The 134,449-nt window shown below is 42.4% G+C and overlaps 11 protein-coding genes and 1 long non-coding RNA gene across 21 annotated transcripts in view; 4 read left to right on the forward strand and 8 right to left on the reverse strand.

The window, feature by feature from the left end:
* Window positions 1-16,026: 16,026 nt before the first annotated feature.
* LOC103722449 (COBRA-like protein 10) lies at window positions 16,027-22,930 on the reverse strand. Its single transcript, XM_008813009.6, has 5 exons — window positions 22,263-22,930; window positions 19,960-21,282; window positions 16,541-16,731; window positions 16,392-16,454; window positions 16,027-16,102 (listed from the first exon to the last, which is right to left on the reverse strand). The coding sequence occupies exons 1-3, from the start codon at window positions 22,810-22,812 to the stop codon at window positions 16,592-16,594; spliced, it is 2,013 nt and encodes a 670-aa protein (XP_008811231.4). The 5' UTR covers window positions 22,813-22,930; the 3' UTR covers window positions 16,027-16,102; window positions 16,392-16,454; window positions 16,541-16,591.
* Window positions 22,931-25,680: 2,750 nt separating this feature from the next.
* LOC103698319 (CRIB domain-containing protein RIC11-like) lies at window positions 25,681-29,231 on the reverse strand. Of its 2 annotated transcripts, XM_039131794.3 has the most exons (5): window positions 28,846-29,231; window positions 28,368-28,436; window positions 28,142-28,239; window positions 27,928-28,015; window positions 25,681-26,606 (listed from the first exon to the last, which is right to left on the reverse strand). In XM_039131794.3, exons 2-5 carry the CDS (start codon window positions 28,423-28,425, stop codon window positions 26,383-26,385), a joined length of 468 nt encoding a protein of 155 aa, XP_038987722.3. In that variant the 5' UTR covers window positions 28,426-28,436; window positions 28,846-29,231; the 3' UTR covers window positions 25,681-26,382. The 2 variants fall into 2 exon arrangements, with proteins under 2 accessions (XP_038987722.3, XP_088559935.2); XM_088703809.2 differs by lacking the exon at window positions 28,846-29,231 and having other exon boundaries at window positions 28,368-28,837.
* Window positions 29,232-36,134: 6,903 nt separating this feature from the next.
* Window positions 36,135-44,175, forward strand: LOC103721435 (putative disease resistance protein RGA4). 2 transcript variants are annotated; one of them, XM_089925409.1, is made up of 5 exons: window positions 36,135-36,822; window positions 37,319-37,679; window positions 38,403-38,451; window positions 39,635-43,711; window positions 43,854-44,175. In XM_089925409.1, exons 4-5 carry the CDS (start codon window positions 39,974-39,976, stop codon window positions 43,911-43,913), a joined length of 3,798 nt encoding a protein of 1,265 aa, XP_089781535.1. In that variant the 5' UTR covers window positions 36,135-36,822; window positions 37,319-37,679; window positions 38,403-38,451; window positions 39,635-39,973; the 3' UTR covers window positions 43,914-44,175. The 2 variants fall into 2 exon arrangements, with proteins under 2 accessions (XP_089781535.1, XP_089781534.1); XM_089925408.1 differs by having other exon boundaries at window positions 38,403-43,711.
* Window positions 37,244-38,111, reverse strand: LOC149752874 (uncharacterized). Its single transcript, XR_016396461.1, has 2 exons — window positions 37,809-38,111; window positions 37,244-37,741 (listed from the first exon to the last, which is right to left on the reverse strand). It is a non-coding gene; the product is annotated as an uncharacterized LOC149752874 (long non-coding RNA).
* A 27,666-nt stretch (window positions 44,176-71,841) lies between the features above and the next one.
* LOC103721433 (protein NEOXANTHIN-DEFICIENT 1) lies at window positions 71,842-78,280 on the forward strand. 7 transcript variants are annotated; one of them, XM_008811633.6, is made up of 11 exons: window positions 71,842-71,986; window positions 73,355-73,546; window positions 73,665-73,748; window positions 73,871-73,934; window positions 74,154-74,200; window positions 74,337-74,391; window positions 74,476-74,514; window positions 74,956-75,124; window positions 76,381-76,447; window positions 76,528-76,584; window positions 77,818-78,280. In XM_008811633.6, exons 2-11 carry the CDS (start codon window positions 73,482-73,484, stop codon window positions 78,071-78,073), a joined length of 903 nt encoding a protein of 300 aa, XP_008809855.3. In that variant the 5' UTR covers window positions 71,842-71,986; window positions 73,355-73,481; the 3' UTR covers window positions 78,074-78,280. The 7 variants fall into 7 exon arrangements, with proteins under 7 accessions (XP_008809855.3, XP_008809857.3, XP_089781536.1 ...); XM_008811635.6 differs by having other exon boundaries at window positions 71,849-71,986; window positions 73,478-73,546; XM_089925410.1 differs by having other exon boundaries at window positions 71,874-71,986; window positions 73,352-73,546.
* Window positions 78,281-79,017: 737 nt separating this feature from the next.
* Window positions 79,018-81,497, reverse strand: LOC103721432 (pectinesterase-like). The gene is made up of 2 exons (XM_008811632.6): window positions 80,419-81,497; window positions 79,018-79,889 (listed from the first exon to the last, which is right to left on the reverse strand). Exons 1-2 carry the CDS (start codon window positions 81,377-81,379, stop codon window positions 79,198-79,200), a joined length of 1,653 nt encoding a protein of 550 aa, XP_008809854.4. The 5' UTR covers window positions 81,380-81,497; the 3' UTR covers window positions 79,018-79,197.
* Window positions 81,498-90,248: 8,751 nt separating this feature from the next.
* Window positions 90,249-107,714, forward strand: LOC103721440 (putative dolichyl-diphosphooligosaccharide--protein glycosyltransferase subunit 3). The gene is made up of 2 exons (XM_026810167.3): window positions 90,249-91,445; window positions 107,457-107,714. The coding sequence occupies exon 1, from the start codon at window positions 90,349-90,351 to the stop codon at window positions 91,390-91,392; it is 1,044 nt and encodes a 347-aa protein (XP_026665968.3). The 5' UTR covers window positions 90,249-90,348; the 3' UTR covers window positions 91,393-91,445; window positions 107,457-107,714.
* Window positions 94,371-102,688, forward strand: LOC149752875 (uncharacterized). The gene has a single exon (XM_089925412.1). It carries the CDS (start codon window positions 94,462-94,464, stop codon window positions 99,961-99,963), a length of 5,502 nt encoding a protein of 1,833 aa, XP_089781538.1. The 5' UTR covers window positions 94,371-94,461; the 3' UTR covers window positions 99,964-102,688.
* Window positions 107,715-109,300: 1,586 nt separating the features above from the next.
* Window positions 109,301-111,752, reverse strand: LOC103721431 (Tetratricopeptide repeat (TPR)-like superfamily protein). The gene has a single exon (XM_008811631.6). The coding sequence runs from the start codon at window positions 111,661-111,663 to the stop codon at window positions 109,426-109,428; it is 2,238 nt and encodes a 745-aa protein (XP_008809853.5). The 5' UTR covers window positions 111,664-111,752; the 3' UTR covers window positions 109,301-109,425.
* Window positions 111,753-112,530: 778 nt separating this feature from the next.
* LOC103721430 (Tetratricopeptide repeat (TPR)-like superfamily protein) lies at window positions 112,531-115,162 on the reverse strand. Its single transcript, XM_008811630.5, has one exon. The coding sequence runs from the start codon at window positions 115,124-115,126 to the stop codon at window positions 113,408-113,410; it is 1,719 nt and encodes a 572-aa protein (XP_008809852.2). The 5' UTR covers window positions 115,127-115,162; the 3' UTR covers window positions 112,531-113,407.
* Window positions 115,163-117,739: 2,577 nt separating this feature from the next.
* Window positions 117,740-119,159, reverse strand: LOC120107672 (thiamine thiazole synthase, chloroplastic-like). The gene is made up of 2 exons (XM_039121040.3): window positions 118,154-119,159; window positions 117,740-118,057 (listed from the first exon to the last, which is right to left on the reverse strand). Exons 1-2 carry the CDS (start codon window positions 119,066-119,068, stop codon window positions 117,893-117,895), a joined length of 1,080 nt encoding a protein of 359 aa, XP_038976968.3. The 5' UTR covers window positions 119,069-119,159; the 3' UTR covers window positions 117,740-117,892.
* Window positions 119,160-132,454: 13,295 nt separating this feature from the next.
* LOC103721428 (protein translation factor SUI1 homolog) overlaps window positions 132,455-134,449 on the reverse strand; it is a 3,646-nt gene continuing 1,651 nt past the window's right edge. Inside the window, exons 2-5 of one of the 2 annotated variants that reach the window (XM_008811628.5) lie at window positions 133,966-134,077; window positions 133,617-133,822; window positions 133,452-133,505; window positions 132,455-132,703 (exon numbers count right to left, since the gene is read on the reverse strand). In XM_008811628.5, the coding sequence (XP_008809850.1) occupies window positions 132,659-132,703; window positions 133,452-133,505; window positions 133,617-133,822; window positions 133,966-134,002 (342 nt within the window). In that variant the 5' untranslated portion in view covers window positions 134,003-134,077 and the 3' untranslated portion in view covers window positions 132,455-132,658. Of the gene's footprint in view, window positions 132,704-133,451; window positions 133,506-133,616; window positions 133,823-133,965 lie in introns of both variants that reach the window. The other variant, XM_088704406.2, reaches the window with a different exon arrangement.

Genomic DNA, 134,449 nt, shown 5'->3' on the forward strand with positions numbered 1-134,449 from the left:
CTCTCTCTCTTTTTTGATTCTCCCTTCTACTTATATTCTAACTTCTAAGGATCTTATTAAGATCGCCGTGGCACTTGATCTGAAGAATGTCTTGGGCTTTAGAGAGAAGGTGAGTGGAAGAATTCAAGAAAGAGGTAGGACAAGAGGACCTTTAGACTATTAGGGCCTACTTTATAGAGCTTTAGCTTGGATACTTTTCGAGATTCAGATTGTTTTTGCAGTTGTATTATTATATCTGCCTTTTAGGTAAAAGAATGCCATATCAGAAAAAAGTTTTGTGATCTGTATATTTTAATGAATTGAATTATTTCTTTATTCAGTCATGATTTGCAAATTGCCTTGATGAAAATATTGTTCCCATAAATATTGTCTTGAAAATAAAAGTATTCTCTTTTTTTTTCTTGAGAGAGCATGAAAAAGTATTCTTTAACTAAGGGATAGTTCGGTAAAATAAACTATAAATATCTCTATTAATATTTTTTGCTTTTTTCCCCCAATTATACAAGATAGCTATACCTCATTTACACCATGCAAACCACAGTTGGATTTTTGTTTTCTTTTTAATAAACAAAGGAGCAAATATGTCTCGTGATAAGACTAATGGTTTTTTTTGGTGCGAGGATCTGTGTGGGCATGTGTTTAGTCTCACATCGGTTATTTGTAGAGAAGATCTTGGATACTTATACAGGACTAAGGAGCCCAAATAATTCGACTAGTCTTTTTGCGTGAAATCCTAAGTTGTTACACTTGGTCTATCTAAGCGTAGATCCTAACCATGCTAAACCACCCAAAGTAATCCATTCCATCACATTACCCACAAAATCCTATAAGAAACCAATTGGGCCAGGTTCCATGAAGTATATATATCATGTGAGAAGTGATGCTACCATGGGGCTGCTACCCCATTGGCCAAATCATTCACGTCCGGCTCAAATTAGTTGCACCATTTCACCCACATGATGGCGCAATGAGCTATGTTTGGCCCCTCAAATTTTTTCAGCAATTGCCCAGACTCATGGTTACAATCTAAATGAGCACCATCGTCCACCCTATCCACACCCCAGGAGTGATGCAGGTTGCACCATGTCTCGACTCTTGCCTGGCCAAGGGATGAGAAACCTGAATCTATAAGTACAAGTTTTCTTTCTTTCTAACAATTTCCTCTTTTGTCGTCTTTTTGTTTTTCTTTCTTTTGATAGAGAGAAGCAACAGCCTAGGGCATGATATTGATCAACATTTCACACATAAGTACAAGTTTACTACAATCTAGATTTATAATTTGATGCGGTTGGAAGTGTGGGTTTGAGATTCACAAGCGCTGGATCTGAAGAATAGGACTTCCAATCGAGGAAGAAGCTTTGAATCCCAATCAATCGCTGTTTGCTGACTCAAAACAGAGCATAAAACAGGAACGCTGATATTCAGAAAACAGAACAAAGTTCTCTGGTTTTCATTCAATGGCGGCTGAAAAAAAAAACAGAACGGAAAAAACCCCCTCAAGGTCTTCAACAATGCCTTATATAGGCTACACAACCCCAACCCTTTAACCCAAACAAAACAAAGGACTCCTACTCCAACCGGGATTCAACCAGGATTCAGAAAATAAAACAAACCAAACTGTTGCTGGTGGTCCAAACCGAGAACGATTGACACAGCGGTGTGAACGGGGTTCCGTCTGAGTTGTCTTGGTTGGTGTTGGTTACGCTCCACCTTCCACCGGGAAACCTGCGAGCAAGCCTCGCACCACCACTGGGGTAGTGGGGGCCCTCCGACGATCAAGTCAGAGGAGATTGGAGGAGAAGGAGAGATAATAATCGCAAGCAAGAGAGTGCTCTGGAAGATATTGCTTACTCGCCCCCCCTTCTCCCCCCAGCCGCATATATACCTGGCTGGGGGGTCTCTGAGGGGGGTTTGTCATCGTGGGCGCGGCGGAGTGGCCACTGACATGGCCGTTACAGGGCGTCGTGGAGCAGCGCTGGGTACGGCCATGACAGGGCGTAGTGGAGTTCCGCTTTGTACGGCTGATACAGGAGATCGTGGAACAGCATCGGATACAGCCGTTGCAGGGAGTAGTGGAGCAGGAGGCCTCGGCGTGCCTCTGGGAAGCAGCCTGTCGTTATCAAGAGATCTCCGACTCGGGGTCGGAGTGCTGGATCAGGGGGCAGCCGACCCGGGGTCGGGCTGCGGTGCTGAGGATATCCGACTTGGGGTCGGATTGCTAGATTAAGGGGCAGCCGACTTGGGGTCGGGCCGCGAGGCCGAAGATGTCCGACTCGGGGCCGGACTGCTGGATCGAAGGGCAGCCGACTCGAGGTCGGGCTGTGGAGCCGAAGATGTCCGACTCGGGGTCGGATTGCTGGATCAAAGGACAGCCGTAGTCTTCATGGGCGCGCGTGCCGGTCACGTGGAGCATGGCGGCTTAGTTCCCCCGTAACAGTAGCCCCCCACTTCCGAGCCTGGAACCAGAAGGGGAACGGGTGAAGGGAGTGATGCTTCGAGATTGCCGCCATCCCTCGGAGAGGCGCGCGCGCTTCGAGCTCCCCGCCTTCTTTATGGCGTATGGCGGTTGTTGCTGACCTGGCAGTCTGAGGATTTCGGCGGACATCCTTCCTTAATGGTGTCGATTTGCCTTTGGGGCGCGAGCGACCCTTCGGCGGCCAGGCGTCCTCTGGCGTCATCGAGGCATCACCCGCCTTTCCGCCTATTTAACCGGGGGCCCTCCCCCGTCCGTCTTCCTCTTTACAGACATTTTCGAGTTTCCCCTTTGCGCTGCCGTTGTTGCCGTCGGACTGTTCGCTTGCTTCTCCTTTGACGCTCTCGGAGCCGTTCTTCCTTCTCTTCCGGTGAGTTACCCCATTCTTCTACTTAGGGCTCTTCGTACTTTCTCCTTTTGTACTAGTGTACCCCAGTCGTTCCGGTCTTTCCCCCCTTCTTGTCCCCGTCCTGACCGTAGGTTTATTGGCCATTAGGAATGGGCGAAGTGAGAGCAGACCGCATTAAGTCGGAGCTGGTCGCCGAGGACTTAGACAAACTCGTGGCTCGGTACCACCTTCCCGAGGCCTGCAACGTTACGCTCCCGGGGCCTGAGGAGAGGATGTCCCATCCTCCTCCAGGGAAGATCGCCATCAATGAGGGCATTCTCCAGGCCGGGTTCCGCTTTCCCCCTTCGGACTTAGTCGTGCAGGTACTCCGGGGTTTAAGAGTTGCGCCGACGCAACTGGTGCCGAACTCGTGGCGTGCCCTGACGGTCTTCCAGGTTCTCTGCCGCATGCACGAGATTCCCGCCACTCTGAATGTTTTTTGAGAGTTCTACAGCCTGAGTGGCCACCCCCAGGACAAAGGGTGGTGGTGCTTTGCGGCGCGGCGAGGGTGCGGCCTCGTCAAAGAGGCTCCTTCCTCCATTCACGGCTGGAAGGAGCGTTTCTTCTTCATCGATGTAGATCCCTCTTGGGAAATCAGGGCGACCTGGGAGACGCCGATGAAGTCCCCGATCGGCCTATCGAGACTGTCGAGGGAGGAATCCGATGGCTTGGCTGCCTTGAAGGGGTTGGTTGCCGAGGGCCAGCTCCCCCCGGTGGCCCGCCTTATTTCCGAGGATACCTTGGTGAATGTCGGTCTGAGCTCGGTCCCCACCGACCGTGAGCCCGCCACCATTTCTTTTTTGACTCTTTTCTCCTCTTTCGTCTCGTTCTTTCCTTCGGTTTCTCAGCCCTCGACCATCTCGTTCTTGTTGCAGAGATTGACGACGTCATGCGGTCGGACAAGGGACCGGCTGTTGGTAGGTCGTCCCTACTGGAAGCGGTCCGGAGGAGAAAACGAGCTCCTCCGAGCGGGGCCCCGCCGGCGAAGAAGTCCCGCAAGGAGGTGCCTCCGACGCCGACCGACGAGTCCGGGCCCACCGATCAGGGAGACGCCGTGGGCACGGACCGGCAGCTGACGCTGTATCAGCCCTCCGGTGGTGAGACTGCCGCTATTCCGGAGGTATCATCCGAGCCCGCTCGAGACGGACGGGTCGGGCGTGATCGGTCCCCGGTCCGGCCTTCGACTCAGCCGGCTCCTGATGATCCGAGGAGGGACGCGCCGAGGCCCCGGCCGAGCGGGGCCCTATCAATTCCTGGAGTGACCCCCGCCCCGAGCACAATCAGCAGGACTCTTTCTCAGGCGATGGATAAGGGTAAGGCTGCAGAACCACCATCCAGCTCCGGGGAGAAATCGGGGTCGGCCTTCACTACCGATGGCGCCCGAAACCTCATCGAAACAGTGCTGCTGGAGAAGGACCGTCGGCGGGTCCGGGAGTTGGGGGTCTCTGACGTCGGGGTTGCCAGCTGTGTCTGTCTCATGTCGGTGAGTGTTCTTCTGGCCGCAGTGAGCAGCGCGAAGGCGATCTTTTCCGCCTTCGCATACCGCGTCTCGGCATCCCGTAGGACCCGGCTGATGTAGTACACAGGCTTCTGGAGCTTTGCCTCTTCCCGAACCAGTACTGCGCTGACTGCGGTTGGGGAGACCGCCAGATAGAGGTAGAGCATCTCCCCCTCTTGCGGCTTGGACAGCAGGGGAGGAGACGCCAAGTACTCCTTGAGTTGGTCGAATGCCACTTGACATTCGGCCGTCCAAAGGAAGTCTTTCGGACGCTTCAACACCTTGAAGAACGGTTGGCAGCGTTCGGCCGATTTTGCCACAAATCGTCCAAGCGCGGCGACCCTTCCAGCGAGCTCCTGAACCTTCTTCACTTTGGTCGGAGGGGACATATCTTGGATGGCCTTGATTTTGTCCGGGTTGGCCTCGATCCCCCGCTGGTTGACAATGAAACCGAGGAACCTCCCGGCCGAAGCACCAAAGGCGCACTTCGCTGGGTTCAGCTTCACGCGAAACTTCCGCAAGGTGGCGAAAGTCTCCTCCAGATCCGCAATGTGCTGGTCTGCATGGCGACTCTTCACCAGCATATCGTCCACGTACACCTCCATGTTCCGGCCAATCTGCTCCTTGAAGATCTTATTGACGAGGCGCTGGTAAGTGGCGCCAGCATTCTTCAGACCAAAGGGCATTACCTTGTAACAGTACAGCCCCCAGTCTGTTATAAAGGCAGTTTTCTCCTCGTCCTGTGGAGCCATCATTATTTGGTTGTAGCCGGAGAAGGCGTCCATGAAAGACAGCAGCTGATAGCCGGAAGTCGCGTCGACCAGTTGGTCTATCCGTGGAAGCGGAAAGCTATCCTTGGGGCACGCCTTGTTCAGGTCGGTGTAGTCGACGCACATCCTCCACTTCCCGCTCGCCTTCCGGACAAGTACGACGTTTGCCAGCCACTCGGGGTAGCTCACCTCCCTTATGAAGCCTGCATCCAAGAGTTTGTCTACCTCCTGGTCGACCACCCGGATCCGATCCGGGGCACAGTGTCTCTTCTTCTGCTTTACTGGTCGGTGGGTCGGGTCGACGTTGAGGGCGTGAGAAATGACCTCCGGGTCGATCCCGGGTACATCGGCCGCCGACCAGGCAAATACATCAGCATTGGCTCGGAGGAATTCCACTAACCTGAGCCGAGCTTCCGAGTCGAGGTTGGCACCGACCCGGACCGTACGGTCCGGGCGACCCTCCTCAAGGGGAACTTCGATCACACCCTCGGCCGGCTCTCCGTGCCGCAAAGCCACCTCGTCTCTGGCGTCAAGGGACTCGACGCTTAGGGCCTCCACGGGCTTCTTCCCTTTGAGAGTTCCTAGGAAACATTGCCGTGCGGTCGGTTGGTCACCTCGGACCTCTCCAATCCCGGCCGCTGTGGGGAACCGCATTAGCAAATGGTATGTAGAGACTACCGCGCGAAGGGCGTTCAGTCCGGGTCGTCCGAGGATAGCGTTGTGAACACGGACGACCAAGAACCCGAGCCGCACCGTGGCTTCTGCGGGTGCAACGCCCGCAGTCACAGGCAGCTCAACGACACCTTCGGCCGAGATAGCGTCTCCAGTGAATCCTATGAGGGGGGTGGATGTTTTGTGCAACACTTGTCGGGACAAGCTCATCTTTTGGAAGGCCTCGTAAAACAAAATATCAGCTGAGCTTCCACTATCCACAAGAACACGCCTTACATCATAGTTCGCCATAGTGAGGGAGATCACCATGGCATCATCATGGGGGGTCTGAACCCCCTTTACATCCTCATCACAAAAAGTGATTACATTTCCGACCCGCTGCCTCTTCGCGACGGCCACCCCTGATGCTTCCACCGAGCCCCCTGCGTTCCTCACAGGCCGAGAGCAGCCCCCAGTGATGGTGTGGATCATGCCCGCGACGGGTCGATTCTGCTCCCGAGGCTCCTGAGGGGCCGGGTCGGCCGGGCGCGGGTCTGCGGGGGGACGTCGGTCGTTTACATATCGACCGAGACGCCCTCGGCGGATGAGAGCCTCGATCTCGTCCCGAAGCTGGAAGCAGTCTTCGGTGTCGTGGCCGTGGTCTCGGTGGTACTCACAGTACGCTCGAGAGGGCCTCCTCCCAGAGATTTTCTTCATCTGCCTCGGGACCGGGAGGTTCTCCCGCCCCTTGACCTCCATAAGGATCTGGGCCCGGGGGGCCAGGAGTGGGGTGTACCGGTTGAAGCGTCGGTGCGGAGAACGAGGGCGTGGGGCGCCGTGGTTCCTCGCCGGTGATGGGCTTCTGCGCCGATGTTGAGGCGTCGGGCTCCTCCTCTGGGGTGCCTCTTTTCGCCTTTTCTTCCCGAGCTTTAGAGGGGCCTCGGCGGCCTCCTTGTTCCGGTGGGCGGCTGCCTCCTCGGCGTCTGCATACTGGTTCGCCCGAGACAACAGCTCCGGGAAGCTCCGCGGCATGCGTTTGTCCAGGGAGAAGGTGAGTCTGCCCTTCCGGAAGCCACGCTTCAGGGCTGAGAGAGCCACCTCCTGGCTCAGGTTCCGGACCTCCAATGTAGCCTTGTTGAAGCGGGTAAGGTAATCCCGCAGGCTTTCTCCCTCGTTTTGCCGGACATCAAAGAGGGAGTCGGAAACCAATCGCCGCCGGCTACTGACGGCGAAATGGCTGATGAAGAGGCGAGTGAACTGGTCAAAGGACTGGATAGAGTCAGCCTCCAGGCCGGCGAACCACGCCCTGGCTGGGCCACGGAGGGTCGCCGGGAAGGCCTTGCAGAGGAGGGGATCTGATGCTCCATGGAGGAGCATAAGAGTCCTGAAACTCTCCACGTGATCCCGCGGGTCCGCCGCCCCGTCATAGGGCTCGATCGCCGGCATTTTGAATCCCGGCGGATTTAGGGTCCGCAGGATCCTCGAGGCAAGCGCCGGTTGGGAGGAGATCTCCAAGTCGGCGAAGAGATCTTTGGAGTGGCCCTTCAGGACCTGGAGTTGTCTGTGGAGATCGTCCACCCGCCGGTCCAGGGAGCGCGACCGGTGGGTGGGAGACAAGGAGCGGCGCGAGGGGGACCGACTGGAGTGCGGGCCCCTCGAGGACTGGGGGGTCGGAGAACGCGCCCGGGTCCGCCTCTCGTACCCCGCGCAGCTTCGATGAGAAGGTCCTGGCAGAATGGACCGTGCTCGAGAACCTTCCTCGCGCCGGCGCTCCTCCCCATGGGAGAGGAAGGAGCGCGGGTTGAGGAAGACAGGTGAGCGCTCGGGGGGCAGCGGCTCCTGGGCCCGCTGTGGCGCTCGAGACATCACACCCTGCAGGTTCTGCACTACCTCTGCGAGGGTGCGAACCTGCTGGGCTAACTGGTCGAACTGAGCGGCTTCGACCATCTGAATGGGGGGTGGAATGGTGGAGTGTTGCTGAGAATGTGTTGGAGACGCAGCGGCCTCCCGGCCGGAGGCGCGAGAGGCCCCGCGACCGGAGGTATTGGAAGCTCCACGACCACCTCGCCGTGCCATTACGATCGCTCTGAGATCAGTCCCTTCCTCTAGCGCCAACTGTTGCTGGTGGTCCAAACCGAGAACGATTGACACAGCGGTGTGAACGGGGTTCCGTCTGAGTTGTCTTGGTTGGTGTTGGTTACGCTCCACCTTCCACCGGGAAACCTGCGAGCAAGCCTCGCACCACCACTGGGGTAGTGGGGGCCCTCCGACGATCAAGTCAGAGGAGATTGGAGGAGAAGGAGAGATAATAATCGCAAGCAAGAGAGTGCTCTGGAAGATATTGCTTACCCGCCCCCCCTTCTCCCCCCAGCCGCATATATACCTGGCTGGGGGGTCTCTGAGGGGGGTTTGTCATCGTGGGCGCGGCGGAGTGGCCACTGACATGGCCGTTACAGGGCGTCGTGGAGCAGCGCTGGGTACGGCCATGACAGGGCGTAGTGGAGTTCCGCTTTGTACGGCTGATACAGGAGATCGTGGAACAGCATCGGATACAGCCGTTGCAGGGAGTAGTGGAGCAGGAGGCCTCGGCGTGCCTCTGGGAAGCAGCCTGTCGTTATCAAGAGATCTCCGACTCGGGGTCGGAGTGCTGGATCAGGGGGCAGCCGACCCGGGGTCGGGCTGCGGTGCTGAGGATATCCGACTTGGGGTCGGATTGCTAGATTAAGGGGCAGCCGACTCGGGGTCGGGCCGCGAGGCCGAAGATGTCCGACTCGGGGCCGGACTGCTGGATCGAAGGGCAGCCGACTCGAGGTCGGGCTATGGAGCCGAAGATGTCCGACTCGGGGTCGGATTGCTGGATCAAAGGACAGCCGTAGTCTTCATGGGCGCGCGTGCCGGTCACGTGGAGCATGGCGGCTTAGTTCCCCCGTAACACAAACCTAAACCAACTTAAAACAGTAACAAAGACTCATGACTCATTCGAAATAGAGTTCGAATTTAGAAGGACTTTTGACTAGACGAAACGGAAATCAGATGGTTGATCCCAAATCTTCCTTAACAACGACTTCATCCACGGTTGAAACATCTCCACAACTGCGACATCCTCTGTGATCAACAACTGGTTCTACATCAGTCCCCTCCACTTGAGAACAACTCGTCCCCGAGTTTATGTTGGAATACAGCCGCTCCTCAGAATCATGATACTCATGAATATCAACAACATTAAATGTCTTCGAAATCCCCATATCATCTGGTAGATCAATTACATATGTGTTGCTATGATCTTCTTCAAAATTGTGTAGGGACCATATTTCCTTGGTTTCCATTTGCTGTAAGTTTCCACCAGAAATCTCTCCTTTCGAAGAAAAACCATCACCATGTCCCCCTCTTAGAATTCCTTGTGCCTCCGATGTTTATCTACCTTTGCCTTGTACTTAGCATTCGATTCCTTTAAGCGCTTCTTCACTTCCAATTATATGGCTTGAACTTCTTCTGCAAGATTTTCCGCTGCTACATTTCTTCCAGGAACTTTCGGTAGACACACTAGATCCAAGGCTTGCTTTGGTGCCTTTGAATAGACAATGGAGAAAGGCGACTTTTCGGTTCCACTATGAACAGCATTGTTGTAAGCGAACTCTGTTTGGGCTAAGGCATGATCCCAATGTTTCGGATTGCCTCTACAAATATATCGAATCAAATTACCAAGTGTTCTGTTAATCACTTTCATCTACCCATTAGTCTGGGGATGTGCGGTGCTACTGAATTTTAATGAAGTGTCGAATATCCGCTATAAGGTAAGCCAAAAATGACTCAAAAATTTTGAATCCCGATCCGATGTTATGGATTGTGGTACTCCATGCAAACGAATAATCTCTCGGAAGAACAACCTCACAATATGAGATGCATATGATGTCTTCTTGCAAGGGATGACATGTGCCCCCTTTGTGTTCTGGGAAGACCCAACATAAAATCCATTGATCCTCCCAAATAGCATTCAGCACAGGTAGAGGCATGTAAAGACCAGTGTTTTACGACTGCCCCTTCACTCTTTGACAAGTATAGCACCTCTGAACAAACTTTCCAACATCTCTTCTCAGCTGCGGCCAATGATACCTTTCCATAGGACTAGCAATGGTCTTGTCCCGACCCATATGCCCACTAAAACTGCCACCATGAAGATCTCTAATCAGCTTCTCTCGCAATGATGATATGGGAATACATAAGGAATTTCCTCGAAACAAGTAGCCATCCTGAATGTGGAAATCTCCCATTACTTGATGACTTGTATACTTCACCCACGCATCCTTGAAGTCTTCATCCTCCGCATACAGTTCCTTCAAACATTCAAACCCCACAACCTCTGTCCGCATAGTAGTCAGCAAGGCACTACGATGGCTCAGTGCATCAGCCACTCGGTTCTGTTGCCCGGATCGATGTTTCAACACAAAAAAAAATTTCTGCAAGAAGCTCACCCACCGGACATGCATTCGGTTCAGATTGCTTTGACTATTAATGTACTTCAAAGCTTGGTGGTCGCTGTAGAGGACGAACTCTTTCTAAATAAGGTAATGCTCCCAATGCTTCAACGCACGGATGATGGCATAGAACTCCAACTCATAGGTTGTCCACTTCTGCCGTGTTTCACTAAGTTTCTCACTGAAGTATTCCACGGGTTGTCCTTCTTAGGTTAAAACTGCCCCTATGCCGATCACAGAAGCGTCACATTCCACTTCAAACAGCTTTTCAAAACTCGATAATACTAGTATTGGTGTAGAGGTCAGCTTCTCTTTTATCAACTCAAAATTTGCTTTCTGCTGCTCCCCCCATTGAAATCAGCCCTTCTTCATGTATTCGGTGATTGGAGCGATGATGGTGCTGAAGTTTCGGATGAAATGTCGATAGAACGTCGCTAACCCATGAAAGCTGTGGACTTGGCTGACATTTGTAGGGTTCGGCCATTTCCGTATTGCCTTCACTTTATCCTCATCAATATGTATACCATCAGCCTTAACGACAAATCCCAGGAACACCAAGCGTGTTGTAACAAAATGGCACTTCTTAAGATTAACAAACAACTGATTCTCCCGTAAAGTAAGCAAAACCGCTCGGAAGTGTTCCTTATGGTTAATCTCATTGCGACTATAGATCAAAATATCATCAAAGTAGACGACGACGAACTTTCCAATAAATAATTTCAGTACCTAGTTTATTATCCTCATGAAGGTGCTCGGTGCATTGGATAAGCCAAAAGGCATGACCATCCACTCGTACAGCCCGTCCTTCATCTTGAACGCCGTCTTCCACTCATTACCAGGACGAATCCGGATCTAATGGTAGCTGCTCCGTAGGTCAATTTTGGAGAAGACCTTTGCTCCCTCCAGCATGTTGAGCATATCGTTCAAACGGGGTATGGAAAAATGGTATTTTACCGTTATCCTGTTAACCGTGCGGCTGTCAACACACATGCGCCAACCCCCATCCTTCTTCGGCGTCAACGGTGCATGCACTGCACATGGACTCATGCTCTCCCGAATCAGCCCCTTCTTGATCAAATCTTCAACTTGCTATTGCAGAATTTCGCTCTCCTTAGGACTCATGCGGTAATGAGGCAGATTGGGGAGACTTGCACCAGGCACCAAATCAATATGGTGCTGCATATCTCGCATGGGAGGCAGTCCATGTGGTAACTCTGCAGGTGTGATGTCTTTGAACTCCATCAGCAACTCCTTGAACTCCTTGGGCACCTGCTGCATGATAGGCATATCTGCTCCCTTAACAACTAGCATCATGACCTCTTCAGCCTTCTCAAGGTCTACCATGTACTGCTCTCCTGAAACCGCAAGGAAGGACCTCCCCTCCACTTGAGAAGTTTTGGGGTATGCTTCTCTTTCATAGGCACCAACAGAATTTTTCTACCATGCCATCGGAACATGTATATGTTGTCTCAGCCATTGAATGTAACATCTGTGTCATGCTACCATGGACGTCTAAGTAGAACATGGCATGCATCCATATCTATCACATCACACACCACCTCATCCTTGTAGTACCGCCCAATGGACAATAGCACCCTACATACATTTTCCACTCTTATTTCAGCACCTTTCTTAATCCATCCAATCTTGTAAGGGGACGGATGCCTTTCTGTCTTCAATTCCATCACACGAACCAATGCGGAAGAAACAATATTTTTGTTGCTGTCGCTGTCAATAATCACATTACACATAGTCTTGTTGACGGTGCAGCAGGTTTTGAAAATGTTGTGGCGTTGCGATTCCTCTTCATTTCTCGGGGCAAATAGAATTCGCTGAACCACAAAAGAGGCTGGAACTCCCTGATCCGGCGCTGTCACCTCAATGTCTTCGTTGTCGGTCGGCTCCTCTTCATGCTCTTCCTCCTCATACGACATCTCTTCTTCATCCTCAGATTCGACTAGATTGATTAATCGCTGTTTCGGATATTCGTTAGACCGATACGCAACTTTCTGACACCTGTAACATTTTATAGGCATTGGTTTCTCATAGGGGTTGCCACTATTTTTTTGGGCCACCTGCTGCTCGCTGAAATTTTCAGCTCCTCTTGACGTGGATGTCGGTGGTGGTTGGCTCGAGGTAGCCGTCCCATCAATAGGCTTCTCTTTGCTATGGTGGAGTGCGAGGAAGATGCTCGATTCGTGGGCTGAAATTGATGCGCCTTCCATGCCGCCTGCGCCTCGAGTTTTAAGGCCAAACTTGTGGCTTCAGATAGGCTCCATACCGGATGTAGATCCACCTGATCTCGGATCGCCGGTTTCAATCCTCCAATGTACCTGGCCACTTGCTGATTTTTCATTTCTGACATGTTGTTACGGGCGTTGAGACGGTTGAACTCATCCATGTACTCGGTCACCATCCTGAGGCCCTGTCTGTAATTTTGGTATTGATGATACAGTGTCTGCTCGTAATTAGACGGAAGGAATCAGCCACGCAGATGTTGCTTCATCTTGCGCCAGGTGGTGATTTGCATCTTCCCTTGCCGCATACGATTGTGTTGCAATTGCTCCCATCATGCAGATGCTCCATCCCTCAACTTTTATGCAACAAGCTTCACCTTCTTCTGGTCCGGGATCTCCATGTAATCGAAGAATTTTTCTACTTCAGCCATCCAATCCATAAAACCTTCGATGTGTAGATTGCCGCTGAAGACAGGAAGATTTGAAGGTCGGTTCCGATCAATCCTCTTGGGCCTATAACCTGCTGGATTTGCATTGTGCCTTTGTTGCAGCCTATTGAACTCGTCGAAGGCCAATCCTTCGTCTTCTTCGTCGGACGACTTCGAGTAGACATGCTGCCTATGCTAATGGGGAGGGTCACGCGCCGGCACCGGTTGGCCACGAGAGAAGTTCTCGCCCGCTTGAACCTGATTCCAGTTGGGTTCCCTTATGTTTTCGATCCGCAACTCGTTGAGTGTCTGCTGGATGTTCCGCACAGCATCTTCAAGGTTGCGAACCACCGCCCAAAGGGCCGGCATCCCATGATCTCCGTTGATGGGATGGACGCTCCCAACACTGTCGTTTGCCATCGCCATAAGAAAAACCTGCTCTGATACCAATTGATGCGGCTGGAAGCGTGGGTCAATCAAGGAAGAACAAGACTTCCAATCGAGGAAGAAGCTTTGAATCCCAAGCAATCACTGTTTGCTGACTCAAAACAGAGCATAAAACAGGAATGCTGATATTCAGAAAACAGAACAGAGTTCTCTAGTTTTCAATCAATGGCGGTTGAAGAAAAAAAACAGAACGGAAAAAACCCCCTCAAGGTCTTCAACGATGCCTTATATAGGCTACACAACCCCAACCCTTTAACTCAAACGAAACAAAGGACTCCTACTCCAACCGGGATTCAACCAGGATTCAGAAAATAAAACAAACCAAACCTAAACCAACTTAAAACAGAAACAAAGACTCATGCCTCATTCAAAACAGAGTTCGAATTCAGAAGGACTCTTGACTAGACGAAACGGAAATCAGATGGTTGATCCCAACTCTTCGTTAATAGCGACTTCATCCATGGTCGAAACATCTCCACAGCTGCGACGTCCTCTGCGATCGGCAACCGGTTCTACGTCATAATTGGACAACTTATGTTGCTTGTGTAGTCTCAACTGATGGTGCGATTTTTTTCTCCTCTAAGCAAGATTCTCCATCTTCCCTCATTTGTATGTTGCTATCATCATGTTCTTTACTCTTTCCCCAGAGAACACTGTAAAGGCCTCCGACCATCAGGCTTCCACCTAAAACACTGCAGTATCAACATGAGACTAGTAGCCAAACTTCTACTTTAAGCATGTTAATATAAAATTGAGAAAGGAGATTTTGTTGAGCATGGAACTACACCTTCCCAAACCAATTTGTTCTGCTAGGAGAAATGAAGAGAGTATCATGGTGATGACTAGAGTTAACGGCATGAACATGGCTAAGAAAACTGGCCCTCTTTTCTCAATGGTCCATGACTGCAAGTAATATGAAACTCCAATGCCAATGATGCTCTGCGACATGCATCACTTAGACTATGAGTAAAAAATTGCTAGAAGAAATACAATAAGGGAAGTTGAAAAAATTAAGCAATCGTTAACCCTATATATTCCTCATTATTCTCTAGTGATATATATATTTGACATATAACTAAAGTAATTAAAACCATATACTAGTAACCATATACAAATCAGTCCGTCTCCTTTGGCTAATTTGATCATGTATCAGACTCGCTTTTATTTCTGTCAGTGATTAAGGTTGGTTTCATAAGATGCCTATAGTAAATGATTAGCACCATCATAAAAGACATCAAAGTATATCTTTGAAATATTGACAAACTAGGCCTTATATAATTATCTAATATCAACTAGCTAAGTCCGCGACTTGCGTTTATCAGCCTAGCAGTCTTCCACTTTGAAGCTTAAAACCTTTTTTTTTCTTGAGAAGAAAGCTTAAAGCCTTGAATCTTTTGGACTGCAGCATAATTTCCACACATCTGTAACCGAGCAATGCTAGCTATGGCAGCAGAAATAAATTCCCTTGCTAGGATTCCTCTTTAAGTTTAGTTTTGGAAATCGATCATTTTTCTTACACAATGTTTCACTGGAGCAAAACGGTGCACGCAAAAATATACTTACACCATAACCCACTGCGATTAGATTGATGTCGGAGCCCAACTTCCACCGAGAGAAGTCCCTCTCAGAAGCCAGTGCTATGAAGAATGATTGAGCGGTGCCAAAGTGGCACTGTAGGGTAGTGAATAGAAGCTTGGAAGGATACTCTTGCAACACAGGTCCCTATTTTGAAGTAAGATGAAAACGTTAGGGTGTCCATGTCCACTTTGAAGGATGGAAAGTATGATTAATGCCTAGAGTCATACCTGTAGCACCATCCACAAAGACAATGTTGAAGCGGCAATGGTCATGAGGAAGGTTCCCAAGATCCATGTATTGTGAGAATGGCTGTGACTTCGATCGCTGTGGCTATGTCCTTGGCCAAGGAGGGAATGGTGGATAAAGGATTTCAAGTGAGGTCCTTTGTAGAAGGCCATTGTCAAAATACCGGCTAGGCAGAGCACTACTCCAGAAACTTTTGCAATCCCTTTACGACTCCTTAACTTGATAGCTTCCATTCTGTTATGTAGAGGCACTGCCCGATTGAGACTTTATAGTAGCATTCATTCAAATAATTATCGTAATTTGGTATTTCATTATGATAGCATGATCTCCATATTCTCTTTTTGTTCGGTGACTGTAACTCCATGAGTGCAAGGTTTGTGGCAGCCATTCATCTTTCTATTTTGTATACTATTGGCTCTCTCAAAAACAAAAATTGCATATTACCATGATGAATGGCATATAATCCTATGAACTCTCGCAAGGCCTCCTTGTCATGGATGATAGTCCTAGATTCCCTGTTTTTTTATTTTTTTGTTGAGAACAATAGTTGGTGTTCAATCAGAATTGTTTGGATTAAATTCTTCAGAAATGCTTCTTAAGTTTAGTCCTAAATCCTCTTCCAGATTGAAGGAAATGTGCAAACTGCTGAACTAGAGCATAGTGTGTGGATCCAAAGCTTCTCTATCCTTATCAATATAAAATAGAACAGTAATCTTTCTGCAAAAAATCCATTGGAGTAGCTACTTATTGTTAAAAAAATACTAGGACTTACGAGCAACGTGATCGAGCCATACCCAAATAGAACAGCCAAAATGAAGGTAAGCACAGGAATGAAATTTATCATTGCAGCTGCCAATGTTGCTGAAGTATAATCAAGAGCCAGGGAGAGTATGTTGAAGTAAACCGCAAGCCTAACCACACATGCACACACAAAAAAAAAGTTAGAAAAGCATGAATAACTTTAGTGCAATAAACTAAAAAAGAACTGCTAAATCCGCAGTATGAAGGATGGTGTCACATAAAAAGAACCAGTGTTTCAAACTAAAGTAGATGTGCAGAATGAAATTTTTGTGTGGATAAATGAGTAGAAAATTAGGAACGCAAGAAGTGATGAGTTCTTCAAAGACTAAATACGCAGCAAAGAGTAGTCGTAATGGTCTGAAGTTAATTACTTGATAGCTATCAAAAGCCAAAACTTACCCCAAGAAAGCTAGCATGAAAATCTTGAAGCAAACCATAAATGGTAGTGGTGGAGCTCTTTTCCTGAAGAACAAAATTCTTCAACCATCCATGAATAAAGTAACTACTAAAGAATGGAATTATACAAAAGGGGGGGGGGGAGGGAGTACCTTTCAAGTACAAATGCGATAGGTGTCAAGAACAGAGCTGCAGATGCTTGTCTATAGAACACAAAAACAGTAGTGCTCATGCCTGTATTGAAGGCAGCCTTGGTGAGAATCTGCATGCCGACACGTATCAAACTTATCAGGACAGCAACCAGATAAACCTTTGCGTTGTTCATGACTAGAGCTTGGCTTAGAGCTTCTCAAGGTGGGGGGATGGGTAGAAGGGAAGAGAGAACTAGAAGTTGTTAAATGGATGCGCATGCAAAACATAGCAAAATAATATCTCTTCCTTTTTCCTCAATAAAAAATCTCGCTGATTTTGAGGACCAATCAGGAGCAAAAGGATGAGCAAGTGCTGTCTAAATGGACAAGATTCTTCGCCACTAGTAGCTAGCACTGACATATTCTATTTTTCAATCATCCAATCACAATATAGAGAACAAATGAGACAGGTTCCGTGTGTTGTCTGTGAGATATCATATGCCGTGCTTACGGGTAAACATAATTCTTCAGAAAATCCCCCATCCGAACTTAAACACATACACAAAGTAACCGTTGGATTCTCCGCAAACTCAAGCGCAGGAAAAAGAGGAGGTTGGAGGGGGGTTGGGGGAGGCGGGGGTGTGGAAGAGAAATCTGCTAACCAATTCCACAAAGCCATGCCGCGTGAGCATAGAACAATGATGTGCAATATGATCTAATTTCCAGCGTGGGAAAACCATGCATAAAACTATGATTACAAAGAGTGAACATTAAGCATCAGAATAGAAACTTTGCCCCAAATCCGGAACATAACATAGTCGTGCTACCATGAGATGTCGCCCCCGATAACATGCATGAAGCCCTATATATATATATATATATATATATATATATATATATATATATATATATATAATTTGTATAATAATAAAAGTGGTCCAATTTTTTACTAAACAAAGAGGTCCAGGTGCATGGCATCTAAATATCCAAGCTACATAACCCATATTTTCATAGTCATAAACTAAATTTATTATTGGCTTGCTACTATGCTTTGATGCATATTATCTCGACCTCCACTTGAATTATCCCTTGTTGCACCTAACAACTTGTTTTGTCTAAAAAGAACAAAGAGAAAGATGTAATTCTAGCTCAGTAAGTAACCATGTACTATCTTATATAACAATTTATGCATCAGTTTTATATGATTTAATGTGTCATTGAAAATAACTTTTATTGCAAATCAAGCATTTTATAGATATAATTACATAACAATTCATGACATGAAAATCTGATCATGCGTGAATAAATCATGGAGATAGTTAAACCATTTCACCAAGTAATTAGAGCATTTCGTAACAACCACATAATAAAACAAGTTATAAAACCAAATATGTTATTGCATATGCAAATTCCATAAATAGTCATATCATGACATAAAAACAATACTCTCGGACTAAATGCTCAGGTCACCTTGTAACTATGATAGGGTCGTAATCGACTATATATCACAGTCTGCCAACTATTAAAACCACTAGCAGGGCTGTATGCCAACTATTATATCTATTGGTGAAGGCTGTATGCCGACTATTATACCTATTGGTGAGAGTTGTAGAGGGTCGACGACTGCAGCCGGAGGAGCAGCCGAAAGTCCAGCGGCAAGACAATGGGCGGAACGACCATCAGATTGGTTTTTTTTTTGGTCTAATTCCAACCCTTTGCCAGATTCTGGCCATTGCTGGGTTGATCAGGATGAGGAAGATCGAGGGAGGAAATGGTTGACCTTGGCTCTGACGAGCTTGAGGTTGTGGATCTGGTAGCTCAAAGTAGGGCACAGTGAGCCCAATAGGGGAAAGGAAGAGGAAGGAGGAAAGAGAGGGAAGAGGAAGAAGATCATGGTGGAGAGATCCAAGGGGGAGGAGGCGAAGTGAGGCTATGGAACAAGGAAAGAATTAGAGTGGACGAGGCGGTCTGCCAAAAAAGGAAAGGTCGAGCGCAGAATCAACAATTCCAGCCGGCCCTTCCCTCTTTGGCTTGAGGTTCTAGCTAGGCTGCTGAGCTTCTTTTTTTTTTTATTTTTATTTTTGCTAAAGCGGGCATGTCAAACTATGCGAGTTCGGACACACCCAATAAAGTCAGAAAATAAAATATCACGGAATGTACTAAGCAAATCCGCATCTCGAGTCCACAATGTACCACCTGCGTGATTGGCCGTATATAAGCAAATATGTATATATGCTTTTTTGGTAAGGTGATGATGATGGCTTATGTGCACATTATTTGTATGAGTTTTTCAAGTATTGATATGATATTTATTTTATCTGATATTATTCCTATGATTATTACTTATGGTATAGCAATTCGGTATTCTCAATAGGCTTGAAAAGCTCATATCCTTTCTTGCATTTTTTTCAAAGTCACAGAAGGCGTATTTTGGAATGGGAGGGACAATGAGCTTGTGCAGCTAGTAGTTAATTAGCTTGTTATCTCTTTTATTTTGCTGATACCAATGCACATTCGAAACCTCGTATTTGAACTAGTTGATAATTTAATATTAGTGGTTTTATTGGATTGATTTAGTTGTCATTGGTTTTATGTGGATATTATTCATCTTAGGCCTTACATGATCTTTAGGGCTTCATTTTAAGGATTATGTGGCCGTGTCACGTGTTCGGTATTCGACCTGGGTGACGGGTTCAGAGCATGACAGAAGATGTCCAAAAAACATAAAGATAATAGATTAAAGATGTTCTATTTTCTCCCCTTTTTTCTTTCTTTTTTCTTGAGAAAATTGGATGTCATATCTTCTCATTTCATCACTAATGATATTTTAGATGTGAGACCAAAGCCAATATGATCAAAAGAGGAGGTCAAAGCCAGCGCTCCTATTATCAGCATTTCCAGATATACAACCCTTAATGAGACAACAAGAGCATGATGCTGTTCAAATTGAAAAACAAAAGAAGTCGTTTCCACCTTAAAATTTTTTTATAGATACACAGAGCTACAAAAGAAATGCATAAATATACATCTAAGCAAGCACTAATACAGTAGTACCATTTGTGGCCTCTGCATCACCATAGAAATCTGTCCTAATTTACCTGTGGCTGGCAGCATGGAATCTTGTTAGTATCAATCTGCTAACTCAATTATCCCATGTTTTTGCACCTCTTGCATCGTTTCATGAATGTTTCGACCTATCTTTCAAGCGAGTTATTCGGTGGATCACCTGCAGATTTTAGTAACAAACACTGCACTACCAGAATCTATCCAAAAGTGAATTTCCCTAGGAAACTCAGTGTAAGACTAACAATGCTCAAAGACTTGATCTCACCACCCTGTGGCTCATCAACACCAGTCATCCTTTATCGATACCAACACCACTACTGCAACCAAAACTATGTGTAGAAGGCTAACACCATGTCCATATCCGCATCCTAGTGGTATATCATCAGGAAGTGCGCACTCCTCGCCATTGAAATACAACCTTGTTGGAAATCCATCCCCGCGTGGAACATCGATACCAGGTGTCTTCTGCTTTGTAAATGAAACAACTGACTGCTGCTTACCAGGAACTCTTGGATCCACAGCTGGGTCCTTCCCATCCTGCGCCGGCATCAAGTAGTTGGCACCCTCCAATCCTTGGAGGAAGACAGTGTTCTTGAACTCATCTAGCTTTGTACCATTGAATGAATACACTTTCTCATAACCATGATAAGCTTTGTCCATTTGAATCGCCGCAAACCAGTTCTTGAAAGTGTAGCCCCCCCAATTGAACAGTGTGATCCTTGCAGTCCATCCATTCCGGTAGTTGGATAGTATGTGCCAATTGATGCTAACTCCGCAGTAGTCCCCGCATGGTAGCGGGTTGGGGACATGGCGGTGCTTGATCTCAGCCCAGGCTTTGGCCTTGGCCGTTCTGTTCTGAAAGGGGATGAGGAGTGCTTCTGAAGGGAGAAGCAATGGAGGAGCATCTGGATCGCAACCCGCTGCCTTGGAGCAGCCACAAGCACATGTATTGCAGGGGACAACCGAGTCATTATAGTAGGCAGAGAAGGAGACGCAGCATCGTGAATTCCTTCGCTTGGGCCTCGTTATCTTGCACACAACTTGCCAAGTAGCCAGTGCAATGCTCTCTGACATGAGACCGCTTGGGTCTGGAAACTCCGACGGCCTAACTCTGATCGGTGGACCGCAGACGTAGTTTGGGTTGAGGAAGCCATTGATCTTGAAGTTCTGAGGAGGATACAAGGCGGTCCGATTAAGGTCCGGTGGAATCTTATATACCTGGACCTGGAAGACTGCCTTGGACTGGCTGGGATCCATGATGGATGGAAGGAGGGTGCCATTCTTGCAGCAATCAGGAATGTTTCCAATGGTGTTGTCTTTGGCTCTCTCAGGGGGGAGGTCTGTAATGATGGGCTTCTTCTCACAGTTCATGACCTGCGAGAAATCTAAGCTCTGGTAATAGTTGCCAGCTTCTCCAAATACGCAGTCGGAGACGTCTTTTTTGAGGGTGTATGCTCCCCTCAGGCTGTAGATGAACTCTCCGCGCTTCCACTCCCATGTGAGGTTCCAATTGTCGAGGCGGCCGATGGTGTTGTTGTTCTCGATGGTCACCTGGGCGAGGTAGTTGTTTCCATTGGCCTGGATGACATCGTAGGAGATGAGGAGGTCGCCTTTCTGGCGGGGAAGGAACCTGGTGGTATCGGTCTTGTTGGTCTTGAGCTTGGGGTCTTTGACACAGCATACATACATCTGGCTCCCTGCAGCACAGATGACAAACTCCTGTAAGTTCTTATGGCATCTCGTGTAGCATGGTCCAATTGAAGGAATGATCTGTGCTGCAACTTTGGATTCGAGAAACATGATGCTTTCGAGCATGCCAAAAATGTCTCATTACAAGGGAAGTTCCAGTAAATGGCATGCCTGATAAAAGGATAACATATTCTTGCTTAATAGAAGAATCAAGATCAGTAATTTCAGTTAAATTCTTCTCCATTATTTCTTCCTCAGACAAATTTCTGTTTAAGTTGCAACCCTATGTTAGTTTACATATGGGCATATTTGGCTATAAAAAAGCTACCTTTATTTCTAACATTTGTAAAAATTTTCAGGTTGTTCGCATTCAAATGCATGCTAAGTAAGGTTTACAGACTGCGAAGAGCGAAGTTGATTCGAATTAGATTGCTTGCCCTCAAAAGAACTAAATTGGCAAACACATGCTTTTCATCTTTGTGAAAAAGAAAACTTATTAGACTTTTGTTTGCGGTTTCATTAAATAGTAATATGTATTTATCTTGTAATTGGAAGACATAATAACATTTTTTTTGAAATCATGACCCCATATGCATGGATCGAGATATTTGCTCATAGGATGGCTACTTCTAAATGCACACCCTATAAAATACTTTGTAGTTATCATTATTCATATGTTCATATAAGCATGAGAAAGCTACCCTTGCAATTCAAAGGAGTTTCACATCTGTTAACTTGGAAAGAAGGGATATAATTGACTTTCCTTCTCGTTCTCTAATCAAATGAAATAGATTTCATTTTTTTGAGTACCTCCAAAAGAATGAATGCTACCACCATACATTAAATATCCGTCCACCATGAAAAAAATTCTTCTATTCCATCATGAACAATCCTAATGCTAAAATATATACGCATCATTGTGTTCGTAAAAAAGGGGAAAAAGGGACTATCATAAAACAATGTAAATTATCAAGTATGATATTTATACCTTGGTGAGAGGGTGAAGGACATTTAAACCCATCATTTTCCAATTTAATTGTCTTCGGCATGGGGATTCCCGGCGGCTTCACCCCGAATTGTGTCCCGGTCAAGTCGACCTTCACCTGAATCTGTGTCAAGTCCCCGGCGGTGTCGATTGCGTTCAGAAGATCGGATTGTGGGAAGCCCGACAAAGATGCGCCATTTCCGACACGGGCTGGATAGTCTGTTCCATCTGTGATCACCGCCCCCAACGCCGACACCAAGATCTCATCATGCTGAAACCCAATGAACATCTTCCATGCCCTGAGGTCTTCCGTCATTGTATTCAGTAAGGTGGCGGTGGACTTGAAGGCGTAGGACTGAGCTGATGCGTTCTTGACATGAGGATACTCCTTGGTGCGCGTGATGAAGGTGTAGGTCAGGAAGACTCCATTGCAATTGTCTGCGTCTAATGGTTCAGCTGTCTGCGCATCATTGCTCTCATCCTGTGCTCGTATGCCGGTAGAGATCGAGAAGTAGATGAAGAAGACCGCGAAGAGGAGGGCTCTCGGCGGCATTGATGCAGAGATTTGGCGTCTTTCCAACCGATAGTGGTGGGTCGGACTTGATGAAGAATTGGATTTTGAAGCATAAGTTTTGTGGGGATTTGGAGTTCAAAGGAGGAGGAGGTGGTGGTGGGCAAGATTGGTTCTTTGTTTTGTTAGAATTTTGCACAGAAATATTTGAGTCATTTTCGCTATGTATGCCCAAAGAGACCCAAGCTTGAATCGTGAGCAGGGGGAGAATGGGAGACCCAGTCAGTTGAATGTCCTCCTCTGGGTTTGACGGAATTGGAGGGAGGAGGCAACGGTCACTAATTCCCCTGACGTCGTGTGACGCACGTGAGTCTGCTTTAGTTAAAAAAAAAAAATAAACAAAAGCTAGGAGGGCCAAATCCATCACCAAGTGAAAAAAGATCTGACTGGTACCATGTGACCTAGAGCTTCGAGCTTGTATTGGTCTCGAATCGGAGTTTTGCAAGCATAGAAAGGATTTTGGATCGGCACTATGCAACCATATAGAGCTCCTGGGTTTTTGGATTAAGTTTTTTTTTCTATCTTAGTATTTTCTCTTTCTAGTTGATTCTGAAAAGTTTGAGTGGAAGGAATTGGTGAGTAGTCTTGGTTGCTACATAATGGTGGAACTTTTAGTAGACCAGTAGAGGGTTCCAGATTGTTGGATTCCTCGAATGATTTTTGATATTGATTTAGTTCTGCAGGGGAACAATCTTTAAGATAAAACGACATTGTGCAGGTTCTGTGCACCCCAACTCGTAGATCGCAGTGTGGGCAGATGATTAGTCTGTCTAGGTTGTTAGTATAGAGATAAGAATCCTTGTGCACTCGCCTGCATGATTATGATATTCTGTACATATACATATGATATGTTAATGATAAAGATAAGTAAGATGCAAGAATTTTTATATGTTGGTTTCTGTATTAAACTATATTTTGATCATGTATGCTTGTGATTAATGGTATGGTGGATGCATATATGAGTATAACTTACACTTGCATAATTGGACTAATGAATGTGATGTTCTAACTAACCATGTTATATTGATTGTCTTGTCACGAGCGAAAAATGAAACACTTATCGATTGCTTCATTACAGGTTGGAAATGTGACATTTATCGATTGCTCCAATACGTGCGGAAAACATGACCATGGTTAGTCTTAAGCCAGAAATAAAAAGAATTGATGTGTGATGCGAACTTGATTGACTGAACAAGAACTCTAGGCTGATCTCGCTATCATTGATTGCCCCTTCACAAACCGAAAATATAATACTACTGATTGCCCTATTATGGGTGAGAAAGTGACACCTATCGATTGCTCCATCATAAGTTGGAAAGCTCACACCACTTTTTTTCTTTTTCTTTTAGAGCTTGTTTGGTTCGCGGAAAGCATTTTTCCTCCTAATCTTACAATGCACTACGTTGTGTGGCACCATACTAATCATCATCTCCATGAAAGACGAGCGATTGCTGTGTGCACGATCACGTAGCGTAGGATACAACTTCTGGCGGGGGAGGAGGATGTAAAGGTGGGCTTGAATGCTTGATGGGGCTGTCTTTGGGCTTCAGAGGGCTTCCAGGGGGAGGGGAGGGGAGGGGACCGGAGTCTCATCGGGAAGGACGGAAAAGAGGGGGTGGTCTTCGATTTGGATTAGGAGAGCTAATTTCGGACCACTTTAGTATGGCTAACGTGGCGAGCCAGGATTAGGCCTAGGTACAAACTTGTCTAATAAATACCTCATTAATTGTTAAAAGAATATAGAGAGAATATTTCGATCAATTTAGTTTATCAAAGCTAAAGAATCTATAAGCAATAGGTTATCTAATTACAGAAAATTTATATAAATATAAAAATCAGAAAATAATGTGCAGATATAAAATATTATAGAGATGAATATCTAAAAATTTTAAACAATAATGGGATGAACAACTAGCCCGTAAAGGCTAGCAAGCAACAAGTTAATTTTTTATCCATCTATTAAAACACTTATATATAACACGAAAGGGTTGAGACTGACTTCACTGGCTCTCAAAAAAAACATAAAACCATGGTGTTTTTTTTTTTGCTCTGAGACATGCAACAACCCCATCCCATGTAAACTCTACCAAAAGTATTTGTTCCCTTTAAAAAAGATTAGACTAAGCTATCTGGATGAAACTGGGATGCCATTATAGCCATCCATCTCATAGCACAAGTTCTTTTGTATCAAGCACATTACACGCCAAATTGTACCCACTATCAAAAAGAAGTGTTGAAGGTGAAATTATAAGGCTGAGCTCACAAATTGCCCTGTTCTCCATGCGCATGCATGATGACACTTGGCAAAGGTTTAGGTCACTATATTACGGCGATTTAGTGCAATGATTATGATTTTGACTTGAATTAATTCAAGATGTGTTTGGTTTTGTGATTGATCTACACGCAACCAAGAAGTTTAATAGATGATCCCACAGAAGGTTTGTCACAAGTGTGACGGACAAATTACGACATGTCCTATAAACATGTGCCCTGTCCAGGAGGTTAGCCTGATTTGTGTCTTGGAAGCTTTAATCTTGCCTCTTGGTAAATGGAACCCGCACTATGGTCGACACTACTTGCCCCAACAGCATTTATTTTGCGATCTCTAAATTGATATTTGAGGAGTCTAGTTATTGTTTCAAGATTATAGATATTATTTACCTAGTAAGCAGGCAAAAAAAAGGCAACTTAGTAATAATCATATTTCATATATTATAAATTTGGAATACACTATATATATATATATATATATATATATATATATATATATAAAATCAAGCTGATCAATTAGATTCTCCTGTTTTATATTCACTTTTGGAATATTCACATTTCATATATTGTATATGGGCATTTGGAATTTCGGGTTACCACTGCCTGGGGTTTGATTTTGACCCAACTTATACATTGGCATTGCACTTCAAGAAGGCATGGAACATATTTTACTATGATTTGGAAAGAAGTCTGCACCAATCTTTTGGTTTTATAAAACCACCAGTAGGACATGGTTCAAGTATTCCTTTATCATTTCCTGTTTGTTGTATCCACTGTCTAACTCAATTCAAACATCGACATCAACAATTTTCTTTGTAGATTATATGCTTTATCCAATTCTGCCTGTAAATAAATTAAATCGTCCAAATAAGCAGCATAGATGAAAGAATTATGAGATTATCAGCTGGATCTAATAAACAGCTAGAAAAGAAATTATATAAAAATTTGCATAGTGAGAAGGTTAAATAGTCAAATTTACAGAAGAGATTACCGACTTACAAATTAACTTACCTTCTACCTTCCTCTTCTCTCTTCCCTCATAAAATAACAAGCAATAGAAGGTTCAGAATTCAGGCCATGGACGAGTGAAAATAGCTTCAGAAGTATTTGTTATCGGCATTCGCTAGACCAAAGAAGAATTCTGCCTGTGCAAACCTGCCAATCAAGCTCATGCTCCTTCATTCCTTATAGGCATAACATAGCCACCAAAGAAGTCTCGCATCAAGGATTCATCAAACCATGTGAAGTCTTATGATCACTCTCGTGGTTTTGTCCTTAAAGTTATTCTAATGTACAAATTTGGCTCATTTCACCAGCTTCCTCAACCGTGGTGCATTGCGCAGCTCTTGACCTCGATGACCTTCTCGAAGATCTTGATGAAGATGATGGAGATGAAACCTTACACTTCTTTCGTTTTGTCTTTCTGGGAGCTTTAGGTTTATCAGGGTGAGTGCAATCTACGTTTGCCACAAGAGTTGGCTGGAGTCCTCTAGGTTGATCAGATTCTGTAAAAATGAAAAAAAATTATGGTATAAATATATATCATGTAAACCATATGGGTGGAAGAAGAAAAAAATAAAGACATGCAATGTTTAAGGAAGACTTAAGTTAGTCAAATTCAATAATTATGAAGGCTAAGAAATTCCTATAGCAGACATGTTCTTAAGTATAAACCCAAGTGGTGAGATATACTACTATTATCTCTTATCTCATTGTGCCTTGCAAACTCTGAAAGGTTTATGCTCTTTAATATAATTGTACCACCAAAGTTTCAGAGGATGTTATAGGCTGATTGTTGCAACATATAGGTAATCCAAAGCAAATTAAGGGTTGAGGGCTTGATGTTTTCTCCTCTCTCTCTCTCTCGCTCTCCTGAAAGAAGTTTCCATTTTGAATTGCAACCAGCCAAACTACTTTAAATGGGTGGAGGAGAAATTAGAAAATAATATACAGTTAGCCATGCCGAAATTAACAAATGATTAAGCCTAAAATGCTCAAGCTGTTCTAATGTAGACCTTCAGTTTCACCTTGTTTCATCTAGTTTTCTAGCATCCAAATGACACCTAACAGAATTTCATATTTAAAATTAATACTCCCTCCACCAACAAGGGATTTAGCTTTCAATAAATGAACTATATATGTTTGGAGCAGACTCAACTCTAGCATGTTTATTTAGATTTTTTTAAAAAAAAAATAAAAGGGAAGAAAAATACATTTCTAAAGAAAGAGAGTAAGAAGAGGAAAGAGAAAATAAAATACAAGGCTAGTCATACACAAACCCAGCCTAGACCTATCAGCCAAACGGATTCAAATTTCTAAAAACTTGCCCCATTGCTAAAATTTCTGCAAACTCTGTTACCATCTTTACATAGAGTGAACTTGTAAGTTGAAATGCTTGGACAATAATATAAACATTCGTATATACACACATATATACATACATACATATATACATACATATATATGTGTATTCAACTTTTACTTTGTTCATATTCATCATTATAATTATAGGCATTTGTAATGTATAGTGCTGCTATTCTATGTATTGTCCTGCTATGATTTCTAGATTCGGATTTCATTTTATGAACTAGTCGTTTGTATGCCTTCTCGAGGCAACTATCATGTCTTGTAGAGTCTGGCACATCAGGATGCCAGCCTCAAACTCTCAGTGACAACAATCCTATGAAGTCTTGGTAGCATGCTAGAAACCCATCAGTCCATCAGGTTCCCATGTACACATTATGTAAAACACTCAAGCATAAATTAGTGTCCTAATTAAGCTTTTTACTAGAAGAAATTACAAGGAGAAGAAGAAAAGAAACATACTTTGAGAAATCCTAGAGGTCTCTCTGGTCTGTCCATGGCTACTAAGAGGTGTTGTTGAGAGATCATTTGATGTCTTGAACTCGTTCATCTTAAAACAATCAAAGAAAGACATCATTTTATCGTTATCTTGAAAAGATAAGAGCAAATATTAATGATAAGGAAAGAAAATTTGAAGTCTTTTGCCTGAGCTTTTTTACTATAATATTTTGCATACCCAGCTAGGAGCATTCACAGATGCACTATCCCAACCAATGTGCGCCACATGTTTCACATCCGTTGGGTATCCAATCTCCATCTCATGCTCCTTGACAACTACAGACGAAAAAGAAAATCCATGCAATGGTTTAAATCTCATTGGCAAAAGAATCAGTGTAACATATGAATCTTTGAGTTGTGAAACATGAGACAAATATAGGGAAATAAAGATCCAAGAGCATTACCAAAGATTTGGGTGATATTTTTGAACCCCTTGAAGAACCCTTTCACCTTGGTTGCCATGGGAGGACCACCTACAACCCACCAAACCATTTGCGCAAGAAACCATTTGCACAAGATATGATGGAAAAACAAAAAGACGGGGGGTGTTGGGGGGGGGGTGAACAATTAACCAATGGCATGTGCTTTTCTTTATGGAAGAAATGCTTGGATTCTATGTAATAAATGAGATGCATTTGATGTGCTCTAAATGCCCCTTCCGAGCAAAGGACATTTCGTTCATTCATGACATCTTCTTTGACTTGTCAAAATTCGAACCAGTCCTTCCACTTGGATGACAAGCCATGCCAATTCCATCATTCCCCAATTAAATCTTTTTAGCCACATTTGATATGTATGATGAAAGAAAGCTCCAAGTTCGAATCCACTATTTTATTAAACAAGAAAAAAAATGGAGCATACAGAGGAGCACTAGAAGTTTACCTTTATGGAGATAATGATGTATCCTTTGAATGCAAGGGTTCTTGGGGTCCAGGATATTCAAATGAAAACTTCTTCTTCTCCATCTCCCTTCACATTCATTTTTCTTGAATGCTGCAAAGAAGACACCATGAAAACTAAGGTCTTTTATCTAGCAATCAAAAAATCAAAATGGAGAACTCCTTGGTGGAAACAGAGAGAGAGAGAGACAGAGAGAGGTTGGATAGGATGGGAAGAACAACAGCCAGATGACTCTTAAGATTTTAGAAGGTCAAGAGGGGTCTCAAATTCAATGGTTTACGTTGGTGGTTAAGCAGATGTGGTGGCTATTAATCTTCTCTCTCTTCTCTAATATTGGGATGAGTCACGAGGAACCATGACCCATCTTAGCTCTTAGGATGCGGCGCCATTGTTGCATCATTACAATACTATATTTATGAGGGTGAAGCTGCGCCACCTGATGACAGTGCAATTATCTCCAACTCAGCAGCTGATACCTGTGCTTGCTGCAGGGAAAAATTAAAATAAAGAACTGTATTTGACCAGAATTCTGAAAACATAATGGCCCTCTCGTAAAGTTCCATGCACATGAAATAAGCATTCAACACTGTCATGTGCGTAACATGTCTTGCTTCCCTGATTCTTCTGTCTGTAAGCCAAAATATTCCATACATGCATGCAGGATGGAAGGTCATTTGATCTTATGTTGTGGAAAAGTATATGTAGCCCCATTTGGCCTTTGAAACTGGGACAAGAAAACTAATATAAAGTATTCAGGAGTGTCCAATAGTTGCGGTCACGTAGTCTTGTTGTTGCTTGAGATGTGATGCAGTCCAAGATTCCTGTGGGTGCTCATGGCATTACCGCATTAGAAAAAATAGATTGGCAATAAAAATATGATCTCCAGTATTACTTCTCACAGTACTCTTTCCTTTCATGATTATGTGGTTAACAAATACATTGGCATTATCTCATTTGCTTGGTACCTCTCCCTTAAGGGCTTGATCTTAAAGAAGGTCCAGGGTTCAGAAAACAAATGGATACTAGGACATGTTAATGTATTATTCAATTGGTAAGTGCTCGAGGAACCATGCAAAGCAGATCTATATACATTGATGGGTTTTCTCAAGATGAGATTTATATAATCTAACCAATTACCAGGCTACCAAGGTGTGGACCTGAAATTGAAACCATTTCAGACCTCAAGGAATGGACCTAAGCTCAACTCAACAAAATCTAATTGCATCCACATTGGACCAAGTCAGTCCACTTTGTCGATGGGTTAGCTCAACTTGACTTGCAAAGCCTAATCGACTGAAATGATTAAGCATAATTGCATGTTTGAACTATTGTTTTTTTTGTAGACCGAGCTCGGGTGGCCACCGGAGAACCACTCGAGGGTGGTGTATATTCAGTCATTCCTCGGCAACCGCATCCACCCTTCACAGATCATTCTACTACTGGGAGTATCAAAATGGGAGATGAGGGTCAAGATTGTGGCTAGGTGAGGTAGCCCATATATTATGTGATCATCACTTCAGGAGAAGCAAAGAAGTTCGCAGTGGTGCACAGCTGATACAAGGAGAAACTTGGTTGAAAGACTACTAAGGCGCCTTTCAATGAAGGGCTCTGAGATGGATTAGGATGCAAACCATAGTAGATATAATATGGTCTTTATATTCTTGAAGAGATATATATATAAACTTTCTAGAAAGTGGATGATGAATTTTTATAGGAGTCGATGAACAACCTTCCTTCGATGAATAGCACACAATGATTTAGTAGTGTGCTGCATGGGGTAAATGCAAGTATGTAGGCTCTTAGTTTATGGTATCCATTTATCTATATATATATATATACACACATACATACTTTTGGGAGAATAAGATAGCAGTTGCTTTTAGGGCTGCCATCAGGAATTATAACAGAAAATAATGAATAATGATAGAAGAATTTAATAAAATTATTTGCTCGCCCCTGCTCTTTCAATGACAATGGTGGGCCTGCAAAGAAAAGCTGTTAGCCCATGCGCGACTCTGCGAACCAGGCACAGCGATAGGCTGACCCAAGTGGGCCAGGCCCCTAATCTAAAATATGGACCCGGGCTCAACTTTTAAATCACAGGGCCCAAATTCTCTGACATAAATTATTTGGGCCACTTATTTTTTTCACTAATTTGGCAAGATTTCTTAATCACGGATGACAATGAAAGATCATGTTTGATCATATTTGGCTATGCCAATCTTGTTTCCTCCGGAATATGTTACACCAACTATTTAAAAAAAAATTCCAACATTTTTACATGTTTCAGAAACTTGCTTATTTCCTTTTCCTTCTTTTTTTTTCAAAGATGGAAAATCAAAGATTACACCCTTGCGCCTCTTTTCATTCTACTCCATTTTGCATGTTTTTTTTCTCCAAGTTATATACATGTTTCAAAAACTCATTGCTTTTCTCTCTTGTCCTTCTACATGTGCCAACAGTTGCTTTAATTCATTATTCTAGCGGTGGATGTCGGTGGCAGCAGCAAAGATAGTGTTAGGCCCCATTTGAGAAAGCTGTTAGCAGTAGAGCTTTTGGAAGTAGAACTTTCATAAAAAGTTGTTTGCTATTTGGTAACTATATTTCTAAAATACTGTGGAACTTTAAAATATATATTTTTTTAATACAATGGCAGCTCAAACAGCTCTAGTGTGAGTACAACTAGTAGAATCAAGAAAGAGAAAAAAGCACAAACATGAAGGGGTAGCTACATTAGTAGTCCATAGGACTGCACCAGAATGCCGAGCAACAAAAGAAGCGACTAAGTCAATCGCCCTATTGGCCTCCCTAAAGACATGCAACAATAGGTGCCCACACCCATACCGGCCCTCTCTCTGAATCCAATCAATCATGATAGAAGAGTCCCCCTCAAAATACACCCTATCCACACCAAGCACCCACCTTATGAAGGTGATACCCTCCCAAGCTGCTTGAAGCTCAGTCCCAATAACAATCATGCCCGGAGAATGTCGTCCCCCTGCTGCAATCAACCTGGATGCATGGTCCCTGATCACAAAACCAACTCCACCATTAGCTCCATCGGTAGAGGCACTGCCATCAAAATTCACCTTGAGATGGATGGGGGGTGGGGCACCCAAAAGAAGAAAGCAAATCTGGACGTTGCTGCAATAGAATGGGTGTCCCAGATTCCTAGCCATCCCAGATGAATCCGCAGTAGTGGCTATAGTGAGCCCTGCAACATGTCGAAGAGCTTTATCCACAATCGACCTCATGTGCATTCGTCTACTCTCGAATAGGTGGGTGACCCTGTCCAACCAGATATGGTAGGCCAAATAAGCACCCTGGATGCCTCGCCCTACAGTACTCGGTCTCCGTAGGGAATCCTCTATGAAACGTAGGAAAGCCTCAACCGACACCCCAACATGCTGCACGGGAAAGGAAGCATACCTCCAAATCTAAATAGCCCGAGGACACTCAAAGATGACATGATTGATAGACTCCTCAGCATCTGGGCAGATCTTTCACATCGGTGAAAATCGGGCCCCTCTCCTAGCCAGCATACTTCGAGTCGGTAGGAAGCCCCAAACTACCTTTCAAAAGAATAAGGCGACTCGTGGGTGGACCCACAACCTCCAGATCCAACCTCCCTCCAACTGCCGAATAGGCTCTCGATCAGTCTAGGCTTGCAGGTCCCTAGCCTGCACCCTCGATCTCCCTGTCGGTGCCCAGACCTATCTATCCGGCCCTACCCCCATAGGAATGGGTAGCCCTAGGATCCTCTCAGCCAACTACACCCCAAAGGTCTCCTGGATCACCACCTCACTCCACCTGCCCTCCCTAGGAACGAACATGTCACACACTCTGCATCCATCTAGCCTCGCCGAATCGACAAACATCGGCCAACGACACAACGGAAGCTCGGTCGCCCAATTGTCTCTCAGCACATCAATGGACCGCCCATCGTCAATAACCCATCTAATCGCAGGGAGCACCAACGGGGGCTGGGCACATATCTCTCTCCAAATGAATGAACACCCACAGCCCGCCTGAACATCTGCCACCGATGAGAGAGCCCCATATTTAGCTTTTATGAGGGAACACTACAAACTGTCGAGCTCCAGAATGAATCTAGTTGCATGTCTCTTCGCCAATACCTCCCGCCTCGCCACTAGGAAATGCACCCGCAGGCCGCCCCATCTGACTAGTTGAAATAAATTGAGAAAGTACTTTTGGTATGACAAAATGACCATAAAGGACATTACATAGCATTATACAACAGAGCATAATAAAATATAATATGTATTAATACATAAATATATAATATAGTATAATATTAATATAATATAATATAATATTATTATAATATAGTAATATAATATTGTATACTGTAGCATAATAATTTAATATAATATTAAATTATTTAACATAACATATTAACGTATTTTGATATAACGTAATATAATATTATATTTATAGTATAATACAATAATAAAGGTATAAAATATTATAATTATTAGCATAAATTAATTTTTCATCCTCTTTCCCTCGCTCGGTTTAATGAATGTAGGTAGAAAGAGCTTCGGGCTGGACCTGGCCCCCCAAAAAAACTGGGGAAGATCGACCAATCCTCGCATTATCATCGGCCTTTGCTCTTGCTGCTCTTCCTGACCTGACCTTTCCTGTACAAAAGAGGAAATCTCCTAAAGTCAAGCCAGAGAAATTTCGAATCCAGGCCACAGGGAGAGCAGTACAGTAAGTTCTTCTGAAGGGAATAGGCCTATCAACGGAAGAATATAAATTGATATGTGTCCCAGTGCGTCTCGGAAGGTATGTCCCTCAATTCTTCAACATCCCAATGGATGTTGGCTTTCGTTGGATTCCTCAATGGTCTTCATCTCCAGTGAAGGAAACTTCCCTGGGAGTAAAAGGCAAGCTCTTCTCTCCATTCCATCGGATGAAATGGGAGAGCAATAAGCCAGTCACAGGCAAGCAACCTCTTGAGTCTCTAACTTCCGAATCCGAATGCCCAAAAGACCTACTAGTCGGCCACTGCTGCCTACGATCCAGTGTGCAGGGTGCTCGCGGATCGGAAACCTTTCCCAAGAAAGATCACTGAAGGGCTCTTCAAGGTAAACAAAGCGTTACTAACCAAATACCGAATAGAAGCCAATTCCCCCCAGTGAAGACACTCTGGTTCGAAAGGGGCCGCTCTCTATGACTATGGAATAATATAACATAATATTAAATTATTTAATATAACATATTAATGTATTATGATATAATATTATATTATATTATATTTATAGCATGATACAATAATAAAGGTATAAAATATTATAATTATATCATATAATATATTGTGTAATTATTCTATTTATTATGGATATTTTGGTTCAAAAAGAAAAAATATTATAACTCAAAACAGTTTTCCGACAATTCCTAAAAGTGCTTTTTCGGAGAAGCTAAAATAGCTTTCAAAAATTTTATCAAACATCCCTATTTTATCTAAAAGTACTTTTGGAGGGCCACAAGTACTTTTTGGCCCTCCAAAAGCTTCCCCAAATAGGGCTTTAGTACTCAATACAAATCTTTATAACAGAATCAATGCAGCATCCTTTGAGTATTCCCAAACAAGTTCAAAATCAACTAGTTTTTCAATCACGATATCTTGTGAACTTAATGCAACATCACCCTGATCAAGCTCCTTCTGCTTTAGATTTTCTTCAGGACTTGCTTGATCCTTGAGTTGATCAACCTCGTCGTACTCTAAAATTTCTTGTAAATTGGTTCCAGCCTCTAACCTATTAAGCTTCTCTTGTTTCAAATCTTCATCTTTAAATAATTTTTGTATTTCAATTGGATTTTCAAGAAAGTCGGAAACTAAAACCCATTTTTCAGAAAATTAATCCACACCACTTTCTTAGGTTTTATATTGCCCCTCCTTCTCGCAATCTTATTATTAAGAGTATTTATTGACATTGTTTTTGACTCTTCCAAAATATCCAACAAATCTTTTTCCATCAAATACAATTTTAGCATAGACTTTTAAATTAGATAACTAGTAACATTTTAAGTAACGAAAGAGGTAAGAGGTAAGCAAAATGACCTTGTTGATATTGGTGAAATCGTCTTTCATGATTCGGGCATTGAATCACAAGGAGTCCATAAATTTGAACACATGCACCATGAATTATTGCAAGCTCTAGAATCATACGGAACAATTATCCCCTAAACCACCAACAATCAAATTACCGCTTTGAAAACGACTCTAAAAGCTATACTCTAAATAAATCTATTTGAATCCGCATGCTACTTGGCCACACTCTAACCTCGCTCTGAAATAATATATTTAAAAGTCTAAACTCTTGTTCTAAACTAGCCAAAAAAAATAATATATAACCTCTCCAATTCTAAGCTAGCTTCTCCTAGCCAAAAAATAATTTGCCCTATTCTAAACTCTATAAATAGCCGGCAATCCTAATTGGATTCTGTTCCTTCTAAATTTAGATCCACCTCAGGCCTTTTCCATAACAAAATTCCTGTCTTCTTCCGAGCAAAACAATACCACCTAACTTCAATGATCACTCAGACTATTCTAACTAGAATTGGAATAGAAAACTAGGATAACAATTCTAACAATGCTATTGCTCATCTGCACTTATTTAGACTTTGCAGTGCCAAGAAACCAATTCTTTTTTTTCTCGGGTACAGATTTTGTCGTTGTTGCTATCATGGGAGGAGGATGGAAAATCTCATCTGACTTCTAGTTCAAAAAATGTATGAAAATAGAGCAAGAAGATTTTAACCAAGGCACTAGACAGAATCCACAAGAGCAGCAATGAAATGAAGGTCTTTTCAATGGAACATAGCAATTGATAGATAATAAATACAGCTCAACATAAAACCTAAAGCAAATAAGCACAAAGCAAAGAAAAACAGCACCTATTCGATTGTGAAGGGATAACTCAAGTGTCAGAATCTTGTTCCCTTTGAAACCATCTCGAGGGACCACAAATGTTGTTTGATCTCTTAAAAAAAAAACTTAATATATAATGACAATGTCTTAGCTGCAAAGCTGAAGTACTACGAAAAAAAAAAAAAACTGATCACAAAAAAGAAAAAAAAATTACAAGGAAAGGAATATTAATCTATCATAAGGGTAACAATCATGGGGGCACCCATGGGCAATACGTCACATACTATGGACCTAAAGGTGCAATTCGCCTCAAACATCTTCTCCCCCTATAGCTGGATCTACTCTGTGCACTGTGATTTCCAACTCTTGGGCTAACATCAAGGAAATAAACAGAACCTTGTGGATGTTTAATTTGGGGGAATTCAATCTTGATCATTGCCTTTCCAAGGCCAGCTCATTATTTCAAGCCTGCTTTTCTGACTTATAACCAAGTTTTAAGCATTCTCTCGAACACTCAGGAGAAGAAACTAATGGATCGTTAGAAGACTAATGTACTGTTTTAAAGAGCTCTGTTGTTGGGGTCTTGGGTAACTTTATAACTCTGTGCACTCTCAGACCTGCAATGTTTTCATCAATTTGTTTACTTTCTGCATTGCAGGTGTCTTGTATCTGAGCAGTTCTCATGAAGAGCTGCTCACTTGCACCGTCCTCTCCGTCCCTTTTTTTTTGGCGTCTATTTCTATTCATTTAATAGAAGCTAGGTGGTTTTGTGCCTCCCTTATCAGTAAAAACTTGTCTGAGTAATCCGGCAAGATTGGGTTTAAATTTCTGCTGGATTTGCGCATTGGGCATTCCATTTAAATATAGCCATACCAACATAGCACCTCTACAACCCGAATTTTATAGGAAAAAAAAGAGCCATGCGAGAATGCGTTTAGTCCCATATCAGCTATGCAATGTGACCCAATCCACCCCCTTCCAGCCCTCCAATCAGTGCGTCCAATCTCCCAAAACACCTCCTACCATGACATCATCACCAATAGCCTCCTTCTTTAAGGAGGGTTGTGGCCGTAGGTGGTAGTCATTTATTTGACACCTCGATTCCAAGGGCGGAGCTGAGAGCTGCCTGGGCTGGCCTTCGACATGCCCGGTGCGTGTTACAGGCTAGGTCTATCATCCTAGAGGGTGATTCAGCCACCGTTATCAGTTGGATCCGAGAGGGTCCTAGGGGTGACGTCTGTGACCACCCATTGCTTCGTGACATATGGACTATGGCGAGGGATGGATGGGCCTTTCAGGCTAAGCATATCTACCGTGAAGCAAATGGTGCTGCGGATTGGGTGGCTGCGCATGTAGCTCGCCATTCCGGAGATACCTTGTGGTCTGGAGATGGGGAGGTGCCTTTGGCACTCCGAGGTATCCTATTTTTTGACTTTATTGGGTGTATCCGTACCCGTCAGGTATGATCCACCCGTATTAGCAAAAAAAAAAAAAAAAAAAAAAAAAAAAAAAAAAAAAAAAAAAAAAAAAAAAAAAAAAAAAGAAGGAGAAAAAAAGAAAGAATGTGACACCCTATGTTTGCGCGTGGGCCAGTTCAGTGGAGCTAGCCACGATCCTCGCCGCAAGGGAGGACAGGGCCGCGCGACATCGCCGGAGCCCCGCCCCTCTTCTTTCCTTTCCGGCAAATCTCCTTGCTGTGCTCCGATTTTGGAAGGATAGCATGAGGAGATCGCGGAATTCGCAGTCTCCTCCCTCTATTTCTTTCCTTCCTTGTCTGCTTGGGCTCACCGAGCCCTTCTTCCTCCTCCATCTCTCTCCTTTCTCCTCTCCCTTCCCTTCTTTCTTCCTCTGCTCGGGCTCACGGTGCCCTGTCTTCGAGCCGCCGGAATCGTGGCCGCAGCGCCTCCTCGGAGCCGAGGTAAGTCCCCGTCTCCTCCCCTGTCTTCCTCTCCTCCCGATCGACCTGGCGATGGCCGGAACCTGGCAAAGGGTCGTCGGGATAAGAAAAGAAGAAGAAAAAGAAGAAGAAGGGGGGAAGACCACTTACTTTGTCGTTCCTCGGCCGGCGGTCCTCGGCAGGAGCCACCGTCGGGCCGGAGGCCTTTCTTCCCCTCCCCTACTTTTCGGTGTGACGGGCTCTCGCCCTTTCCCCCTCCTGGAAGATGAGGGGACAGCGATGAAGAAGAAAGAAAAAAAAAAAAAAAAGAGAAAGAACAAAAGAAAAGAGAAAAAGAGAAGGAAAAAAAAGAGAGAGGAGAAAACGAAGAAAAAAGGAAAAAAATAAAAAAAAAAAAGTGGAAGACCGCTTGTCTGGTGGTCGTTCCCCCGTGCGACGCGGTCCTTCACTGCAGCCGCCCGAAGGCCCCTTTCCTCCCCTCTCCCCTTTTTCCCCTTTTGAAGAAGAAGAAAAAAAAATTAATTAAATAAATAAATATATAAATAAAAGAAAAATCGAAAGGAAGGTTCCATCCTTGATGAAACCATTCCCTTTCTACCTGATTTTAGATCCTAGTCTGATTTACCTAGTCGGGACTTAAAGTATGCTAAGTCCATTTCGGATTGCTTAAAAAAAATTTAATTTATATTTAGATTTTAAATAGTGAATAGCAAGTAATTTATGCTTTGAAAATAATTTTGATAGGTGCAGCGGATTTGCCCAACTGAACCTAGTGATCTTTAGACGAATCGTGGTAAGTGACCCAGGCACAAATCTTATTAATTTTAAATTACTGATTAATTTTAGATATAAAATTATGAATTATATTTGACATGATTGATCTTACATTTTTTAAAAAAATTAGGATCAAGCATATGATTGTAAATGTTCCATATTTTTTGGCCCAATAACATTCTTATTAAATATTTTATTATAAATAATTTATGTATGAATTATAATTATGAAAAATTGTATGAAAATGATATATGTGGCATGATTATGCAATTTAGAAATTTTGCGATGCCATTTAGCACTTCTAACCTATTTACAAAGATATAATTTATAAAAATATAAAATATTTTATGAGTTCTCAGATAGCCATGACCGCCTCAAGAAGTGGAAGCCAATCGACACCCTAGAGCTAGCATCAACGAAAAAGGTTCTCTGCCAACAGGTTAAAGTTAATAACGAATATAAACTATGATATTTTATCAATTACGAAAATGACCCTGTCATGGGTTATAGTAACTGCAGTATGCAAAATCTATGAGCACTATTTTAAATAAAAGTATGGATACATGGCAAATATTTGACAATCACGAATATTTTAAATTGCACCTTCAGCTTTATGATCTTGCATAATTTATACATACATGATTGATTTGCTTCGACATAGTTTGTTATTATATTTATGAAATATTTTACTTTACTATATAATTTTACTTTCTAAATGATTCATTGAATTATGTGAAAATTTTACTTACTAGCCGCAAAGCTCATTTGTCTCTTGATGTATTTTTTTCTAAATAATTAAGGTTGCTAGGAGTGGAGAAGAATAAATGAATGAATGATAAATGAATAGAGCTTGAAATATAGTTGCAAGCTAGCAATAAGTATAGTTATGACTATCAAATTTGGGTTACGTAGTTGAGAAAATTGAAATGTTGAATTTAGATGCTCTGTACCCATTTCTTTTCGTTTAGCATTGAACAAATTTTTTTTTATCATGTTATATAAATTTTTGTTGTGGGTTTCGTGTTATTGTGGATAATATTTTATGGTAGTACGGCCATATTATGCTTCGGATCAAGAGCGTGACAATAAGAGGGAGAAAAAAAAATTAGATTGATCCTATTGAATATTATCTGATCTTTTATCTTTTTAAAATAGAGATTATTCTGTCATCAAAATAGACTGACAAACAAGTAGGACAACAGGACTTAAAAAATGTATAAATCGTCAATAGGGATCTACCCATCGTCAAACCTAACCGGGAGCTCTCCATAACTACTCAATAATTGAGGCCAAGCGCACCAGCCATCAACTTCCTAATAATTGAGGCCAAGCGCACCAACCATCAACTTCCTAATAATTGAGGCCAAGCGCACCAACCATCAACTTCCTAATAATTGAGGCCAAGCGCACCAACCATCAACTTCCCAATAATTGAGGCCAGCCATCCCAGGAAAGCAAGTCTGGAGGAAATCTCTCTCTCTCTCTCTCTCTCTCTCTCTCTCTCTCTCTTCTGTGGGAGGTGCTTTTGTCCACCGATCGATATGGAGGCACTGCTATCAGTTGGAGGATACATCGCTTCCGCCGTGCTGGACAACTTGGTCAGCCAAGTGAGCTCTGATGCCATCCAGCAGTTCGGGCGGCACTCGGGGCTTCAGGATGACCTCAGGAGGCTGCGGACTACCCTGCTACGGACACGCTTCATCCTTAAGAGCGCCGAGAAGAGGCGCACCAAAGACGACGACCTTGCCCAAATCCTCCAAGAACTCAAAGACGCCGCCTACGATGCCGAAGACTTGCTGGACGAATTCGAATACCAAGTCCTGCAGCAAAAGGCTGAAAGCCAAGAGAATCAGAGAGGTAACTTCTTATCTTCTTCTCTTACACTTGCCAGAAATTTGTTCAATCGTGACGGTGATGTTGTGGCTAAAGTGAGGGAGGTTATGAGGAGGTTAGCTAGCATTGCTAATGATATGGAAAAAGTCATCAGACTCCTGGATTTAAATGATGAAGGAAAAAAATATCGGAAATCGGGGAGACGAGAGACGAGCTCATTCCTAACTGAACCCGAAGTGTTTGGGCGAGAAAAAGAAAAAGAACAGGTGATAAAACTGCTGTTAAATTCGAGAGATGCAACTGAACCCGGTGATGATCTTGTCCGTGTTTGTTCAAAGAGACAAAAGAAAGACAATATTTTTGTTTTGCCAGTGGTCGGTATCGGAGGGATCGGAAAAACTACTCTTACTCAGCTCATTTACCATGATCCGAAGGTGAATGGTTCTTTTGATTTAAAGATTTGGGTTTGTGTGTCCGATAATTTTGATGTGAAAAGGCTAACTAAAGAGATAATAGGGTCTGTTACCCGGGAGAGACTCTGTGATCACCAAAATTTGAATCGTCTCCAAGAGATCCTTAAGGAGAAGATAATGTCAAAAAGATTCTTGCTCGTCCTTGATGACGTCTGGAATGATGACCACAACGAATGGGATCATTTATGTGCGCCATTAAGGTCCGGGCTGCAGGGAAGCAAAATCTTGGTAACAACTAGATCTCAAAAGGTTGCAGAGATGATGGGCACAATTGAGGCAGTCTTCTTAGAGGGTTTACCAAATGATGCCTATTGGGAATTTTTCAGTAGACTTGCATTTGGTTCTCAGAACCCCAAAGAACATCCTGAGTTGGAAGCTATTGGCAGGAAGATTGCTGACAGGCTGAAGGGATCTCCACTTGCAGCAAAGACGCTAGGAGGCCTATTGAATTTAGACTTGGATGAGAGGCACTGGAGAACTATCATGGACAGTAAAATATGGGAACTAAAACAACGTGAAGATGGCATTATGCCGGTCCTACAGTTGAGCTATCAGTACTTGCCTGGATATCTGAAGCAGTGTGTTGCATATTGTTCTATATTTCCTAAAGGTTATTTCTACAGAAAAGACGAGCTAGTCCAAGTCTGGATGGCACAAGGCTTTATTGTACCTCAAGGAAATGTGCGGATTGAAGAGGTAGGGAGTGAGTATTTCGATGATTTACTTGGCAGATCTTTCTTTCAGCATAAATGGAATGATGCATATGGGATACATGATTTGATACATGATCTGGTACAGTCTGTCTCAGTCAGCGAATATCTAAGAATAGAAGATGGCAAGTGGCAGAAAATCCCCAGCAGGCTTCGACACCTATCAATATATACTCTGAATCTGGAGCCAAGTAAGCTAATGGACTTTGGCAATTATAAGAATCTACGCACCCTTGTTTTCTACAAGGGTTTGTATGATACAAACTTTTGTTCTATACTTGATTGCTTGTTCACAGTGTCAACAAAAATCCGTGTGTTGAAGTTAAAAGAATGTCCGATCACAGAGTTGCCTGAAAGTATTGGCAATTTAAAACATCTTCGATACCTTGATATCTCTTTCACCAATATTCGGAGGTTGCCTGAATCACTGTGTAGCCTTTACAATCTTCAGGTGTTAAAAATATTTTCCTGCCCAATTGAGAATTTTCCTACATGCATGACCAACCTAGTTAAATTAAGGCAGCTTAAAGTAGATGAGAGGACAAAATTCGGGTTGGCTGATATCAGGAAGTTAACGTCTCTCCAAGAGTTGCCGGTATTCGAAGTTGTAAAGCAGAGAGGGCACAAGATTGAAGAATTAAAGGACATGATACAGCTTCGTGGACGAATTTGCATTAAAAATCTTGAGAGCGTCAAAAGTGAGGAAGAGGCCAGTCAGGCTAAGCTAAATAATAAACAGTACCTTGATGATTTGGCCTTGGTATGGAATATTGATAGAGGCACCAGCTCAGCAAACGATGATAATGTACTTGAAGGCCTCAAACCACATTCCAATCTCCGAAGGCTGGAAATCAGAAACTATGGCGGTGTCCGATTTCCAAGTTGGCTGGAGCCACAATCGCTCAAATATTTGAAAGCTATTTGCCTAGAAAATATCCAATGCTGCGGGCAACTTCCATCGCTTGGACAGCTGCCATCCCTCGAGATTCTGTGCATCAAAAATATGCATGCGGTGAAGCAAGTTGGTCATGAATTCTATGGCTCTCCAGAGGTCCAAGGATTCCTATTGCTGAAAGAGCTGGAGATTTCAGACATGCTGGAATGGGAAGAATGGTTTGGCGCAGAAGGTATCCAAGTATTTCCTCGACTGCTTATGCTCCATATCCAGAATTGTCCCAAGCTAAGGGGTTTACCCTGCCACCCTCCCTCTCTCAGAAATTTGTCCCTAGAGAATGTGGGAATAAATATGCTCCCAGAAGCATGGGACGGAGACCATGGTTTTACTGATGAGAGCAGTATGACAGAGCGCAGCAGAAGCAGCGGCAGGACCTCTTCAATTTATCACATGCGTATCTGCCGGTGTCCAAACCTGGTAAATCTGGAACAATGGCTTTTGTCGCACCACCTGCCGACTATCAGGTTCTTGAGTATTATTGACTGTCAAAAGGTTGTGCGGTTGCCAATGGAAAGGTTTAAAGACTTTCTCTCCCTCGAGTATTTGACAATCATGGATTGTCCCTTGCTCCCGTCCCCAGTGCAGCTGATCCTTCCCTCTTCTCTCCGAGATCTTACATTGGTTTCATGTGGTCATCTGGATGAGTCACTACCCGGCTGCTTGCACAACCTCACCTCTCTCACCTGGTTGAAGTTAAACCGCTGCCCACACGTAACATCTCTTCCAGGAGAAGTGCTCGGTCACATGATTGCTCTCAGAGTTTTGACTATTTGGGACTGCGGAGAACTGAGGTCACTAGGGGACTTACGAGCTCTCAGATCTCTTGAAATTTTGGATATAGGAAGATGTCCTCGGCTCACAGTATTAGCGAATGAGGAAGAGCAGGGCGAGGGTTCGGCACATCTTCGCTTCCTGCGCATCGACGACACTGCCCTGGTCAAAGCGCTGTTCTCCACAATCACCCCACCCTCACTTGAAACACTCCAAATCTGGGACTCAACTGAACTCATTTTGTTCGCTGGAGAGGAGCAATTATGGTTGCAAGGACTCAAATCTCTCAGAGAGCTGTCTCTTAGAAATTGCAACAATCTTCAGTCCCTGCCAACAGAGTTGCATAGCCTTTCCACCCTCCGAATTTTGGAGATAACAAATTGCCCTGAGATCCGCTCGCTACCAGAAAAGGGCCTGCCTTCATCCCTAGAAAAGTTACATTTCGATAATTGTCATCCGGTGCTGACTGCGCAATTGCAAAGTCACAGGGAAATGATGAAAAAGTCGCATAACGGATTTCGTAGCCTACCGAGACAGGTACAGCCCATCACACCGCCCTCTTTACCAACTTTCCGGTTCCTACTTTTTAGGGAAAACTGAATTATTTAAAGCACCGAAGAATGCTTCTATTTATTGGAATTTTTTTTTTTGAAAAAGTATTTACTGGAAAATGTTTCAGGGTCTCCGTCCATTGCTGACACACAACTTCTACAGTATTCAACTCTCTCGCATGGTATAGCTGCGGCACCAACTCTCCACGTTACACCGATTCTCTCGTCACATGTGCCTGGAATATATTTTTGTGCAAACAGATGCCCGTTACTCTTTTGTACGTAGCCAGCGGCAGCAAATGGATTGTTTCTTAAAAAGCGAAAAATGGATTGTTTGTATTTATGATGAACCGCAGTGCTTGTAAATATATGTAGACTGATGATTTATAGTAGAAAGTGCGTGAGAATAAGTAGGCATTTTTATTGATGAAAAGTGAGCCCTTTTTGAAACTGAGACTTATCTTGTACTGTATCTATTATATGGTTGATATTAATAAACATAATAGCCGCAGTAGGCTTAGCCCTGCTTTCTCCCAAAAACAACAACAATAACAGTTCGAGTAGCCCCTAGTTTAGCCTCTTGGTGGACATGCCTGCAAACTGTTTAAATATTAATTTCATCAAGATTGGTGAGAGGTCAGGCTATTGAGGAGGACTGCCTCTATTTCATGAGCCAATCTTGCACACCGGCCTCATTTGCACGCTAATATATACAAACAAAAGGTGCAAGGAGAAGAAGGAGAAGGAGGAGGGGGAGAAGAAAAACAAAAGAAGCACCACCAGGACTTCTAGTGCCCAACATATGCTGTTTGGTCAAATACAACATTTGCATCAGCAACATAACTGGGCTCCAAATTTGTGATCAACCTCATAGGCAATGATGCCGCAAAAGGGGGAAACAAGTTTCAAGGGCTTGGATGAGGCTGCCAAGTGCCCAAATGCCGACTGCCAACTGCCCATAATTCTCCTATAATTACTTCCTTCTAGTAAAAATTGTCGTAAATTATGGAAAAAATTGCACGATTACATTCTTGCAAGGTCGACACTTTTTAAAGTATTATTTTTATTTGCATCCACTATACGTAATTTTGGAAAATTTTACCCCTCCATTTAATTGGCCCGATTGGATCAATGCGAACTCATTTAGTTCGTGGAAAGAATTTCTCCTTACTATAATATTTTTTCTATAAAACTGACGCTTAATTATATGATACTTGAAAAAATAACTTTTGCATATTTGGTTGACCATGAAAAATTGACAAATTGTAAAGTGGCTTATATTTGATTAAGCATCTACTTTCGTGAGAAAGCTATGCAAAGTACCTATAGTTGTGTAAAATACTTATTATACCTTTAATAAAAGAAAAAAAACTTATCCTATTCTTACTAGAAAGCTTAAAGACACTTTTGAAAAAAATATATATATCCTAATTTCCAGCCGATGGAAATTGAACTTTTCCGTAGCCCAAGTAGATTTTTTTTTCTAACGAAATGTAGAAATCTTGTTCCCATGGGGGAAGCTATTTTCTCATCCACTAAAAGGTCTATCATCACATAGCAACCCAGGACCATCCAGCAGCCCTCACAATCAATAATTTCTCCGAATCAAGCTAGAGCGAGAAAGTACCAACAGAAAGAGAGAGAGGAGAGAGAAAGACAAGGAAAGAGGAGAGCATTAGGAGGCTCTCTCCCCCTCTCTCTCTCTATTTCTTCCTTCTTTTCGAGTGGAGGGAAGTGTTCCGTAGCGGGTAGCTGCCCATGGTCGGCGACGCCCTGTGGTAGACGGCCCATGGCACTGCCGGGGCGCGCCACGCCCCGCGACGGCCGGCTGAACGGAAGAAGAAGAAACAAAATAGGGGAGGTTTGTTGATCACCCAATCCGGCAGCTCACCGGCCAGATTCAAGATGGAACGATGGCCCAAAGATCGAAAAAGAAAGGAAGGTAGCTCACCTTGCCTCCGATGAGATCCTCCGGCTGGATTGATGGCAAACACTCCGAGATCCTCCCACGGAACACCTAGCATTCAAAGCCTCTAATTGAAGAGCTTCCAAGGTTGATGCCAAAGAAGAGGGATAGAGGGTCTTTTATAGACGAGGATCGGCTCAAACTAGGTAAGCTATGATTGCCCTAGAGGAATTGGAGGGAGATCGAAACAGGGGAAGAGGAAGACTCTAATCGGGAGTCTCCCTCCGCTGTCACACGTGCTGAGCACGTGTCGAGGCCCAACGGCTGGCCCAGGCCCAGTAAGAATATGAGCTCTTACAAACCCCGCTCCGTCCATCCCGCTCATCAACTTCCTTGTCAATCCAAACCACTCCATGATCCTCATCCTATTCCACAACATCATTGTCCACCCCGACTGCCTCGCCATCGCTGACTTCATTTGCTCTCTAACCTTCTACCAATTCGGCTTGACTATTCCCATCATTGGCCTTGCCCTCCTTGACATAAAGAAGGGTGATGCCCCTTGCCTGCTTTGACATAAAGAAGGGCGACATCGTCCACAACCCCAACTCTAGAGCCAATGTTAACATGGAGGCCACGAACATCAAACGTGACATGAAGGGCTTTGACACCTTGCTCAACTCATGGAGCTAAAGTCGAGCAATTTATGGAACCCACGCACGAGATATCATGTATCGATGTAGTCGAATGATAAAACACAGAGTAAAAGCATCCAGAAACATGTACAAAAAATATGGACGAAAATGATACCCCTAATGTTTTTTTGTGAAAATGATATCTTGCACGATTTTCCATAATTTATTGCAAAAATAATATTAAACTCATTCTTCATTTTATGCATCAAGAGACCAAATAATAGACTACATGTATCAACCAATATTTTGTAAATACAAAACAAAAAGGGGAGAAAATTCCTCTCACTCATCTTACAGGTTGAAGAAATCAATGAGATCTATAAATTACTCCTTGCTCTATAAGAAACTTTTTTTTTTGGTACAGCAGCAGCTCGTGTTAGAGTACAACCAATCGAGCCCAAAAAAAGAAAATGGCGTAAACAAGGAGGGGTCACTACATCACACGTTCATAGAACCACTCTGGAGCGTCAAGCAACAAACGAGGCGACCCAGTCAACGGCTCGGTTCGCCTCCCAAAACACATGGACTGCCTGAAAGGAGTCCAAATCACGCGCCAGTCTAGGGGTGGCAATCAGGCCAGGTCATAAATTTATAAATCTGAACCCGACCTATTTATGAAACAGGTCAGAAATTACAACCTGAACCCAACCTGTTTAATAAACAGGTCACCTGTCTCGACCCGTTTAAGAAAAGGGAAGGATGGGGGAATGGGAGGGGAAGAGACTCGGGAGAGAGAGACAGAGAGAGGAGGAGAGAGAGAGAGGTGGGCGGGTAAAGGAAAAAAAAAAGATTACCTGCTCATCTTCCCTGATCGGCCTCCCTCACCGTGGCTACGCCCGAGTCACCACCCCGCACCGCCCGCGGCCTCCGCCTTGCCACGTCGCGACCAGAGCTTCACCGGTCAAACCACCGCCTCGAGATCTGCCGCGACCGCCGCTGTGCCGCCGTTGCAACGCCGCACCGAGCCGCCACCGTTGAGCGCCGTGCCTCCGTCGAGCGCCGCCGCTTCTGCCACTCCGCCGCTCAGATCCAACGCCCCCTTGCCTTCTCGATCGGACGCTCCACCGCCTTATTCAAGGAGCTCGCCGCCCTCACTCCTCCGCTCGCCCGTTCGGCCGCCACCCATAGTGTTGTCCACAGCAAGAGAGAGGTGGGGGTTGGGACTCGGGATTTCTTTCGACAAGAGAGGGAGAGGTGGAAGGCCAGGAGGGTTCAATGGAGAGAGACAGAGCCATGGAGGCCTAGAGGGTTTGACGGAGAGAGAGATGAGGAGGGTTATGTCCCATCTCATTAAATCACGCTGGAGCAGCTAAGCAGCTATCGCTTTCCTTTGGGCCGAGGCTTGGGCCGTCCCTGTTTGATCCAACCCGACCCATATATTAAATAGGTTAAACAGGTCATACATCTAAAATATGTATCCGCCCCAATTAATAAACAGGTTAAATGGGTCAACCTGTTTACGACCCGAACCTGTTTAGACCAAACCCAAACTTGTTTATGGCGGGTCAAACACGAGTCGGGTTGGCGGATCGGATCATATTTTGCCACCCCCTATGCTAGTCTACGGATGTCACACAGCAACAGGTGCCCACACCCATGTCGATCCTCTCCTCATATCCAGCCGATCACCATGGCAAAGTCCCCCTCCAAGCACACTCTACTAGCACCAAGCACATACCTTGCAAAAGTATTGCCCTCCCAAGCTACCCGAAGCTCTGCCTCAATGGCGATCATGCTATCAATGCGCCGTCCTCCTGCTGCAGTTTTGGTCCCGGATCACGAAGCCCACGCCACCACTAGCATCATCAGTGGTCACTGAAAGTGAATCCTAGGTTCTTCGGTGTTAAGCATGCGGATTTTTTTTTTTTTTTAAAACCATGGCTGAACCTGATCGGGTTGCCTACGTACCCCTTCATAAGGGGGATCAAGCCATACGTAGTTCTTTTTAAGTTTTAAAACGCAGCGGAAAAATCGAATCAAACAATTTAATTCATGCATGCTTACAAGATCAAATCTAGAAATCAGCACCTTAAGAACACATAGGATTATGCCGGAATCGTTTAAACAATTATGCTAAAACTTTCATGCATGATTAACTATCAGATCTGAAACTTAAGAACTCTATTCCGATTAATCTCCGAATATCCATTGAATGGATTCTGGAGATATCTCCGTGAGGAGCCCCAAAAGAGGGTAAAACCTCGGGGAATCAGACCTAGATCTTGACACCATAATAAAAGATTAATGTAGGATTAATACCTTTTATAATGGATGAAACTTGTGGATCTGATCCTCGACTTCGCAGCCATGCACACGAATGGCCTCTACGAGAAGTCCACGCGAAGTTCCTGAAGAGATCCAATCCTGCGGAAGTGCTAGCTTGCGCAGAATTTCTTGAGGCTGAAATTTGATCTTCCAAACACTATCAACTTTTGATCCGCCTTCTTGGAAGAACTTGGAGGAAAGGTTTAAAGGGATTGAAGAGGACTTAGATCTGATCTAAAGACTCTTATCAGGGACCCCTAACACTAATGGCGCGATGGACTTAGAGGAGGAAGAAGTCAGCTAGATTGAATGCAGAATTTTTCCATGCATGAACTAGGGTTCCTCTCTTTTCTTTTCCCTTTTTTCTTCTTCTTTTTCTCTCTTTTTTCCTTGAATTCGACCACCAGATGATGGAGGTCCTTTTAATGTTGCTCTCCTACCTAACTTCATGCCAACCATCCCATATTTGTGGAGGATTTTGTGGGGTTTTGAATTTTGAATTCAAAATTCAAGTTCATGTGCCATTACATGATGAAGCTTGATCTAATCTAAACCATTCATCATGTTGCCACTTCCCTCTTTCAATTTCGAAATTCCCATGCCCCTAATCAGATTAGAGGGTCACGTGGTGATTTTGTGGTGATTAAATTCGAAATTCAACCTTAATTAGAAGTGAGATAAAGATAAGGATGGCATATGTCATGAAGAGAGAGAATTTGATCTTATCCAATTCTTTTCATGAATTTATCTCTCCATTTCGACCCATCTAATGATGAAAGAGGTCCCTGATGTTGCCAAGTGTCCCATGGCACCATTAAATAAATTAAATTAATTTTTAATCATATTAAAAATAAATTTATGGCGCCATGCATGGATATGTGACAAGTGGATTTCAAGATCCGAATAGTTTCAGATCAAACCCATTTAATTTAATTAAATCCTAACAATTAGAATGATTCAATTACCATGGGTTGAACCTAATCCAATTAGGTCAATCCCTAATTAAGCACAAATTTAATCTAATTTAATTTGGTCAACCTAAGTCCTCTTGATTCAGACCTAATCCAATCAGGTCAAAAACCCTGATTGAGCCCAGAATTGAATCTAATTCAATTTGGCTCATCCTTAGTCTAATTACTCAATCCAATTGAGTTCATTAGCAATCTAATTACTAATTAATCCTCCGATAATTACTTTAATTATTTTATAAGATAATTTGCCAATCGAATTGACCAAATTACCCCTGAATGATTCTTAATCATTCATCAGCCTTCTTGATCAATCAGGAATCTTCTATGCGTGTGACCTCATAGGTTCGAACCTAAGCCGGTAGTATAGGAACGACTTCCTACACTAATCGATGTGACCATCTAGCAATGGTACCCGACGTCCGAATAGGCCGAATATATGCGAAGCAAATATTCTGAAACCCTGAACTATGGTTACTGTATAATTCAATCCCTTTGACTCTTAATGCCAGGATGACTTAGAGCTCACTGTCAACCCTATAATTAGTACATCCATTATGTGATTAACTTTAGATATCCCGTGACTCCTCACTGGGATTACCCTGGCCAAGGTTTTGCTAAATTAATCACAAGACATTATTCCTGTTTCCAGGAGGGGTCAATTCCATCTTGACTCACAACTGACTACGCAAGTACTTGACTGCACCCAGTGACCTTCCGTCACTGAATTAGAAATTTAGGTAGTCCGGTACCAAAGTACAGTAAGTTGCTTGCTAGTCACAGGTTGCGGTCTCAGGTCAGAGGGCCAAACTTATACCCATATCCACTCGGAACATCTCTCGACAGTAGAGCGTTCCGGAATTGGTCACGTTCAGTGAAATGTACTCCTACACTTCACCTGTATGGCATACCAGTGTCTCCACACTCCTTGGTTAAGAGGACAACCAACGTATATGTCACACAACGACCTAATCTCGATAATGTTGTCATCCTAGTAACAACATATCATTTGGTCGCGAACAAGTTTAAGGACTCAAAGATAAATCCTCCTTTATCATAACATAAGTCCTAAGGACTTCATCATATAAGAGTTCATTTGAAGATGAAATGATGAATAATGCCAAATAATACTTTATTAATTTGTCAATTTATTTACAATATTCAATCATCAATATGCTGACGATTGACATTTAGGATACAATTCCCAACAACTCCCACTTAGCCTAAAGCCAATCGGCACAGTATCTAATACCCATCTTCGACTTGTGTTCGTTGAACTCTTTGATGCCGAGGACTTTGGTAAATGGGTCAGCCAGATTTTCTTTTGTGTCAATCTTCTGAAGATCAATATCACCTCGTTCTATAATCTCTCGAACCAGGTGATAACGTCGCAGAATATGCTTGGTCCGCTGATGTGCTTTAGGTTCCTTTGCCTGAGCTATGGCTCCAGTGTTATCACAAAATATAGGAACTGGACCATCAATGGAAGGTGCCACTCCCAGCTCGGTGATGAACTTGCGCAACCATACGGCTTCCTTGGCTGCATCAGATGCTGCAATGTATTCTACTTCACATGTAGAATCTGCCACTGTATGCTGCTTGGAACTCTTCCAGCAGATGACCCCACCCTTAAGAGTGAAGATATATCCCGACACGCTCTTGCTATCATCTTGATCTGACTGAAAACTTGAATCGGTATATCCCTCAAGTTTTAAGTCAGAATCACCGTAGACAAGCCACTGATCTTTAGTATTTCTCAAATACTTAAGGATGGTTTTGACAACTTCCAGTAGTTGCTACCTGGATCAGACTGGTATCTACTCACTACTCCTAGTGAGTATGCCACGTCTGGTCTAGTACATGTCATGGCATACATTATAGATCCCACTGCCGAAGCATATGGAATTCTATCCATAGTCTCTCTTTCTTGAGAGGTTGTCGGACAATCCCTTTTAGAGAGGTTAATTCCATGGCCCATTGGAAGATAGCCTTTCTTGGAATTAATCATACTGAACCTTTTCAGTATAGTATCAATGTATGTGGATTGGGATAATCCAAGCAATCTTCTAGATCTATCTCTATAGATCTTCATCCCTAGGATGTAAGATGCTTCTCCCAAATCCTTCATGGCAAATTGAGATGATAGCCAAACCTTTATTCCTTGTAATGCAGGAATGTCATTCCCGATTAAAAGAATGTCATCCACATACAAAACAAGAAATATAATAACTGAACCATTTGCCCATTTATAAATGCAAGGTTTCTCTTCATTCTTAATGAAGCCATATGATTTGATCACCTTATCAAATCGTATGTTCCAACTCCGTGAAGCTTGCTTTAATCCATAAATGGATTTTTGAAGCTTGCACACCTTAGACTCATCTGCAGATATAAAACCTTCAGGTTGCATCATATACACCTCTTCTTCTAAATCTCCATTTAGAAAAGCGGTTTTAACATCCATCTGCCAGATTTCATAATCTAAGTGTGCTGCTATCGCAAGCATAATCCGAATGGATTTGAGCATTGCCACAGGAGAAAACGTCTCGTCATAGTCAATACCATAACGTTGACGATATCCCTTGGCAACCAGACGGGCTTTATAGGTCTCTACTTTTCCGTCTGCGCCCCGTTTTCTTTTGAAAATCTACTTACACCCTATGGGTTTAATCCCTTCGGGTGGGTCAACTAATGTCCATACATCATTGACCTTCATGGATTCCATTTCGGATTGCATGGCTCCAAGCCATGCATCAGAGTCATGCCTCTGCATAGCATCCATATAGGTGATCGGATCCTCATTGTTTTCATCAAGTTCGACAGGATCCCCGTCCTGGACCAAGAAACCGTAGTATCTGTCCGGCTGACGTGGTACTCTACCTGATCGCCTTAATGGTGCATCTAAGATGGGTTCTGGATCTGATCTAATCAAATCTGACTCAACTAGTTCAGTAGATGGTGTCGGATCTTCTACATGTTGAACTTCCCTAAGCTCAACATTAGAGCTTTTAGTTCCTTCACTAAGGAATTCTTTCTCTAAGAAAACAGCTCTATTGCTTACGAATAACTTTTGTTCTTCAGCAAAGTAGAAGTAATATCCTTTAGTTTTTTTAGGATAACCAACAAAGAAACATTTGTCAGACTTGGGTTCAAGTTTGTCTGTCTTCAAATGTTTGACATATGCTGGACACCCCCAAACCCTAAGGTGAGACAGCATTGGCTTACGTCCAGTCCACATCTCATGTGGTGTTTTATTTACAGACTTACTTGGAACCTTATTTAGAATGTAGCAGGCTGACTCAAGTGCATATCTCCAAAAGGATATGGGCAGACTTGCAAACCCCATCATGGATCGAACCATGTCTAACAGAGTTCGATTTCTTCTTTCTGATACACCGTTATACTGTGGTGTACCAGGAGGAGTCCATTGGGAGAGAATCCCATTCTCTCCTAAATATGTCAAAAACTCATTGGAAAGGTATTCGCCTCCTCGATCTGATCGAAGAGTTTTAATACTCTTTCCAGTTTGTTTTTCTACTTCATTACGATACAATTTGAACATTTCAAATGCTTCAGATTTATGTCTCATTAAATAGATATAACCATACCTAGAAAGGTCGTCTGTAAACGTAATGAAATATGAATACCCACCTCTAGCATCTGTGCTTATTGGCCCACATACATCAGAATGTACAAGGGTCAATAAATCACTGGCTCGTTCACCTTTTCCGGTAAAAGGTGATTTGGTCATCTTACCAAGAAGACATGACTCACAGGTTGTCAATGATTCACAATCATTAACATTGAGGATTCCCTCTTTACTTAACCTGTTCATCCTGTTCTTGTTAATATGACCTAGCCTATGATGCCAAAGGTAGACATCCGTGACATTATCTATTCTAGGACGCTTACTTGACGTGTACATTACATTAACAGGTTGTGATAACAAGTAGATGCCATTGCTCAATTGTCCATTCATTACAGTAACACCATTCATAATGATATCACAAGAATATTTCTTTATTGAAATTTCATAACCGTTCATGGCCAAAAGGCCTACGGAAATTACATTCAATAAGAATGCAGGACAATAGTGACAATCACTCAAGACAACTACATGAGAATTGAAAACAAGTTTGAGATTTCCTAAAGCTAGAACTGGAACAGATCTTCCATCTCCAACATTCAGGAATCTCTCGCTGTTTTCAAATCTCTCATTGACCTGAAGTCCTTGCAATGAATTGCATATATTAAACGGACTTCCAGTATCTAATACCCAGGTTGAATTATCACATATAGAGAAATTACAAGGTGTTATCATATAAATACCTTGATCAGCAACTGATTGCCCTTTTCTCTTGCTTAGCCTGTTCGGGTCAAGTGAGGTAAGGTACTGAGGACAATTCCTCTTCCAATGCCCCTGCTTCTTACAATAGAAGCATTCTGCCTGACTTTGGTCATCCTTAATCCTTTTGGTCTGACTATGCTGAGTTTTCAGCTTTCTATACCAATTATTGAAGTTGGGACTAGTCAACTTGTCATTATCCAATAATGAGCGAAGTGACAAACTTGTGGCCATTTCTACATAAAAGAAAATTTGGCTATTAGTATATGAATTGACTAAACACAGTAGACTTGGACTTTAGTCTAAAGATACTTCCACTATTTTATACAAATTGGTAGCCTCTACCTCCAATTCGAAAAATTACTCCTAATTCTTTAGTGGGCACTAGAACCCAATAGATCGCATATAGGCCCGAGTGTGGCTCGGCTAACCCATATGCACCTATTGGTAGGTTCTAAACCAGTTGCTTCACCAAGCAACTTCTAGTGATAATTTTGCCCTAGGTTCTTCGGCAGGCGTGTGGCGCCTCCACCGAATACCCTAGTCAGGTCCAACCATTAAATGATAGGGTTAAGTCTAATCAACTAATAGATGACCAAGCCCGAGTGTGGCTCGGCTCACCTGACCGCCTATTGAAGGTACACTTAACTCATCATATATTGAATGACAATTCCAATGCTTGATAAGTACCAGGCGTGTCGCGCCTCCAATAATTATCAAAACATTGGACCCATTATCACCCAACTTAATGGGAGGCTATGACCTAGTTATCCCCATAACCATTTCATTTTAAGGACCTAATAATTTTAGAGGATTTCATAATTAGGATAGATGAGAAGATCCGGTTAGTCTAATTTCTCCCACTGACTTCACCAAATCAGATTAGACTCAAACCGGTTAAGGAGACACCTAAATCAATCAAACTGATTTTTCTTATAGGCATGGGCTAACTCGAATCATTAAGTGATCCAATCAAAATGTGATTGACCATGTCGGCCAGGTAAGTGAGATCGGTGGAAGGGATATGCCATTAACTCGGCAAAGACGAATCAGTGCGAGTAGCTCCCAATTAAAAACCACCGATCAAAACTGCCAAACTTACCTTAGACACCGACTGGTTAATCAATTTCGATTTGATTACTCAAATGACTCGGGCTACACCTCTGAGCCTAAATCAAGTTCCATCTTGGTCTAATCAAAGACATGGACTTGATCCATCTACAACTATTGTAAATTGATCTAGAATTTTCTTGACCTAATCTAGTTACTACTTAATTAGATTTGATCAATTAATTCTATTTGTCCATGTATGATTCTAACCTTAGGTCTAACCCAATCCTAGGAACTTGATTCAAGCTAACCCATATGCCCAAAGAATTATGCAATGTCAATTAATTGAGTTACAATTCTATTTCATAACACTTAATTCTCAATTAAGTTTAGACTTATGAAAGTTTTGATCATTGCATATTTCTTTTTAATTACATATTAATTACAATCTTTCAGTTCTTAAAACATATTTTCAGATCTGAGTTTTTGTAATTAATCACATGTAATCAGATTAAATTCATGTTTAAGTCATTATATTTAATGTTCATGCATCACATATACATAACAACATGAATTAATACAAACAACATACATCTTATGTATTTGTTTTTTCACTTTTATTTTCAGATCTGATTTGTTCATTAAAATCAGAGATCATATGAATCATAAATTTTATTTAGATCTAATATAAACAATATTATGATTTCAGATTTATTTATGTTACAAATCTTAACACAAACATGCATCATATGCATTCAAAATTTCAGATCTAGTTAATCATGCATAATCAGCAATTAAATCAATCATAAAAAATACTTTAGATCTAATCTAAGCATGCTCATGATTTCAGATTTAATTACAAGAATTAAAACATAAAAGTTTAAACATGAACCTGGCTCTGATACCACTGAAAGTGAATCCTAGGTTCTTCGGTGTTAAGCATGCGGATTTTTTTTTTTTTTTAAAACCATGGCTGAACCTGATCGGGTTGCCTACGTACCCCTTCATAAGGGGGATCAAGCCATACGTAGTTCTTTTTAAGTTTTAAAACGCAGCGAAAAAATCGAATCAAACAATTTAATTCATGCATGCTTACAAGATCAAATCTAGAAATCAGCACCTTAAGAACACATAGGATTATGCCGGAATCGTTTAAACAATTATGCTAAAACTTTCATGCATGATTAACTATCAGATCTGAAACTTAAGAACTCTATTCCGATTAATCTCCGAATATCCATTTAAATGGATTCTGGAGATATCTCCGTGAGGAGCCCCAAAAGAGGGTAAAACCTCGGGGAATCAGACCTAGATCTTGACACCATAATAAAAGATTAATGTAGGATTAATACCTTTTATGATGGATGAAACTTGTGGATCTGATCCTCGACTTCGCAGCCACGCACACGAATGGCCTCTACGAGAAGTCCACGCGAAGTTCCTGAAGAGATCCAATCCTGCGGAAGTGCTAGCTTGCGCAGAATTTCTTGAGGCTGAAATTTGATCTTCCAAACATTATCAACTTTTGATCCGCCTTCTTGGAAGAACTTGGAGGAAAGGTTTAAAGGGATTGAAGAGGACTTAGATCTGATCTAAAGACTCTTATCAGGGACCCCTAACACTAATGGCGCGATGGACTTAGAGGAGGAAGAAGTCAGCTAGATTGAATGCAGAATTTTTCCATGCATGAACTAGGGTTCCTCTCTTTTCTTTTCCCTTTTTTCTTCTTCTTTTTCTCTCTTTTTTCCTTGAATTCGACCACCAGATGATGGAGGTCCTTTTAATGTTGCTCTCCTACCTAACTTCATGCCAACCATCCCATATTTGTGGAGGATTTTGTGGGGTTTTGAATTTTGAATTCAAAATTCAAGTTCATGTGCCATTACATGATGAAGCTTGATCTAATCTAAACCATTCATCATGTTGCCACTTCCCTCTTTCAATTTCGAAATTCCCATGCCCCTAATCAGATTAGAGGGTCACGTGGTGATTTTGTGGTGATTAAATTCGAAATTCAACCTTAATTAGAAGTGAGATAAAGATAAGGATGGCATATGTCATGAAGAGAGAGAATTTGATCTTATCCAATTCTTTTCATGAATTTATCTCTCCATTTCGATCCATCTAATGATGAAAGAGGTCCCTGATGTTGCCAAGTGTCCCATGGCACCATTAAATAAATTAAATTAATTTTTAATCATATTAAAAATAAATTTATGGCGCCATGCATGGATATGTGACAAGTGGATTTCAAGATCCGAATAGTTTCAGATCAAACCCATTTAATTTAATTAAATCCTAACAATTAGAATGATTCAATTACCATGGGTTGAACCTAATCCAATTAGGTCAATCCCTAATTAAGCACAAATTTAATCTAATTTAATTTGGTCAACCTAAGTCCTCTTGATTCAGACCTAATCCAATCAGGTCAAAAATCCTGATTGAGCCCAGAATTGAATCTAATTCAATTTGGCTCATCCTTAGTCTAATTACTCAATCCAATTGAGTTCATTAGCAATCTAATTACTAATTAATCCTCCGATAATTACTTTAATTATTTTATAAGATAATTTGCCAATCGAATTGACCAAATTACCCCTGAATGATTCTTAATCATTCATCAGCCTTCTTGATCAATCAGGAATCTTCTATGCGTGTGACCTCATAGGTTCGAACCTAAGCCGGTAGTATAGGAACGACTTCCTACACTAATCGATGTGACCATCTAGCAATAGTACCCGACGTCCGAATAGGCCGAATATATGCGAAGCAAATATTCTGAAACCCTGAACTATGGTTACTGTATAATTCAATCCCTTTGACTCTTAATGCCAGGATGACTTAGAGCTCACTGTCAACCCTATAATTAGTACATCCATTATGTGATTAACTTTAGATATCCCGTGACTCCTCACTGGGATTACCCTGGCCAAGGTTTTGCTAAATTAATCACAAGACATTATTCCTGTTTCCAGGAGGGGTCAATTCCATCTTGACTCACAACTGACTACGCAAGTACTTGACTGCACCCAGTGACCTTCCGTCACTGAATTAGAAATTTAGGTAGTCCGGTACCAAAGTACAGTGAGTTGCTTGCTAGTCACAGGTTGCGGTCTCAGGTCAGAGGGCCAAACTTATACCCATATCCACTCGGAACATCTCTCGACAGTAGAGCGTTCCGGAATTGGTCACGTTCAGTGAAATGTACTCCTACACTTCACCTGTATGGCATACCAGTGTCTCCACACTCCTTGGTTAAGAGGACAACCAACGTATATGTCACACAACGACCTAATCTCGATAATGTTGTCGTCCTAGTAACAACATATCATTTGGTCGCGAACAAGTTTAAGGACTCAAAGATAAATCCTTCTTTATCATAACATAAGTCCTAAGGACTTCATCATATAAGAGTTCATTTGAAGATGAAATGATGAATAATGCCAAATAATACTTTATTAATTTGTCAATTTATTTACAATATTCAATCATCAATATGCTGACGATTGACATTTAGGATACAATTCCCAACAGTCACACCACCATCGAAGTTCACCTTAAGATGGCCAGAGGGTGGGGGAACCCAAGAGAAAAGGACGAACCTCGACGCTGCAACAGTAGAGCGGGGGTCCCAGATGTTCCTAGCCATCCCAAATAAAGTCTCAGCGGTAGCTATGGTGATCTCCGCAGTATGTAGATGAGCTCTATCCACAACCGTCCTCACGAGCTTCCTCCTCCCCTCGAAGAGACGAACATTCCTGTCTGACCAAATGTAGTAGATCAGGTAAGCACAAAAGGTGCCCCGCTCCGCAGAACTCGGTCTCCGAAAGAAATCCCTCAAGAAGCACAGAAAAGCCTCAGCTGACTCCACTGCCCGCTGCATAGGAGAGAAGCACACCTCTAGATCTGAACTGCCCAGTTGTGATCATACCAGCACTAATGCACGGGATCCTATAGTAAACATTTAAAGTTACAGAACAACAAAAAGAGTAAACATTTTTATCTATCAACACTAGTAAATCATATAGATATTGAAATGAAATGCAAGAGAGAACTCACCTAGAAACAGGCATCTGGCCTTGTCGAGAAGTTTTGCTTGCAGCTAAATATATTTCATCTTAGACACCATCTCAAATGAGATTGAAACATACAGCTTTAACAAAAAAAAAAAAAAGTTTAGATTTATTAATGGGGCATTGTTACTATTACATATAAACAAGTATGGACAACCGAGAAATATACTGATTAATGAATAGAGGAATTACAGCAATTTTTAACATATATACCTGCCTAGACCTAAGCCATAAATTAAAGTGTTGTCGCCTACCTACTTGCTAGAGGGAACTGATATGCTGAGTTGCATGGGTATGGTACTGATATATGATCTCCAGACCATACAACAGCTCCTCAAATTTAAAAAAAAAAAAAGTTGTTTTATGTCAACCGGCAGACTGCAAATCAATTGGCTCTATGAACAGAGTAGACCTCCACCTTCCCTTCCCCTCAGGAGTACACCTGATAACACTGCCCTTCCCAAGCTTAATTAGGAGAGAACCTGCCATCTGATGCAATGATTTTAAAGGTGAGATGTGTTAGAAATACTATGAACCAACATCAAGTATGCAAATAAATATTGCAGCGGAAATTTGCATACCTAGTAATCTTAAAAATTTGATCCTTCAAGGATTGTTTCACGTGTTCTGAAGTTTGAACCTCCAAAGCTTGATCCGCCAGAGTTTCTATTTAGTGAAGGAACGTACTACAAGAGTAACGTCCACTATTTCCACAGCCTGAATGCCCCAATCAAGAGAGTGAAGGGTTTTAGCATGTTATAATGCACAGCGGAAGTTAGGAATTTTAAAAATTTCTTGATAAAGTTTCTTAACATAAAACCCTTATAAGCCAAGATCACCTTAATGGAAGCAATCAAATAATATAATATAAATGCAGAAATAGAAGAATACCTCTAACGCTAATCCAATATGCAGAATTTTCACTAGGTGCCCAAGTGTTCACCCTCCAACGTTGATCCACACGAAAACTTGATTTAAGTCTTAAGCTCCAAAGACTTTGATCCTTAATGCAGAATTCTTAAAGAACTCTAATGGCTTGCTTTCCTTTCTTTCTATTTTTCTTTAACCTTCTAAAATTACTTCTAATCCTTTTGTCCTAAAGAAGACCACCTTGTCTTGGCTTAGGACACACTAGAAGCAATGCTAGAAAGAAAGAAACTAATATAAGAAAGAAAGAAGAGAAGAGTGGGGTGGAGTTGGAATGATGAAACCCATGGAGTGCTAGCCTATTTATAATAGGTGTAGGGATGCATCTCCAAGGGATGCATCCCATCCACACATCCTTTCATGAAAGGACATCATTTAAGGGCCATATCAAATAAGAGGAGGTGCAGATCAAGTGAAGAGGTGTATCAAATGATATGTCCTTTCATGTGGTGCCATATTTTGACCAAGTCAACATCACATGCTAATCACATGTCCATCATGCCTCACCTCTTGATCTTTCATGATGATGATCCAAGGGCTCCAATGCAAGGCGCCATTTACTTGACCCATTATGTCTTCATCCAATGGTGGGATTAAGATCCAATGGTCAATTATGATAGCCATCCTCTAACCCAATCCAATTGGGTTAAACCAACTCTCCATTATGTCTTCATCCAACGGTAGATCAAGATCTAACGGTCTAGATTGAATGATTTATTAAATCTAATCCAATTAGACTCAAACCAAGCCAATTAGGTGCCAACTCTTGGCTAACCCATATTAGAAGATGATCTAATCAAATTAGATCAATTAAGAATCAGATTCGAATTCAATTCGAATCAAGAGCTAAGGGTTTGCAACACCTGCTAGGATGTCTATCTTGCAAACATGATCTAATCCAATTAGACCCTTAATAAGTTTTCTTGTGTGTGACCCATTGGGTTCCATACTTAGCCAGCAATAGGTGTGAGTGCAAGTTGACCCAACTTGATTAGAACTTTTCTAATCGATTTAAGTCCAAACTGCGCGAACCCAAACTTAACAATTAGAATCCTTTCTAATTGGTGATCGAATTAAACTCTTTAATTCGATCAAACCTATAAGACAAGATTGACGTCTAGCAACGTGTCATGTCTACCCGAAAAATATGGAATTTGGTGGAAATACCAAAAATACCCTTCAGTGGCAAGTTACCATGCAATTCAATCCTTTAATCAAACTGCATCCCAAATATGTATATGAGTATGAATATATGTCAAACTCAATTTCATATTCATATTTTTCTCAATCTTTTAATAATAATTCAAATAATGAAATAGTAGAAACTCTTTCTAATTTTCATTCTGCTTTGATCAAAGGCTTCCTGAATTATCATATGATTAGAATAAATAGGATGCTATCTTCTCTTACTAGAAGTGATTAATTCCTTGTTGACCTACTCATAATCTTCGTACACAATTCACCATATCCAGAAGACCTCGTACATAACTTATTGTCATGAATGAGTGTAAACCAAAATATGGGTTCATGTGCACAAGATACCATGGTGATCTCAGGTCATAGGATCAGTTGCACAACTCCCACTAAGAGAATCATCTTTTGACATGTAAGTAAGACTTCATAAGATTTCTCTTTGTAGGTCAATTCAGTGAACTCATTCCTCTAATGAGCACCCACATCTTTGTATTAGTGTCTCCACACAAATGATTGTGAGATCAATCATCCTCTGCATCGAGCATACATAAGACATGCCAGTCTTTCCGGTAATCATTGATCCCCGACTCAATGTACCAATGACTGGGAATATTTAAGATTAGGATTTTAGGATTTTAAGTCTCACTAGTATGATCTCATCATAGTCTTAAAACCATTGCCCTAATCTAAGGAGTTTATCATAAATATAATCAACAGCATATGATAAAACATAACGCCTTTATTCATATTTAAATGTCATGTACATGATTTGGACAAATCAAAAGAAAAAACCTTTCGCAATACATATTGCGATTGGCTTGTAGGGCATCTACTCTTTCAATCTCCCACTTGCACTAAAGCCAATCGCTCTTATATTTTATCCCCATACAATCGAGGTGGCGATCGAACTGCTGTTGTGGTAGAGCTTTAGTGAACGGGTCTGCTAAGTTGTTCTTTGTGTCTACTCATTCAATGACTATGTCTTGTCTCTCGACGATCTCTCGAACGAGGTGGAAGCGTCTTAGAATGTGCTTGGATTTGTGATGAGATCTTGGTTCCTTTGCTTGAGCAACAGCTCCAGTGTTGTCACAATAAACTGAAACTGGTCCAGCAATCTCAGGAACTACTCCCAACTCAGCGATGAACTTCTTCATCCAGACAGCTTCCTTAGCGGCTTCACTTACAGCGATGTATTCTGCCTCAGTAGTTGAGTCAGCTACAATTTGCTGCTTGGAACTCTTCCAGCTCACTGCACCACCATTTAGGATAAAGACATACCCTGAAGTGGACTTGCTATCATCTGGATCTGATTGAAAACTAGAATCAAAAAATCCTTCTAGTTTCAACTCAGATCCTCCATACATTAGAAAAATATCTTTAGTCCTTCTTAAGTACTTAAGAATATTTTTCACAGCTATCCAATGATTTTCTCCTGGATCAGCCTGGAATCTGCTTGTTATGCCTAAGGCATAAGCAACATCAGGCCTAGTACATAGCATAGCATACATAATTGATCCTACTGCCGAAGCATAGGGAATAGAATTCATTCTATTCCTCTCTTCAGATGTCTTAGGAGACATCTTCTTAGAGAGACGTATGCCTTGACTCATAGGTAAGTAACCTCTTTTACTTCCTTCCATACTGAATCTTTTCAGCACACGATCTATGTACTTAGATTGGGACAAGCCTAACATCCTTTTAGATCTATCCCTATAGATCTTTATACCAAGTATATAGGATGCTTCTCCCAAGTCTTTCATGGAAAAGCTTTTTGATAGCCAAGTCTTGACCGATTGTAACATTGGAATATCGTTTTCAATGATTAGTATGTCATCTACATACAATATTAAGAAGACAACGGCACTCCCACTAGTCTTCTTGTACACACATGGTTCATCCACATTTTTGATAAAACCAAACTCTTTGACTGTTGTATCAAAACGGATGTTCTAACTCCTCAATGCTTGCTTTAATCCATAAATGGATCTCTTAAGCTTGCATACTTGATTTGCTCTCCCACTTGAGACAAATCCTTCTGGCTGTGTCATGTAAACCTCTTCCTCAAGATAACCATTAAGGAAGGCGGTTTTGACATCCATCTGCCAAATTTCATAATCATAGTATGCAGCTATTGCAAGCAAAATCCGAATAGATTTAAGCATGGCAACTGGTGAAAAAGTTTCATCATAGTCAATTCCTTGCTTTTGCCTGAAACCTTTTGCCACTAATCTAGCCTTGTAGGTTTCTACTTGGCCATCTGCTCCAATCTTCTTCTTATAGACCCATTTGCAACCTATAGGGTTTACACCTTCTGGTGCATCAACCAAAGTCCATACTTGGTTGGTATACATAGAGTCTATTTCGGATTTCATAGCTTCTAACCATTTGTTAGAGTCATTACTCATGATAGCTTCCGAATAGGTTAGAGGATCATCATTTTCGACGATGTGGGCTTCATCATTCTCAATGATAAACCCATACCTCTTAGGTGCATTTCGCACTCTATCTGACCTTTGGAGAGGAGATGTGTGTTGTGGTTGTACTTCATCAATGGGTACATCTGGTTGAAGAATTTCTTGTGTTTCTATTTGTAGGTCTTGAACTTCATTAAGTTCAATTCTTCTTTCACTGCCCTTTTCTAAGATAAATTCTTTTTCTAAGAAAGTGGCATGCCTACTAACAAATACCTTTTGTTCAGTAGGGTGATAGAAGAGATATCCAATACTTTCTTTGGAATAACCTATAAATGTACATTTATCTGATCTAGCACTTAGCTTATGTCCAAAATTTCTTTTAACATATGCTTGGCAGCCCCATATTTTAAAATATTTAAGATTGGGTTTTCTATCTCTCCATATCTCATATGGAGTACTAGATACAGATTTTGAAGGTATCATGTTTAGCACATATGTAGCAGTTTCTAAGGCATAACCCCAGAAGGAAATAGGAAGATCTGTAAAGCACATCATGGACCTTACCATATCTAATAGAGTACGATTCCTCTGTTCAGCTACACCATTTAGTTGTGGCGTATACGGAGGTGTCCATTCAGAGAGAATGCCCTTTTCTTTAAGATGATTTAAAAATTCACTAGAAAGGTATTCACCTCCTCGATCAGATCGAAGGATTTTAATACACTTTCCGGTTTGTTTTTCAACCATACTTTGATACTCTTTAAACTTATCAAAGGCTTCGTATTTATATTTCATAAGATACACAAATCCGAATCTTGATAAATCATCAGTGAATGTGATGAAGTAAGAGTATCCACCTCTAGCTGGAGTTGTCATAGGACCACATACATCTGTATGTATAAGTCCTAATGACTCACTTGCCCTTTCTCCATGTCCAGTGAATGGAGACTTAGTCATTTTTCCCATAAGACAAGATTCACAAGTTCCTAATGATTCATAATCATAAGGATCAAAGAACTCTTCTTTGTATAACTTGTTGATTCTTGATTCACTTATGTGACCAAGTCGGCAATGCCAAAGGAGGGTATTATTCACTTCCTCTCTCTTTCTTTTATTGCTTTTATTAATATGAAAGACATTGTCATTAAGTAATAAAACTAGAAGACCATTTTCCATAATGCCATTGCAAAGATGCTTATTAGAAAAATAAATAGAGCAACCATTGCCCTTTCCATTAATTTCAAAACCTTTCTTTAACAACAAAGGAATGGAAATTACATTTCTAATAATTTTGGGCATATAATAACAATCTTCTAATTGTAGGAGCTTTCCCGAAGGCAATTCCAAGTTGTAGGTTCCAACAGCTTCAGCCTGGATGGACTCTCCTCCAGCGCCATACAGCTCGAAGTCACCTTTCTTCAAAATTTTAATTTTCTGTAGTCCATGCAAAGATTTGCAAATGTGAAAACCACAGCCGGTATCCAATACCCATGAATTTGAATTTGAAGAACTTAATGACAAGTTGGCATGTAACATAAACATACCTTTTGATGCAACTCTTGCATCGGTCTTCATACTTGCAAGAAAACTCTTGCAATTCCTTTTCCAGTGGCCAGCTTTGCCGCAATGAAAACAGGTACTTGATCCGGAGTTTTTCTTTCCTTTTTTCTTTTTGATGCTACTCTTGGGGTTCAATCGTTTCTTAGAACCCTTATTTTCCGATTTCCTCATAGAGGTGCTATTTATAAGAAGGAGTGGACCTTTATCCTTCCTAATATGCCCTTCAGCTGTTTTGAGCATATTTAACAGCTCGGGCAGGGAGGTGTTCAGCTTGTTCATGTGAAAGTTCACAACAAACTGAGAGAATGAATCAGGCAGTGATTGCAGGATCAAATCCTGACTGAGCTCACTATCCATAGCAAAACCTAATTGACTTAATCTGGTGATCAAGTCTATAACCATAAGAACATGGTTTTGCACTGGAGTTCCTTCATTCATTCTAGCACGGAACAACTGCTTAGATATCTCATACCTAGCAGTCCTGCTTTGTTCTCCATACAACTCTTTTAAATTGAGAAGTATGGATTGAGTGTCCATGCCTTCATGTTGCCTCTGTAATTCATTGTTCATAGAGGCAAGTATGATACATTTGACAGTCACACTGTCATTTTTCCACATCTTATATGTGGCAACCTCCTCTTCTGTAGCATCATCCCCTAGATCTCCAAGATCAGGAGTTTCAAGTATATAGGAAATTTTCTCCTGAGTGAGTACTATCTTTAAATTCCTCAACCAGTCCACATAGTTTGGTCCGGTCAACTTGTTGGCATCTAAGATGCCTCTTAGTGAAAGTGAAGAAGCCATTTAATAATTCTACATATGCAAGAACAAAACTAATATAAGCAGACCAATCATGATGACATGTTTGCAACTAGATAAGGACTTTAATCTAATTTGTCTCCTACTATTTTTATCAAATATCATAGCCCTCTCCTATGATAAACGTGAAAATATAATTTTTCTTAGTAGGGTTGAGATCCTAATTCATCATAAAAAGCCTTGTGTTTACACAACAAACTCTTATGAGTTCAAAGGTAGGAAACTCTTTCCAATTGCATCTCATGCAATTCTCAACTTTATCTTGTCCTCTTAAAATACTTATTGCCTTGTGTTAGCACAACAAACAATAATATTTTAGTTAAGTCAAACCCTTCATTTCCATATAGTCATATTCGAATAATATTGCCTTTGTGGTTGCACAACAAGGCAATATATATTAAAATATGCCATAAGCATCTTAATGCACCAAGACAGTATAACATCAGTCCCCATTGCAAGTCTTGTGTTAACACAACAAACTAGCATGGATCTTGACATAATAATATCGAGGCATGAAGGAAGGCTATCAATAGTGTTATATCAATATTAAGCTTATCCATAATAGGCAATCAAACAATTGGCCAGGTAAGCAGGTGGGAGGCTCCCCTTACTCAGAGAGTAAGGTCCTAATTAAGTAACCACCTTTAGTGCTTTCCTTAGACACCAATTAGATTAATTGTTCTAGAATGGGTTAGCTCAAAGTTTTTCAACACTATGACTTAATATAATTTTTATTGAGGGCTTACTAGTCTCTAGCACATTCTTTAATTGTAACATACATTTAACATGTCTAAAATAAACGATTATGCATCATGGCTATCTCATAGCATGTATAAATCATAAGCAATTAATTAACATGCTTCAACATATTTTCATATGGAAAATTTCATATCATGATATTTTATTACATAACATATCATATATTAATCATACATTTCAGCATTTCTCTAAGCATATGACATTACTATCTCATAGTAAATTAATAATCATACATCATACATAATTATTTGATTAAACCAATTAAGGATGGCTCTGATACCACTGAAGGGTTTTAGCATGTTATAATGCACAGCGGAAGTTAGGAATTTTAAAAATTTCTTGATAAAGTTTCTTAACATAAAACCCTTATAAGCCAAGATCACCTTAATGGAAGCAATCAAATAATATAATATAAATGCAGAAATAGAAGAATACCTCTAACGCTAATCCAATATGCAGAATTTCCACTAGGTGCCCAAGTGTTCACCCTCCAACGTTGATCCACACGAAAACTTGATTTAAGTCTTAAGCTCCAAAGACTTTGATCCTTAATGCAGAATTCTTAAAGAACTCTAATGGCTTGCTTTCCTTTCTTTCTATTTTTCTTTAACCTTCTAAAATTACTTCTAATCCTTTTGTCCTAAAGAAGACCACCTTGTCTTGGCTTAGGACACACTAGAAGCAATGCTAGAAAGAAAGAAACTAATATAAGAAAGAAAGAAGAGAAGAGTGGGGTGGAGTTGGAATGATGAAACCCATGGAGTGCTAGCCTATTTATAATAGGTGTAGGGATGCATCTCCAAGGGATGCATCCCATCCACACATTCTTTCATGAAAGGACATCATTTAAGGGCCATATCAAATAAGAGGAGGTGCAGATCAAGTGAAGAGGTGTATCAAATGATATGTCCTTTCATGTGGTGCCATATTTTGACCAAGTCAACATCACATGCTAATCACATGTCCATCATGCCTCACCTCTTGATCTTTCATGATGATGATCCAAGGGCTCCAATGCAAGGCGCCATTTACTTGACCCATTATGTCTTCATCCAATGGTGGGATTAAGATCCAATGGTCAATTATGATAGCCATCCTCTAACCCAATCCAATTGGGTTAAACCAACTCTCCATTATGTCTTCATCCAACGGTAGATCAAGATCTAACGGTCTAGATTGAATGATTTATTAAATCTAATCCAATTAGACTCAAACCAAGCCAATTAGGTGCCAACTCTTGGCTAACCCATATTAGAAGATGATCTAATCAAATTAGATCAATTAAGAATCAGATTCGAATTCAATTCGAATCAAGAGCTAAGGGTTTGCAACACCTGCTAGGATGTCTATCTTGCAAACATGATCTAATCCAATTAGACCCTTAATAAGTTTTCTTGTGTGTGACCCATTGGGTTCCATACTTAGCCAGCAATAGGTGTGAGTGCAAGTTGACCCAACTTGATTAGAACTTTTCTAATCGATTTAAGTCCAAACTGCGCGAACCCAAACTTAACAATTAGAATCCTTTCTAATTGGTGATCGAATTAAACTCTTTAATTCGATCAAACCTATAAGACAAGATTGACGTCTAGCAACGTGTCATGTCTACCCGAAAAATATGGAATTTGGTGGAAATACCAAAAATACCCTTCAGTGGCAAGTTACCATGCAATTCAATCCTTTAATCAAACTGCATCCCAAATATGTATATGAGTATGAATATATGTCAAACTCAATTTCATATTCATATTTTTCTCAATCTTTTAATAATAATTCAAATAATGAAATAGTAGAAACTCTTTCTAATTTTCATTCTGCTTTGATCAAAGGCTTCCTGAATTATCATATGATTAGAATAAATAGGATGCTATCTTCTCTTACTAGAAGTGATTAATTCCTTGTTGACCTACTCATAATCTTCGTACACAATTCACCATATCCAGAAGACCTCGTACATAACTTATTGTCATGAATGAGTGTAAACCAAAATATGGGTTCATGTGCACAAGATACCATGGTGATCTCAGGTCATAGGATCAGTTGCACAACTCCCACTAAGAGAATCATCTTTTGACATGTAAGTAAGACTTCATAAGATTTCTCTTTGTAGGTCAATTCAGTGAACTCATTCCTCTAATGAGCACCCACATCTTTGTATTAGTGTCTCCACACAAATGATTGTGAGATCAATCATCCTCTGCATCGAGCATACATAAGACATGCCAGTCTTTCCGGTAATCATTGATCCCCGACTCAATGTACCAATGACTGGGAATATTTAAGATTAGGATTTTAGGATTTTAAGTCTCACTAGTATGATCTCATCATAGTCTTAAAACCATTGCCCTAATCTAAGGAGTTTATCATAAATATAATCAACAGCATATGATAAAACATAACGCCTTTATTCATATTTAAATGTCATGTACATGATTTGGACAAATCAAAAGAAAAAACCTTTCGCAATACATATTGCGATTGGCTTGTAGGGCATCTACTCTTTCAGAGAGAACATAAAAATATGCAAGAGGAGAGATTTTCTTCATGTGCCTTCAACTAGGGAAAAGGGGGGGCTTTATATAGGCCCCCCAAAAATATAACTGACAGCCGGATTAAATCCGGCCATCAATGGCCATTTGCTGGGCCATTTTCAACTTCATTCATGCACCAGCTACCCTATAAAAATTAGATATGCAACGGTCTCTCGAAGAAAAGAGAAGACACATAAAAGTTTAAAAGGATATGGATAAATGAACTGCATGCCAGATGGAGCAATGTACAAAAAAATGCACAATAGAGGAGAGAGAGAGGGAGAGAGGAGAGGGAAGAAAACCATAGACATGCAATGGTCCGGCTACACTGCTTTATTATTATAAACTAACGAGGGCAATATGCGAAGTCTCGTGTGAGCGTATATTTAATGCCACATCGGTTTGAGAAAATCTTGAGTATTTATACAGGACTAAGAAAATCTAAAAATACTTTTTGATTAGCCTTTTTAAATGAGGTTCAACCATTAGATCAGATCATCCAAACAATCTATTCTCACATGCCAGTTGATTATACCCATGGTTTAACTTTTTAGAAGCTAATAATATACCCCTTGAGATTAATCAAGTCCTTAGTTTATCTCGCCATGGTTGAACCTCCAACGTGATGGTGACTTGGTGAAGTAGGCAAAAAGCATGGGCCTGGGCAAAACATTAAAGCTCTATTTGGGGGAGCTGTTGGCAGTTGAGCTTTTGGAAGTAGAGCTTTCTGAAGTAGAATTTTTATAACACTTTAATATGTGTTTGATAAACAAACTGAGAAAATACTTTTGTGAGATAAGATGACCATAAAGGATATTACTAGTATTATACAACAGAGTATAATAAAATATAATATATATTAATACATAAATATATGATATAGTATACTATTAATGTAATGTAATATAATATTACTATAATATAGTACTATAACATTGTATACTATAAAATAATTTAATATAATATAAAATTATTTAACATAACATATCAATATATTATGTTATAATGTAATATAATACAATAATAAATGTATAAAATATTATAATTATTAGTGTAAATTAATTTTTCACCCTATGACCATTTATCTCTCTAACAAATTTTCTAGCTTGGTGATAAAAATAGTTAAATAATTACTAATATTTTTATTTATTTATTTATTTAGATCAGATTATTTGCCACTAGCTGATTATTTATTTAGTTATTTATTTATTATTTTATTTTATTGAAATATATTTATTTATTATCTTATTTATTTATTTATTCATTCATTTAACTACATATTTATTTATTTCTTTCTTTTCTTTTCTTTTCTTTTCTTTTTCTCTCCTTTTCTTTTTTTTCTTCTCTTTTTTCTTTCCTTCTCTTCTATTTCTTTCCTTTTCTTATTTTTTTCTTTTCTTTTTCTTTTCTTTTTTCTTCTCTTCTTCTCCTTCCTTCCTTTCTCCCCTTCTTATCCTTTCTTCTCCTCCCATGAGGCCGACGACACCGGAAGGGGGCCGAGCCGCGGCGGCCACAGGAGGGGGCCGCCATGGGGGTTTTGTTGTGGCTCGCCTCTCCAGTCTCGTGGTTGGGACGCCGCGCTCCCGCGGCTGGCGGAGGCCCGGCCACCCCACGGTCGAGCCCGAGCACTCCACGGGCCAGCCGAGCGCCACAGGGGACGTCGCGACGACCTGCAGAGGGATCGCCGGCCATGGGTGGTGGCCTGCGTGGTGGCTACCACTGTGAGCAGCCACGGACTGCCTCCCAAAACAAAAGCAAAAAAAAAAAAAAAAAAACAACGGAGGCAACGACGCTAAGAGGAAGAAGAAGATAGAGAGGGAGAGGGAGGGGGATGGGTGAGAGAGGAAGAGGCGGCGGGATGGAAGGTTTTGGAAGGAAAAAGGAGCTTTTAAATGGGGGTATTTTGGTTAAAAAAACAGCTTCTCGACAAAGCTCAAAGCAGCTTTTTCGTAAAGCGCCAAAATGGAGCTTCTCCCAAAAAGCTGTTTTTAGCTTTCTGAAAAAGCTAAAATAGCTTTTCGAAATTTTTATCAAACACCTTTTTTTTTCAATCTAAAAGTGCTTTTTCGCCCTCCAAAAACTTCCCCAAACAAAGCCTAAGGCCCAAATGTATATGTGTGTGTATATATATGTATATGTACCGACTCACAAGATGTATCAAAATCTTAGCAACATTCATCAAATCCCCATCAACAAGACCCTTGCCAAGATTCACTAAATCATTTTAGTGGATACCGACGAGGATTTCGTTGCTCATCATGATAGCATTTTAAGAAAACTATCATTTTAGTGGATATTGATAAGGATTTCGTTGATCATAATGCTCATGATAGGATTCTCAAAAAGATTCTCAAGATTTGGATGATGTTGTTGATTCGCATGAATAATTTTTGACATACCACAAGATCTCCTGCCAAACTACCAAACGAAAGATCATCTCTTTTTTTAAAAAAATATTTTTTCTTTTTTCCATTTTTTTTATTATGATGACGCTTGGGTGGTCCCGCTGGATCCGAAAGAAACCGGACAAGCCCAATCCAACTGGACACATGGGGAGATCTCATTGGATACGGTGGATCCAAATCCCCCCAAGTGGTCGCCACGTTTGATAGATCTCGACCGAGTTCCGATAGCGTCCCCCTTTCGTCTCTTTAAATTTTAGAAGGAACAGCCTCTTGCTTCGCTCTTTGCTCCTCTCAGTCAAGTCAACTTAGGGATCTTGCCTGGCCGTAGTTCGGCTTCGACCTCCAAGGTATGTGTTTCCTTGTCCAGGGTTTCACTGGGATCCTCCCGTAGAATTCGTTTTGCCAAATTGAAGATGAGTTTAGAGCTTTTATTTCTCCACTTTGGCTCCTGAGTAGGGTTTCTAAGTTTCTTGCCCAAATGACCATTGTTCTACTCTTTTTTTTTGGTAATTTATGATGTTTTATGGTGAAAAAAGGAAATCTTTGCCGACTAGAATTAATTAATCATAGTTATAATTAGTGTATTTGTTATGCTTGCACCCTTTTTCAGTAAAAAAAAAAAAAAGCTTACTTTTTTTGCATTGAAGTACTAAACAAGCTAAGGTTTCTGATTTCGAGTAGTTGTTTTTGTACTGAGGAGTATTGACAGGAAGGTGGGAGGAGTAATTAATAACACAGCTTTGCTATTTCTTCCCATCTCTTAATTATCAACAGAATGGAATTTTTTTGGATAGAAAAAGTGGTCCGGTAGTGCCAAAAATTGCAGACTGGTACTGCTAAGGTGTTGAGGCTTTCATTTGTTTCCCATTCATTTTAAGGACTCGTTTGGTTTGCGGAAAGAATTTTTCTTTACTGTAATTTTTTTTTTTTTGGGGGGGGGGGAGGGGGAGGGGGAAGCTGATGCCTAAATATATGATGCCCGAGAAATAATTGTTGCATGCTTGGTTGACCATGGGAAGTGGCATATTTCAGAATGGCTTATATTTGGTTGAGCATCTATTTTTATGAGAAAGTTATGTAAACTACTTGTTATACCTTTAATCAAGGGAAATATCTTATCCTATTTTATCTAAAAATTTAAGGGTATATTTGGAAAAAATTATGCCAATTCCCAGTTGGTAGGAATTAGACTTTTTCATGTCCCGCATGGGTTTTTCTATCCCATGAAATATGAAATCTTATTCTCATGGGAATGGGAATGCTACTTTTCCATCTTTCTCTTTTGAAAACTCTTGCCAAGCATGAGCTATTTCTTCATTTTCCCGTGAACCACACTTTTCCCCCACCTCTTCCTACGAACCAAACGAGTCCTAAATTTTACATTTTGCACTGGACTAGAATATAGAGGTGTCATGAGTCTTCGAGGCTTCTACATGTTATGTCAAATGCTTGTTTTGTACATGTCAATCAAGGTTCTTTGAGATTGTGGTTCTATAAGCATTTGACGGCGAGTCCATAAATTGGGACTGCAGATTTCATTGTTCATCATATTTGCTAAAGACTGTTTTATTGTCATTGTTCCAAAACTTTTAATTTTAACATATGAGCCTGGTGGACTAAGTTTAGCAGGATGAGTACAATTTTGGTCAAATTGATTCTAGAAATTCTTTTTGTTAGAATTCCAGCCTCATCTTTTAAGTTCCATTTTTTAGCAGTTCTATGGTACTATTGCATCACCTGCTGTTCTTTTTTCAACTTTGCCAACCTGTCCCCTTTATGAGACTAAAAGTCCAGCTCTGAATCAACTGAACGATTTGCCTTTTGGATGTGGATTGGAGATTGATGGAAGCTGCAGAAAGACCTTCTTCTGGTTACACCCTTGGGCCACCATGGTTATTTAAAGGCAGGCAAGCCCTTTGCCACTTTCCATTCTGGCTTACTTGGAGGGGAAAAAAATTCATCTATTTAACCAATATATATGAATGAGTTATTTACAAGCTATATTTGCATGCATTTCCTTTTTAGTGCTCTATACCAACTTCATCTCGTGAAAGCAGAAACTGCTCGGGCTTTCATTCCAAAGGAGTTAAGACTAGTTGAAGCGTTTGGGTACTTTCTGATCTGTGGAAACATTTTTCTTGTTCATTAGTGGGAATCATGATTGGACAAGGCTCTCCACCAAACAGTAAAATTAGTTATCTATGTAATTAAGATGAGCTTCGGCTTCACAGGTATACCCTTGGTGGTCTCTTCCTTGCTCACTATGATGACAGCCCAGCTGGAAGGTTTGATGAGGTTTGACATATTGACTTTCAGTTAAAAATTTGTTCATACCCAAGAACTTGGAAAGCTAATCATAAATTGCTTATTCAAGGGCATTTTTAATCAGATGCTAAATAACAGCAGAGTTAGACCAAGTTATAGAAATTCTGACATGGATGCATTTTAGTGTATTTATGCTCTTACAACCTGTAATTGATCATTGCTAATCTACTTGAGTACGTACATTCTCAGCTCGTGGTGATTGCTGGCATCGTATGGAACCCACCGACTTCATGCGCGTAATGGTTCTATACCCTGTAGCTGGTATAATAGGGAACATAAGATTACATTCATATATCATAGCTGTTGTTCCTTATTTGTAATCATAGTGTTCACTGTGATATCTCTCTTTTGTTTGATTTAATTCATTCATAGATGGGCTGCTAGAGTACTTGTGAATAGTTATGAGGCTTGCGGGCATGGCCGAAAGGTATGATAGAGCATTTCTATGTAGTGTCATTTTTCTTTGTTCTATTCTGCCATTATTTACTTGACACAACTTACATTTTTATAGGAAATAGGGCTTCCAAGCCATGTTGCGGTATTCTCAAAGGTACTCTAAATTAAATGATCCAGTTTTCTAGACTTATGATACATAGCACAAAGAAAGGACTGGGATCTTTTTTTTCTCTATTTGTTAAAATACATGCATACTCAGTTCCATTATTGTGTGGAGAACATTGTATATACCATGCAGTTCTTACGGGTTGTCAGGAGCTTATTATTCATCCAACAATTCTGTGTTTTTTTTTTTGTTTTTTTTTTTTTTTTTTTTTGATTTGGTAATCTGTGCTTCATGTGTGGACACAGATAACAAAATAACAAATATATCAAATATGGTAGAAGCATATATAGTCCATTTTCTGCAATCTTTGTCCATTTTCTTATGCAAGTAAATCATTGAGCAGCAGAACTTAGTGTTAAAAGATATCTACAAGTGTCTTACAGGTTGATGCACTTAGCAGTCTGATGTTATTCATCTTCTTTGAGACAGAGAAAAATGGAAATAATGGAGAAATCATCAAGCAGACAGAGCAGTTTCCTAAACATGATTGGCATGAGTTCTGCTTACTGCAAGTCAAAGGAGCATGGTGAGATCCAAGTATCAGAAATTAAGGGCTCTTCCCAAATGTCCATATGTAACATCAATTTGCCGTTTGTTGGTGAGTGAACTGTTTAGATCCATTGAAATATATTTTGTGAATGATCTATTATGTGCCAATCAGTTGCTTTCTCCTTATTGTATAATCTACTATAACATGACTGTCAGATAATCTGGATCAATATTTTTACAGCAGTTTTACTGTCTGATCGTAGCTGTTTAACAACTACTTTTTCAACTTCATGAATGAGTTTGAATTAATATGGAATATTTTCCTCATAGAAACAGGTGAAATACAAAATTTCTAACACCATTCTCAAGTAAAAGAGACAGGGCTTGTGGATTATAGTCATGAAAGTTATATGCTAGCCACTTCAGGGGGAATATATATTTGGTCAATATTCTTATCTTTTGCCATTTGTTAAAAATTACTATCCTTTTTAAATTAGTTCATTTTGTTTCACTGTTCTCGGTACTTACTAGACTAATTAGTAGATTCTATCTTGCTTTAGTCAATTTGACCACATTGTGATTTTGTGACAAGGTTTTCAGATGATCATGTTTAGTTTTAGGAAATGTTTTCCAAGCAGGTGACAGACTCTATGGCTGAGTGTCTGATATGCCTCTGTTTTATTTATTTTTTTTTCTTGATAATGTTGACTGCTATTTGCAAGTTTTGTTTTTTTTCCTTTTTCAAATGTTGTTGAGGCACAAGAATACACAACTAATGATATAGTGTAGGGCCTGATGAAACAAGAGTACAAAGTATTGGAAAATGCTTTGTGCTTTGATGAATAACTTCTTAAGGAATATAGAGGTTAAAGATTGGTCCTGTAGTTTGTTGAACTGGATTAATTTTAACATTTAATATATAATGAATCAGTAATTGTGATAAATTACTTAATCTAGGAATGTGATATTTGTAATCACGAGATAAACCTGCTTTCTAGTTTCAATGCTGAAAGAAGTCTTGGAAACTGGAGACTAGGTATTTCTTTTGGGTGGGGAGGGGGGGGGGGGGGATGCGGGGCGGATATGAGTTATAAAGCCAGAATGAAATCCCTTGTTTGTTTGAAGATATTAAATTCTTTCAATTAGTCCAGCAATTTGATTACATTTCTTAATTTCTAAGTCGATACCTTGTTTGTTTGAAGAAATGCTAATGTAGGGTCTATTTTGCTGCAAAAGGAAAACTTAGGGTAATTGTAATCTAAAGCAATGATTTTTTTTTTCTAAATTAATGTCAGAAGAACATATATTTCTTGTTCTGATTTATTACTGTTCTCTTTCTCCTGGTCATGAGCTTGGTGATGGCAGTGCCGAAATCTAAAACAAATGAGAAATGTATGGGTCCTATGATCAGAATGTCACTTCCGAGCTTTAGGTCAGTGTCTTACAAATACTGAGTTCAGCTTTCCTGCCATGTTTTGACTTGAGAATGACTTCTATATTATGGAATTTCAGTGGCCAAACCGAACACAACCCCCAGCTTCTTAAGTACTCCTGCCAGATTGAATGCAGGTCTGCATTAACTGTGATATGACTTATCTTTATCAAGGTTAATGAGTACATTACATTTCTTTACCTCTATGCTGATGCTAAGACATGATACTTTTCTGTTACAGCAGTTGCTTGTTTTGTGGAAGAGAAAAAATGTAGCTTGTCTAGATAAATTATCCTATTAAAGTAAGATATCAATTTGTTCATCTTTCAGATTAAACTTTGAAGTAGCAAGTCCAACCAGTTAGGCGATTCATCTGATAAGAAATAATTCTTACTGTGATATGGATGTGAACCTTTTTTGCAGTCAGTCTATAATTCAAGTACGAAAGAAGTGGATGATTTATCCATGCAATCTCCCATATAGAGAAACAAGTCTAAATTTTGGGGACCTTTTTGCAGAATTACTGATTCATGCAGGGTTTAAAACTGTGACTTCAGAGCATGTTTAGAGCATCCTTAAACTGGACATTTTCAGCTCCTTTTTGTCATCATGCCTGAAACAGGCTTATGTTGGGAAAATGGTAATCTAGGCTTAAAAAATAGAAGGAACAGAAAGGTTAAAACACATTTTTAAATCTATAAAACATGGAAAATATATGTGCAGTCTTTCAACATATGGTGAAAAATCTGTCAATTATGACTCAAGGTGCATCAATTCTTTCATGGAATTGTCTTTTTTTTTCCTGAAAGAAAAGGACGGAATTGGAGCACCCACCTGGATTTCAACTCTTTCATGAAGTAGTGAAATAGATACAAGAAAGTTAGTGGCTAATAGTCTGAAGGTGTAATGCTAATACTTGTAACTATCAAATTGATGAAGTTGGCGTAGGTATAAGTAGATTCTTATGTTCTGGATGTAGTTTATGTAACTTCAGTAGAAATCTCGTGTTTTCAATTTGATGAGACACCTGTGTTGTAATGTGAAAAAATCAGTGCATTGTTTCATATGAAATTTTAAACCGTGTATTCCTTCGAGTTATGGGGATATGATTGTCACTTGTTCAACCTTTCTTAAACAACTGGCTGTTGTAGAGTTTGTTTTTGTATGAACTAGCTTTTTGATCTTTTTCTTGCATTCAGGCCATGAGACATTTTCTTTCAAATCAATCAACAAGCTCTGTATATTTTGAAATTTCTGTTGGTTATGGATTTCCTATGAGTCTGTGACCTGTGGAGGCCCACCAAAGCATGTTAGAATTATCCTTGTTCCTCCTCAGCAGGCTCTAGCTCATAATGGAATATACTGTGCAGGGTGCGAGTGGTGGAGACTGCTAAAATATCAAGGCCAAAGACTATTGACGCTGATGATGACCATAACACCAATATTAGCAATCAAGGTTCCAAATGTTTTGCTGAAGATGAAGCACGGAACCGAAGCATTTCGGTGTTGCTATCAAGACCCATCATGGCTTTGGAGTTCAACTTTCTAAAGATGCAGGTTGAAGCTCCCACTGTCGTGGTTCCTCACTGTAAGAAGAATCAACTGGAAGAATCAAGATCTCACTAAATCAATATTCAGAGCATTTTATTTTACAAAATGTCTTTAATTGTTCGTCTTTGCCATTTGTTTGTGTGGTGATATTTTTTCACTAAAGTGGAAATTCATTAGATGCATAAAATAGCCGATGATATAACATGCTTTGGCTATGACTATTGTTGACTCTGGTGGTGTTTTGCTAATAGTAAGTAATTTAAACACTCAGGTATTCCACAAGGTCCTTGTTTGATTAGTATGGCTTCTGATACTTGATACTCTTAGTCCATTGAACTTTACCATTGGTATTAAAACCCTTTTTTAGACGTCATGGGTTTCCTTCTCATTTTTCCTTCAAGACATGCGAATGTACCTCTTCTTGGAAGTATTTTTTGCATGCGAATGTACCTCTTCTTGGAAGTATTTTTCCTTCAAGACATGCGAATGTACCTTTTCTTGGAAAAGTAATGGAAAAGTATTCGTTACAAAGAGTCCGTATAAATAGTTCCTTCAACCATTTGATGGGATCATCCAAACCATCTACTCTCACATGCCTATCAGTATACTGTTTTTTAAGTTGTCTACAATAAAGTCCAAAGAAAGGAAACGGTCTTGTGCACAAACTTATTCCCAACATATCCTATCCTGTTCCCTTTCCTCAATATGAAATAGATACTTGTAATTATATATTGTTCTTTTAAAAGTTTGTCCTTGAGTTTGGATATCTTATTTGAGAGGACTTCTGATGCCCATGGTTTTTAAGTTTCTACAAGCTAATAACATACCCATGGGATGAAAGTCTTGAAAAAAGCTCTACTATGCCAAACTAGATAAAACAATTTAGATGTCAGTATTTCGGCCACTACAGTGAGAGCTATCTATCATATGCATTGGTTGTAATACTTACTGATTAACAAATCAATCGTATGATTACCGACGAAACCTAATAATATGCTGGTGAAGATAAGCCCGAAGCATTTACAAATTGAAGTTGCCAAGCCCCAAGAGTGCTTTCTCATTATATTTTTCAAAGCTTCTTATAAGATAAACCACGAGAAAATCACATTTTTAATATCCCACATGCCTCTCATTTCAAAGGAAGCCCGCATACAAACGCTCAAACCACAGCCAGCACCACCTCTTTATCTAAACCTGATTCACAATCCTTCTGTGAAGGCCACTCCAGTGGGCTGCAGCCAAGTCCCTCCCTGAATCAACCCTGCCACAGTAAAATCCTTAGCGACATTAGGGTCGGTTATCACATGGTAGCCAGTCCAGTTCACACGCCCACTAGTCCCAGCGCCTGGGCCAATATTGGCATACTCTCCATAGTACAAGGTGTCCAGTGCAAAGTCCCCACTCCATTCCATCCATCCCTTGGGATCCACATGATCATCAATGTAGGATTGCATGAACACTGTCCTCGAGTACTCCTTCCATGGCCGGCCGAGGTACGTCGGTATCGACCCCTTGATCGGCTCGAGGTCATCGCTTGGCACCACCTTGCAGCTCTGGATTGAAGTCCCTGTGTTTTGGTTCGGGTCGACCCGGCCTTGAGCCGTCACAAGGTTCTGCTGGTGGCTCATCGGTTTGCGGGCAATAAGGTTGCAATTTTGGAAGACCACTGCTGCATTGCCGAAGATGAAGTCGACGGTGCCTGAAATTACACAGTCTCGATAGAATTGACGGAGGGAGTGGGCATAGAGTGTATCTTGGTAGCCATCGAGACGGCAACGATTTATGACCGATCGATCAGCACCGACTCGCAGAGCCACTGCCTGGTGCTTCTCGGGTCCTGCTGTGTTCTCAATGCAGATGTCTTGCAGCATGAATCCTTCCCCCACGGCAGCTGCATTCCAATAAAAATGTCTTAAGGTTGGACTAGTAATTAACTTCTACCAACATATATCCAAATTTCAGCATTTGCATGCCGCACAGATATTGTAGAAATCATGAAATTTCTTTTCTCAGTGACAGAAATGATGGCAATTAAAAGCCATTTTTGTATAGCAGCAAAATGTGATGATTTGTCTAAAAAAATAGGATACTAGAACTTCTTGCTTCTGCTTTGAGAAGAATTTTCTAATTACAGAGCTTATACTGGAAACATCCAACAAGATGAGTTTTTAACTAAATAATATTAATTTCATGTCAAAATTGCTACTAAATTTCAACATATTCCAGGCAAGAAATCAGCCAACATATCTGTAGGTCTCCCTGCTATCATAAGAAAATATCAATCCTTAAATATAACAAAAAAATCCAACCAAGATAAATATTGCAAGAAAAGAAAAACAAAACGAGTTATAATGCTATATAATTAATTTCTCAAAATAAGCCAGAAATCTTGGTTGCTGATAAGTTAAAAGCACACCAACCTAATGTTGCTGAGTTGAAAGTCGTCGACCCATCCACAACATTGAGACTGCCAGTTATAACGGTCGAATTCATACCGTCGCCAACAATCATAACATTAGTCTTCTTCTTTCCGACGACCACATTCTCTTTATACGTTCCCTCCTTCACATAAATCACATACCGCACCTTCCCCTTGTCGGGGGCAGAATCCACCGCCTCCTGCACCGTCTTATAGTCCCCACTCCCCTCCGCCGCCACCGTCACGTTCGCCGCAATCCCGTCCGACGAAGAAGATTCTAGAAGCTTCCGATCCTTGACCGTCAGCCATGACGGAAACCTTCTAACACGTTCGATTGCATCACCGTCAGACGGGGAAACGGCGCTTAGAACGGCGAGGGAGGCGCTCGCCAACGCCGTTAGGGATTCTAAATGGGCCTCCATTAGTGGGCCGATAGGCCTAGTAAGCCCGTCTGAGCACGTGACGTGGTTGGTCAGCGCGGCGCTTAGCCACGTGCGAGCTTTGGTGTAGGCCTCAGCGGAGATGGCGGAGGCCGAGTCGCGGAGGAGGTCACGTGAGAGATCCATCAGATGGATGCAGTCAGCGAGGGCAGACCGTTGGATGGAGCCGGTTCCATCGATCGGACGGTGGAAATTGTCGGCGACGGTGAGGAAGGAGTCGATTTGGAGGAGAGATTGGTGGAGGATGGTTTGGAGGACTTGGACCGGGTCCGGTTTGGACCGGCGGCCGAGGGCGGAGAGGGCCGTGGAGATAACGGCGTTGCATGGGGCCGGGCTCGGGGAGTTGGCGCAGAGATGGGAGGGGTTGGAGGTGGTGGTGTTGGTGTTGAGTTGGACGGTGATGAGGGTGGCGGTGCAAATGAGGGAAGCTAAGAAGAGCGTGAATAATAGGGCGTTGCAACGATGGGTGCTCTTCCTGCAGGTGGCAGGAGAAGAAAGGAGGGGTTCATGGCTTTGTTCCATGGTTGTACTACCATGGAGAGGTTTATGCTTCCGATGAGCTTACTTTATAGGAAGGTTGGGGTGGAAAGAGAGAGGGAGATAGAGAGAGAGTTACAGTCAGAAAAGCTAAAAAAGCCTACGGTCAATAAAAGCTGCCGGGTGCTCTCATAAAGCTGCCGTTGCAACTCAACCACCCGCGTGGCAGCCCGCTGCCCTTCTTTCCTCAGATAATATTTGATGCAGATAGAAAATTTTTTATACCCTTTTCACTGGCACGGACAAATCCTCATGATACATCATTCCAACACCATCTCAGTATCAAAGTACCAATAACATTCCCAACGGACAAACCAGGTGGAGGGCATCCGGTCTTTGTATTTAATAGACGCCCACGCGTTTCGAATATGAATCATTCTGTTGGAAACAAAACGTCGTTCCAACTGTACTACCACTCAGTGGTCGAGTTCTTTTCTTTAAACAAGCAGTATATGCATGGTTACGAGATCACATCTATTTATTTATTTATTTATAGGAATGATTACATTTATTTGGATGCTTGGAAAATTAAGATCTCTTGATTGCAAACTTAAGATTTATAGAATATGGAACACCTTATCATACAATCGGACACCACCACATACACCAAAACTTGTAATCTTGGATGGCCATAAAAAGTAGGAGCTAATGATAAGCTGCTACGTTGTGCACTGCATTCTGCATGGTCTAGCTGATCCACATCCCCCATAATTAGGCATGGCTTTTACAATGGCCTACTTCACTAGGAGCCTTATCCACAGTTCTTAACCTTAAATGATCATAATACTATCTAGATGCTCTTGTCCCACAGAGTAATTATGGATTAAAATAAGCAACATTTCTACTCCATTCCGAGTACTTTCGAGTGACTTCCCTAGGGTTCTCATTTTTGGGGGATGGCTTTAGAACGACAAAGTCCAACAGGCATGTGAGTCCCATGATTCTGTCGGTGCATCATTATAATATGTTTGAGAAACTTTGGCCTTGTGGGGGCACAATCTACTCCATTAGCGGAGCTAAAAGTTGAGTGCATGCATAATCGGCATCTTCTTATACATTACATCCCTGATGGTCCTATCATTGCACATTCATATATCTTCTAAGACAAAAGGAAGGCTTGTTTTAGAGGAAGACACCAGTTTGATAGATTATTATTTGGGCACACTGAAGCATTTCTATATATTTTGACAGTACCCAGACCAGATATCCTAGAAGGATTGGAGGGGGATCCAAAGTTCAAACATACTAGTATTGCCCCTTTTGTGGTTAATAGCTGGATTTGATATTATTGTTGCTGGAGTAATGGGTAACAGTGGCATGCATAAAGGGTCAAGAAACTTAGAACGTTTGATGTTACTTTTTATTTATGCGAAACAAGGCGCATGGCATGGGCCTATGGGTGGACGCACACAATGAGAAATACAGCAATTATGTCAAGCGACCACCAGAAGGGCAGTCTACAAATTTAACATATGCCCGCTTTTTCTGAAAGAAAAAAGATCTGGTGGAAATTAATATGAATTACTCTACAAATTTACAAGGTTGGAAATATAACCAGGAGAAGATCTCTAGGTTTCACCATCTGTTTCAACAAATTGAGTCCCAATAGTCAATACATACAATCTTAATGAAAAAAGATTATCATAGAGAAAAAGTACCAATTTATTGAGTTGGTAACATTACTGGATATTCGATACTGGCGATTTTGATTCTAGCGTGCTCTTTAACTTATTTTAGTTCTATCATGCCATGCCCTTATTTGATTTTAGTTTACTTCCCTCTAAAATGTGTGTGTGAGGGCATTTCCATTGATCAAAACATACTACTCCCCAAATCATTCCCAATCCAGTAACAAGATTCTTTTGTTTCATCTTTGCTTCAAAACTGGTCTGGCATAATATTACGCCCCCCGACCCAAGATCACAAGCCTGAGGATCGCAGCAACCGCCGCATACTCGTAGAAAATTCTCTCCCCAGGCATGTAAGGCTTCTCATCATGATATCATAATCAGGCAGTAGAAATAATTTAAATAACAAATCCAACTGTCAAATAAAATTTAAGTCTCACAATTCTAACCATGTTCTAAAGTAACACATCAACTTAAATAAACTCTAATCTACGATAATCTATGCCAAAGTTCTGCTAATCACTCTGCCATATTAGAATTCCGATTAGGTTAGTTCTTTGAATCTGTAAACAAAAATAAAAAGTCGAATAATGAGCTAGATGGTCCAATAAGCAATGATCACTTTAGCTAAATAAATCAAACAATCAAATAAATAATAATATGCAGAAAATAAGCTTACATACAATAATAACACGTAAATTAAATCTTTACGAAAAATTAATTTTTCTTTATGGATTCATATTCTTTCAAATACTCAATTTATCTTATCAACTTTAAGCTATGACAATATTTTCCTTGTGGCAGAGTCATAACACCATGCATCTTCATGCGGTGATCTATGCATCATCTTGTAGCAAAGTTCTTTAGGACCATGTATCTGCTTGTGGTATGTTGCGCATTATTTTGCGACACAACCTTCAGGATAAATCGTGTGTTAACATATTAGCTCCTATTGGCGGGGTCCTCAATATAGCCGGATCGAAATTCAAATAATTTTAGAATTTCATACTTCAATTCGAAAATCATGCGGTGTCAAAATCAATCAATTATATCCATAATAAGATTCATAATATTCCAAAATAATATATTCAATAATAATATACTATGCATCAAATCATGCATAATAAAAAATATCACTCAATAGTCATGAATATAATAATTTTATAATTACTAATAAATTAAAAAATTGTGAAACATTACTTACCTTTCTAGCGAATCCAAAATATCAGTCCAAATAATTTCAAAAATGCTTTTAAGATCCCAGTATTTAAAAATTATATTTTTATTAGAATTTATCATAATTATTCCGAAAATAGAAATCCTAATTCCAGCACTCTCATAGGGCTGACCTAATAGAAGTGCCCAACACCCTAGTTGGTTTGATCAAAGCAAAATTCATCTAATCATACTCGTATTAGGATACAGGAGTTTCAATAGAGATCAAAGGACCAATTCTAACAATATCTAAAAAGGGCCAAGGTGGGGGCTCACGCACCGCCCACGAACCATGGATTAAGGCCCTTCACCAGAGTCGATCCAAAATCATGAAGAGAGCTACCATACTAGACCTAACATCTCTAGAGAGAGAAAGTCTAGTAGAGAGAGAATCAAGAGAGAAAAAAAAAGATGGAGAAGAGAGAGAAATAGAGAGAAGGAAAGAGAGCAAGCTTCTCTCTCTAACTAAGGAAGAGGAAGGAATAGGGTGATTGCAGGTGGTGCCTAAGGTCAAGGGATCCATGGCTGGCCAACAGGTGGCGACTGGCAGCCGGTAGCGCCAACTCGATCAAAAAACGGGGGTTTCTAACGTTTAAGTCATGAAACAAGGCAATCCTGGAGGTTGGAACTCCGACCATGGTCGTAAACTGTCGTGGGGGATCAAGAGAAGACTCCAACGATGAGTAGGGGTGCAAATGGGTTGGGGTGGATTGGGTCATAAGTGACCCCGCCCCAACTTGGTTCTTTGTTTGGGTCCAATTTTATACCCAGACTCAACTCAATAGAAAATCGGATCGGGTCGGATCCACAGCTATAATTTTTGATCCAACAGGTTATTTAGATCAAGTCGGATCTATTTATAAACCAAATCCAATCTAAAAAAATTGAGTCTGGTTCGGATCCGGGTCGGATCATGCTATGATTTATAATAAAGAAATATAATTCACTACTTTAAGGTTGAACTTTTTATCTGAAGTTTTTCTTTACCAAGATAAGGAAGTTTAAACACTTTTTAGAATATATACCATTTTAGTTACAAACATCCAAGTATGGGTATCTAGCGTTTATAGATATTTCTCGAGTATTGTGTGTGCAGCTTAGGATTATCTTAATTACGCGCATATTTTCTACACCATGAATTAATCCTGCATTCAGGCTATCAGGCGTATGTGATGGAATGAGTTCATGTATTGGAAAAATTCAACTCTCCTCGAAACCTATCATCCTTGCACCCGTTTCAAAATATACATGCCGATACACTAATGTAAAAGAAGAAAAGAAGAAGGAATAAGAACCCAAGCTTAGGAGCTCAAAGCTAGATGAGCATCAAATGATGGCTCGTGTTCTAATTCTCCTTTTTCCTCGTTTATCCACGGATGAGAGAGGCTAAAGTGGATTTTGAGGAGGAACAAGCTTTTTTTTTTTAAAAAAAAAAAAAAGATTTCCTGATGAACAAGTGAATTGTTGAATGGGGAAGAGAGAAAAGAGGAGCATCATGAGTTATGAGTTTTTGATAAAGAAAGACGAATGATGGATGTTGATATTTTTGACCGATTTGCTGTCTACGTATAACGAGGGTGCAATCCTTAAAAGATTTCATCATTCCAAAAGAAACAATGATAATAAAAATATTCTAAGCTTGTAGTCTCCTGGTCACTGCGGCCTAAGACAAGGGAGTTTCAAATTGGATAATGCCCTGCGGCCTGCAGACTATGGGCCTGCGGGCCCAAAATAGATAATTCATGTTTGAATCGGGTTGGGTCGGGCTATTGGATAAATGATCCAAAATAGACTCCAAAACAACGGGTTGGGTCGGGTCGGGTCGGGTTGAGATTCAGCAAATCCAGACCCAAATCGAAAAATAGAATGAGTCCAATTTGAGACACTGACCTATCCCCACGGGTCCTCAAAAACGGATCGGATCAGGTCTAAACAAGTTGGGTCGGGTTGCGTCATGGGTCAACCTGACCCATTTGCAGCCTTAGCGACGAGCGCCGGTAGTGGAACCCGCCAGAAACAAGAAAAAAACGATCGGTCCACGAAAATAGGAGAAATAGGGCTAGCCCTTCTTAGCCAAAATTTGGCGATCATCGGCCGACATTGGGGTGGAAGAAAAAGGAAAGGAGTAGCTTGAAGGTGACAGGGTCCTTACCTGTTTTTCAATGGTGTTTGGACATGGCAACAGTGCGAACAACGATCGACACTCGGAGAGAAAAATCAAAGAAATCTCCAACGAAAAGCTTCGATCAAGGCTGCAAGCTCTAGTGGGGTGCGAGAGGAGTCGGGGAAGGCTTCTAAATAGGCTTAATTGTGACTAGAATCCGACCTAGTGTCGAATTTCATCCGATGATTTTGGAGAGGAAGAACACTCCCATTGACGGTCTCTTCTCTGTTGGCATGTGCATGGCACATGTGTCCTTTTTTTTTTTTTTTTGCTTGCTCTTCTTTTGATTTGGGCCAAGATCACTAGGCCGATCAAGTGGACCAGGGCCAACAAAGTAGGTTTTACATTATCAGGAGTCTTCTTCCCTATTCGCCCGTGCCTAGCATGTGCGTACTTTTTTATTTTTTTCTTCTTCTTTTGGTTTGGACCAATATGAATGGACTAGTTAAGTGGACCCGGCCCAGCTTGCAGGATTTTTTATTATTAGGAGTCTTTTTCTTTTTTTGCATGTGCGTCCTTTTTTTTTTCTCTTTTTTTTCTTCTCCTTCTTCTTCTGGTTTAGCTATAGATGCTTCGCTATCTTAAATTGAAAATTTGATATGATTATCAAAATCTAAAAATAAACAGAATGTTGCTGAGCACACTGCCTACGTTGCTTATGCCTATGAGGAAATATATTTAGCTATATATATTAAATCAGTAAGGTGGAGAATGCTCTTACCTCTCTAAAAATCAACAAATTATAAAAGAAATTAAAGAAAAAGGACAATCTCACTTGCTTGTCATAGCAGTCACTCGTTGTCTAATACGCTACTAATTGGAATTGTCTCAACTAAGCTTTATTATTAATTAAATATCAAATTATAAACTAAGACAATTATCTTATTAGATAGAAGCTTTGAACCAATGCTGTGCTCTATAAACATTAAATAGTAACAAATTAACTTTTCTATTAAAAATTAATATTTGTTAATATATTTAAGTCAAATTAGAAAGGAGACAAATTTTGATTATATTATTTTTATATACTTTATTTTTAAATATAAAAGTCAGACTAGATTTAATTAGGTTGAGCTCAATTTCATAAGATTGGCCCAATCGGCAACTAGATGTCAAAAATATGTTACTCTATGGACATCTCATTAAGAATGTTTATATGAAAAAACCTGCTAGCTTTGTTGATCTGGGCTATCCTACTTATATTTGCAAGCTACAACGTTCTTTTTATGGTCGTAAACAAGTGTCACGTGCTTGGTTTTAGCGGTTGAGCTCTCACTTATATACTCTTGACTTTCATTAGTTTAAAGCTGGTCTTATTTTTTATCAAGCGCATCAAAGAATATGTGACACTTCTTCTGGTTTATATTGTTAATATTATTCTTATTGACACTATTACTCCTTCATTGGATAACATTATTTCTTCTTTACAAATTGAGTTCTCCATTAAGGATCCAGGCCTTTTTCACTATTTTTTGGCATTGAGGCTAAGAATACTATTTCTAAATTTCGTCTAACTTAATCAAAGTATATTTCTAATTTTCTTCTTAAAATTAACATAGATGGTTCTAAGCCTGTCTCGACACTTATATCTATTAGGTTCCAACTTTCTCATTCTGATGGTTCGTCACTTTTTGATCTAACTCAATGTCGGAATGTGGTCGGTGCACTCTAGTATCTTACTTTTATACATCTTGATATTGCTTTTGCAGTCAACCAAGTATGTTAGTTCATGAATAGGTTACTTCCATGCACTAGCTTGTAGTCAAGTATATTCTTCGCTACTTGAAGTATATTATCGACTATGGTATTTATTTAACCAAAGGCCTATCCACTCCCCTTTATGCCTATTCCGACGCCAATTGGGCAGGTGATCCCTAATGACTAACATTCTGTAAGTGGCTTTAATATTTTTCTTAACCCTAATCTCATATCCTAGAGTGCTAAAAAATAATGCACTATACGTTCAAGTATCGAGTTCGAATACAAAAGGCTTGCCAATGCTACTACTGAATCAATTTGGATTCAATATTACTACAAAAATTGGATACCTCACTTTCTCAAGCTCCTATACTTTGGTGTGATAATTTATATGCCATATATCTCACTATCAATTCTGTGTTTCAAGCTCGTGCCAAGCATATTGAAATTGATTTTTATTTTATTCGAGAACGAGTGACTCATCGTCTACTTTATGTCTGATTCATCTCCTTCAACGACTAGCTCTCGGTGGTACCCACTTTAGCTTGCAGGGAAGGGGGATATTAGCAGTATCTTCATCTCGACCCCATATCAAGGCACATATCAAGGATCAATAATTTTAGAATTTTTCAATTATGAATTTTCAATTTTCAATTTTGATTTTTGAATTTCAAACATCAAATTTATGATTGATTCTATAGATTCATTTATTATTTCTTTTTATCTTTGTATCATCTTGTAATCTCTTATACATTTTTAACTATAAATATACATGTTAAATACCTCATGAGAGTAGGTTGAAAAAATTTTCCACAATATTTTTCTTTCTCACATATTCTTCTTCCCTATAATTTATATTAGACTTATTTTGATGTTGCATCTTAACCAATAAATCTTACTTTGAAGTCAGATCTAAGTCAAGTTGGAAAGGAGTAAAATTTTATTTTTCTTATTTTATTTTTATATATTTTTATTTTTATTATTTATTAGATTTTTTGCATACATATCTTTCTAAATATTGGAATTTGTATGAATATCCTTCTAAAAGTGATATTTGTATGTATATCCTCATCAAACACTTGTTTTTTATATATATCCTTTTTTTTTCTTTTTTTTGACATATCTACGCATACCATCTAATGTTATTAAGAAGTTAGCAGTTTAAAATTAAAATAACAAAAATACCCTTAGTGGGTAAATATGCAAAAAGAAATATTTATAGGAATATACATGCAAAAAGCAATTTTAGAGGATATTCATACAATTTCATATATTTAGAAGAATAGATACGCAAAAAAATTCATAGATTTTTGCATAAATATCCTTCTAATATTTTTTTATATTTTAATGCATGCCATCTATAACAATAAATATTATAAGCTATATTTTAATAAAATAAAATATAGTGGTTGTTATAAATCAAGAAGAGTAAAGTAGAATAATCCAATGATTAGTGAAAGAACTTTCATAATTCTTTTTATTATCTAATTGTCGAATTAATATTTTTCTTAAGCAATATTTTTATAAAATACATTGAGGAGAACTAGACAAATCCTATTATTGAAATAGATTGAAATAAAAAAAAATTAAAATGTTTTGCATATAAACCCTCTTAAATCTGTGAAATTCATGAATACCCTCGCAAAGTATTATTTGCATATATACCGTTATAAATGTTTCTTTTTGTATATCTAATCATTAAGGATATTTCAGTTATTTTTAATTGTAAACTATTAATTTTTTAATTGTATTAGATGGTATGGGCACATATGCAAGGAAAAAGGAAAATGAAGAGTATACACACAAAACAAGTATTTTATAAAGATGTGCGTGCAAATATCAATTTGAGAAAAGTATTCATACAAATTTTAATATTTAGAAGAATATGTATGCAAAATTTTTTTATTTATTTCTATTTATATACATTGGCTTGTGTGTTTAAACCTAATTTATTTTTGAAATTTAATTTTAACTGCTATGGTGGTTAGCATCGTTACTATGGTCATTATAATATGATTCTTAAGTTAAATTTAATAATATTTTTATATATCAGTAATTCAATCTTAATTCTTAATTTTTAATTTATTTTTTAAAATTATCTTAATTCTCTCGTATAGCGGCTGGAGGATTTTAGTAGTATTTTTGTGGTGTGAGAGGCTGCGGCCTTGGTCAATGTAAAACTAAAACCAGAAGCGCCGTCCGAGCCCCAACCCCATCGATCTACCGAGAGCCCCCAAAAGGACTCAGAGATGGATCCCCAAAACCCCCTCCTCCTCCTCCTCCTCCTCCTCGCCTTCCTCGTCCTCATCTCCCTCTCCTCCGCCACCTCCCCTTCCGCCGACGACCTGGTGGCGGAGCTGGAGGCCCTCCGGGCCCAGTCCCCTTCCGGCGTCATCCACCTCGACGACCGATCCGTCGCCCGCTTCCTCACCTCCGCCCCCGTCCCCCGCCCCTACTCCCTCATCCTATTCTTCGACGCCTCCCAGCTCCGCTCCAAGCCCGACCTCCACCTCCCCCACCTCCGCTCCGAGTTCAGCCTCGTCTCCTCCTCCTTCGCCGCCCACCACGCCTCCTCCCCCGCCACCTCTCTTCGCGTCTTCTTCTGCGACATCGAGTTCCAAGAATCCCAGGCCTCCTTTTCCCTCTTTGGCGTCACCTCCCTCCCTCACGTCCGCCATGTCGGCCCCCACCACCGCTCCCTCCGCGACTCTGAACCCATGGACCAGTCCGACTTCTCTCGCCTCGCCGAGTCCATGGCCGAGTTCGTCGAGGCCAAGACCCAGATCCCTGTCGGCCCCATCGTCCGCCCTCCCCCGATTTCCGCTCGACAAATCGCCTTCTTGGCCATCGCCCTCCTGATCTCGGCGCCGTTCCTGATCAAGAGGATCCTCGAGGGGAACACGATGCTCCACGACCACCGGTTCTGGATGGGGCTCGCCGTCTTCGTCTACTTCTTCAGCGTCGCCGGCTCGATGCACAACATAATCCGCAAGATGCCGATGTTCTTGCAGGACCGGAACGATCCAGATAAGCTCATTTTCTTCTACCAGGGCTCGGGGATGCAGCTCGGCGCGGAGGGGTTCGCGGTGGGGTTTCTCTACACGATCGTTGGGCTGATTGTGGCGTTCGCGACGCATGTGCTGGTGAGGGTGAGGAACACGACGGCGCAGCGGGGGTTCATGCTGGTGGCGATGCTGGTGGCTGTCTGGGCGGTGAAGAAGGTGATCTATTTGGATAATTGGAAGACCGGGTACAGCGTGCATGCCTTCTGGCCGACCAGCTGGAGGTTTTGAAGATCTGGATGGGGAGTTGTCTCACTTTCTCTCTTCTCTTCTCCTTTTTAGAGGTATGGATTCTCCTTATAGCTCAAGAATACTAAGTTCGTTTTGATTTCGGTTCTTTTCCTCTTCCTTTCTGATTTTTCTTGGAAAATTGCAAGTTTAGAATAGGTCTTCACTAATGTGATTATGAAGTCAATCACAACCTCATATTCTGAGGTTAGTATGAAAAATAATGATTCCATGCATCGTTCGTAGTTAGAATGTGAAAGAGGGAAGCTATCTCATTGCATGATATAGAAGAATTTAACCTGAGTCGCATCTTAGATGATCTATTACTAAAATAGATTAGGCAATGCATATAATAATGAGTGCTATGCGCAAAAATATATCTGTCTTGCCGAAACAACATATAGATCATTTTATAGGAGTTGTATTCTTAGCCAGAGTAAAATCTGTATTATTGATACCACTCTGATGGTGGTGGTGGTCGACACCCAAGTACTGTACACAGCAGAAATTGGACAGGATTTTGTGTTTCATATAATAATTAAGAAGACAAAGTCATGAATATTTGTCGCATATAAATGTATAGATTTTATACTTTTGAGAGATCAAACACTTAAGCTTGTAGCATAGGGTCTCTTGAGTCTCAAATGAAGCATGAGAGCTTGCTGAAGGTCTCCAAGAAATTACTAGCTAGCCTTTTTGGTCCCTCCGTTGTTCTACTTTTCTCATATCTTTATCCTTTTTCTCTTACTCATATCAGAGAGCAATATGCAGCCTTTTTATATGGGTTTAACTGGCTGACTGCCCTCATTAGTGAGAAAATTTGTTTGCTTTGTACACAAGAGAGTTAAGGATAGGAAAAAGAGAAGCATTCTTCTGTTGTTGACTTGACTTCTCATCTATCTGAACTCATCACCAAATGGCCAAACATGCCATTTGACTAATCTGAGCCAACAATGAAGTACAAAAATATGCAGTATTATTATTGTAGGTTTACATTAAGATGAAAAAATTTTGGTAGCCTCTCAATGCAGTTGAAGTTGGAAGGCTTGGAAAATAGATTAGTTGGTCCTTTGTCAGGAAAGGAGGATAGTGAATTGGAAGAGCTTCGGTATGGATCTACCGATGTGCAAACTTTTAGATTTTGGCAAATACTTGTTTTGCTCCTACTATTCCTTTCTAAATTGTGGAGGACTTCTTTGTCCCTATTATAAAGCACTATGGAAGACGTGCATCAGAGAAAGTGAAAGTGTTCATGTGGCTGGCCTTGAAAAACTGAATCCATACCAGAGATCTCTTGGCTAGAAAAGGTTGGTTTATAAGCATTACCTGTTCCTTATGCAGAGCCTCCCAAGAAACAGCTAACCATCTATTTCTTTTTTTCCCTTTTACTAAGGGAGTTTGCTTTGATATTAAAAATTGCCTTGATGCCTTAACTGGAGAGGATGACCAGCCTCCTTACAGTCATAATGGACTTCTTGGCAATATAAGAAAATTCATTCCTCCTTTTGTCGAGCTTGGGACCAGCTTGTCCTGGTTATTTGTTGGCAAGTTTGGAAGGCCTCGTCAAACTGTCACCCGTGGTTCAATTTATGCTCTCATAAGAGGAAGATCAGGCATCTCTCTTTAGTGAGGAAGATTGAGCCATTATTCAGAAGCTAAGATTAATCTTCTTGTAACTTTAACTTCTCCCTTCTTGTACCTTTTTCTATTTGTATTTTTAATTTCTTTTTAATAAATTGGGAGAATGTTCTCCTTCCTCCTTTTACATAAAAAAAAGACTAATATGAGTCAGCAATTAAGTATAGAAATACGTAATGTCACTATATTAGGTTTAATAGTCATCCTTATGTGCACAGATTGTGTTGCAATTCAGTCTTACATCCCTTTATCCATTAATGGTCCTGGGGATGATAAATCACTGTCCAACCCTGTCCGTAACCACTGTGATCTGGGCTGTAAAGACCTTAGGTTAGATCAGACGCCGATTACTTAATATTAGTATATTGGCCAAGTTATTGGGATATCAAAATCCATTTCAAAACTCTTAAGCCTTCCATCTTGGTGAATGCCAATCAATCTTTAGAGATTATCAAGATAAATCAGTGTTTAGAGACCTTGAATTGAATCTTCATATGGTAAATAATTTGTCAATGTTCAAGAATCCTAAAAGGATGTATGTTAAAGAGGTTAGCTTTTTTCCTACCATGAAACTTTAAATCCTGGAGCCTTTGGGAAATATTAATCATTCAATCCAACACAAAAAGGATCTTCAATTTTCACTGTTTCATGGTAGTAAAGTTGGAATCATTTATGATGGGTATTCAATCGCTCCATTGATCCATGACAAAGTTCCTGTAGTTAAAATCTTTCAGGTGGTTTTGCGGACAATGACTCATGGTGTACGATGACCATTGGCCAGATCTAACATAAACTCTTTCCTTTTACAACTAGTATTTTTATAACTGCCCAGGTTTGCTGTTCACTGAATTGCATCAGTTTGCTAGTTTTTTTTTTCAATTTTTATTTTTTTAGTTTGTATACTTATCTTCTTTTTCTCTGTTAGTTTCCTTCTTTTCACATGCAAAAATCCTCAGCTCTTGATTCTTCTTTCCAACGGTCACCTTATTTTCCTGTTTGTCATATTCTAGTGATCCCAAACTAAACTAACATATCCACTAAAAGCTACCACTCAATTGCTTGATTTAGAAGTTAGTTTTTGTTGCTGGTGGTCCAAACCGAGAACGATTGGCACAGCGGTGTGAACGGGGTTCCCTTTGAGTTGCTTTGGTTGCGCTCCGCCCTCCGCCGTGAAACCTGCAAGCAAGAGGCTGGGGGGGAAGGGGGAGGGTAAGATATATCTTCCAGAGTATCATCTCACCTGCTACCTTCTCCTTCTCCTTCTCCTTCGATCTCCTCTGACTTGATCGTCGGAGGGCCCCCACTACCCCGGTGGTGGTGCGAGACTTGCTTGCAGGTTTCACGGCGGAGGGCGGAGCGCAACCAAAGCAACTCAAAGGGAACCCCGTTCACACCGCTGTGCCAATCGTTCTCGGTTTGGACCACCAGCAACAGATGGCGCTAGAGGAAGGGCCGGATCTCAGAGCGATCGTAATGGCACGGCGAGGTGGTCGTGGAGCTTCCAATGCTTCTGGTCGCGGGGCCTCTCGCGCCTCCGGCCGGGAGGCCGCTGCATCTCCAACACACTCTCAGCAACACTCCACCACCCCACCGCCCATTCAGACGGTCGAAGCCGCCCAGTTCGACCAGCTAGCCCAGCAGGTTCGCACCCTCGCGGAGGCGGTGCAGAATCTGCAGGGTGCGATGTCCCGGGCGCCGCAGCGGGCTCAGGAGCCACTGCTCCCTGAGCGCTCGCCTGTCCTCCTCAACCCGCGCTCCTTCCTCTCCCATGGGGAAGAGCGCCGGCGCGAGGAGGATTCTCGAGCACGGTCTATTCTGCCGGGATCTTCCCATCGGAGCTGCGCGGGGTACGAGAGGCGGGCCCGGGCGCGTTCCCAGACCCCCCAGTCGTCGAGGAACCCGCGCTCCAGTCGGTCCCCCACTCGCCGCTCCTTGTCTCCCACCCACCGGTCGCGCTCCCTGGACCGGCGGGTGGACGATCTCCACCGACAACTCCAGGTCCTGAAGGGCCATTCCAAAGATCCCTTCGCCGACTTAGAGATCTCCTCCCAGCCGGCGCTTGCCTCGAGGATCCTGCGGACCCCGAATCCCCCGGGGTTCAAAATGCCGGCGATCGAGCCCTATGACGGGGCGGCAGACCCGCGGGATCACGTCGAGAGTTTCAGGACCCTTATGCTCCTCCACGGAGCATCAGATCCCCTTCTCTGCAAGGCCTTCCCGGCAACCCTCCGTGGCCCGGCGAGGGCGTCCGGGCTGGAGGCTGACTCAATCCGGTCTTTCGACCAGTTCACTCGCCTCTTCATCACTCATTTCGCCGTCAGTAGCCGGTGGCGACTGGTCTCCGACTCCCTCTTTGACGTCCGGCAAAACGAGGGAGAAAGCCTGCGGGATTATCTTACCCGCTTCAACAGGGCTACGCTGGAGGTCCGGAACCTGAGTCAGGAGGTAGCTCTTTCAGCCCTGAAGCGTGGCTTCCGGAAGGGCAGGCTCACCTTCTCCCTGGACAAACGCCTGCCGCGGAGCTTCCCAGAGCTGTTGTCCCGGGCGAACCAGTATGCGGACGCCGAGGAGGCGGCCGCCCACCGGAGCAAGGAGGCTGCCGAGATCCCTCCAAAGCTTGGGAAGAAAAGGCGGAAAGAGGCACGCCAGAGGAGGAGCCCGACGCCCCAGCGTCGGCGCAGAAGCCCGTCGCCGGCGAAGAACCACGGCGCCCCACGCCCTCGTTCTCCGCCCCGACGTTTCAACCGGTACACCCCTCTCCTGACTCCCCGGGCCCAGATCCTTATGGAGATCAAGGGGCGGGAGGACCTCCCGGCCCCGAGACAGATACGAAGGATCCCTGGAAAGAGGCCCTCCCGGGCGTACTGTGAGTACCACCGAGACCACGGCCACGACACAGAGGACTGCTTCCAGCTTCGCGACGAGATCGAGGCTCTTATCCGTCGGGGGCGTCTCGGTCGATATGTGAGCGACCGACGTCCCCCCGCAGACCCGCGTCCGGCCGACCCGGCTCCTCCGGAGCCTCGGGAGCAGAATCGACCCGTTGCGGGCGTGATCCACACTATCACTGGGGGCTGCTCTCGGCCCGTGAGGAACGCAGGGGGCTCGACGGAAGCGTCAGGGACGGCCGTCGTAAAGAGGCAGAGGGTCGGCAATGTAATCACCTTTTCTGATGAGGATGTAAAGGGGGTTCAGACTCCCCACGATGACGCCATGGTGATCTCCCTCACTATGGCAAACTATGATGTAAGGCGTGTTCTTGTGGATAGTGGAAGCTCAGCTGATATTTTGTTTTACGAGGCCTTCCAAAAGATGAGCTTGTCCAGACAGTTGTTGCACAAAATGTCCACCCCCCTCGTAGGATTCACCGGTGACGCTGTCCCGGCGGAAGGTGTCGTTGAGCTGCCTGTGACTGCGGGCGTCGCACCCGCAGAAGCCACGGTGCGACTCGGGTTCTTGGTCGTCCGTGTTTCCTCGGCCTACAACGCTATCCTCGGGCGACCCGGGCTGAACGCCCTTCGCGCGGTGGTCTCCACGTACCACTTGCTCATGCGGTTCCCCACGGCGGTCGGGATCGGAGAGGTCCGAGGTGACCAACCGACCGCACGGCAATGTTTTCTAGCAACCCTCAAAGGGAAGAAGCCCGTGGAAGCCCTAAGCGTCGAGTCCCTTGATGCCAGAGACGAGATGGCCTTGCTACAGGGGGAGCCGGCCGAGGGTGTGGTCGAAGTCCCCCTCGAGGAAGGCCGCCCCGACCGGGCGGTCCGGGTCGGCGCCAATCTCGATCCGGGAGCTCGGGCCCGGTTGGTGGAATTCCTCCGAGCCAATACCGATGTATTTGCCTGGTCGGCGGCCGATGTACCTGGGATCGACCCGGAGGTCATTTCTCACGCCCTCAACGTCGACCCGACCCACCGACCAATAAAGCAGAAGAAGAGACACTGTGCCCCGGATCGGATCCGGGTGGTCGACCAGGAGGTAGACAAGCTCTTGGAGGCAGGATTCATAAGGGAGGTAAGCTACCCCGAGTGGCTGGCAAATGTTGTACTTGTCCGGAAGGCGAGCGGGAAGTGGAGGATGTGCGTCGACTATACCGACCTGAACAAGGCGTGCCCTAAGGATATCTTTCCGCTTCCGCGAATAGACCAACTGGTCGACGCGACTTCCGGATATCAGCTGCTGTCTTTCATGGACGCCTTCTCCGGTTACAACCAGATAATGATGGCCCCACAGGACGAGGAGAAAACTGCCTTTATAACAGACCGGGGGCTGTACTGCTACAAGGTAATGCCCTTCGGTCTGAAGAATGCTGGCGCCACTTACCAGCGCCTCGTCAACAAAATCTTCAAAGAGCAAATCGGCCGGAACATGGAGGTGTACGTGGACGATATGCTGGTGAAGAGCCGCCATGCAGACCAGCACATCGCGGATTTGGAGGAGACTTTCACCACCTTGCGGAAGTTTCGCATGAAGCTGAACCCAGCGAAGTGCGCCTTCGGCGCTTCGGCCGGGAGGTTCCTCGGTTTCATTGTCAACCAGCGGGGTATCGAAGCCAACCCGGACAAAATCAAGGCCATCCAAGGTATGTCCCCTCCGACCAAAGTAAAGGAGGTTCAGGAGCTCGCTGGAAGGGTCGCCGCGCTTGGACGATTTGTGGCAAAATCGGCCGAACGCTGCCAACCATTCTTCAAGGTGTTAAAACGCCCGAAAGACTTCCTCTGGACGGCCGAATGTCAAGCAGCATTCGACCAGCTCAAGGAATACCTGGCGTCTCCTCCCCTACTGTCCAAGCCGCAAGAAGGGGAGATGCTCTACCTCTATCTGGCGGTCTCCCCAACCGCGGTCAGTGCGGTGCTGGTTCGGGAAGAGGCAAAGCTCCAGAAGCCCGTGTACTACATCAGCCGGGTCCTACAGGATGCCGAGACGCGGTATACGAAGGCTGAGAAGATCGCCTTCGCGCTGCTGACCGCGACCAGGAGACTCCGCCCCTATTTCCAGGCCCATTCTGTCACCCTCTTAACTGATCAACCACTACGACAGATCCTCAGCAACCCCGGGAATGCGGGACGGCTGGTGAAGTGGGCAATAGAACTCGGTGAGTTCGACATCCGCTACCAGCCTCGACCCGCCATCAAGGCCCAGGTGCTCGCGGATTTCCTCGCTGAGTGCACGGTGCAGGAGGCGGAACCTAGACCGCCGGAAACGCCCAGCCTCGACCTCCCGACCTGGACGCTTCACATCGATGGGTCGTCGAACCCCGAGGGTGGAGGAGCCGGGCTGGTCCTTACCAGTCCTGATGGAGTGATAGCCGAGTATGCCTTGAGATTTGGATTTCCAGTGACCAACAACGAGGCGGAGTACGAGGCCCTAGTCACGGGACTCAAACTCACCAGGGAGCTCGGCATCCGGCGTTTGAAGGTCTTCACCGACTCCCAGCTGGTGGTCGGGCAGGTCCGTGGGGAGTTCGAGGCCCGGAGCCCGACCATGCAGAACTACGTCCGGAAGGTGCAAGCACTCATTCCCGATCTCGGCAGTGTCGACATCCAGCAGGTCTCCAGAAGCGAAAATGCTAGGGCCGACAGGTTGTCCCGCTTGGTGAGCGCAGAGGCGCACAACTTGTCGAGGGCAATCTACCTGGAGACCCTGGAGGCCCCGAGCATCGGCGAGGCTGGAGCGGTGATGGCGATTGATCCGGAGCCGTCTTGGATGGACCCGCTCGTCGCCTACCTCGCCGAAGGGATCCTCCCTGAAGACGAAGATCAAGCTCGGCGACTTGTCAAGAAGTCCGCCCACTACGTACTCTATGAAGGGAGGCTGTATCGGACCTCGTTTACCGCCCCCCTCTTAAGGTGCCTCCGCCCCTCGGAGGCGGCCTACGTCCTCGGCGAAGTCCACGAGGGCGTTTGCGGATCGCACTTGGGGGCTAGGTCCTTGGCGCACAAGATCATGAGGCAAGGCTATTATTGGCCTACCTTGTTGGAGGACTCAAAGGATCATGTACGGAAATGCGACGCCTGCCAGCGCCACGCCAACGTCCAGAGAGTCCCTTCTGTCCCCTTGGCACCAATCACCGCACCCTGGCCCTTCGCACAGTGGGGAATGGATATCCTCGGACCATTCCCCGTCGCTTCAGCCCAGCGGAAATTCTTGATTGTTGCAATCGACTACTTCACCAAGTGGGTGGAGGCAGAGCCGCTGGCCACTATCACGGAGGCGCAAGTCTGGAAGTTCGTGAAGAAAAACATCATTGTCCGATTTGGGGTACCCCGAGTCCTCATCTCGGATAATGGTCGACAGTTCAACAACAAGCATTTCCGTGATTTCTGCGAGGAGTTCGGGATCGAGCATCGGTTCACATCTGTGTCGCATCCCCAAACCAACGGTGAGGCCGAGGTCACAAATCGGACAATCCTCCAAGGAATTAAGGCGCGAATCGGTCGGACGGGGCAAGCTTGGGTCGAAGAACTCGAGAATGTCCTTTGGGCGTATCGGACCACGCATCGGACCCCTACCGGGGAGACACCTTTCAGCCTAACCTATGGCACGGAAGCGGTTGTTCCCGTGGAGCTCGGACTCCCCTCGCGCCGGGTGGCCGCGCACCGACCCGAGGCCAATTCGGAGCAACTCCGAGGGAACCTGGACCTCTTGGAAGAAGCAAGAGAAATGGCGCAGGTTCGGATGGCGATGTATCAGCGGAGGGTGGCCCGATATTATAACTCCAAGGTCCGACCGAAACTTTTCAGAATCGGAGATCTGGTGCTAAGGCGAGCCAAAGCATCTCAACCCGCGGAAGGTGGGAAGCTGGCGCCAAATTGGGAAGGCCCGTATAGGGTTCGCTGGGTAAACCGACCTGGCTCCTACCAGTTGGAGGCCCTAGATGGTCGAGAAATTCCGAGGAGCTGGAATTCCGCTAACCTGCGGGCGTATTACCAGTAGAACTACAAAGCCAGGAAGACAGTTCGAAAAATGTACAATTCTTTTCATTTCAATAATTTCTGGTTACAACGGTGTGTTCGTGTGATTACAAAGAATTCCCAGAGGGGAATTGGGGAGTAAAGAAAACAAGGAAGAGGTGGAGACTCCGCGGAGCTGAAGATCTGGGATCCCGAACCCTCCATCCGAAGCAGCTGCAATCCCACCGGGCGTGGGTGCTTCCCCCCGGAGGCGCCATCGACGCCTCACGAAAAAGATGAGGAGCCGCCGCAGAAGAAGTTCCCGCTGCCTCCAGAGGAACGCCACCTCCAAGGGATATTCCGGTCCTCCCCAGGAGAAGGGGAGGGAAGGAATACAAGGGAGAAGAGCGCGAGGAGGCGCGATCCCGGATGAAGCGTCTGGCGCAGAGCTCAATCGGGAGGCGGGGCTGAAAGGAGGGGGGATGTGATCCCGGATGAAACGCCTAGAGCGGAGTTCCGCCGGAGAGAACCTCCTTGTTGATCCCAGATGAAACGGCTAGTTGGCGGAAGTCGCGAGGGGCGCGCCTCCCGTTCCTCCGGCAGGGGTTTCCCAGCCACACGCCGGAGAGGAGGTCCACGATCCATGGCAACCTGAATAGCTCCGGCTTGGGAGGCTCCACCGCACCTGCACTTATATTTATAGCCAAACTGTGGCCCCCCGGTCGTTCCGATGCGGGTGGCTCCAATAAAGGCGGGCGCACCGAATCCGGAGCCGTTCCAGCTCTCGAGGCGTATCCTCCCACGATCTCCTAAGCGTCGTTCTCCTTAATTGCATTCTTCATGCAGGACACTCCGGGCGGTGTGTATCCCACGGCCCACGTATCTCCGCTCGTGCCCAGGCCGCATCCGCCTCGAAGAGCGCGCGTATCGCGGCCGCTTAACTGACACTCCTTGCAAGCAGCAACTGGCGATCCGATTTCCCAGGTAACGCCTCAATTAGCATTTAATACCCTTCTGGTGTTCCCCAGGCGACGCTTGGAGAATAGGAGAAACACGATCGTAGCTGGCCACGGAGAAATCCCGACGAGCGGCAAGCGACAGGCGCGTGGCCAACGAGCGGAATTTCCCGAGGCTCAGCCCTCGGATGCCAGGCTAACCCGATGATCATCCCGGGAGCAGACTAGCCTGAAGCCCCGACCGGTCGCCTCGGCTTGCGCCAGCCTTGGCCGACCAACGAGCGGAATTTCCCGAGGCTCGGCCCTCGGATGCCAGGCTAACCCGATGATCATCCCGGGAGCAGACTAGCCTGAATCCCCGACCGGTCACCTCGGCTTGCGCCAGCCTTGGCCGACCAACGAGCGGAATTTTCCGAGGCTCGGCCCTCAGATGCCAGGCTAACCCGATGATCATCCCGGGAGCAGACTAGCCTGAAGCCCCGACCGGTCACCTCGGCTTGCGCCAGCCTTGGCCGACCAACGAGCGGAATTTTCCGAGGCTCGGCCCTCGGATGCCAGGCTAACCTGATGATCATCCCGGGAGCAGACTAGCCTGAAGCCCCGACCGGTCACCTCGGCTTGCGCCAGCCTTGGCCGACCAACGAGCGGAATTTTCCGAGGCTCGGCCCTCGGATGCCAGGCTAACCCGATGATCATCCCGGGAGCAGACTAGCCTGAAGCCCCGACCGGTCGCCTCGGCTTGCGCCAGCCTTGGCCGACCAACGAGCGGAATTTTCCGAGGCTCAGCCCTCGGATGCCAGGCTAACCCGATGATCATCCCGGGAGCAGACTAGCCTGAAGCCCCGACCGGTCACCTCGGCTTGCGCCAGCCTTGGCCGACCAACGAGCGGAATTTTCCGAGGCTCGGCCCTCGGATGCCAGGCTAACCCGATGATCATCCCGGGAGTAGACTAGCCTGAAGCCCCGACCGGTCGCCTCGGCTTGCGCCAGCCTTGGCCGACCAACGAGCGGAATTTCCCGAGGCTCAGCCCTCGGATGCCAGGCTAACCCGATGATCATCCCGGGAGCAGACTAGCCTGAAGCCCCGACCGGTCGCCTCGGCTTGCGCCAGCCTTGGCCGACCAACGAGCGGAATTTCCCGAGGCTCGGCCCTCGGATGCCAGGCTAACCCGATGATCATCCCGGGAGCAGACTAGCCTGAAGCCCCGACCGGTCGCCTCGGCTTGCGCCAGCCTTGGCCGACCAACGAGCGGAATTTCCCGAGGCTCGGCCCTCGGATGCCAGGCTAACCCGATGACCATCTCGGGGGCAGACTAGCCTGAAGCCCCGACCGGTCGCCTCGGCTTGCGCCAGCCTTGGCCGACCAACGAGCGGAATTTCCTGAGGCCTAACCCTCGGATGTCTGGCCTAGCGCCGGATGAATTTCCTGAGGCCTAACCCTCGGATGCCTGGCCTAGCGCCGGAAGAATTTCCTGAGGCCTAACCCTCGGATGCCTGGCCTAGCGCCGGAAGAATTTTCTGAGGCCTAACCCTCGGATGCCTGGCCTAGCGCCGGAAGAATTTCCTGAGGCCTAACCCTCGGATGCCTGGCCTAGTGCCGGAAGAATTTCCTGAGGCCTAACCCTCGGATGCCTGGCCTAGTATCGGAAGAATTTCCTGAGGCCTAATCCTCGGATGCCTGGCCTAGCGCCGGAAGAATTTCCTGAGGCCTAACCCTCGGATGCCTGGCCTAGCGCCGGATGAATTTTCTGAGGCCTAACCCTCGGATGCCTGGCCTAGCGCCGGAGGAACTTCAAGAGTCAGGAGTCGGCGAGGCGCTACCGAGAGTTAAAAAGAGGAAGGATGAAAGTGAAATGAGGAAACACTCTGTTTGCATTAACTTTCGTTGCACCAGGGCCGAGACCCATACAACATGGCAAAACGCCAACATACAAAGAAAAGAACAAAGAAAAGTACAGAGGGTCAGCTTGGAGGAACCCCTGGGTCGGGAACGGCGAGCACACCCGCAAGGGGTAGGGAGACAGTTGGAGAATCAGCTGGCAATGGCATCGAAGGGGAGTCGAGGAGGGAGACCCCACTCAGGTCAATTTCGGGGTATCTAGCGGACACCCTCGCCAGGCCTTCATCGAAGCCTAAGACAAAGGAGTCGGACCCCGCGTCCGACATGTCACGGATGAACTCGGCGGACTGACGATAGGCCTGTACCGCCTGACGCCCGATTTCCGCACTCTTCTCGGCCAGCGCCGCCTCCGCTCGCTCCGTAATCTGAGCTTTCGCCTCCATGACCTTCGCCACAATCCGGTCGTCCGCCTCGGAGGAGACCCTCAGCAGATCGGCCCGAGCCTCCATGTGCTTCGCCTCGGCAGCAACGCGAGCAGCCTCAGCCTCCTCCAGGCGCGAATGAAGCTCCTGGTTGCTCGCGCGGGACTCCTCCAAGGCCGATTCCAATTCGGCCAGCTTGGCTTCAAGAGATCGGGCTCGGTTGCGGGCGTTGTCGGCTGACTGCTGGGCCTTCTCCCACCTCTCCCGGAAGTCGGCAGCCTTCCGGGACTGCTCTTCGGCCCGCTCCTCCGCCTTCCTGATCTCGCCTTCGAGACCCGAGGCAACCTTGAGTTGCTCCTGAGTCTCCAACAGTTGCCTCTCGAGGGCGGCGAAGCCGAGTACCCGCTCTTCGGCCACCTGGAGCCTCGTCTCGAGGTCCCTGGTCGTCCTCCCCGCCGCAGCCTGGCCTCCCTCCTCTACAGCTTTCAGTCGGCTCTCGGCCCTCGCCAGAAGCCTCGCCTGTTCCTCGTGGCTCTCCTCCAGACGGATCATGTACTGGGCGAGCTAAGAGATAGGAAAAATGAGGGCGTCAGGCGGGGATCAATAGAGCCTATAAATGACGAAAGCGGCCAGAAGAACACTCACCGACATGAGACAGACGCAGCTGGCAGCTCCGACGTCAGGGATCCCCATCTGCCGGACCCGCCTACGGTCACTCTCCAGCAGCACCGTCTCGATGAGGTTTCGGGCGCTGGCGAAAGTGAAGGCTGACCCCGACTTCGCCCCGGAGCCGGACGGTGGTTCTGCGGCCTTACCCTTACCCATTGCTTGGGGGAGAGTCATGCTGACCGTGCTCGGGGCGGGGGCCGCTCCAGAAATCGACAGGGTCCCGCTCGGCCGGGGCCTCGGCGCGCTCCTTCTCGTATCATCCGAAGCCGACCGAGTCGAAGGCCGGGCTGGGGACCGATCGCGTCCGACCCGGCCGTCTCGGGCGCGCCCGGGTGACGCCTCCGGAAAAGCGGTAGTCTCATCACCGGAGGGCTGATACGGCGTCAACTGTCGGTCCGAGCCCGCGGCGTCCCCCTGATCGGTGAGTCCGGACCCGTCTGTCGGCGTCGGAGTCGCCTGCTGGCGGGACTTCTTCGCCGGTGGGACCCCGCTCGGAGGAGTCCGTTTCTTCCTCCGGACCGCTTCCAGTAGGGACGCCCTACTGACAGCCATCGCCTTGTCCGACCGCATGACGTCGTCGATTTCTGCAAAAAGGACGAGATGGTTGGAGACTGAGAAACTGATGGAAAGAAGAAACGAAAGAGGAGAAAAGAGCTAAAAAAGAAGTGGTGGCGGGCTCACGGTCGGCGGGGACCGAGCTCAGACCGACGTTCACCAAGGCATCCTCGGAAATAAGGCGGGCCACCGGGGGAAGCCGGCCCTCGGCAACCAGCCCCCTCAAGACGGCAACGCCATCGGACTCCTCCCTCGACAACCTCGATAAGCCGATCGGGGACTTCATCGGCGTCTCCCAGGTTGTCCCGATTCCCCAAGAGGGATCTACGTCAATGAAAAAGAAACGCTCCTTCCAGCCGTGAATGGAGGAAGGAGCATCCTTGACGAGGCCGCACCCTCGCCGCGCCGCGAAGCACCACCACCCTCTGTCCCGGGGGTGGCCGTTCAGGCCGTAGCATTCCCAAAAGACATTCAGGGTGGCAGGAACCTCATGCATGCGGCAGAGAACCTGGAAGGCCGTCAGGGTGCGCCATGAGTTCGGCACCAGTTGCGTCGGCGCCACTCTTAAACCCCGAAGCACCTGCACGACTAAGTCCGAGGGGGGAAAGCGGAACCCAGCCCGAAGGATGTCCTCATTGATGGCGACCTTCCCTGGAGGAGGATGGGACATCCTCTCCTCAGGCCCCGGGAGCGTAATGTTGCAGGCTTCGGGAAGGTGGTACCGGGCCACGAACCTATCTAGGTCTTCAGGGACCAGCTCCGACTGAATGCGGTCCGCCCTTACTTCGTCCATCCCTAATGGCCAGTGAACCTACGGTCAGGATGGGGTCAAAAGGGGGGAAGGCACCGGAACGACTGGAGTACACTAACATGAAAGGAGAAAGTACGGAGAGCCCTAAATTGAAGAGTGGGGCAACTCACCGGAAAGGAAGGAAGAACGGCTCCGAGAGCGTCAAAGGAGGAGCGAACGAACAGTTCGGCGGCAACGGCAGCGGCACAAGGGAGAAACTTGAAGATGCCTGTGAAGAGAAAGGCGGACGGGGGAGGGCCCCCGGTTAAATAGGCGGAAAGGCGGATGACGCCAGAGGACGCCTGGCTGCCGAAAGTTTGTTCGCGCCCCAAAGGCGAATCGACGCCATTAAGGAAGGATGTCCGCCAAAATCCGCAGACCGCCAGATCAGTGACAACTGCCATACGCCATAAAGAAGGCGGGAAGCTCGGAGCGCGCGCGCCTTTCCGAGGGATGGCGGCAATCTCGAAGCATCACTCCCTTCACCCGTTCCCCTCCTGGTTCCAGGCTCGGGAGTGGGGGGCTACTGTTACGGGGGAACTTAGCCACCATGCCCCACGTGACCGGCACGCGCGCCCAGGAAGACTACGGCTTGATCCAGCAATCCGACCCCGAGTCGGCAATCTCTCGACAACAACAGACTGTTCCTCTGAGGCACGCCGCGGCCCCCTGCTCCACTACTCCCTGCAACGGCCGTATCCGGCGCTGCCCCACGATCCCCTGTAACAGCCGTACAAAGCGGAGCTCCACTATGCCCTGCCATGGCTGTACCCAGCGCTACCCCACGACGCCCTGTAACGGCCATGTCAGTGGCAGCCCCATCGTGCCACACGATGACGAATCCCCGGAAAAACCCCCCAGCCTGATATATATGAGGCTGGGGGGGAAGGGGGAGGGTAAGATATATCTTCCAGAGTATCATCTCACCTGCTACCTTCTTCTTCTCCTTCTCCTTCGATCTCCTCTGACTTGATCGTCGGAGGGCCCCTACTACCCCGGTGGTGGTGCGAGGCTTGCTTGCAGGTTTCACGGCGGAGGGCGGAGCGCAACCAAAGCAACTCAAAGGGAACCCCGTTCACACCGCTGTGCCAATCGTTCTCGGTTTGGACCACCAGCAACAGTTTTCAATTCTTATGTGGCTATAAACACCAATAACTACATTCATTTTTACGAGTTAGCATCAATATAAGCATTCTATAGCTTGAATCTTATATGGTACTGAGCACGCTATGCATCTTTCCTCATGTTATCAGTGTTGCTCTGATCCTATTACCAATGATGATGTATCTTCTCCTCAGCAATCTAGTCAATATCTGCATCAGGGAACTGGAAACATCATTCCTCTTGTATATGTATACAAACCAAGAATTCCTCTCGCTGTCACTGGTTCAGCATGAAAACAAGGAACATTTGATTCTTTTTCTTGTCATATAATATATCTATTACCTTATAGCTGCATTTCTGGAGGTAGAAAGACATCTTGCCTGGTCCTATTTGCAAATTAGTTTGAAGTCTAGCTGGTAGTTAGGTAGAATTATGTGCTAAGTCATATCACTGCCTGTAAAATGCCAGGGAACATGTTTTCATCATATGTTCATTAACACGTCCTTTTACTTCGCGCGTTGAGAGCTCAGCACATACTGATGCTACAGTTCTCTTCCATTGCAGCTGTCGATGAACACATATTCTGTTGGTAGACCAAGTACTTTTAAATTTGACGACCTATTCTCTTGTATACTACCAAGTTTTTTTATTTAATCAGCGCTTGTTTTATCTTTAAGTAATATCATTGCAGGATTGTTATATTATAATTCTCGCTCATTCAACTTTCAAGATAACTGCATGCTTATACAAAATACCTAGTTGTGTCAACAAATCCGTCATTTTGATTCAAGAATACATTCTTTGCCACCAAGAGATAGAATTTGAAATGTGATTCATGTGTCACTCAAATTCTTACAATATTTTGTCGACCAATTGCTATGGCGTTTTGATTTTTGTAAATGATATCCAAAGCAATAAATTGGTTTCTCAAAGTTGAATGGTTTCCTATCGGAGTTGTATGCTCCTTTAGTTCGTAAGTGAAGGATGTCTAGCTAAGGGTGTTGATGTTGGCAGTCCCAGAGTTGAAGGGACAGGGTTGTGGGTGAAATGATTTATTATACAGCTATCGGTTGTTTCATCCTCCGGATGGATGATACCACTTATTTGGCTGCATGCTATTTTTATAATTTTCAGGATTTCAATTTGCTACTCTGTGAAATATATATCTGAATTACCATTCTTTTGTTATTGTTTTTACAGGCATGCAGGTGTCAGTATATACACTGCCTCACTATCCAGCATCTTTTGAGATGTAATAATGGGACACATTTTGGTCAAAGTTCAAGTGTGAGATTTTGTAGTTTAAATGAGAAACCCTATTTCATCTGTCTTATTAGCACAAGTTATGGTGACATTTCAAGTGTAGAATTTTGTAGTTTCAACAAGAAAGCTTATCACAACTGTCTTATTTTAGCACCCGTTTTAGTGAATTCCAAGCGTGGAATTTTGCAGTTTCAATGAGAGAGCCTATTACGACTATCTTATTTTAGCATACAGTAGCATAATCTCTTTTGACAAGCAATTTTTTCCTTCTCAAATGAAGCAGCTGATTGGTATAAATTGCCCAACATTTGAATATGAGCAACCTTAGATCATTGTATTTCTTTAAGAAACAAGGTCGGGAAGTTTTTGTTCCTCAACTCTTTTAAGATCGTGAAGAAGCAGGTCCATAGTGGCCCCATGGTATGTTTTCCCACCAATACTGGAAATATCCAACAATGTGGTAGACAGGCCCGTTATAAAATCCATGAATCTATCCCTTTTGAAAATTAACCATCAAATATGCTAGTATCATTCGATGGCAGTACACAGGTCTGAGAGGCACTCAATTGCATCCAGGAAAGTTGGACATTGCAGGTTTTAGATAATTTGCAGTATTTATATTTTTGGAGTTGCAGTGCCATAAATCTATTCTAATAAGCAATTTGAACTTCCCTATGTTCATGTTATTCCTTTGCACTGCATAGCAAATCTCACTGATGTTGCCAGAGATATGGTCATTTATGTGTAGCATGTGCTGAACTTTGTCAGCTGCCAACCTATTCAGGTTTCTTGCGCTACACCATGCATTTATATATTTTTTTTATTTTTTAGAACATAGGAGGAGCAAAGCTCCACCTGTCTTGAGTACGCCCTCAACTAGGCAGGGCGTTACAGAAAAGTGAGTTGTATGAGGATATGTGAGGGAACGCTTTCTGGGCATTTATATTGTCAAGGCTTTTAATTTGGCTTTTATAGCTATTCTTAGTTACATGCTGTTAGTTTAACTAAGAACCATCTGATCAGCTGACTCTTCTTTATGATCAATGTCATTTGTTTTTCAATAAATACTCTTTTTAAGTTGAAGAGATGAGGTTATATTCATCTCTTTGAGCACAAGGCACCAACCCTGGTTTCAAAGGCATTGCTAAACCTCATGGACAGTTAAGAAGCTGACAGTTCTGCTAACAGTTGGATTTAGATAGCAACAATAAGCATTTTAAGAAAGCATCTGTGAAAACAAATGTCAGCACCTAACACTCAGCAAACTACTGCCTCTCAATGTTCCAAATAAACCTACTGACAAGAAGATGGACAGCGCCATTGCCATTGAAATTAAAGAACAAGAATGCTAATATCAGAAGATGCAACTTGGTGCAGACAACAACTGCCCTGCTGAGCTGAATAAGCTGCCAGGCTATTCCACGGATCTTCAAAGATCGGTTACAAAGTCACTTCAGACTAAATTGAAAAAAAAATGAAAGCACAATGCAATTGTGCTAAGATTTTGGGAGATGAAAAAAAAAAGTATATTCCAAGCAGCTAAAACATAAGCTGAGATAGACATAGTATGCATTATCATAAGCTAGAAACCAACCATTTATCATCTTACGTGTCATCATCCCGGTTTCTAGCAATGAAACACATAATGTACCTCCATGTCATTCAGATGGTTCCTTATTGACAGATAATCCTATTTTTTTCTGTGCGCTGTGTCCTCTTTTCAATTGTTTATACCAAGAAATGAATGTTTGTTTCCTATATTAATTGATGTAATCATCGGAGGAAAAAAAAACACCAAAATGATTTTTTTTCCTGTATAAATTGGCGTATATTGTTAAATAATAAAGAGAGATAAGATGATACAAGAATTATAAGGAAATAAGGTAATGTATATTTCCCAGGCTCACTATGAGAATGTTGTTAACTGAATATCTTCAATCCAGCTGCATCCTGGCTTTTTTGCCACTCCATTCTTTTGCATCTGATCCCTTACACTTGATGCTTCCTCCCACTTCCCATCGGCCGCATTTATATTTGATAAGAGCACATATATTGTTGGATTCTCTGGTTCAGTTTCCAGAAGAAACTTAGCAGCAATTCTTCCCAGCCTTACATTCCCATGAGTGCTACAAGCACTAAGCAATACCCACCAGATGTGAGAATCGACTCTACAAGGCATACTATTTATTAATCTTTCTGCCTCCTCTAGATGTCCCGCTCGGCCTAAAAGATCAATGATACAAGAGTAGTGGTCTACTCCAGGTTCTATCCCATAGTCTTCAACCATAGAAGTGAAGATAAAACGGCCCTCTTCAACCAAACCAGCATGGCTACAAGCAGAAAGAACAGAAGTGAAGGTGACATTATCAGGTATAATTCCTGATTTTTGCATCATTTTAAAGTAATGAATAGCTTCACGTCCATCTCCATTCTGTGCATAAGCAGCAATTATTGCATTCCAGGAAACAATATCTCTCTGCAACATCCCGTTAAAAACTTTAGAAGAGTAATCCAATTCCCCACATTTTCCATACATTGTAATAAGGGAGTTCATCAACAATGTGTCACAATTAGTAACATCTCTAAGAGTGTAAGCATGAACCTCCTTTCCATGTTTAAGAGCTGACATGGTGGCACAAGTGCTTAACACTGTGCTCAATGTGTAGGAATTTGGCATTAATCTTGATTTAATTAGGGCTGAAAATATTTCTAGGCCTTTTACTGAAAACCCACTCAGCACATATCCTGATATAATTGAATTCCAAGAGATTATATTCCTGAATGGCATCTCATTAAAGACCTGATAAGAACTTCCAATGTCTCCACATTTGGCATATGCTGATATCGTGGCATTACAAACTTCAATACTCGAGATGAAGCCATTCTTCATGACTAGTGCTTGAATCATCTTGACATCTGCTGCAATCCTTGAGCAAGCTAATAAGCTCCCGTAGGTGAACTCATCTGGCTCAATTCCAGCCTTCTGCATTTGATGACATACTCTAACAGCCAGCTCATAACAATTCTCCTGACTATAACCTGAAATTAAAGCATTCCATGAAACAATATCCTTCTCATTCATCATCTCAAAAGCTTGCTGAGCACTGACTAGATCTCCACAATTGGAATACATAGTTACCACAGCATTGGCTACAAATACAGAGGCTTCGAGACCCATTCTAATGACTTGAGCATGGACTTGAGTCCCAATTTCCCTTGACAGAGAAGCACTTAAAACACTTGCAAAGGTCAATTCAGTTGGCAACAAAAAATCTTCTTTCCTCAGCTCTTTAAACACCATCAAAGCCTCCACATCTCTTCCCCACCTCACCAACCCTGCTATAAAAGCATTATAAGTAATCTCATCACGTACCACGGCTTCTCCAAACACCTCACAAGCATCAATAACCAAACCACAATCAAAGTACATTGTCACGAGAGCATTGATCGCTGAAACCCTGAGCTCCAAAATCCCAGTTTTTATAACCAACGAATGCAACTGCCTCCCAAGATTCACGAGCTCCGGCGAACCACACAAACCCATGACACTAGCAAAGGTGTACTTGTCAAGCCCGACACCCAATCGGTGCATTCTGAGAAACATTTCAAGAGCAAACTCTTCGTAGCCATGATGAACAAAGCCCATTATCACGGCGTTCCACGTGGTGGTGTTTCTCTTGGGCACTCCATCGAACAGTTGGAGAGCCTCGTGAAAACGACCGGCTTTGGCGTAAGCCGATATAAGAGTGGTATAAGAGTAGACGTCGGGGTTGGGGATGGCGCCGAACAGGCGGTGAGTGGGGTCGGGGCCGTGGGTGTTGGCGTAGAAGGAGAGGAGGGAGTTGGCGACGTGGGGGAAGGAGAGGAGGGCGGAGCGGAGGGCGATGGAGTGGAGCTGGGCACCCGCGGTGGCGGCGCGGAGGCGGGCGCAGGCGGCGAGGGCGGAGGCGAGGGAGCAGTGGTCGGGGAAAAGGTGGTAGGAGGCGTGGATGTGGGAGAAGAGGCAGAGGGCTTGGGAGTAGTGGTGGGAGCGGGTGAGTTTGGAGAGGAGGGTGTTGAGGGCGATGAGGAGTTGCGTGGGGTTGTGGGCTGTGTTTGCGGGAAGAGGTAGCAAGCATTCGAATGCGCACGTTGGACACTTCATCAACTGAAAATTGGTAGCAAGGACATAGCTTCTTCCTGGAGCAATGTTATAGGGACACCAAGATTTTCATGTTCACTAAGATATCACTTTGCATAGGCTCTTAGTGACAACCATATTGAATATAATGAAAATATTAACCTTATTATAATATATTTCATTTTATTTTGTTATCTTATTATGAATTTTAATTATTAATTATTAAGATATTGAAGAAATTTCCAATATCTAGATTGGCATCTTAGCTTTTATATGTACGTTTGTGTGTGTGTATACATATACATATACATATATATGTGTGTAAATATATATATATGACATCTTCCCCCTTAATCCAAGAGGGAAAACCAGCACTTAATACTAATGTTTTTTGGGGGATTCCCTTCTAATCTAAGTTGAGAATTCTTTCTTTTCTCCTAGGGAGGATCTATCATTGATAGTTATATTTTAAATCTCATCCAGAAACATTTCAACAAGAACTCCAGAACCTGTCAATCCTTGACAGTGTCATACTTGTAAGGCATCAGCCCAACAAAAAGCTGCAGCAAATATTTAATTCTATTAATCTGTAACTTGGTATTTCTAGCAGTTAACAAGAGCTCTGTGTCCTTGCCACCTTTCGCATGCTATCAGTTATGACAGCCATAATTGTTCTTACCGGGGGGGGGGGGGGGGGGGGGGAACAATTGTAGATATGTGATCCTATTGAACCTTCATCAATGTCTGTTGGCAGTAACAAGTATATTTATTTTGAGGGGTTGGATGACAGGTGCAGTCAAAATTTGCTGGTTGAACAAATACAGAGCACAAGGAGTTTGCATAATGGAACAGCAAGATGATGCTAAGAAAAAAAAAAACCAGAAGCATTACTTTTTGACAAAAAAATATCAAAAGCATTTAATTTCAGTGATACAACTGGATTTAAACCAGCTACTCAACTGAGGAGAGAGCTCAACATAACAAAAGTACACCAATTTGAGGTGAAAACAAAGCCAAAACTATCTTCCAGAAATTCTCATGCCACTATATTTTATATGGTAGATAATTTACAATTCAAACGCTTTGCTGAATAGCTGGAATCATGCCCCTACCATTATTGATTCGAGTAAATTTAAGTTTTCATCATTTCTGGTGCAACCATCGACATAAACATTAAGTTTATGCCATCAATCTAGTTTCATTTTTTTGGAAACTACTACATTCAGTAATAATTCTCGTCCCACGAGACCTGTAAAAAAGCAAAAGGTGTATTTCTAATATTTCTTGCAACTTTCATCCAAATCCCCCCAAGTCCATGCCTCCGCTTTCAAACCCTTCAGCTTTATAGCACCTCAATTGAGTATTTCGATCTTTAGATTGTCTTTTCTGCATTGGAAAGAGTTTCAAAGAAGAAAGAATGATATTCTAGGGTGTGATGGGCACTTTCAGCAAATAGCTATTCTCAGCTCAATCAGTCAAGAAGCATGATGAGAATTCTTCTGTCAAGTATTTCTCCAGAAGTAATGCCCAAGGACATTCATGTGAATACCCTTGGCCCCTAAAATCCAATGTTGCTATGGTTAAAAGAAAAGTTTTTGCAGCAAATCAGTGGTTGTGAAAATGCATCTCCCACTTGCACTTAATCCAACTTCAATCCAAATATCCAGAAAGAAACCAGCAAATGTTGAAAATCAACTTGACCCTGAAACAACATACCACTCTTGCTTGATTCACAAATGGAGCTTAAATTCAAATCAATGAAACTTTATTACACAAATCGGGAAATTACATGCTTGTAAGTGGCATCATCAGGCTTAAGCCCCACCTTCAGCATCTCATCATGAAGATTCATGGCCTTCCTCATCTCCTTTTCATGACAAAGTGCAGTTATCATAATTACAAAACTAGCACTACTTAACACATTTTTCTCTCGCATATAGTCAAAAACTTTGATGGCTTCTCCAATCCTCCTTTCCTCAAAGAGTGCTTTAAGAAGTAGGTTATAAGAAGCCACATCAAAACATCCCCCTAATTCCTTCCTCTTATCATGCAGTTCAATCACAGAATCAAGAAGCCCCTTGCCGCAATAATGCTCCACCAATGTGCAACAACAAGAAGCATCAACCAAAATACCCTTCTCAAGAGCAAGATCCAAAAGCTCACTAGCTTCTTTCCACCTAGCCTTACCACACTGAGCAGCTATGTACTTTGAAAGATCAGAAACTTCAGTAGGCACAAAAGCACCTCCCCCAATCACATCCTTGAGCACTCCGTCAACGTCCTCCGATGGCTCACCCTTACAGATCCCATTCACGAACTCAACGCAGCATTTAAGATTCACTGAAACACCCTCTTTTGACATAATCCTATACATTCTCATCGCTTCCTCCACTCTTCCTTCCTCGGATAATGCCCTCAGCATACACAAGTATATATCCTTCCCCAATTTAATCTCTTTCTCCTGAGCTATCTCAAAGAACATCTCTGCTGCATATGTCTTCCCCTGCGCACAAAGCGTTCTGATAACCCAATCATAATCCAAGACCGGGACGGTCGGCAACAATTCTCTCACCACCATTTCTCTCAGCATCGAATTGATAACTCCAACATCCCCAAATTTGCATCCACCATCAAGAATCGAGCTATAAGTACCAAACCTCGGCCTCAAATTCACCTTATACATCTCATTCAGTAGACCAACAGCAGCTCCAAACTTCCTTCTCCTACAGTAACAGTCTATAACTAAATCATAAGTCGAGAAACCGCAATAACCCAAACGCAGCAACTCGACAACCCTCTGAAGCTTCCCTTCCTTGCAAAGAAGCTTAGCAAGAAGAGCCCACGTATTAGAATCCGGCAAACTCCCAGTCCTGACGACGGCAGCATAAAAACACCACGCTGACCGGATCCTGTCGGCAGAGCACAATGCATCGAGCAGCGCATTGCAGCCGCTGGTCGACGGCTGACACCCCAAAACCCTAATTTTTCTAAAAGTCTCCAAGCCATTCGCGACGGATCCCAGGCTAGCATAAGATTCAAGAACGAAACTGAGAAGCCTAGACCTAGAATCCTGACAGGTGGAGGCGCGGAGAATGGAATCGAGCACCGCTGGAAAAGGCTCGGATCGGAGAAGCGGGTGGAGGAGGTGCTTGGCGGGATCGAGGAGGTCGGAATCGACGAGGATTTGGACCATCTTGGAGAGGGATCGGAGGTCAGGGTGGAACCCTAGGTTGGACTTGGCCCAATTGAAGAAGCGGAGGGAGATCTCGGGCTGGGATTGGATTCTGGTGAGGATATGGAGGAAGAGATCGGGGGCGGGGGGGGAGAGGAGGGAGGACTTGGGTCGGAGGAGAGGGATCCAGTCCTTGCGCTGGAGGAGGAGAGAGGAGATTTGGGAGGCGAGGGCTCGCTGGCGGAATTGGTTGCGCCATTTGAGAGAGGTAGGGAGGGTGGAGAGGCGGCGGAGGTGAGGACATCTGACGAGCATTTGACGCGCGAGAGAGGGAGAGATGCATGCTATCTTGCATCGCACTGCAGAAGTGACTATTAGAAAGGCGCTCGTTTGGTTCACTTTTTTAAAAAAAAAATCTAACTAAAATATTTTTTTAAAAATAAATATATAATATTTTAAAAATAATTATATTTGTATCAGAAAAATAATTTTTATTTATACATTAGAAAAATAATTGTTTATATATTTGATAGGCCACAAAATATAGTATACCATAGACTGGTTCATGTTTGATAGGATATTTATCTAAAAGAATTATATAAAATATCTATTATGTTCTATATTCTATTCTATTTAAAAACTTAAAAATATTTTTAAAAAAATATTTTAATTTTTGGTGAGTAAAAAATTGTACTTTTTTATATTTCATATAATTTTTTTTCTATATTTTTTAATTGTTTTTAAACTCAGACCAAATATGATGCAATTCTTTTTTTTTATTGACTGCAATCAAATAAATTATAATTTTTTTTGTGTTCCACATTAATAATGTATGTTAATATACTATTTATTATATAATTACTATTCTATAGTGAGATCATAAAGTGGCTTAAAAAATATTTTTGGTAGTCTCAAGAAAATAATATTATTATATTTCATTATTAAATAAGAGGTTTAAAAGTGGCTTAAATAATATTATCGATGTCTCGGTGGAACGAAGGAAGAAAAAATGATGGTTACGAACTCGAGATTAGAGGGATGTGGGGCAATTTTTCTCCTAAATTGCATTTTAAAATAAGAAGGTAAATTAGTAATTTCTCACTTGCTATTAACAACAATGGAACTCTAGTAGATGACTAGCGTAGATTGCAACTAATTCGAAACATTTGAGATCTAGTTAAAAAAATAAGAACTTTTGGAGTGTCAATATAAATCGCGAAAAAAATGAAGCGGCGTCTTTGTAATTTATCCTAAAAAAATATGAAAATTAAAACCACACAGAAAAAATATGAAGTAAAGAAGGACAAAAGGATCTTGTCTGGAGTCATAACTGCGGCATATCGTAAAGATCCCACCCTAAACCGTCTTCAGCAAGAAATTATTAAGCCAACCAAGTCGACCATAGACCTAAGATAAAATCATCACATAAATATGAAAAAGAGAAGGAAAAAGAGATTAAATTCATGCTAGGCCGGCGGCTGACTTAGTCCACCTAATTATTTCTCGTCTTCAGCATCCTACCATAATAATTTGCCCATTGCTCCTCTCCTTCCTCGGGATCCTCTTCACATAGGCCAGCATCCCCTCCTTGCAGAGTCCATCGCAAGCATATCGATCACCAATGCCAGTGCTGTGAACAGCCCGCAGCAACCCAACTTTGCAGTTCAAGGAAGGAAGTCCATCATCTGCTGATCGGTCATCCGCGACGCAAGGATGGTGAGAAGTTGTAGGCCAACATGATCTCAGGGTTCATCGACTTTGCCCCCTCTGTGAACTTTGTGCACTCCATCTATATCAGCTCAAAATGAGGTGCAAAGACCCAGCCTTTGGAACTTACAGAAGCCTTCTCTGCTACGAGGCAAGTTCCAATCCCAGAAAAGCTTCGTAACACCCAGATTGAGCCTCGCACTTCTCCACTTCGCTGACGTATAAGAGTACATATCAGAACTCTAGTCGTGGATTGGGCCGCAAAGAGACTAGGGTGGAGCCTAAGAAGTGTGGAGAAGATCAATTATGTTTTCAAAATGGGTCTAGAGTTGGGCCTTGGGTCAAAATGGTTACGACCGTACCCAATTCTTGGCAGGACTCAATGGAGTCTGTTCTATTGTTTTGCCAAAGGAGTCTAGTCTATCATGAATATGGGAAGCTATGAAGACAAAACTCTCAATTTTTGGCCGCCACCATCTTATGGTTGTGTTGTAGTTTTCTGCACGTCAATTATGTGATATTGTTAGAATTTGTGATTGAAGATTATAATTGATTGAAGATAGATCGGAGATCTCCATGTCTTACATAGTTTTTTGATGTGAAGGGAGGTTTGACCACCCAAAATTTTGTTGGATCGTGACAATATTTACAGTGTTATTGTTACAGTGCGTGAGGTCTGAACCAGTACCGGAGAGGAAGAAGGAGATCTATTGTGTAAGCTCCATATCTCACATAGTCTAATACTATATTAAACATAATTTAATGCCCCCTGGCAAAATCAGAAGATGTCAAAGAATCTTGTAAATATAGATCCAAATTTCTTCATTTTTTCCTCCAATTTATCTCTAATATTCTCTGATTCCACTTCTCTTATATTTTCAAGGTATCAAAGCATACTGTGATCCATTAATATGGTTGTGCTGCATATTGTTTTCTCTTCTAAAGAAAAGGGCCCGACCGAAGTCTCTTATTGCAAATGCACACCATTTTATTTTGCGACTAATAGAAGTATGGTTTGATTCAACCTTTCTCTAGCTGCTCGGTTTGTTCGGCAATCCTAATTGTACTATGCTCGCTAGGCTGGTCGATTAGAAATTTTTAAATGAGGACCTGATTTTCCATAAAAGTTAATTATCTGAAAAAACTCAAGATATTTTTTCTATGGCTTACATTAAAAAATAAATATTAGTGAAGGTTTTAATAAGAAAGAAAGGAGTCGAATTTTTGAACGCACATATATTAATTAATTTCAAAGCACCAACTAGGTCTTTACACTCCTCTGAGCGTTTATAAAAAGACGACAAACGACAGCCCATCATGCCATCCACAGCCCCACACTCTCTAGTCTCTCCCAGTTATTATCCCTAACTCGATCTAAGCCTCCACCACATCTCCACCGTCCGATGAGGCCAGCACCATCTCCGGATGCACCTTCTCCGCTCCGATCGTCCCGTCCAACGCGTTCGGCCTCCCCAGCGATTTCAACGCCAGATGCGCCGCCTTCTGCCCCGATACCATCATCGCCCCAAACGTCGGCCCCTGCAACGCCCAAAGATCCGCTCAACCTTTTGAACAAAACCCAAAAAGAAACGAACGGAGAGAAAAAAAAAGATCAAATGGATGGATTTTTTTTACCATTCTTGGGGCGCCGTCGATCTCGGCGACTTCCATGCCGGTAACGATCATCCCCGGGACGATCTCCCTCGTGAGGCGGACGATCGCGTCCTCCGCCGAGTTCATGTCGAGCGCCTTCATCCCCGGGACTGAGTCGATCATCCCGATGTCCTTCAATCGCTTCACTCCGGTAGCTCCGAACGGGCCGTCATGCCCGCAGGAGCTCACCACAACCTTGGACTCCATCACGTTCGGATCCATGCACGACTGGGTATCGTGGTTCATCGACACCAGAGCCCAGTTGGTGACCACTCCGGCGACTCTCCCCTCCTTGACGATGAGGTCCTCCACCGCCACGGCGTTGAAGAGCTTGACGTTGGGGCGGGCGAGGAGGCGGCTCATGATGGTGGAGGTGAACAGCGCCGCGTGCTTGATGACGACGTACGAGTCCTGCTCGTCGTAGGGGATGCCGAGCTCGTTGAGGAAGAGGTGGGCGGGCTTCCGGACGACCATGGCGGAGAAGAGCTGGCCGCCGAGCCACGCGCCGCCGCCGGGGGAGACGGACTGCTCCACGATGGCGACGTTGACGGAGGGGTCCTTAGAGAGCTCGTAGGCGCAGGAGAGCCCGGCGGAGCCGGCGCCGACGACGACGACGTCGGTGTCGGCGTAGGTGATCATGTCTGTCATATACCGCCGGGTCATCTCGCGGGAGACGATCGACTCCTTGATGGGGTCGAAGCGGATGGAGTTGAGGTCGTACTTGGGGGTGGCAGCGGAGGCGGAGATGGAGAGGCTGGCTGAACTCGGGGAGCGGCCGGCGGCCGCAGCGGTGGAGACGCGGGAGGGTAGCGAGAGGCCATGGAAGGAGGAGTGGTGGTGGTCAAGGAAGGGGGTCTTGGGCTTGGAGGCGAGGGAGGAGGTGGCCATGGTCGCCATTTTCTGAGGAGAATTAGCGTTTCGAAACTTTTTTAGGAGGGGATCGGGGATGGGATGAAGAAGGAGAAGGGGGTGGACGGGTTTATGTAGTTGAAGGCGAGGCGGTGGGAGGAAAAATCTTTGTAGGGGAGAAGGACACGTGTAAGCTGGAGAATGAGGCTCTGTGTATGGTGGAGATTTTTTTGGATTTAGTAATTGAATTATTTAAGATTAAAATTGTCGTGCACTGGATTAATTGTGTCAATTAAATTGTTCTTGCTTTGGTTTAATCTATTAGCTAACTAATCGGGAGAGATTTGGGTGGGGACCGTTCCTTGCTCCTTTTGCACCGTTGTGATGGATGCAGTCACCGGTACGGGTAAGGATACCTCCATCATTGCATATGCATGCATCAATGCATGAATCCTGCATGCTTGCATGTCTCCCACGCATAGGAAGTGTAATAGGTGCGTGCTTGTTTCAATGAATCAAACAAACATTCTACATTTTTAATCATACTTTGAGTTTTAAAATAATATATGCATTAACTTGTGTAAAGCCAATTTCAGTATGAAGCTAAACTATATGAGTCAAATAAGAATTCCAGCATATTTGAGCATATGTTCTCTGAGTTGGATTTCATTAAATTTGATTGGGTGTAATTGGAGGCCAATTCACTAAATTAAATTGCATTTTTTAAAAAATTGAATTAGTGATCTTAAGTTTATGAGCTCGTGGGATTATTTGATGGGAAGGCCTTTATGCTGCCTTTAAATTGTTTGAACTTTTTTACTTTGTTATCGGGAGAAATATGGTAACTAACTAAATCTAAAAGTCACTAGAATCATCCAAATCAAATAATTAATAATACTATATAGATACTATATAAATTGTGCAATAGATGACTAATATTGGGACAGCAAATATATATCTACATTGTTGTCTTATAGATGGATTCATTTGGTGATATAAAGTACATACAAATATCTCAAATTAATTTTGTTATCGTTCAATTTGAAAGTTGTTGTTATTGAGAATCGGCCCAATTAAGATGCCAAGCTATGAAGTTGTTGAAGGGCTCAGACAATTGCCTATTGAGATTGGTCGAAGATCATGATGTACCTCCGAAATAGCAAAGTACTGGTCGTTATGCTCGGATGGCAATGACCCTGTAGCTCCTAAGATGGTACTGAAAAGAGGAGATCATGCTTGAACCTTCATTCCAGCACGAGTTTTGATGTAAAACAGCAAAAACGAAAAAGATCTTTTGCCAGGAACTATTAAGAAAGGAACCTCCAATATCTGAGTCGTATAGACTCTCAAAAAATAGCAGAGAGTCTTCCAGCAATTCAGCCAGCTCGGTGCTTTAGTCGGACAAATTTTTAGCGACAACAATTAAGATAATAATAATATTTGAAGTTAAATTTAATTTTATTATTTTATTTTTTTTTATAGCATGTTTTATTTTAATTTCTAATTATTTGTAAAAATGATGAGTGGAAACTCATCCAACCCGATTACAAATGGATTAGATATGCAGCTTTTTCAGCAAACCCATCCATTGCCACCGCTATATTTCCGAGTCTAAAAATTTTAAAATTATAAATAAATTAATTTAATAATAAATCTCAGTTTAATCCCCTCTCCGGCTCTCTCAGGGCACTGTGAAGAGATCCAGCTACAAGCCAAATATCGAGGCGGCCTACTATGATTGAATTGAGTCTCCAAGTCAATATGCAAGTCAGCTTCTTACATTCACCGGAGTGTAGCTTAGCTCTTGTGCATGTCTCCAGGATCTTCTCCATTTCCATTCTTCCTGTTTTGTTTTTGTTTTTGGTGTTTTTTTTTGTATTAAGTCATCGTGGTTCTCAGCCTTTCTGACCTCCGGGCACCAAAGCACGGGCAGCCACGGTATAAAGACAAAAAGGTGAGCTCACTTTGACGCTAAAGTCCATGGAAATGGCCAAAATACTTTTTACCTGGATTTTTTTTCTCGTGATGCTATCTCCGTGAAAAGGAACAGAAATATCTTTTATATTCCAAGGACTACAGCGGATGGGGTATGGGTCAAGAACTCAAGATACGGACTTTGCGTCGAAATAATTGCTTTGAAATATGGATCAAGTCCGAGCCACGATTTCAATTGGCTTGGCAGCCTACAAAACTGCAAGACTTGAAACATAACTGGCTGTTTGATTGCTTCTCTTGCTTTTACACCAAGGGGGAAAGAAAAGTAGGGCACTTGTATGAAAACTAATTTTAGTTATAGAAATCACTGCTTCTCTTCATCCACAAATTATAGTTGTTATGAATCCTTCTTTCTGAAAAATAATATTTTTTCATGGACCAATTATCTGACACCGCTTAACCGAAGCAAATTAACTAACATCTATTTATTAAGGGTGTGTTTGGATATATGTAACTGGGTGTAAGTGAAATGAAATTTTTACAGTTGGATCATCTCCGGTGTTTGGATTGCTGTAAGTTGGCAAAAATTCTTCAAGTTAAGATGTATTTGCAGATCTTTTTACGATTTATATCTTAAACCAAATTGGTCTTAGGATAAACTACTATTGGAAAGGGTTATAAGTGAGACCAGTAAAACTACACTAGGGTTATCAGCAAGGTCCAAAAATCTACAGCTCGGCCTATAGCCCAATTGGCCAAAGATCGAGCTGTGGGTGCTTCTTGAGTGCTTCCGAATTATTCTACCATGGATACCTCAACGGCATATGTTGCACTTGTGGTCATTGGAGCTGGTAAAGCTAGTGCAGTACATAAGGCTTTATAGAGTCGGTAAAATTAGGGTCGAGGTATTCAATATTTCTTCCATCACGTGCCATACAAAATGTCCTAAATGACCGCACACTTTACTGCCAACCTCCACCATCCTTTGATAGTTGTCGAAAAAGTATCGTGGCTTTTGCTTCATGCCCTCCTCTCGATCCTCATCACCCTTGCTGCCAATAGCCACCGAAGAAGCCCCACCACCCTCTCTTGACACCCTTCTCCCGATCCTCACTTACCATATTCATGACTCATCGCTTCCTACTCGATGGCGTCCTCACAACCCTCACAAGCTATGGCATTCGTGCCTCGCCACCACCCACTTGGTGCTCACCACCTGCCTGTTGTTGCTCATTGGCTAAAGACAGTGCAGTTCGTGACTGACCACTAAACACCTTAGACCTCTGTCACTGGAGTTGCTGCAACCATTTATATTTGTCCTCCATCATGGCAGTTAGAGCGGTGATTGCATACCCTAATTGCCTCTTGTCCCTCCTCCTCTCCCACTAGCCAATAGATTTCTTTACCAACCAAAATGTCCAAAAGCTCACCCTTACCCAATTATTAAATAGGTTGATCCATTTATGACCTAAATCTATTATTGTCAAATCTAAATCTACTTAAAGCGGGTCGTTTGCAGGTCGAGTTAACGGATATCATCATAAATTGTTACCTCTAGCCATATCGGCATCACTAGCACAGATCTTTTTTCCACTGGTCCTTTGACTCTACTCGAGGAGGCAGTGCTCATCGTTCTACAGCATGACCACCCAATCTAATCAAATCATAAAAGCCTATCATCAGATACAATATATCTTGGTTGTCATCGGTTAAATGAGTGAATGCATCTGATAGAATCCGATCACAAACTGTCCACATAATCATGGACAATGATATTTATGTGAACAAAACAATGCTAGTAAATCATGGGCTCACAACGCTCGATTAACCACACCTTTCAGCAAGATATGTCACATGCTTTAAAAGCATAGTTACACATAATTTTAGACACTACATCAAGCATGACAAATGCTAGTAGACATGGTAAATGTTGGTCCTTGGAATATCTAGGCCAGATCGGTTGGGCCTAAAAGCAATATAGGGCGGAGATTCCAAGGTAAAGCATGAAAGTAACTCGGCATGGTTAATTAGGTAGAAATTACAGGTTTTGATTTTTTAAATTCTAACACACGCCGAAACTAGGCGTGATCTCAAGAAATTGATGTCAAAGGTAATGATAGAAGAGCTGTCCGCCTACCATAACCTACCATCTTATTATTCAAGTAAGGATGATAATATATGTCCTTACACACCAATCCGATCACTGAGCGACCCACTTTACGTAGCTTCGGATTTGACATAAATAGATTTGGATCATAAACCGATTTACCCATCTATACTTATTTATTAAAGAGGTTAGGTTTAGATTTAGATCTTTAATCCGTTTAATAATTAGGTTGGGTTTAACCAATATAAGATATATTTAGCTTATTTAAAACATGCTTAACCTATTTTTTTCTATTCAGTCTAACCTACTTAACTTGTTTAACCCATTTACTCCAGTAAAAATCTGTTTAACTTGCTTAATCTAACTTAATCGTTTCAATAAATGAGTTATATGGGTTGAATCGGATTACTTATTTAATAAATATATAAAACTTATATTTAAATTTTTGATCTATTTAATAAATAAGTCGAATTCGAACCGATGAATTTTTGATCCTATTGGATCCAACCCAAACTTTACCGCCTCTTATTTAAGGAAGCAATAAAGATACTTCTAAAATGGTAGGTGGAGATATTACCTTCCAAGCCAAGTATGTTTAGGCTAACTACTCTGAAGGAGCTTTTTTTTTTTTTTTTGGATGAAAACGGGCATTCATACAATACGGGTACGAATACACCCAATAGAGTCAGAAAACAAAAGGCCCCGAAGTGCTCCGGGCAACTCACTCTCCCCAGACCATAGGGTACCTCCTGAGTGGCTCGCAACATATGCCGCCACCTAATCGGCCGCTCCATTGGCCTCACGATATACATGCATGGCCTGGAACGTAACCTCCCTCGCCATATCCCAAATGTCACGGAGCAGAGGGTGAACTCCTCCATAGCTGCACGAGCCCTTTCGGACCTAGCTGATCACAGTAGCAGAATCTTCCTCTAGTAGGACTGGACTCGCCTGAAGCATTCGCCGCACATAACACATTTAGGTTGATGAAAGAGAGCTACTTAGAGTGCTCCTAAATCTATTTTTTTTTGCTTTTTTTTTTTTATATATATTCGTATTGGTATTGTCTCTGGCAGCCATCTACTCGCTTGGGTGAAAAAAGTCGGAAAAAGTGGGAGTCAGTTTTATGATTGATATTATAATGCTATATATCAACGTCTAGAGAAAATATCTGTTGTCAGACTGCAATTCATTGTCTGGGAGAGATAGGCAAAGCAACTTGTTATTTGTACGTAAAGCTGCCATATTCTGTGTGACACCAAGAATTGGTCCATCACCACACCAAAAAAAAAAACATCAACACCACCGTAGTCTCTTTGTTGATTCCTTGTTTTTTCCTCTTCTTTTCTTTTCTTTTTGTCATTTCCGGTTAGACCGTCCGGATGTGGTTGAATAAGGCTATCTTTGTGGACTCTCGGATCAAAGCATATCGGTTTCTTCTAGGCTCTGCCCCATTTTATATTGCTCCACAACCTCTTTGGTTCAGGATCAGATTTTAGGCCCTTACGGTGGTCCTCGGTTGCCAGCCTCAGCATAAGGTTGTTCAATCATAATCCATGTTTTATACGTTCAAAATACAAAAATATCTCTCTCCACACATTGTAGGGAGAATTTTAAGCTCAAATAATTTCAGGTTGGGTTCTACCATGCCATATGTAAGCTTAAGAAGGGATTGGCCCTTCTAATTGCAGCAAGACATGCTGGAGTTTTAGAATTTGGTGCTTCAATTCAAGCACTGAACCGCCTCCAAGCTCATGTTATTTAGGTGCTCCATTTGTCATGGCTAAACCTAGGCTAATCCAATTGTCTAAGTGAAATCGTTAGCAATACTGACCTAGCTTTAGCCCGAGCTCGCAAATTTTTCACAAAATTTTGAAGAGCCTTTCATTTTAATTACGCTAAGGCCTAGTTTCGAAGCTAATAAGACTGGATAAAGCAATTTTTTTTACTTTCCCTTTCCCTCATTACTTTGTACTGTAATGCCACCAAGTCATTGCCTTAGATTAAAAGACAAACATACCTAACTCTTTAGGGTTACTTTTTGCTAATAAATGATCGTTCTGGTCATTTTAACAATATAGATGTGATAAAAATGGGATAAGGCACTTATGCCTCCCTTATATATAAAAGAAAAATTAAAAAAAAAACTTGGTTAGTTGACAATGTTATACACCTAGAACACTGAAACCATGGTTCTTTAGTTATAGCATGCATTCTTACGAAGTATACATGCAAGAAAATTAAGTCAGGTTTCGCTAGTCTTGAGCTTTACTTTTTAATCAAACCTAGATTATTCGAGATAGTCGAGATATCATCCAACCCGAGCCCAAACACTAAAACGGATCATGTCTAAATTTTTATTTAGACACTAACCGTTAATTGATTAGGTCGAACTTAGATCTGTAAATCTATGGGTCGGAAATGGATTGGGTCTAGATGCAGGTCCAAATAACCCAATGGGTCCATGCTTCAAAAACTAACTATTTGGAGAAATTATAAGTTCGGGGCCTAAGGTTTGTATTATGGACTACATCAATTGATCAGCAAATGATTAAAGCAATTCCCATGCAAGATTCAACTAAATAGTGTTGGAGACGACTCAATTCAATCCTACTGGAGATGCGGTCGTTTAAGTCATGAATTATGAATATAGTCTTGCATGGATGCACATCATTTACATGAGAAGTCATTACCATATCATATTCTAATAGAGATCATGCTTAATTAAGTGGTTGACGACGGGGTCATGTTCAAATCAAATCACTTCGGACTGCAACGAAGAAGGGAATGTTCCTCTTCAAGCCAAATGGATATGAACCAATAAAAACAAAATAATGAACCAACTTGATGATGCATAACAAATTTAAGATTTGTCTAATGTGATTAATTATTTTAAATCCATTTCAAATCAGGCTATAGGTATCAGAAGACAGTTTAAGAAGCTGATTAATTTATGATGGTATGTAGCTAACTTGCAACTAGATGGTCTAATTATTTTTAGATGATCATGATGCTTGGGTTCCATCACTCAAGAAACCTTGCTAATATTATTCATAATTGTTCTTTGTCGTTATAATTACTACTCGAGATGCATTTGATGGTGCTGCTGTCATTCAAGAACAAAAAATGTGCAGCGTTGTGTTAACAAGAATAGGTTCGTGTCCAATTAAATAGGATGTTGCGGGTTATGGTATATAACCAATGATCATTTGATCATATATGTAGACCCAGATCCATGAATCCAAGTGAGAACCTCAATAGCCATCTTATAGGGTAGCATTCATAAAGAAGAGTGGGCCTGATTGCTACTGGAAGGTGGTAATGATGAGAAAATGTGTTACCATCCATTCCATCCAACTTCACATTAATGTGGTTCGAAGCTTTCCTATGGCCTTATTCAAGGTGTTAGAATTATCTAAAGACATTTGCAACCTTCTTTTTTCCAGGCCATGAAATCAATTCTGTTTGTGGACTTCTTTGATTGTCAAGAGCTTGATTGCTGGCTTGAGAGTAGAGCTGACCATGGGCCGAATAGCCTGCCCAGCCCAAAATTAAATGGGCTTGGGAACTAAAAATAGGCTCATAGGATGGGTCTAGGCTAAAAAGTATGCTTGATCTAAAAATCGGACCAGGCCTGAGAAATTAAAATGGCCTATCCCAGCCCGAACCGAGATAATAATATATTATATTGCACTTAGCCCATCATCATCATCATCATCTAAGCATGGCCTAATCTTCTATAGGGCCAAGCGCAAGTCCGGCTTGGCTCGGTTTGGCTCGGTGTTTGACCAGCTCCAATATAGAGTTGACTTTTGACAAATACACGAGTGATAAAAAAAATTTGTATTTTTTACATGCGTGTAAGCACACACATGTATGCACATGCGCGCGCGCGCGGAGAGAGAGAGAGAGAGAGAGAGAGAGAGAGAGAGAGAGAGAGAGATCTTAAGCTTATCGGCTTTAAATCTTGGTGAAAAAAACACTATGTTTTTTTGGTGTTTGCAATGCCATGCCATTGATGATCTTACTTATCTAGAAAGACATTTAATCTTTTATCTCTAAAATCCTTATACATAATACACTGAATTTTGTCTGCCACTTGATTAAATCATGTGTATAGTGCCAGCTTGTTGAAACTATCATGATTGCAATTGAGATCGCAGTCACCCCGTGATGGTCATGATTCTTAGCATTTTGATCCATGTGAAGACAATAGAATTTCCACCAAATTCACGGACGTCATGTGATAAGCAAATTAACAGCTTACATTGATTCAAATTGCAAAGTGCAACAAGCTTCTCTTTTTATGCTCTAACATGTGAAATTGAAGAAGTTTTACACTATATTTTAACCTGAAAATACGTCTGTTTCTTTTTTTTTTTCATCCACGAATCGGGGGATTTTAGAAAAATGAATGGAACCAACTTCTTAGCAAAATTTTAGCAAACAAGAAAAAAATCTCATCATACGAGGCCATGTCAGATGATTTAACTTTAAATTGAAAACAATATTTCCCACCTTTACTCTGCCGAATGCAAAGTCAGCTTTTACACTCAAAAACAGCTCTATGGACTGCAACAACGGGCATCTCCCGAGACCGAAGGTTACACCGTTGTGAGGCCCAATGGATCCTTTCCATTATTTAATGGCCAAACTTTCTCCCTCTCTTCCCATCCCTAATATTATAAAACAAAAATTATATGGAGCGGCTACTAAAGAAAGAAATATTGAATAAGCTTCCGCATTTCTCGAACATACCTATAGTCCAAAAACTGTCCTTACTAATAAAATTATCAATCCTGTGATTAAAAAAACAATATACAGTATTTTATTTTTTATATTTTTAGAACATACTTTTTATTGATATATATTTTTTAGATAATACACACTAAGTAAATTAATTATCTAGCAAGTTAACACACATCTCTAAAAATTAGTACATAATTTTCAAAACATAGTATTCACTAATGCACAGTACGCGATGAAGTGATACATACTTTACAAATTAGACAAAATTAGAAAATTATATATTATATACTAGTATGAATGAACACAATATTTTGAAAATATATCGATTTACTTAGAAGTATATATTGATTTATAGGATAATTAATTTGCTTGATGTGTAACATTTAGCTATGTAGTATGCTCAGATAAAAGTATGTACTGGAAATTATATATCGATTTACCTGGAAGCATATATTAAATCTTATTGAGTGCATATCAAAGAGGCCTGCAATATGCATCAAGAAGCCAATGAGTGTGTATCACCTAACTATATTATATGTAATGGCGAAGATAATGATCAAGAAACTATATATCAATTTATTGAGAGATGTGTATTAAGTTACTAGATAATTAATTTGCTAAGTATGTATCACCTGGTTGGGTACTTTACACTGGTAAATATTATATTTTGCAAATTATGTATCGATTTACTTAGAGGTTTGTATTAAGTTAGTAGATGATTAATTTGTTTAGTGTACATCACTTGGCCATTTAGTGTCTACTAATAAAAAGAATTCTGAAAACGAAGAAAAAAAAGTATGCCAAACTTTTTTTGTAATTACGAGATTGACAACTCCATTAGTACGAGGAGTCTTTTATTTTAAGTTTTTTCTTTAAAATGGGCACTAGAGATAACAAGGCAATATAGGAAGCCTATCCCATATTTTTTTCCTTGGTGCCCGCTATATATGGTTTTTGTTCAATATTATACATAAAATAATGAACAAAAACCATATGAGGCGGCTACCAAAGAAAGAAATATCGGATTGGCTTTTTTATTTTGTCACATTTCTTCTAGTGCCTATCTTAAAGAAGAAACAAAAAAGTCAAAAACTTCTATTCTAGCGGAGTCGTCAGTCTCGTGATTAAAAAAAAGGCGGCATCCTCTTTTTTATTTTTAGAATTTATTTTTTACTAGTACACAGTATATGGATGATGATACATATCAAAAATAATTTAATTATCTAGCAAGTCAATACACACTTCTAGATAAATAGTTTTTAAAACATGATGTTTACAAATACATAAAACATGGCTAGGTGATACACACTTAACAATTAGACAAAGCTAGAAAATAATATACTGTGTACTAGTAATGATGAACACTATATTCTGAAAGCTATATATCGATTTACTTAGAAGTGTGTATTGACTTGCTAGATGACTAAATTATTTGATGTGCACCCTCTAGCTATGCAGTGTATACTAATTAAAAGTATATTCTAGAAACTATGTATAATTTACCTAAAGATGTGTATCAGATCACTGTTAAGTTTGTATCAAAAGGCTTGCAATATACATTAGAAATAAATAAGTATGTATCACCCAACTATACAGTGTGTACTGGTGAATATGATGTTCCAAAAACTATGTATTAATTTGTTTGGAGATGTGTATTAAGTTTCTAAATGACTAATTAGCTAGGTATGTTACCTGATTGTGTACTATATACTGATGAATACTATATTTTAGAAATCATGTATTGATTTACTTAGAGGTGTATATTAACTTGGTAGATAATTAATTTGCTTAGTGTGTATTAGCTACTTATGTAGTGTGTACCAGTAAAAAATATGTTCTAAAAATGAGAAAGAAAGAGAATACCTTGCAGGCACAAAACTGACAATTATGTTTATAAGAGAAGTTTTTAATTTTTGACTCTTTTTTCTTTAAGATTAGCAAAAAAAAAAAAACATGACAAAATAAGGTCACCCTATATGATTTTTGTTCTGAATAATGCTGTCCCACTTGCGTCTCTGCTTTAAGGCAGCCTGGATTTCGCATCCTGTATTCGTGCCGTTGAAACGGAGCACTTCAGCGTGAGTCCTCCACAAGAAACCATGATGTGTTGCCCACAGCTCAATGATAGCTAATGGCAGCCTTAAAAGCTTGCAGTTTCATTGCATGTTTATGGCCAGGCATTTAGCCAGTTGACTGAATTACCACAGTTTAGTTTGGCTTGATGGATGGACACCCAACAGGTTTTTTAAGGACCAGATCTAGTGTGAGAGCTAGCATTGTATAATTGTGAGTCACAGGGAATATGCAAGGAATCAAAGCTGCTATAAGCTTCAGTGTATTGTACTCTCTCAAGACTCCAATAGTCTGAAGGATACTAAGCCCACCTCTCCTACTTCCCCAGCTTTCAAGTTGCAAAGATGGGGTTATGGCTTTTTTCTTGGCTTATTCTTGTATGCTTTCCAAGCTCCGTGAGTCCTTCTTGGGCAGCTTCGGCAAACACATCGACCTCCTTTTCCTTCAAGGATAACTTTGACACAATGTGGGCGGAAGACCATTTCAAGAAATCACCAGATGGGCCAGTGTGATACCTTTATTTGGAGAAGAAAACAGGTGACACCCTTTTATAGTCTTAACATTCTTCGCATAATATTTTTTTACATTGATCACATTCCAATATTGCTGCTCTAACTCTAGCAAAGAAGTTGAAGATTAGAATAGGAAACATATGATCTTTCTCTTTGCAATACAAGAAATCTAATATTGCAAGCTGCAGCCGATCTTTTACGCATTTGTTGGAGCCTGTTCTTCTTGAATCCACTGTCCACATTTGCTCAGAATATGATTTAAAGTGTTCCTCCTCTCCTATTTTCTGAATTCTAATGAAGCATATGCAAATGTATTAAAGGTTGTGGGTTCCAAACGCAACAGGGGTACCGGTTTGGGTGGTTCACAATTGTGGGTTCCATACACCATACAAACCATTGTGTACAAGAGTGAGGTTGGTGGAAGGGAGATGAGGCACCGAGGACTTCCACGCCTATTCCATCATCTGGAACAGCCACCCCATTGCGTGAGTATTCACTTGTATGTTCTCCCATAACTCCTCTTCAGATCCGCGAGGAGACCCAGGCATGACTAAGGTAACTGGGGCAAGGTAGACCTCTATAAATCTGTCACTATATTTTGGTTCTTCAGCGCAGTCTTGAAGCACAGGCTGCAGTAAGTCTTAACTCTAATCCAGTGGCCATGTGTGGTGGGCTTTAGTCTAAGATAAGCAATTACCTGAAACAAATCCAATTTGACCCTCGTCGCTAAATCCATCTTTCCCCCAAGAACAAGATTTAAGTAATCGGACCAAGTTTACTACAGATGTAATGGCAGAGTAGACAAGGTTTGGGCATCAATCTAATCAATTATTACAATCAGGTCGGGATGCAGAATAGAAAATTTGCAAGCAACTTAATCAGATCGGACCTGCTAAACCAGATTAGTTATTTGGTAAACGAAGGCCTTATCCTAAATCAGAAAACTTCGTGTATGTGTTTGACCTGATCCGACCAACACAAATGAGATTTTAGCTCTTTGCAAGTATTCTACCACTAGTTTCAAATGAAGAAACCTACTAATATCTCCGAGCAAGCAGGTTCTTTGTGGATAAAATTCCCATAAGAGTCTACAAAAACACTGACAAGCCAAATAACTTCTTTCCAAATGAGAAGCCAATGGGTATGTTCTCAAGCATCTGGAATGCTGGTGACTGGTAAACAAGGGGAGGCCTCAGAGAAGACGGATTGGACGGATGCGCCCTTTGTTTCTTCCGATAAGGACTTCCACGCTGATGGTTGCCAGTGGGAGGATCCAGACCCAGCCTGCGTCTCCACCACCACCGAGCACGGGTCGGACAAGTAGCATGTGGATTTTATGGGCCGGGAGGAACCTCGTCACATATGACTACTGCAAAGACCACGATAGATATCCCACACTGCTCAAGGAGTATAGATATCTAAGAAGCCACCAATCAGAAGAATGGTTTAGTTTTAAATTTTAAGCATGGTATAGATGATATTGGCATATTTTTTTTAAGAAAAAGACTGTCATATTTGAGGAAAAGAATGATATATATCATTCGTTTATGTATTTAATTTTCGTTATCAGCAACCACCAGCTAAGTAGGTATGGCAAGGGTTACTGAGAAAAAGAACTGTCATGGTATTCAAATTTCGGGTTGCAATTTAATCTTCTTGCTATAGAGCATGATTTAGCGAGCCATCAAACAGCTATGAAGTTAAAAAAAAAAAAAGCAGTCATCACCCACAATTTCACCGTCTCAGAATCGTCTGTGAAAAATTAACTTAAGACCATGAATTACACTGGCTATCATGAAGTCATCAACTTTAGAGTTTCTGATAAAGATATTCAAGGGAAACCCTCGGTCAAACGAACACCGGACAACCCTCGGTCAAACGAACACCATGGTTTCACCCAAAACTGTCAACCCTCTCCTCCAACAGAAGCAAGATGCTGGTTTTCTTGCTTAAGAATTGAGAGGAAGAAGCACGTAAAGTAAAATATGGCATCCAAACTCTCAGTGTTCTTATCAGAACTCTTTTTTGAGGATTATTGTTACCAGAACTCAAACAAGCGAACATCAAACTGCAATTCATAACAAAAAACTCAAGATAACATATGTTCTTAATGGAACTCAGGTCACAGAAACAAGCCAATAGAAGATGTGCCCCCATAGGCTCACAGGACAAATTATGTCAAGCATCAATTGATGGAGCTAACAAGATAATATCTCACTGCAGTCTGAAGTAGTAACACTACAACGCTTGATTTGCAGCTACTTAGAAACCATGTATCTTTATGTGTTCTTTCTTCACGATGCCAGCCTGTAACACGAAAAAATGAAAGTAAATCATTGCATGTCATTCCAAGGCATGATTAAAACTTTAAAACTGCCAGTATGAGCCCACCAATGCTTATCATCGAATGGAATCTCTATCAAAGCCATCACAATCAAAATAAAGTAACAACCATGACTTGCTGAAAACAGTAGTCTAGGAGGGTTTGTGGCTATATGCAACCAGACCCGCCAAACCGTCTGAAATGGAGGAGTCTGGGAGGACTATTTCTACAAATGGGTTGGATTTGGGTATCTGAGGCCCAACCAGTGTAAAGGTTTCCTTGGGCTGGACAAGTTCTTAAAGACTAATTCTGGTCCCTGCGATAGCGGAAAGACTGCCATGAGCCTTCAATATTTCCCCCCTCCCTCCCTCCCTCCTCTCTATAATGACCAATTAGGCCCTTCATTTCGGCCTAATTTCTTTTTTCTTATTTTTTTGGATAGATATATGACTACCAAGTGATGCCCTACTCGAGTTGGGGAATCAGGTGCGGTTCCATTTTAAAATAATCAGGTTGGCTATGGGTTTATTCTTATCAACCTGATTAGCTAACCCAAATTTGACCTTACTGAAAGCCGATCCTGCTCCACCCATTGCCACCCTAAGCCCATGCCATATTGATGATACTGAAAGATTCGATGACTGACTATTCCAACGATGACCAATTTCTATACAGAGCCTGGTGGACTCACGGTAGAAAATGGCTTCCAATAAAACATGGCAAAAAGAATACCTGGACAAGGAAAGTGGCCACATTCTTTCGCTGGTCACCTTGAAGTTGAATGACCTGCAAACCACAATGCAGTTAAGGATGAAACAGAAGTAATAACACACGCACCAGAAATTTATCCAAAATGCCTGATTTGTCACAGCATCTAAAATACATGTGAAACTGTACCTGGCCCAGCTCTGGGTCCTGGACAACAGTACCATTGCAGCAGAACTCCTTCTTGAGATCCTTTAAGATCTTGTTATAGCTAAATTCCTTTTTCAATCCTTGTACCGTAGTCAGACTCTTCCTGCCATTGCGCTGTTGTATGCGCACATGCACATACTCTTTTGAGCCAGCACCAGAGTCCCCAGCATTTGCCTCAGCAAACGGATCTGTGCCAAAGAAACCAGGACATGAAAAAATTCAGTGAAGACTACAGCATGCATAAATGTTTTGTTATAGAAAGATTTTGAATGCATACAAGCACTCAAACATAGTTGCACATGAAGTCCAGAACAGAAACTTATAAACATACCGTAAGCAGTTGGGATCTGGACGTCAAGATCAGACATGAACACTTGGCTGTTGAAAATCAAAGGAGATCAAACGAAGAGAGCTCTGCTTTCTGTTAAAAAGCTACGCTCAAGCTGAAAACCACAAGATATGAATTTTGTTAAATTTCAGTGGACAATTAAGAAAGATGTAATTCATAACAATCCAAAAACCGACATATCATTTGTTCAGCTACTCTACCAAAAGCAAACAAAGCTACCTCATTGGATTGATGAAGTATAAAATCAGCATGAGGGTTTCTCGTCAAAGTGGCATCTATGATTATTACCAAAATATTGACGAATACAAATTATCGTAATATCTGCCATTTTCTTAAATAACTTAAGAGCATTCAACTCCTGTCTCTGCTACGAAAACAACAGGTGCATTAAAAATAATATATAAACATATATACAAATACGAGTTTATGTGTACACACACATCCTCAGTTACATTGTCATTCAAAT

The sequence above is a fragment of the Phoenix dactylifera genome, chromosome 9 (genome assembly GCF_051530095.1).
Source record: "Phoenix dactylifera cultivar Ajwa chromosome 9, Ajwa_hap1_PhDact_Kaust_v1.1, whole genome shotgun sequence".
Lineage (NCBI taxonomy): Eukaryota > Viridiplantae > Streptophyta > Magnoliopsida > Arecales > Arecaceae > Phoenix > Phoenix dactylifera.

What these genes read in the sequence shown, in the direction of transcription:
- LOC103721440 (XM_026810167.3), top strand. Translation starts at nt 90,349, where the DNA reads ATGGATCCCCAAAACCCCCTCCTCCTCCTCCTCCTCCTCCTCGCCTTC.
- LOC103721433 (XM_008811633.6), top strand. Translation starts at nt 73,482, where the DNA reads ATGGAAGCTGCAGAAAGACCTTCTTCTGGTTACACCCTTGGGCCACCA. An exon ending in CTTGCGGGCATGGCCGAAAG is followed by an intron (nt 74,392 to 74,475) that starts GTATGATAGAGC and finishes ACATTTTTATAG; the next exon opens with GAAATAGGGCTTCCAAGCCA. An exon ending in ATGTCACTTCCGAGCTTTAG is followed by an intron (nt 76,448 to 76,527) that starts GTCAGTGTCTTA and finishes ATGGAATTTCAG; the next exon opens with TGGCCAAACCGAACACAACC.
- LOC103721430 (XM_008811630.5), bottom strand. Translation starts at nt 115,126, where the DNA reads ATGCTCGTCAGATGTCCTCACCTCCGCCGCCTCTCCACCCTCCCTACC.
- LOC103721432 (XM_008811632.6), bottom strand. Translation starts at nt 81,379, where the DNA reads ATGGAACAAAGCCATGAACCCCTCCTTTCTTCTCCTGCCACCTGCAGG. An exon ending in TTTCAACTCAGCAACATTAG is followed by an intron (nt 79,890 to 80,418) that starts GTTGGTGTGCTT and finishes ATTGGAATGCAG; the next exon opens with CTGCCGTGGGGGAAGGATTC.
- LOC103698319 (XM_088703809.2), bottom strand. Translation starts at nt 28,455, where the DNA reads ATGGTTTGGTGGGTTGTAGGTGGTCCTCCCATGGCAACCAAGGTGAAA. An exon ending in CTGTGAATGCTCCTAGCTGG is followed by an intron (nt 28,016 to 28,141) that starts GTATGCAAAATA and finishes GATTGTTTTAAG; the next exon opens with ATGAACGAGTTCAAGACATC. An exon ending in GACCTCTAGGATTTCTCAAA is followed by an intron (nt 26,607 to 27,927) that starts GTATGTTTCTTT and finishes TCATTTTTACAG; the next exon opens with AATCTGATCAACCTAGAGGA.
- LOC103721431 (XM_008811631.6), bottom strand. Translation starts at nt 111,663, where the DNA reads ATGAAGTGTCCAACGTGCGCATTCGAATGCTTGCTACCTCTTCCCGCA.
- LOC149752875 (XM_089925412.1), top strand. Translation starts at nt 94,462, where the DNA reads ATGGCGCTAGAGGAAGGGCCGGATCTCAGAGCGATCGTAATGGCACGG.
- LOC120107672 (XM_039121040.3), bottom strand. Translation starts at nt 119,068, where the DNA reads ATGGCGACCATGGCCACCTCCTCCCTCGCCTCCAAGCCCAAGACCCCC. An exon ending in TCGACGGCGCCCCAAGAATG is followed by an intron (nt 118,058 to 118,153) that starts GTAAAAAAAATC and finishes TGGGCGTTGCAG; the next exon opens with GGGCCGACGTTTGGGGCGAT.
- LOC103721435 (XM_089925408.1), top strand. Translation starts at nt 39,974, where the DNA reads ATGGAGGCACTGCTATCAGTTGGAGGATACATCGCTTCCGCCGTGCTG. An exon ending in TTCGTAGCCTACCGAGACAG is followed by an intron (nt 43,712 to 43,853) that starts GTACAGCCCATC and finishes AAAATGTTTCAG; the next exon opens with GGTCTCCGTCCATTGCTGAC.
- LOC103722449 (XM_008813009.6), bottom strand. Translation starts at nt 22,812, where the DNA reads ATGCCGCCGAGAGCCCTCCTCTTCGCGGTCTTCTTCATCTACTTCTCG. An exon ending in TCCTTCACCCTCTCACCAAG is followed by an intron (nt 21,283 to 22,262) that starts GTATAAATATCA and finishes TCTGTGCTGCAG; the next exon opens with GGAGCCAGATGTATGTATGC. An exon ending in CGCACTTCCTGATGATATAC is followed by an intron (nt 16,732 to 19,959) that starts CACTAGGATGCG and finishes CCTTGAGAAGCT; the next exon opens with CTAAGCCAAGCTCTAGTCAT.